Source organism: Henckelia pumila, chromosome 2, assembly GCF_033568475.1.
Source record: "Henckelia pumila isolate YLH828 chromosome 2, ASM3356847v2, whole genome shotgun sequence".
Lineage (NCBI taxonomy): Eukaryota > Viridiplantae > Streptophyta > Magnoliopsida > Lamiales > Gesneriaceae > Henckelia > Henckelia pumila.
This window is the reverse complement of record NC_133121.1, coordinates 105183916-105320962: the sequence shown is the minus strand read 5'-3', so window position 1 is coordinate 105320962 and position 137047 is coordinate 105183916. Positions and strand designations below refer to the sequence as shown.

General features: G+C 36.1%; 22 protein-coding genes, 1 non-coding gene and 1 pseudogene across 40 annotated transcripts; 7 read left to right on the top strand and 17 right to left on the bottom strand.

Moving 5' to 3' along the window:
* Positions 1-4108: 4108 nt before the first annotated feature.
* On the bottom strand, positions 4109-9061 carry LOC140880433 (putative lipase ROG1). Its single transcript, XM_073284866.1, has 10 exons — positions 8624-9061; positions 8090-8157; positions 7335-7405; positions 6977-7216; positions 5801-5964; positions 5617-5672; positions 5457-5509; positions 5255-5372; positions 4938-5035; positions 4109-4272 (listed from the first exon to the last, which is right to left on the bottom strand). Exons 1-10 carry the CDS (start codon positions 8764-8766, stop codon positions 4201-4203), a joined length of 1083 nt encoding a protein of 360 aa, XP_073140967.1. The 5' UTR covers positions 8767-9061; the 3' UTR covers positions 4109-4200.
* Positions 9062-10407: 1346 nt separating this feature from the next.
* On the bottom strand, positions 10408-16360 carry LOC140882693 (uncharacterized). 2 transcript variants are annotated; one of them, XR_012150265.1, is made up of 7 exons: positions 15921-16360; positions 14797-15285; positions 13983-14204; positions 13821-13893; positions 12433-12543; positions 11652-12134; positions 10408-10624 (listed from the first exon to the last, which is right to left on the bottom strand). XR_012150265.1 is itself a non-coding variant. In XM_073288842.1 (6 exons), exons 1-6 carry the CDS (start codon positions 16035-16037, stop codon positions 11767-11769), a joined length of 1380 nt encoding a protein of 459 aa, XP_073144943.1. In that variant the 5' UTR covers positions 16038-16360; the 3' UTR covers positions 11485-11766. The 2 variants fall into 2 exon arrangements, 1 of the variants encoding a protein (XP_073144943.1); XM_073288842.1 differs by lacking the exon at positions 10408-10624 and having other exon boundaries at positions 11485-12134.
* A 907-nt stretch (positions 16361-17267) lies between these two features.
* LOC140884421 (H/ACA ribonucleoprotein complex subunit 2-like protein) lies at positions 17268-18906 on the bottom strand. The gene is made up of 4 exons (XM_073291176.1): positions 18756-18906; positions 18570-18639; positions 18290-18395; positions 17268-17691 (listed from the first exon to the last, which is right to left on the bottom strand). The coding sequence occupies exons 1-4, from the start codon at positions 18883-18885 to the stop codon at positions 17530-17532; spliced, it is 468 nt and encodes a 155-aa protein (XP_073147277.1). The 5' UTR covers positions 18886-18906; the 3' UTR covers positions 17268-17529.
* Positions 18907-22759: 3853 nt separating this feature from the next.
* LOC140879613 (putative nitric oxide synthase) lies at positions 22760-26995 on the bottom strand. Its single transcript, XM_073283402.1, has 13 exons — positions 26462-26995; positions 26161-26346; positions 25955-26041; positions 25759-25838; positions 25500-25581; positions 25090-25110; positions 24899-24944; positions 24481-24599; positions 24176-24289; positions 23938-24042; positions 23759-23848; positions 23522-23631; positions 22760-23407 (listed from the first exon to the last, which is right to left on the bottom strand). Exons 1-13 carry the CDS (start codon positions 26867-26869, stop codon positions 23158-23160), a joined length of 1698 nt encoding a protein of 565 aa, XP_073139503.1. The 5' UTR covers positions 26870-26995; the 3' UTR covers positions 22760-23157.
* A 179-nt stretch (positions 26996-27174) lies between these two features.
* LOC140879614 (cell number regulator 6-like) lies at positions 27175-29571 on the bottom strand. Of its 3 annotated transcripts, none has more exons than XM_073283404.1 (5): positions 29350-29571; positions 29087-29209; positions 28837-28951; positions 28148-28416; positions 27175-27551 (listed from the first exon to the last, which is right to left on the bottom strand). In XM_073283404.1, the coding sequence occupies exons 2-5, from the start codon at positions 29195-29197 to the stop codon at positions 27324-27326; spliced, it is 723 nt and encodes a 240-aa protein (XP_073139505.1). In that variant the 5' UTR covers positions 29198-29209; positions 29350-29571; the 3' UTR covers positions 27175-27323. The 3 variants fall into 3 exon arrangements, with proteins under 3 accessions (XP_073139505.1, XP_073139504.1, XP_073139506.1); XM_073283403.1 differs by having other exon boundaries at positions 29375-29571; XM_073283405.1 differs by having other exon boundaries at positions 29481-29551.
* Positions 29572-31201: 1630 nt separating this feature from the next.
* On the bottom strand, positions 31202-36973 carry LOC140880453 (conserved oligomeric Golgi complex subunit 7). 2 transcript variants are annotated; one of them, XM_073284905.1, is made up of 10 exons: positions 36634-36973; positions 36205-36294; positions 35996-36115; positions 35805-35906; positions 35399-35679; positions 34877-35022; positions 33841-34039; positions 32901-33585; positions 32280-32612; positions 31202-31744 (listed from the first exon to the last, which is right to left on the bottom strand). In XM_073284905.1, the coding sequence occupies exons 1-10, from the start codon at positions 36916-36918 to the stop codon at positions 31466-31468; spliced, it is 2520 nt and encodes an 839-aa protein (XP_073141006.1). In that variant the 5' UTR covers positions 36919-36973; the 3' UTR covers positions 31202-31465. The 2 variants fall into 2 exon arrangements, with proteins under 2 accessions (XP_073141006.1, XP_073141007.1); XM_073284906.1 differs by having other exon boundaries at positions 36205-36301; positions 36634-36767.
* Positions 36974-37859: 886 nt separating this feature from the next.
* On the bottom strand, positions 37860-39362 carry LOC140878076 (putative F-box protein At1g67623). Its single transcript, XM_073281678.1, has 3 exons — positions 39259-39362; positions 38997-39162; positions 37860-38222 (listed from the first exon to the last, which is right to left on the bottom strand). Exons 1-3 carry the CDS (start codon positions 39360-39362, stop codon positions 37860-37862), a joined length of 633 nt encoding a protein of 210 aa, XP_073137779.1.
* Positions 39363-41508: 2146 nt separating this feature from the next.
* LOC140878075 (probably inactive receptor-like protein kinase At5g41680) lies at positions 41509-42038 on the bottom strand. Its single transcript, XM_073281677.1, has 2 exons — positions 42029-42038; positions 41509-41978 (listed from the first exon to the last, which is right to left on the bottom strand). Exons 1-2 carry the CDS (start codon positions 42036-42038, stop codon positions 41509-41511), a joined length of 480 nt encoding a protein of 159 aa, XP_073137778.1.
* LOC140880930 (probable inactive receptor kinase At4g23740) lies at positions 41965-45995 on the bottom strand. 7 transcript variants are annotated; one of them, XR_012149762.1, is made up of 4 exons: positions 45671-45986; positions 44697-45271; positions 42805-43705; positions 41965-42128 (listed from the first exon to the last, which is right to left on the bottom strand). XR_012149762.1 is itself a non-coding variant. In XM_073285819.1 (4 exons), the coding sequence occupies exons 3-4, from the start codon at positions 43256-43258 to the stop codon at positions 42094-42096; spliced, it is 489 nt and encodes a 162-aa protein (XP_073141920.1). In that variant the 5' UTR covers positions 43259-43705; positions 44697-44983; positions 45547-45984; the 3' UTR covers positions 41965-42093. The 7 variants fall into 7 exon arrangements, 5 of the variants coding, with proteins under 5 accessions (XP_073141920.1, XP_073141919.1, XP_073141921.1 ...); XM_073285819.1 differs by having other exon boundaries at positions 44697-44983; positions 45547-45984; XM_073285818.1 differs by having other exon boundaries at positions 44697-44983; positions 45671-45984.
* Positions 45996-51535: 5540 nt separating this feature from the next.
* LOC140881380 (putative glycerol-3-phosphate transporter 1) lies at positions 51536-54871 on the top strand. Its single transcript, XM_073286641.1, has 3 exons — positions 51536-51689; positions 52813-53877; positions 53985-54871. Exons 2-3 carry the CDS (start codon positions 52863-52865, stop codon positions 54542-54544), a joined length of 1575 nt encoding a protein of 524 aa, XP_073142742.1. The 5' UTR covers positions 51536-51689; positions 52813-52862; the 3' UTR covers positions 54545-54871.
* Positions 54872-55328: 457 nt separating this feature from the next.
* LOC140881551 (monocopper oxidase-like protein SKU5) lies at positions 55329-59085 on the bottom strand. Its single transcript, XM_073286953.1, has 9 exons — positions 58813-59085; positions 58173-58282; positions 57802-58072; positions 57548-57686; positions 56959-57325; positions 56392-56757; positions 56216-56294; positions 55901-56103; positions 55329-55712 (listed from the first exon to the last, which is right to left on the bottom strand). Exons 1-9 carry the CDS (start codon positions 58945-58947, stop codon positions 55613-55615), a joined length of 1770 nt encoding a protein of 589 aa, XP_073143054.1. The 5' UTR covers positions 58948-59085; the 3' UTR covers positions 55329-55612.
* A 9491-nt stretch (positions 59086-68576) lies between these two features.
* On the bottom strand, positions 68577-69056 carry LOC140878074 (uncharacterized). Its single transcript, XM_073281676.1, has one exon. It carries the CDS (start codon positions 69054-69056, stop codon positions 68577-68579), a length of 480 nt encoding a protein of 159 aa, XP_073137777.1.
* Positions 69057-80132: 11076 nt separating this feature from the next.
* LOC140883131 (small ribosomal subunit protein uS10y-like) lies at positions 80133-82202 on the bottom strand. Of its 2 annotated transcripts, none has more exons than XM_073289479.1 (4): positions 82078-82149; positions 81844-81993; positions 81241-81354; positions 80133-80483 (listed from the first exon to the last, which is right to left on the bottom strand). In XM_073289479.1, exons 2-4 carry the CDS (start codon positions 81953-81955, stop codon positions 80341-80343), a joined length of 369 nt encoding a protein of 122 aa, XP_073145580.1. In that variant the 5' UTR covers positions 81956-81993; positions 82078-82149; the 3' UTR covers positions 80133-80340. The 2 variants fall into 2 exon arrangements, with proteins under 2 accessions (XP_073145580.1, XP_073145579.1); XM_073289478.1 differs by having other exon boundaries at positions 80135-80483; positions 81844-81989; positions 82078-82202.
* A 2341-nt stretch (positions 82203-84543) lies between these two features.
* On the bottom strand, positions 84544-86279 carry LOC140882539 (small ribosomal subunit protein uS15). Its single transcript, XM_073288599.1, has 5 exons — positions 86142-86279; positions 85955-86027; positions 85715-85853; positions 85413-85599; positions 84544-84793 (listed from the first exon to the last, which is right to left on the bottom strand). The coding sequence occupies exons 1-5, from the start codon at positions 86162-86164 to the stop codon at positions 84760-84762; spliced, it is 456 nt and encodes a 151-aa protein (XP_073144700.1). The 5' UTR covers positions 86165-86279; the 3' UTR covers positions 84544-84759.
* Positions 86280-87114: 835 nt separating this feature from the next.
* Positions 87115-89488, bottom strand: LOC140882661 (probable calcium-binding protein CML13). 2 transcript variants are annotated; one of them, XM_073288793.1, is made up of 2 exons: positions 88944-89488; positions 87115-87311 (listed from the first exon to the last, which is right to left on the bottom strand). In XM_073288793.1, the coding sequence occupies exon 1, from the start codon at positions 89408-89410 to the stop codon at positions 88967-88969; it is 444 nt and encodes a 147-aa protein (XP_073144894.1). In that variant the 5' UTR covers positions 89411-89488; the 3' UTR covers positions 87115-87311; positions 88944-88966. The 2 variants fall into 2 exon arrangements, with proteins under 2 accessions (XP_073144894.1, XP_073144893.1); XM_073288792.1 differs by having other exon boundaries at positions 87115-87329; positions 88963-89488.
* A 555-nt stretch (positions 89489-90043) lies between these two features.
* Positions 90044-90254, bottom strand: LOC140885583 (small nucleolar RNA U3). Its single transcript, XR_012151026.1, has one exon. It is a non-coding gene; the product is annotated as a small nucleolar RNA U3 (small nucleolar RNA).
* A 390-nt stretch (positions 90255-90644) lies between these two features.
* LOC140880966 (protein PPLZ12) lies at positions 90645-93886 on the top strand. Its single transcript, XM_073285883.1, has 5 exons — positions 90645-90963; positions 91651-91771; positions 91903-91994; positions 92478-92574; positions 93267-93886. Exons 1-5 carry the CDS (start codon positions 90769-90771, stop codon positions 93635-93637), a joined length of 876 nt encoding a protein of 291 aa, XP_073141984.1. The 5' UTR covers positions 90645-90768; the 3' UTR covers positions 93638-93886.
* Positions 93887-94585: 699 nt separating this feature from the next.
* Positions 94586-97777, bottom strand: LOC140881479 (probable aminotransferase ACS12). Of its 4 annotated transcripts, none has more exons than XR_012149963.1 (5): positions 97177-97777; positions 96927-97061; positions 96429-96589; positions 94977-96238; positions 94586-94875 (listed from the first exon to the last, which is right to left on the bottom strand). XR_012149963.1 is itself a non-coding variant. In XM_073286825.1 (4 exons), the coding sequence occupies exons 1-4, from the start codon at positions 97615-97617 to the stop codon at positions 95383-95385; spliced, it is 1593 nt and encodes a 530-aa protein (XP_073142926.1). In that variant the 5' UTR covers positions 97618-97777; the 3' UTR covers positions 94586-95382. The 4 variants fall into 4 exon arrangements, 1 of the variants encoding a protein (XP_073142926.1); XR_012149964.1 differs by having other exon boundaries at positions 94586-94832; XR_012149965.1 differs by having other exon boundaries at positions 94586-95101; positions 95172-96238.
* A 2188-nt stretch (positions 97778-99965) lies between these two features.
* Positions 99966-102907, bottom strand: LOC140882220 (cysteine and histidine-rich domain-containing protein RAR1). 3 transcript variants are annotated; one of them, XM_073288070.1, is made up of 6 exons: positions 102772-102907; positions 101890-101972; positions 101286-101434; positions 100838-101076; positions 100345-100433; positions 99966-100267 (listed from the first exon to the last, which is right to left on the bottom strand). In XM_073288070.1, exons 1-5 carry the CDS (start codon positions 102859-102861, stop codon positions 100350-100352), a joined length of 645 nt encoding a protein of 214 aa, XP_073144171.1. In that variant the 5' UTR covers positions 102862-102907; the 3' UTR covers positions 99966-100267; positions 100345-100349. The 3 variants fall into 3 exon arrangements, with proteins under 3 accessions (XP_073144171.1, XP_073144170.1, XP_073144172.1); XM_073288069.1 differs by having other exon boundaries at positions 99966-100433; XM_073288071.1 differs by lacking the exon at positions 102772-102907 and adding an exon at positions 102070-102658 and having other exon boundaries at positions 99966-100433.
* A 1096-nt stretch (positions 102908-104003) lies between these two features.
* Positions 104004-105082, top strand: LOC140879340 (CDGSH iron-sulfur domain-containing protein NEET). Its single transcript, XM_073283017.1, has 2 exons — positions 104004-104317; positions 104866-105082. The coding sequence occupies exons 1-2, from the start codon at positions 104121-104123 to the stop codon at positions 104966-104968; spliced, it is 300 nt and encodes a 99-aa protein (XP_073139118.1). The 5' UTR covers positions 104004-104120; the 3' UTR covers positions 104969-105082.
* Positions 105083-105299: 217 nt separating this feature from the next.
* LOC140879339 (cytochrome P450 704C1-like) lies at positions 105300-107919 on the top strand. Its single transcript, XM_073283016.1, has 6 exons — positions 105300-105865; positions 106054-106257; positions 106338-106616; positions 106823-107155; positions 107264-107464; positions 107570-107919. Exons 1-6 carry the CDS (start codon positions 105509-105511, stop codon positions 107747-107749), a joined length of 1554 nt encoding a protein of 517 aa, XP_073139117.1. The 5' UTR covers positions 105300-105508; the 3' UTR covers positions 107750-107919.
* Positions 107920-112068: 4149 nt separating this feature from the next.
* Positions 112069-114494, top strand: LOC140879338 (receptor-like serine/threonine-protein kinase At4g25390). The gene has a single exon (XM_073283015.1). It carries the CDS (start codon positions 112271-112273, stop codon positions 114365-114367), a length of 2097 nt encoding a protein of 698 aa, XP_073139116.1. The 5' UTR covers positions 112069-112270; the 3' UTR covers positions 114368-114494.
* A 4568-nt stretch (positions 114495-119062) lies between these two features.
* LOC140878073 (uncharacterized) lies at positions 119063-120829 on the top strand. Its single transcript, XM_073281675.1, has 2 exons — positions 119063-119559; positions 119677-120829. The coding sequence occupies exons 1-2, from the start codon at positions 119063-119065 to the stop codon at positions 120827-120829; spliced, it is 1650 nt and encodes a 549-aa protein (XP_073137776.1).
* An 8088-nt stretch (positions 120830-128917) lies between these two features.
* Positions 128918-130428, top strand: LOC140884023 (carboxylesterase 1-like; annotated as a pseudogene).
* Positions 130429-137047: the final 6619 nt, after the last annotated feature.

Genomic DNA, 137047 nt, shown 5'->3' with positions numbered 1-137047 from the left:
GCAACACATTTGAGATGGATCCCAAAATATAGCAACGAGCCATCTCATCAGAACGGACCCACTTATCATAAGCCTGCATTTGTGCAGCAGTGGACTCCGCCGTAGGCACCGAGGGACATTCTTCAGTAAGCACATATTTATGTTTCTCCGCAGTTAAGACAATCATCAAATTGCGTTTCCAATCAATGTAATTTTCCCCAACTAGTTGGTTGTTTGTTAAAAGCATGGACAGTGATAGTGAGTTTGAAGACATTTTTCTGAAATTAAAATAAATTAAATGAGCAACACATAAAATAAATAAAATGACATGTGTTATGCAAAAAAAAAAAAAAAATGCATTAGTAGACCCAAAAACTACTTACAACACAACAATGACCTAAAACTCCAAAATCAAATTATACTCTTCTTTAGGAAAAGTAAACACGATTTATAGCTAGGCTGGGACCCTCCCACTAAATTCAATATATCTAGCATCTCATGCAATATTAATTTTGTATTGCTTGATTTTTGGCCATAAAAAATACATTGTTTGACTATTCTATAGGAATATCTCACAATGTTATTGACTTAAGTGTATACCCTTATATTGATTATTTTTCAAGTACTTAATTAATTATGTCACCAATAGGGTGATCAAAATTAATTTTACTTTTAAAAAATTATCACCATGTCGGGTCCAATCAAGTAACCGAAATAGTCCAGCCCTCCTATAGGGAGACCAATGAAAATTGGCACGAGGCATATACAAATTCTTACTAATGAACTAATAAGGGAGACCATGAGCTCATATAAAATACACCCCTCACACTTAATATTTTTGAAAAATAATTTTGGGTTTTATCCGATTAATAATATCCTAACTATTTTAACTCATAAAATAGTTCAATTATTAATCAAAAATTTATTTTCTATACATAAAAATAGAAAATAAATAAAATTTTGGGTTTTATCCGATTAATAATATCCTAACTATTTTAACTCATAAAATAGTTCAATTATTAATCAAAAATTTATTTTCTATATATAAATATAGAAAATAAATAAAATCTTATTTTATGCATGACAATGTAGTACCTAAAGCGGTGTTTATGCAATCTACATGGCATGATACATGAATGACATATAATGCACATAATAATTAAATCAATAAGCAATAATTAAACAAGAACAAATTTATGGCTCATCCTAGACACAAAAATATAAATAAATTAATTGAACCACAAACTGGTCCAATCCTTCAATTTAAATATTTGTGTCCAGCCCAGTCTTTATTTGACTCAAGGCAATGACCCAAGGCCAACAGAAAACCCATGAATCACGACCCGGTTCATGGTCCATGACCCGAAAATCCATGGACCAAACCCGCGACCCATAACCCGGATCTCTCTTTTGCCCTAGCCACGCCGCCGCCATGTCCACCAAACCGCTGCCGCCGCCTGTGAAATTCGCCGGAAATGGTTGTGAACAACACCTAGCTCGTCGCTGCGCCACACACGGAGAAACCATCGTGACTTCTCTATTGCTTCGAATTCGAAGCAACCGGTCGCGATTTTCCCCATCCAGCACAGCCACGATCGTGCCTTCTCCTCCCGCCTGCGATCTGGTTTTTCAACGCATTAGAAAAGCCGCGTGACATCTAGGAAGGTTTCCCTAGGCTTTGAAACGGTTTGGCTTGCTTCTTCGATCACATCTAGAGCTTCCATGGAGGAATTCGTAAATTGCAGAACAGGTCCTTGATTAATGAAGAAGATGCAGTCTGGTCCCTGGTTACTTTGGACGAAATTGCACATTGACCCTCCGATTGATCCAAAAATTTTCAGAAAGCTCCAAATTCGAAAATTACAATAAAAAATGTAATAAAATAAACAAGGGAAAACATGGAGCCGTAATCCACCCCCTTGGTTACAGACTCGATAATTACGAAATACAATTTCACCAAAATCTAGGGCCATAAACTGTTCAAAAAATTATATTTATTCATCCAAACCATAATCACATAAATCTAACACCGCTTTTAACTAAAACATGCATACAAAATTAATTAATTCGAAATACGCAAAACACTATCAAAACCCGTGGCTCTGATACCATATGTTAGCCAAGACTGAGAAAATCGAATCACAAAAATTAATTTTATGTGATTCCAATAATCTCATAAAACAGGATCATGATTGTTTCACGTATTTAACACGAATTAATTAATTTACCACACAAAGGAATTGAGATTACCCTTGAAGCGTGCTTTACGTTGGCTTGTCTGCAACAGATGTGCAACTCAGCGCTTCAAACCTTCAAGCCTTCTCTGGTGTTCTCTCAAACTCAAACGTAGGATTTTTTGTACGTGGTAACAACTTTCTGTCAGACTACGTTTTATCAAGTAGTCTAGAAAGATAAGATAAATTCAAAAATGAAATTATCTCTTTTTCATAAATTAAAAGATTATCAATCGTATCAAATCTTATCGTATCGGTAAAGTTTTAATTCAAACTTTCCATAGATAAAGATACTATAATCATATTAATTTATTTCTACGAGTTTCATAAATTATAACTCATATAATTTATTTGAGTTTATATTTGAGCCACCAAAGGGACCTGATCGGACCCAATTAAATTAAGCTCCAATAAATTAATTTGATCTAATCAACTCATGATTAATCAAGATAATTTATTAATCTTATTCTACTCCACTAAAAGAACAAGATTGCACTCTTAATTTAATTGAAATTACTAAAGCATAAAATCAATAATTATATACTCAGATTGATCGACCCAACAATTTCTTTACCCGCGCCATCCCTTCATGTTTAAGCTACTTTGTCTCTTATTTCCAGACATTAGAAACATTGTTCCGTCGCAAGTTCATAGCATTCATATTGATGAAAATTGGTTGTATTTTTTTTTTTTTTTGCAATCTGTAAGTTTGTGTTTTCTATGTTAGAGTCAAGAATCATCATTGGGAGATGGATTTAAATTTGTCGCCCCAAAACTGGAAAAAATGCTCTCGACAATTTCTTTCTGGCCAATCTAACGGGGAGCGTGTTTCCATTGTTTGATTCTTAGCTTTTCTTGTACGTTACTTATAAGCTCAAACAGTTATTTAGAATAGTTGAGAATGGTCCTAGTTTTCGGTATATATGCATGTATAGCAACATTTAGGTACCGTTTGGTTCTAGGATAGGATAATTAATATTTGGATAAGTAATATAATATAATAAAAAAATAAATAAAAAATGATAGTTAATATAATATTTGATTTGATTGATAGATTATATTTTATGTGATTTGATTGATTGAATTTTATATAAAAATGATAAATTACCATTTTGTCCTTTTTAAAAATAAATAAAATATGAATAATATTATTTATAAGGGTAATATAGTAATTTAAATTCAATGATTTGATTGATATAAAATAAATGATTAATGATTTGATTGATGTAAAATAAATAATTAATAGATGGATAAATAGTACGACGAGAAAAACGAAAAATTAGATAGGACAAGTTATACAAGTATTATTTGCACTTGTACCAAACAAGCCCTTATGGGACAGATTATGATATTCGATAGACATCAGATGTGGTCGAAGCCATGAATGCTCAGAAGTCACAAATGCCATTTGTTTAACATAACACATTCTATTATTTTAAAAAAAATCGAAATATTCAAATTTCATGAAAAAACTAAAATGTGAAGATATTTTTAATTTTTTTTTAAAAAAAACGCCATCAAAATCAGGTTTCTCATTTTGAAAGTTCAAGGAGAAAAACAGGCATGTTTCTTTAAATCAAAGAAAAGTTTTAATGCAAAATGAAGAATGTTTGTTTTGAAATCACAAAACTATTTAAATGAAAAAAAATCATTTCATTAGTGCATTTCAAATAATTTTACAATTTAAAAAACAACGCATGATTGGGTTTGTCATATTCATTGCACACACATCATAACTCAACAAAAATAAAATAGGGGCCGATTTAATGGAATGGCTATTTAAAAATCTAACAAGAAATCCGTAGTTTATTTTTCCAGAGAAAAATCTGATACGAAAACTCAGAAGCACTTTACAAAGACGAAATTATATAAATTGATAAAAACTTTGCCTCGTGGAATCAATAAATGATAATTTATGATATAGTCATACAGAGATGAGGACGATTTAGAGATAATAATTCAGTATACATATATACTTTTTGGAGTCCTACAAAAGAAAATGATTGATCATGTGTTGGATCACATCAGCGCCTTCCGAAAGCATGTGTCCATCCTTGACCTGCAGTGTATCCATAGGAAATTGTCACACATCAATAAAACTGACATAAACCTCAATGTTCAAAGAAGCTTTAGCACTTCCCATATATATTCTTATTTTTCTTCCACCAAAATATACCATTACCACAGTTACGACACTAAAATTGAAGCCAATGAGGTCTTGGCCTAGTGGTCAAGACTGAAACCCTGAGACCACGAGGTCTCAGGTTCGATTCCCGCTGACTGCGGGTAGATTTCTTAATTTATTTAGGTAGATTTAGCTACTTTCTTAGCTCGAAGCCAAGCAAGTGTCGAGTTCATGCTCAAGCCCGTCGGTTGTGCGGGCAAATTTCACTCTTTAGTGCTACGATATGATGTAATTTCGATATTCGATGCAATTTGTACTTAAAAAAAACACTACAATTGAAATTTGACACAACTTGAGATAATTTAAGCTTAGACTGAACTATTATTAACAAATCTGATAAAGAGTAATCCATTACAAATTTAGAAATTCTAGCCAAAATACCTAAACTATTTGTATGAAAAACGACTAAACATGATTTCCAACCAAAAAAGCGACGACCCAAAGTTAGGGGGAATGAAAATAAATTATTCTGAAACAGAAATATGGAGACTGCATTTCAAGAAAATCAGAGGTTGGAGGAGTCTTATTGAACAGCAGACCTGAATAAGGGAATGGGCAGCATATTTCAACCTGCTTTTATGGAAGCTGACATCTACTTTCTCCCATGACAGCCGAGATAAGCCATTTACCAGCTCTCCTGAATAAGATAACACTACTTTCAACATGATCAACTTACGTCGCGCATAAACGAGGAAGTTGTGAAACACGAACAGATGTTCGATTGGCAAAATATAACCCGTCATCTAAGTTCAATCAATAATTTATGCTGTGTCATGTTCGGTGAAAATATTTCTAGTCCATAATAAGCATCAACGACAACAGACCCTCCTACTAAATAGAATAGGACGTGACTAACCTTCTAGCTTATCTAAACCATCATCTTCTTTCAGAGACTCACCCTGCTCTGCCCCACATGCTTTGCACAGCTCTTCATACACAACATGAGGATATTTTTCGTCCACGCAATCCCCCCACTAAAAATAAGGTTAAATGTTATACAACTGAAATTACCATAAAGAAAATATTACAACTGCGTATTGAAGATGAATTGATGATACCTCGGGAAGTTCACTATTGCGCCGAATTGATGATGTTCTCCATCCTACTATATCTAAACGATATCTGTTAGGAAGACATTGAATCTACTAGGTATAAACAATAGACGGGTTAATCAGCATCAAATGTCAATGCTTTAAGTGTCAACTAAGTTGCGGATACGGTCATAGCCAACATTTGCATACGCCACTCTACGCTGGAAAGATCGTAAAGCAGACCTGCATGGCAGGATGGATGAGTTGTGTTACAGCTAAAACAGTATTCACGTATTTATCCAGTCTTATATGATAGCGAAGACCAGGTATTCAAGCCAATAAACTCAAGTCCATGAGATGGAGAAACCTACATGAATGGATATTCTTCGTTATCTTCCACCATGCGTCTTAGCAGCGGAGGCTTCCCGTCATCACAATCATTAAGAAAAAGGTGTCTGCCAGTTCTTCTGAATATCAAATGAATCACAAGACCAGCAACTTTCTCGAAAGCGGGTACGCCGAAAAGAAAAGGTACCTGACAAATGAAGAAATTTAAGATTGCACTTTGATGAAAAAGTTTGAATTAGATAGACATACTTGATTTAGGGAAAGATTTGAATGATTTATTTAAAATATACCCAAGAAAAATTTGCAAATCTTGGATTTATTTCAAATCCATCTCAATTACTATTGCATCTACATAATGTAACCAAGGGGTGGATTTGAAATTCACCCAACATAAATAATCAAAGCAATCCAGTGACTAAGAACAAGAATCAAGGAAAAATTTGGAAAATTCAGCATCCATATAGATGAAATAGAAGAAAACTCTGCAACAATTTTTCTGCCTAAAACTCTGAAATATAGACCTTAATCCCACACCAAATTACTTATCCCTGGCTGTCTTACTGGAGACTAACAAGAAGATAATAATCATCTCTTATACTATATCCATGACACTTAAACGTGATTGCAACTGGCTCTTTTTAGGCACTACATAGGTTACACCATAAAATGCATCATATACGCACTCAAGTCCTGTCCTCAAAGGCCTAAACAAACTTTGAACAAAAAATCCCCAGCGGCCCAGCTAAAATGACAATTTTGAAATATGTTAAGGGTGTGAGAATAAGTAAATCATGTTAAAAAAGCCATTATTTTCCACCGAAAAATTATAGGTTAAACTTCCACAACATTCGATAGATTGATTACCCAGCACATTCAGGATCTTGTGCCCGAAATTCATAGGAGATTTCAGAAACCAAGTTCCAAGCTGAAAATGAATTGAAAGAGCAGCACCACCAATGTCCAATTTAAGTCCTACTACTATTGCATCCTCTTTAAGTCCTACTACTATTGCATCCTTACGAGATCTCTTTGCTCAAGCCCAGCACTATAACCACTCCGTATCAAAATCTAACACAAGCATATAGGTTGATAATATTGTGACCTGAGCTTTTTGCAGCGCATTCCATCATTCAATTAATATTTAATAATTTTTTATCAACCAAAAGACAATAGATGATGCAATGATCAAATAAATATACCTGTTTATTACCCCTAGAACCAAGATGCGGCGTAGCAAGAGTGATAAAGTTCACAGGTTCCAAACCAGCTATTGTACCTCTTAATTTTTCCTTATGTTCATTGACTGATACCTCTTCCGTGCTACTCCCCCATGGTCTATATAATTTCCCAATGGCATATCTTGCCACAAGTCCCCCCACAGAATGTGCAATGAAAGAAATTTTTCTTAAACCAGGCTTCCTTTTGACCACTTCAAGGACCTGAATGGCATGTCAAAGTTTGAATCAAAATGCTGGTATCCAGGATCAATTTTGCACATCATATTTCACAAGATTAGACTGAAAAAAACAAAAAAAGTTAAGTAGAGCAAGAATGTACCTCCTCCGCCAATCGCTCGCCCATTACATCCACGCCATCTAATGTCAATGATGCCATATTTTTTTCACTACCTGCAAATCGGATGATATTCCATGGAAAGGAATTAGCTAAAAAGATTCCAAATAATTGATAGAGTTCATGGTGCTTCTTGCTGGCTAAATAAAATGTTAACTTTTCTTTGTTTTTCCTTCTGAAACCAAAACCATCTGTTAATGAGACATGAAAGGATTTCAAATAAAAAAAGGAAATTGTCGCATTAGAAACAAATGATTGTGATGATAGTTTCACTATCGGTGGAACATAAAACACCATATAAGAGAAATAAATATTCAATAGCCATTGTTAAGACAAGTAAAAAATTTAGCCCTTTTATGATGAATCGGACAGCAGAAGAAAAGGTGTGCGAGTTTGTGGCTAATCCAGAATGCTCTTTCCGTGTGATATTAGGTTCCTCGAAGAATCACACCACCGCCATAAATACAGGTGGTAACAAAAGAAACAATACAGTATTAGACAATACATATCATCTATGATCATATAAAGTTTCTAACCTAAACCTACGTAGTTAATAAATGATGGCTTGGCGTACAGGTGACTGACAAATGAGAAAATGAAAGGGTTCTTCTCAATTCCTTTTCGAAGGGAGCAAGGTAAACGGTTGTGAGCATTGAACATATAAAAAAAGAACTTGCAAATATGCCTGACAAAGTTCAAAATGCTTGCATTATGCAAACTTGCAAAAATCAACCACTGACAATGAACAAAAACTTTATCAGGAAGCATCTTGACCAATTGCTCTGCGCCAAACTTCCAATCTGAGGCCCTGAGATATCAGAATCAAGTAAGAACTCGATGAATGTCACATTTTCACAAAGAACAACGAGTTCATAATATTATCTGCAACGAGAACCGCTCAAACTCGTGGCATGTTTACTATATTCCAAAACAATAATTAATAGGAAATGGCTTACAATCTGCACGTCCAAGTAAAACTAAACCCAGCCAAAAGGGACATCTTTATCAAAGATAAGCCATGTACCGAATAGCACCGATATTTAAAAAAAGCCATGATACAATAAAGATCGGAACTTGCCAAATGAAACACAGTTTTAGCACATTTGACTAAACTTTCAACTTTTCGGGAGAAATGCCAGATTCAATAAAAATGATGACCCATGAACAAAAAAAACAAATCCAAAACTCGCAAACGATAGATCATCTTAATTTACTAAAACTTGCCAAGAAAGATGATGTATCACAAGTCCGCGAGCGCACAAACACAAAACTACCTTCCAACAATCCCGTGGACCATCACAACAAGATGATCAGCCGAAGAAACATCTGTTTCCTTATCCGAGCATACATCCTCCCCTCCGTTTTCCATCCCAACCGACGTCACGACGCCGGTTCCCTCTACTTCTCCCTTTTCCATTCACCCTTTAAACGACGATTAATTAAGAGAACACCAGACAATTTCGCGTTCAATCAACAACGGACAAAAGTTCCTGATAAAATTTTGAATTTAAGCAACCATAACGCCGTCCCGTATTGAAACTTAGAAATCAAAAAGGGTTCCGCAATAAATGTTGATTGTAGGAAATTCTCAGCTGTAACGAAAGAGGAAGAAGACGGTGTATGTAGACTTTGGCGTGGCGGTGGACTTGTGAGCAAATGAACAAGTCCGCACTCCATTGTATTTGTATGTATGTATATAAGAGCTTTTGGTGAATCGGTGTTTTCTTTTTTACGGTTCGTGCAGTTACCACTGGCGTACGCGCATTTGCTGTTTGCCTACTGTGCAGTGTGATGTGAAATCAAGTGAACTTTTCCCTTCTTATGTATAGATAGATTTTAAAAGTAATATTTTTTTCGCTTTCAACACGAGTTTACTTGTGAAAAAACATGAAAATTATCTTTCAAAAAATAAAAAATATGAAAATTAAAAAATTACTTTCATTATAGGTTCGAACATCGTTATTGTGTTCATATATAAATACATAAGATTGTCTCATAATAAATTATAATTTTTTTTTAAGTTTGATTGAGTAATAGTCAATGACAACAAGTTTGATGATTCCAATCAATACTTTCTCGAACGTCAAATCAGGTTTACATAATACGATTTATTTGGTTATCGTGATTTATAGCCTGACTTGATTTACACATCCGTACGACCGAATAATATCGATCGCAAATTCTATATATAATAAATATATTTTTTTTAAAAAAGACTTTCCTTCTCCCTTTCCTAGAAGTTCTCTCTTTGTATTAATTGCCACCTTACATTAATAATGTTATGTGTCAAGTTAATATAGTGTTTAGGGAGAGCAAGCTATGGGCAAAGATGGTTAGTTTAGACTTTGCTCGATGAATTTTCATCCGTTGGAAATTAATTTTTGTGGTTATTTGATTAGTGTGATTTGTTACATTCGTGCATGCCAAATCATATATTTGTCAAAACTCAAAAGTCAAAACCAACAAATGAATATATGGAAAATGACGTCTAACCTTGCCCAAAAGAGATCGATCCGAAAAATTAAAAAAAAATGATTTAAAAATCGAAAATAGATGACCAAAAACAAACAGCATAGTAGTATCTTTCTCAATAAAATTGGAAACGCTTCTTATTTTGTTATATAAATCATAGTATAGTTGGTTGGTATTAAGTGTGAAATCTTGATCAGTTGGAAGTTTATATCTATATGTTATGGGGAAAATGGGAAACAAGAAATAGAAGACAACGCAGTAGGTATCATATGTTATGGGGGAAATGAGTCCATTTAATGATTTTTGGATTTTTTTAATTTGACAAATAGTGTATATATATTTTGTGGGTTTGGTGCCCACACTCATTTGTTTCCTCCGATTACAATACACCCCCATATTTATTTTCTATAACAAAATAAAAATATATATAAACACAAATCTATATAGAAAAATATTGCAAATTTTAGAATAAAAAAATATATCTACTATGTAAAAACTATATATTATCTAAATTTAATCAACGTCGCGTGCAGTTTGATCAATTATTATACAGTGAAATACGAAGCAAATTTAAAACCAGAGATTCGTAGAGTAGAGGGCAATCAACTTTGGAGTCAAACAAAAAAGCATAGAATCTATGAAGAAGCGTGCTTTTGGCTCTTAATCTTTGGATGCTAATACATAGAAAATTTCACATTTACTTTTAAAATTCAGAATATTTATTTATTTATTTTTTTGACTAGGGAACCCGCAGCCGCTACTTTTCGATGCGCTCTGAGTAAACCCCGGACTAACGCAATAGCCTGCAAACTACGCTAGTCAGATAAACCACACTGGGGAAACCCTGTGCGACAGACTAGTCCAAGAAGGTGTTGACAGGGAAATCAAACTTTTGAGCTCTGACCAAGAGTTCACCTACTCCACCGACTTGAACACCCTTAGAGACGAATATTTATTATAATGAATAATAATGACAAAGAGTGGAATGTATATAAAAAAATTTGTATTAAATGTGCACGTGGTAGGACATATATTGATATATATGCCTTCTCATACTCTACCGAGTATCCATGCACTAAAATTTGCAAGTGGCATGTAGTGTGGATAAGCACATATCCGTACAGCTAAGCTCCACATATATATGGACGTATCTCCAAGAACAGATCCTATGTCAAATACCATTATTATCTTTTTTTTAAAACAAAAACCAATATCTTGTAACACCACATCAGAGGTGCTTAAATTATTACATATTAAGTTGTGCAAATTATCCATTATTAACAAACAGTTAAATGTCTCACATCGACAGGATTAAATCTTTGAAAGTTGTATATATGAACCTGAATAGCTTTTAACGTGGATTTAGACCCAAATGCATAATCTTAAGATCACATTGTGCCTAATTATAATGTGCATCTATAGGTGTGATTTCCATTCATCACCTTTTGGATTATACATCATAACTACTTAATCCTTTGATAATTTTAAGCACATTATGGTGGTGCCTGATGTACAATGAGCACCATGATATCATTAGTTACTTTAGTTGATCTCTCATTAGTTTTGATGATTGCGTAACTCACGCGGCCAACCATTTCAAGTTGAAGGTGTGGCCATCATTAATCTTGAGGAGTTTCTAAAATTCACACGCGAAGAAACTTGCATTAATTTCACTCAACTCGCCCACAAAATTATGCAAGAACCTTGAAAAAGACACTATTGAGTTACAAAATAATCAAGAGACACGTTTTTGTAAAACGGATTCTGTTAAAATCATACTACATTAATACAACCAAAATAGATTAGGAAGAAATGTTAGAATCATGTTACCTTTTTCATCACAAAGATCTGCAAGTTAATGTGCTGAATCCGGGAATGATGCAATCCAGAAACTTCCCACATGCAGATGTCCATATATTAAGTCAAGATAATGTGAGATGAGGCGTTAGTCGTCAGAACTATAATCACTTGATTCTTGTAAAATGGGCAAAGCGGCACAACAGAATGATGCCTTGTCTTTGAGAAGAATACAGCTCCCATCCGAATTCCATTTCAGATCTAGTGCAGAAAACTCAGGAAAGGGCACATTGATGCAGTATGCGCCTGAGGGTGTCCACATGTATATTTGAGCACTTCCTGTACAAAAAACTAGACGTGGAAAGGTGGGATCCCAAGCTACAGCTCGAATAGGATCTTTTTGTATTAAGATCGATGCGAGCTCAAGTAGCTGCACATCCCATATCCAAAGGACTGTTGGCATGCTATCATTACGAGTGCATATAAATTGGCTGTTACTGCTCCATGAAATAAGCCCTGCAAGTTATTTTGATATATAATGATCAGAGAAACAACCGTTAAAAGATAAAAGATATATATGAGTCGACAATGTATGTGAGAGCAAGATCATCCATCACTTGTGCTCCAAGAGTAACAAAATTCCAATTTATAGCATTCTTGTCAAAAACAAAATGCGAGAAGTAAACGAAAGGGTCAGAAGTGATGCCTACAGACTTACTATCTGCTAAGACCAATACTAGAATATACTATCCGTTGTCAACAATATACATAAAAAAGTTAAATAAGATTGAGTCTGCTTTGATCTCTGTCTCACCTATTCCTTGCTTTGGATTTGGTTTATCCACTAGAGGCTTCTGGGAAGGGAGAGTAATGGGAAGTTCCATAACATCATATCTAACATGAATACACGTTTCATGAGCATTATCTGCAGGAATTTGTTAAGGGGAAAACATTAGATTGTAGACCAACTCTCTGGTATAAAAAGAAAAAATTAAAAGCTGCAAGGATAAAAATGATATCATTAAGCCCAAAAGATATAAATTTAACGAATATGCTTCCACAAAAAACATGCTTACAGTCGCACTGATTTCTCAGCAGCGATTAGATTACAAAACATGCAGTTAAACAACATAAATGGAGAATAAACAACTTAAAGTTGAGTTAAAAGCCTTAGAAACTGCCAACTTATGTAACCATGGCCATTTTTGAAATCTCCATCTTTGTTTTACTACACAACTTAGTAGTTAGTTCATAGCAACTAATAATAAGAATCAACAGCAACCTAACTTAACTAAGAGCAGCTTGGACAGAAAATGAAGTGGGAGCCCGTTCTCGAGAAATTTAGTTTGTAATAATTAAGGGGAAAAAAAAGGAAAATTACTTTGTTCGCTCCTTTGATTGCTAAGAAAAGCAATGTTTAACTACAAAAAAGTTTGTAAAAACTCACATGATTGGACCAAACTGACCGTAGCATGCACATGATAACTCTGGAATGATGAGCCACTTATATGATACCTGAGTATGCAACAACAACAAGCCTTTCTTTCTTACTAAGTGGGATCAGCTATATACCCTCATTTATATTCAATTCAAATGAATTTAATCTTGCTTAATCGTTGTCAACTAAGGCTTCTTCGGTCTCCCTCTTCCTCGGTTAATATGTGTGTTTGCCATTGTCTCACATCGTCTAACTAGGGGTATTTATTGGCCTCCTAAATACATGTCTATACAACCTTAAATGTGTCTCATTTTTTTTTTCTCAATAGGTGTAGCCCAAAATTCCTTTGTAACGTTCTTGTTTCTTATCATGTCCACCTCGTATGTCTGTATATACACCTTAATATCATCATCTCTATGACTCTCATCTTCTGTTCATGCGCTCGATGCATCACCAAACATTCAACTCCATATTACACAGCAAGGTCTAATTGCTATTTTGTAAAATTTCCCTTCAAGCTTAGACATGCCTGATGATATGCTATTAATTTTATGTATGAAATATATCAATATCATAATACGTCTTTAGTCGCTGATAATAGAATCAGAAGACTTCTGGATATATTATAAACTAATTTAAAATGCTCCAGGTGCTTTCGCAAATAAAATAGTGACAATAAAAATACAACAATCACAAATACATTGCATTGCCAGTGATATGAAGCAACATCTTGACTATATTTTCAGGGCAACTATAGCACTTACCAACATTTTGTTGAATGAATTCATCATCTAGTGACAATTCTGACATATCAAGTTGCAATGGTTCATCAACCTCCTAAATAGACATAAAAAAGAATTTAAAGGTTTTTCAGAAAAAGTAAAAATAACAATCTATGATCGTCAAATAAATGAAGAGAGATTAACCTTGAAAATAGCAGCAGCACAAGGGCCACGAACGGTAGATAGATGTGTAAATTCTGCAAATACTTTCCACGTCAAGTGATTCAAAACCCGTATCATTTGGTCATAACTTCCTACTGCTAAGAATTGGCTACACGGTGACCAAGATACACTTTTTACACCTAATCCACTTTCATATGCTTGATACTTGGATAAACACCGGCCATCTGGTGAATATATAAGAACCTACACCCAAAGAGAAAAATATAAGATCATTTTCTAGTAACAACATACAAACTTAAGCATGGACATTGAGGAACAGTATCTTGCACAATTATAAAGACATGACATGAGATTGCTTATGATGTCAAAAGTAATACCCCATTTCTAGAAGGTAAGAAAACATCAACTCATTAAAGTTAACGTGGGAACAAAAACAAAACATGATCCACATCAGAAATTAATAAGATGCCGACAAAAAAGTCTTAAAAATTTTTGTTCACCTTCAACAACCATATGAGGTAATTCCAGTGTAAAATAAATCAGAAATATTTTATCGGAGAACTGAAATGGGCAAGGACATCTAGAAATCACATGCAAAACTAAGTTACTTTTACTCTATTATGACTATGCACATGCACATTTACTGCCTCAGATATACACATGGAGTTGAAAATTTCAGAGCTGGAAATATAAATAACGTGATACGCTGGTATCAATAGAGGACCAAAAAATGCATGAAACTTTGGTATAGACATAATCAAGCGAATTACCTTGTCGACAGTTCAAATGGATGCTACATATCGTGGAGCAATGACATGTCAGTGAGAAAGAATACCTTGTATTCAAGAGGGGAATCCCATATGACTATGGCACTATCATCTGGTGACCACTGAATATCAGTCAAATCCAATGTGTCAACTGCAAAAACCCCCATAATCTCCCACGTATAACAAGAAAGCAGATTGACATAGTCCTTGCAATCACGTCTGGTGCATATCGCAGCAAACTTTCCGTCCTTTGTGAATGATACTCCCTTAGATCCATGCTTTGGCCATTGCACATGTATGCATGCTGTATTTAACAATGACCAAACTGTTAACCGCAGCTGAAACTCAGACGTGGTAAGTATGTGCCGACTGTCAGGACTCCACCTAGCATAGGAAATACCAGCAGGACCTTCGTCTATTTTGCAAGTCCATTCTGGCTGTGTCAATGACCAGGCTTGTATCATAGGTCTCTTAAAAAGACCGCAAAGCACGTATTCAGAATCAAGGGCCCATTCTATGTACGTTATTTTGTCTAAGCATGAAAATAATTGCACAACCTGCAAATTGAATTTATCAATATCAAAACCAAAACCAATTCAACTCTAAAACCCTGAACAGCCCAAGGATTTCCAAGCAAGACTATACTCAACATTTTCCTGCTCAAATATCATTATATTGGTAGCAACATTTACATACTGAGCATCACTTTCTTGTGATTGAGCACTCAGTTCGTGAATGATTGCTAGAACTCCTTCCAAAGAAAACAACACCGGTATAGAGACTAACACATGCCAAAATGAATAAAAGTAGCAAAAAATCGTATCATCTGTGGACTTCTATGAATGCATATGTGCACGCAACTTCAGCAAGCTATATTTTCTCTTTATGAGGAATTAAAGCATTTTTGGCGTTCTCAAGCAATTCAAAACGTAAACTGGGAAAAAAAACTAAAGGATCCTAGAAAATAAACAGTTTTGGCTTCAAAAAATATTGGGAAATTCAAGTGTCTCAACCATAACTCAATAACCCACCACAACTTAAACATGAAAATTTGCATCAACTGCCAATTATATGAAAATTTGCTTTCAAAGAATTTCTTTTTTAAAAAAACATCCAAGAGCCTAGCTTTACCAAATTACAAAATCGAGTCAAACCCATTAAATTCAACAGAAAAAGATAGAATCGCAGCTACCTTAAGAGTGAGAACATCACGAATGACGAGACGATAATCCACAGCAACCGCCAAAAACCTTGCATTAGGGGAAAACGAACATGGCCCCGTCTGCTTGAAAACTTCAGTAAATTCCATTTAACCACCCAAAAGATGATTAAATGGGGAGAAAACAAAGCTTTAACCGAGAATGCGAGTGGATCTATGAATTGATTCGGGGGATCTACTAAAAGGCTCGGTGAAAATGGAGGTCATGTAGTAGAAGTGAAAAAGAGCTCCAGAGAGGTTCAAAATTTGAAAGTACGGATATATAACAGATGGAAAAGCAGGAGAATTTCTTCAGTGTCAAATCAACATGTTCTTTTTTTCACCCCGTTCCCATATACAGTGAACTTGATCGATTTGGGATTGGCCATATCTTCGAATTAGTAAATATAATAGTTTTTTTAATACGTATATGCTATTATAACTTTTCTTGCTCAATGGATAAACTAGAGTATGACAATTGCAAATCACGCTGATCATATCGAGTAAGCTATGTACGCTAGGCTCGTAAGATAAATTATTAACAGGAGACATCGAATTTCTAACCACTACTTATTTTGACGACTCGGATATTCTTTGAGATAATATAATATTATAAATTAAGATTTAATATATTTGCTAATGCTTAAATAAAAATATAATATATTATGTATGTATATCAGATTAACAATTTTAACATTTAACATTTTAATTTAATACCATGCCATCGTTTACGGTCAATAAAATTAATCGATTTGAATATTATATCCAGTCAAGTTAATCAAATATAATATATTAATTATTTTAATTTAGATGATAACTTTGCTTACAAATTTATGATAAAAAGATATTATTCAACACGTGTTTAATAAAAACAATTTAGAAATAATAACGAGAAAACACATAATTTGGTTCTTGCATATTTTGAAATGAGATACAAATTACGGCAATTTAAATTTCAGGGCAAGACTCGCATCATGTTTGAACCTAGCATAACTTTAGCCTATACTTGCAGAGCATCAAACCGAGGCATGCGATATTTTTGTTGTTCTTTAAACTTAAATTATGTATTAATTTATGCTTAATTTAATTCAAAACTAAAAACTAATCATATAATGATTATAATTATCCAAAAATGATTTTAAAAAAAAGTCAATGTTAAAATCAACCTAATAACTTGTTTATCAATCACAACCCAACTTTGATTTTTAAATTTTTACATTTATTTCCAAACACTAGCTACTTTTAATTTTTTTTTAACTTTGTTATAATTTATAAATTTAATCACGCCTACAAAATATCAATCTTTTGCAAACACTCTACCGGAAAAATCACTTGCTGACATTACTAATTTTGTAATTTAAATTTAAATTTCAAAATGACATTCAATTTAACATACAAAACCAGCCACTCTCGTCTCTTTCTCAACTACTCAAAGACAGCAATATTTCGGCATGGAAGCTAGGCTCTCTAGGGTAAAAGATGATTTAGATAGAATCGAAACCACAAAAAAGATTGTAACTTGAAACAGCTAAGACGATGAAACTTACAGCCTTCAACAGAAGCGGAATACAAACTAACTACGTAATATATAATCTCGAGTTCATCAAAACATTGAGTTAGCCAGCTCAGATATATCGGAAGCGACTTGGTCATAGTCTCCCTTCAACTTCTCTTGCTCATCCTGGCCAAGTTCCCCCTTAGTGGGCTTTGTCAGCACCAGAACACAGCAAGTTGGTCTCTTGGTAGCTCCGGCATTTGCAAGGTCCTGAAACAAGCAGCTTACAATGTCACTTCTACTCAATTTCATCAACTGTACATCATGGAAACATTATATACCTAGGTGGCCACGGTAGCATGCCACAAGTGTATATCTTTTCAATGAGTCAGAAAAGCATGTTAAAATCGGACTATGGGTAGAAAAAACAAATGAAACCAGGGCCAAGGAATCAGTAACATCTAGGAAAAGTGCTATTCAAAGCAAAGAAAATTTTGATCGCATTATGCATAGTTTCGTCTGAATTCTTAGGTCAATGGGCTCTGTTCTCCCATTTGATATGATTTCAAGCAACTTGATGCCTGATAAATATGTGACGATTACACAACATTTGTGAAAAATACAGGTTCTCCGACCTCCAATGACCACTTGCTTCTGTAACCCTTGCATGTTTTACCCTTGATGGTTAATGGTTCTATTCTACATGACAAATAAACTCAGGCAGTGTTTGAGAGAAGCACTAAAATTATGTGGAAAAGCTCAGAAGTGCTTGGGAGCTCTCTCAAACACTACATTAATACAACTGCCACAGCACAATATTAAGATCTAACAGTAATATATCACATGAAAGTAAGTAAAATAGACTTACTTCCTTCGAAGGAACATAGATATACGGTATGTTAGCTTCTTCGCACAAGACCGGAACATGAGTGATCACATCTATCGGCGATATGTTACCGGCTATAACACATAACCTGTCATGGTCACACGTACAATTGATATCAAAATAATGTGTCACAGTCAAATAACAGACAAAATCTTGAATCGCCATCCACAGCATCTCTACAAATACAAATAAACAAGGAAATTCGGCGGTTTTCGACAGCTTTCTGACTCTATCCAAAAAAAAAAATTTAAGAACAAAGTACCCTTTATTGCCGCGGCGAATACTTTTGACAACTTCCTTGACCCCTCTCTTCAGGCATTTGTGCTCCGCAGCTGCAATTTAATCGGAAAACAAAGTTATGGGCAGAAAAAATCTCCAAAAACATATAAACAAACAACATTATGCATCAGAAAGAAGAATCTACAATAAAAAAGAGGTTAATGGCGACCTCTCCGGACAAGTTTGAGGGTTCGTTTGCAGAGTTTCTTCCCGGCGAGTGGCTTGGCGATTGGGGCGAGAGCCAAAATCTTCTTCTTCTCTTTCAGAGATGACTTCTCCGTCTCGCTGTCGCTTCCCATGTCTTCCGGTTGTGTGCGCACGGACACTGATTAGGGTTTTAGCCTTTTTATATTTAATAATAATAATAATAATAATAATATTGTTTTTAATTTATTTACTATTAATTAATTAACTGCGTTGAATAAATAAAAATATCTTTATACTATAGAACATTGATAGAGTATGATTGATTAAAATCAGTGGGTCTAGTGCTTTTGGGCCTACTGATTTTAACTAATCATACTCTGTCGCGCCACTCCAAGGACACTCCTTGTAGACCTGGACAAGGGCCGGGTTGGGCCCAGATCTGGCTCGTGATCAACGGGCCGGTTAACCGGGTCAACGGACCCGACCCGGAACCGGGACCGGACCGGCCACTAGGCGGTCCGGTCACGGTTTTCCTAAGGGAAAATCGGCGACCCGGCGGGTCAAACCGCCGGGTTGCACGGGTCCGACCCGCCGGGTTGGACCCGGGACCGGACCGGCCACTAGGCGGTTCGGTCCCGGTTTTCCTAATGGAAAACCGGCGACCCGGCGGGTCAAACCGCCGGGTTGCACGGGTCCGACCCGCCGGGTTGGAACCGTCCAACCCGGCGGGTTGGACACTGATGGGCGCCTAAATCCAACGGCCACTAGCAAGTGGCCGTTGAATCATTCAACGGCCACGATTTTGTGGCCGTTGAGATCAACGGTCACGATCTTGTGGCCGTTGTCGACCCGCCCGACCCGCCGGGTCAACCGGCTATTTTTTTAAAAAAAAAAAAAAACTACTTTTTATCTATAAATACCTCCAACCTCCTTTCATTTTGTTTACACAATTCTCTCTTCATTCTCTCTATTCTCAATTCCTTTTAATTTCTTGAATTATCAAAAATATCAAGTTTCGATTATTGGTTTATTGTAAATGGTTGATTTATTTTCATATTTATACAATTAAAAATGTCCGGAGCAGGATCAAGTCGTAGGGGTGACAAAGAAAAAGGAAAGGAAAAGAGCATCATACCACCCGAGGTCGAGTATCCTCAATTCAATGTCGATGGATTTGATCTTGAATATTCCGATGATGAAATTCAAGAAATTCGACAAGAGGCGCAATAAAGACAACAAGTTGAACAACCACCACCACCACCACGTCATCATGCAAGTCAAGAAAGTATGAATGATCTGACGGCCTCTCAAAGACAAACTCGAGCGGTGCCTCGCCCGACATCCGATATCTTCACCAAACACTTCGACAAGGTGACGCTTCCCTCCGGTGATTTGCAAGCTAAATGCAAATATTGTTCAAAATGTTACAAATTTAAACAAGGAGGTGGTTATGGAACTTTGACGCGGCATATCGAGAAAAATCATCCGGTGGAAATTGGTATTGATCGTGGTCAAACTCAAATTCCGGCATTCTCTTCTCAATCGGGTAATGAATCTCAACTATTTAAATATAACGAAGCTAGATTTAGAGAAGAAACAACTAAATTTTGTGCGGTTGAACAACTTTCTTTTAGTTTTAGCGATAAATTATCTTTTGAAAATTGGCTTTCTACAAGTGCAAATCCTTCTATTAGACGTATTCCAAGAAATAGTCTCAAACGCATAATGAAAAAGTTAGTCGTTGATCAAAAGAAAGAATTAATTAAGGAATTTTATAGTTTGAATAATAAAGTTTCTTTGTGTTTCGATATTTGGAGTGATCATTGGCAAAGTTATTCATATATGGGTATTACATGTCATTGGATTGATAATAATTGGAACATTCAAAAAAAGTTGCTTGCATATAGATGTTTCAACGAATCACACACGACACAAAATATTTTGCAACTTATATTTGTTATTTTAGAAGAATATGGTCTAACTACCAAAGTTTTTTCAATGTCTTTTGATAATGTTAGTGCAAATACTTCTAGTATTAGTGAGCTTATTAAAATATGTAAACCATCACTAGGTGGAAAAATTTTTCATATTAGATGCACATGTCATATTTTAAATTTGTGTGTTCAAGATGGGCTAAAAAATTTAGGCAAACATATTCAACCAATTAGAAACTCTATTCATTATTTATGGACGCACCCCCAAGTTATGAAGCAATGGGGAAAATTTTGTAGAGTAAATGGTATGAAGCCTAAGCGGTTTGGACGAGATGTTCCAACTCGTTGGAATTCAACATATAAATTGTTATTATCCTCTTTTGAATATAAAGATTTATTATGTATATTTTTTCATCAATTTGTTCAAGCTCGTGATATTTATTTGGTTTCAAATCAATGGAACATATGCACTAGTATTTGTGAAATTTTAAAAGTTTTTAATGATGCTAGTGATCAATTATCCGGTGTTTATTACCCTACTTCACATTTAGTTTTAACACATTGTTGCAACATTGCTTGTATTTTTCATGAACATGTTAATTCGAATGATAGTGCTTTATCTCAATGTATTCTCGTCATGAAAGCAAAATGGAAAAAATATTTTTTGCTCATTTCTGAAAGTTTTTTATGTGCTTTTGTTTTAGATCCTAGACTTAAATTAGATGGCTTAAGCGACATGTTAACATTATATTATGAATCTTTGGAGCCTATTGCGGAAACGATTACTTCTATCTAATTGATTTTGTTTAATATTAAAACTCATTTACTTGATATTTATAATGAATATAACATCAAATATGGTGGACAAATTGTTTCACATGAAACACAATCCACTGCAACTAGTAATGTTTCTTCTAAACTTACTAAAACACAACTTTTATTAAGGGAACAGACGAAACGTTCACGAGGATCCTCAAGTTCCAGTCAGGAACTTGAGAATTATTTTACCACTACTTTTGATTTTAGTGATACAGATGAGGAAAACTTCGACATTTTGATATGGTGGTCGCAAAAAACACAAATATATCCAATTTTGGCTATAATGGCAAAAGAAATTCTAGCTTGTCTGGTTTCAACAGTTGCAGTGGAGCAAGCATTTAGTATTGGAGGAAATACATTGGACGAGAGACGTTCTAGCTTAAGGCCGAAAAACTTGGAAGCCCAATGTTTGCTCAATGATTGGTCAAAAGCCGCTACTCGAACACAACATATTCAAAGTGATTAAGAAGACCAAGATAATACCGAAGGAACATCCGGAACTACGACGGAAGGAAATGCGAGTGAAGTAGAATAAAATGTAATAGATTTGTAATATTAAGTCATAAGATATTAAGATGTTGAAATTCTAATATATTGTTTATTTAATAAATGTAATAGATTTTTATTATGGAGATATGAAATATTTGATTGAGATTATTTAAAGAATATGTCTTATTAAAAATTTGTTTAAAAATTTAAAAAAAAATTAAATTTCGAAGGTGCAGCACCCTAGCGCTGCAATGTCAGCGCTGCAGCGCTGGGGCGTTGAACCTTCGAATTAAGCGCTGGGGCGCTGAACCTTCGAATTTAATTTGAAGGTTCAGCGCCCCAGCGCTGCAAATTAAGCGCTGGGGCGCTGCACCTTCGAATTTAATTCGAAGGGGCAGCGCCCCAGCGCCTCCAATGCAGCGCTGCGTTGACATTGCAGCGCTCGTGCGCTGCAATTTTTTTTAAAATGGCACGGTTAGCCCGGACCTTGAACCGGTGGTTAACCGGACCCGGACCAGAACCGCCGGTTCATCGACCCGGACCGGAACCGACCATTGGCAGGCCGGTTAAGGGTTGGCTAAATGCCAACCGGGACCCAACGGGTCCGACCCGGACCCGGACCGTGGCCAGGTCTAACTCCTTGGAGTAGCATAAACTTTCTCCTAGTTTAGATATTTTAGTTTTAGTTTTTTTATGTAAATTAAATATTTTGATAATAATAACTAATATAAATTGCCATCTATGTTAACATTGAGAGAGTAAATTAAACCGCTATTTTTTTTACATGATAAACAAATATATAAGCTTATCATTTTAATCATATAATTCTATAATCAAACGAACAAATCGCTAAATTGTAACAAAAAAAGTTACAATATATTTGCTGAAGAAACACTGGACTCAATTTATGCAAGTACATAAATAAAAGGTAAAACTTTAAAAATCATAACAAACAACCATTTGATTGATTATAATTAAATCTTGAACTCGCAGCAGAGTAAACATCAAATGTCCCGTGGAAGCGAACCAAGTGGAACCAAGTGGTGTTTTTCATCGCCTTCACAGGCAACTGGTAGTTTATGTTTACTTGGAATGGCACATCTTTCGCCCCACACGTCGTTATGAAGTTGATCCTCGTACGAGGGGAATGCAAAATGTGAATCAATTTTTTTGTCATCTATGTTAGAAGTACCATTTTGGTCTTGCTTCCTCTTCCTTTTCTGTCAGGTCGCTGTACTCGTACCATTCGCCTCCAGCATCACCAACTGGTAAAGGAGGCCGAGTGAAAATCTCTACCGGCTTGGGGACATGGACATTTAAAGCTATCACTCCATTCTCTTCTACTTCACTTGGATCAGATGATTTAAGAAATTGGCTAAACGGTTCAACAGATATCCACCCGAGCCCTGATATAGCTATATCACAGGCAGGCCTGTAGAAAAAGATAAATGATGGAAACGAAATTTCTGTACACCGTCGGTGAAATTGCTAAACCTTGTTTAGTTATTATAAAAATATTGACATGGTTTAGCGGGACTATATGTACCTCTGAATATCTTGATATTTCAGATGCAATTCGCGCTTTGCTTCAAGACCTGCCCAGTTTTCCGCCTTCATAATCCCATTTGGTGGTGTCAATAAAGTCCCGATTTCTTTCTGCAACCATAAATTCTGTTATCTTTCAAATATATTGAAAAAAACATAGAGCCAGATTCAGGCAATTGTATCGAATAAAGAAGATAAAGGTTCACAACTTTTCCATGTTACAAGGGTGCCTGCTTACCCTGTAAAATTCTTCTGCCTCTTCAGTGGGTACCATATGAAGTTGCAGTGCCTTCGGTCCATAGAACGTTAAACGTGTCTCTGGAAGAACCTAGACGAGAAGGCAGAAGTCAATGGAGAAATCACAGCAAACTCAATCCATCTCATTAGTGTATTTGCACAAGATGATGTATTGAAAACCTTAATAATATCAATTCGGACTAGACCACCCCAGAAAATAGAGAAACCAATCAAGCCATTTGATCTGATGCGATCCGTTGACTTTGCCAAACTAAGCTGAGGGTTCTAGCTTACACCCGGAGGTAAAAAAAAAAAAAAAAAAAAACAGAGCCACAACAAAGGAAAAAAGAACTCAGTATGCAACTATACCAGGCAGAAAGTTTTACAGAGAAAAGATTGAAAAAGAAAAAAAAAATACAGGAAGTGGTAGGCCTCGAAGTCGACTTTGGGGTGCAAGAGCAGGTAGATCTTCTGAATGGACCACAGCAGCTTGCCTATGGTGAAGATGGACTCCAGGTGTGTCGTATAATTTCTACAAAGAGAAGAATAACAATTTTCTGAGTTTGCAGAATTGTTTTAAGGTACACATAAAATAAGTAACAACACAGATTGAAGGTGAGAGGATTAACAAAGAGCGATTTCAAGTGCACCTTTCGCAATAAATAAAATAGTATGCAATCCCGTTCGAATAGAATTAAGAATTTTTGGATATTTAAAACTTACTCCGCCACCTAGGAAAGCATCAATCTGAATTGGACCCAATGTGGTTCCAGGGACTGCTGATTGAATTGGTTTGTATCTTTGTGCTGCAGCTGCTACTGGATCGTTGTAAGACATAATTTCTGATGACAGGTTCAGATTATAAGAACACAGACTATGATTGGAGATAAATCAATTAACAATTAATGGAATAGTGTTTGAACAATTCTCTCGGCATATCCCACTAACAAATCATTTATTCTTATTTAGAATTTAATTACAACCATGATGAAACATCTGGTCTATTTGAACAAAAAGTTTTTTCATTCCATATAAGCATAAGAATTATAGAAAGATGCAAGGAATTTGTAGGAGAAAATGACTCTTATTCGTAGACAATAGAAGATATATCAGAGAAATCCAGTTAATGGTGTTAGCTTACTCAATAAAGCATTGATGAATGCAGATTTTCCAACATTAGCTGCGCCCTGTTAAATAAATTTAGCACGAAAATTACTCTCTTGGTTGCAGAGAATTAACTGGAGCACAGACATCATCTGAAAAGGTAGTAGCAGTTGTTGAAAATGGGTAAAAACCCTGCACTTTTTTTGAAGTCCCAAGCTATAGACCTACCAGAATGTAGACATTTCTCCCCTGCAATAAAAGAAATGCAGGGTCAATCTAAGAGAGAGCCAGAAAAGAACCATAATGATGAATTACACTTATTTCCAGTAAAGACTGAGAAATGGTTAAAAATTTATTACGATCAATATAACAATTAGGAATGAAGCAAAGAGTTCATGGGGTTCGATCATCCCAAATCCCGACTGTCCAATGAAATACCGGAGTACAATCCCAATAAAAGTCCCAAAGTAGTAACTACAAATTTCTAGAAAACTGAGATCATAATGAAGTATGTCAACAAAAATTATTGTGCTTCAAGGCAAAAACAAGAGTTTACGTAGGCACAATACACAAATTCAGACAATTTGTCCGTTCAATTCAAGAATGAAAATGGAAGCCAAATCCATGGTATAACCAACCTTTTTCTCTTTCTGAATTTCAGAAACCACTCCAGTGATGCCCACTAAAGACTTTGAACTTGTTAAATGTACAGATATTACACTGCAACATGAGTATTCTGCATCAGTGAAAAATATTTATAGCCTCTATAACAACATATGAGAGCGGAAAATTGCCGAAAGACAAAAATCGCATGATATAAATGACAGAGGCAAACTTATCCATTAGGACATGCTTGCAAATCTTCAAAGGAAACCATTTATATGTCAAAATTCATACTTCAGCTTCTTCTTCATAGTTGCTTCCACAACCCAGTCACCAACACAATTAAGATCAGTCCCTTTTGGAAGCAGATCAACCTAGAAACATTTAGCATTAAAAATTGTTTTCCTGAAATAATCTACAACTCCCAAACCCAAAAAAGGGTAGTAATTTCATGGAGTAACTACAGATTGAAACAATGTAATTTCAACACCTTAGTCACTACAAGTATAATGGGATTTGCTCCAGCAATATCACGAATGCGATTCAAAAAGCTGCCGTTGAAATCAACTACATCAACCTGCAGATGATTAGAAAAAACTTCAATAATATGGGAACAAAATATTATCTAGAACTTACTGAAGAACAAGGTCTCAAATTAATAGTCATCAGGCAGCAACTCAGGAACTATATTATCACCAATTTGACAATTAGAGCTTTCTCGAGGCGCAAATGTGACAGTTTTTCCCTAAGCTCTTCTGCTGTAATAAATTGCTTTCCACCAGCATAACCTCCATTTCCACCAACAGCAGTAATCATATGTCCATGAGACAAAAGTCGACACCTCCCACATATCACAGTTCTTAGCTGCCTATGCTTCTTTTTCTGCACACCATCCCAAATAAACTTATCAACCAACAATCAACCAATTTTCTTTTTCTTTTTAAAGGAAACATAACAGTAATTGAACTAGCAAATTACTTTATTAATTAACCTATACCAAATCATAAGTTTCGGGTTCCACGTAACCCGGGGAATCGTGTTCAGTAGTTTGTAAAGGAGCTCCGCAGCCATAACAACTATAAACTGTAAAAGAAGAACCCTTTAAAAAAGCTTTGTCTTTATCATTCTTCATTTTGTTCTTCATTTCCGATAGCACGGAGGCGGAAGCAGCTGATGATTGTTGGCGCTGGAGGAAGACGTCTCCACGGGTCGGTGAGGATGGACCAAGACCATCGGGTTCGGGCGAAGATGGATAAGATTCTGCATTTGTTTCTGTTCTGAATTCGGTGGATTTGCAAATGATAAAAGATTTTGGATTGTTGATGTGGAATTTGAATAAAGGTGGTTTAGGGTTTATGAAAAGGTGAGAAGCGGAAAAAAAAAGGGTTTTAGGCGCCAACTCCATTGATGATAGATAGAGTGAACCTTTCGAGTATAAAGACACAATTGTATTTGTTCGGAACAACAATGGCTTCGACTCAAGAAATTACATACAGTATTTTTTTTTTATTTACAAACTCGATTTCTTGGATTTAACAGATATTTAAATCAAAATTATACCGAATTAAACTGAAATATATGATTTTTTTAATAAAAAAATTACTTGATATTTTGATGAATTTAATATTTTTTCGTAATTTTGTTTTTAAAAAGATTGAGATGTAATATTATGAGTGAATCATAAAATATGAATCATAAATTCTCCTCAACAAATGAAATTTCCCGATTTTCAATTGAGCATATGAATATCGAAACTCAAGTCATTGGCGTCGCTTCTTGATTTGTCCATAGTTTGAACAGAGAGTTTATGAAGTATATATTCTGCAATCATGTTTTCCTATTTCAACTTTCAAGCAAGCCTACAAAGCCTGCATCTCTACATGAACTTGCTCCGTGCCATTCGACGAGGGCGAAGCTGAATCCCGAGTGTCACCAGAAGCATTCATCTCTTGGACAGGAGGCGGATTTACAACTGTCATTGGCATGACAGCGTCGTCTGATAGACGCCCCTTCATTTCACGATGCTCCTGGCACAAGGCGCACCAGTGCATGCAGCAATGCACCATGCAAGGGTCGCATGGTGAGTTCTGCATCGGACAAGAAAATTATTAAACACTAAACTCATAAGAAAGCCTCGACTATGTGGAGTTGAACACATAATTGACGGCTGAAGGCATGATTTCTAGTTTCTTTCAGATGCTTTTAAATCCACGTAAAAAAGAAAGACGATGTGATTCTACAGATTCAGGGAATGGAACACACTGAGCAAGTCTTATTTAAACTACATTAGCAATAGGAATTGCATAATCCAAAATTTTTCCTATTCCAAAATAGAACCAACAAGTAGGTGCTGCATCAAATTCTTTCTGAAGCTATCACACGTCTGAAAGATGTATGAATTGGTTGACCAATTGAAGTTGATATCCATTGGTTAAAAATTTGTTTTCAAAAATAATAATGAATCCAACCATGTAATTCAAATAGTTTAATGCAAACAATTATATTTGATGATCCTCATTTATTTGAACTTCATCGCTCAAGAGAAAATTCTCCCTCGGAAAACAAGTACCATTTATACAAAATGCAATAAACCAAATCAAATTCAGTGCATTGAACTTGAAACAAGAATGGATATTTTTTGTATATGTGAACACCATGTCACATAAGGAGGAAAAGAGATCACCTGGAGATGGTATTTCTTTTGCAACGACTGTCGCATAAGGCCGGTATAAATTCCACACATCCACCAACTGAAAAGCAAACCCTCACAAATCAGAAATGTTGTCCTAGGGTCAATAAAACCGTGAAGGGCTGCCGTTCCTGCAGCAAATGCGATGCCACCCTCCACAACTACGGCATGAAAAATGCAAGGCCCAGTCCATGGAGTATCTTCTCTGAGTTGTTCAACATTACGGCCAAACAAGACACACGGGCAGAGTAGCCCCGTCCGACCTGTGCCAGAGCCAATTTTATCTTCTTGAAACTACATAGCTTTCAGCAATATGTACTTCGAGTAGATTATGTACTCATACCAGTGTGATATAAACCTTTTTATTGGGAGCCGATTCAAATATAGATGCTCTTTATCATAATGATGAAGACATCTATAGAGATCAATTGTAGGCCTTTCATTTACAACAAGTCATGATAACAATCCACCAAAAGAAAATTTATGTTTGCTAAAAAATAGCAGATAAAGATTGATCTTTTGAGTCGAGAAATTAACAATTTTGTACACTTAAAACAATTCAAAACACACAAAGAATGATGGCATAGCTATTGTTTCATTCAATGACAGAGTGAATGCCCAAAACTGGTAATGAAACTTCAGAAACATCATGTCTCTTTGCACTGAACAGATATGGAACTTACAACTTTCCGCATCCCGAGCACATTCGAATATCCCAGTACTCCAAGGTTCATCTGCAGGAGCTTGATAGCTTTCGGGCAAAGGCTGCCCACATTCATTGCACTTGCGGACATTCAACTGCATCGAGTAGAATCCAAATTCAGAAAAGACACCAGTTTGGCATAGAAACAAAATATTGATGCATAACAAAAATAATTTCCTAAGCAAGTTGCAGCAAATGTCAGCATCGAAAGAGAGAGTAGTGGTAATTGCCTGAGGAACATCGATGGGTTGATTAAGCTCGCCGGGTGTAATGTCCTCGAGCGGCGCCTGATCTTTCTTCAACTTCACATACCGAGACGGATGATTCAATTCTTCCGCCATCCTCCCAGAGATCTGAAATGTACGAAAACGGAATCAACTACAAAAACCCACAAAAAATTGACTATAAACAAATGAATCCATCTTCAAATACATATTCAGACGCACGGATCAGAAAAGAAAAAAAATCACATCAACAAGACTACAACACGCACGCAAAAACACCAAACAGATGTATACTTGCTAATGTCTGTCCCGTTGCAGATATACAAGCCGACGGATTTGGAGTGACTGCTGAGTTATGCAGCTGAAAATTATTCGATTCTATTATAGTTCAAATACATACTCTTTTCTTTTCTTTTCTTTTCTTTTTTTGAATGGAAATGGCGAAGACTTTAGAGTGTAGAACTTGGCGAACGCCAGCTTGCTACGGGTAATTATTTTTATTTCTGGTCTTTCTGGTTTCACCGGCCTCGAAGGGATTTATTCGGTATGGGCATCCACATCATACGTGTCTTCCAGGTCAATCAGATTCAATAGTCATGTGTCATATTTTAATTAGAGATTATTGGATTATTATATATCGCCTTCGAAATAATTTTTCTTTTTTTACGTATTGATTGATATCATATTTTTGTTTAAAATGTCTCTACTTTTTATTGTTTCACTTAATTACAAAAGAAATATTTTTTTTAAAAAAAGTGTGTGAGTTCATTTATCTTTACTATATCTTTAACAGGTTGTTTTACTTGCTTTGATAAATAAAGGATTATATAATTAATATTGACTAATTTTATGTTTACTTGCAAAATTAAAAATGAGTATAAATCTTTTGGCTCGTTAATGATAGGATTCACATATGATTTTTAGACCTAAATTTTTTATGGGATTATAAACTTTTACAAGATGAGATAGTGAATTTTTTTTTAAATCCATCCAACTAAACATATTATTATTTATCCATAACAACTCTATATCCTATCAAATTATCTTAATAATCATACTTTAATCTATTCTTGCTCAATTCCATAATTCAAAGTAAACATAATCTTATTATATTATCTTTACTATTTTATAATACACAAACTCATTAGACTTACTGAATTTAGTCCAAAATGTGGGGGGACAAAAATTTCATTATTTGTTTTGTCATGTTCTTGAAAATAAAAAGGGCATGAAAAAAATTTAACATTAAAAAAAACCAACTTTAAAAGACCACAAACCCATTTACTTCCTTTCACCACTTCCGGCTTCACCCACCACTCCAATTATGATTTATCTTTGTTTTTTCTTATTTCTTATAAAATTATGCAAACATTTATCTTTTTTATAATTTTTCAGAAATTTATGAATATCATTTACGTTATATCTTATTGACACATCATAAAATTCAAATATTACAATACACATGCAACGCGTGTGCACCGTAGCTAGTTATTATAATAAAAGAGAGTCTCATAAAAACTACTTTTGGTATTTTTAGTGAACATCCTAAAATATCCTTAATTTTACTAATTGAAATTTTAAGTAAACCAATACAAGGATAAGAAATTAATATTTCATTCTCACTATCTCACTTTCTCAACCTCTCTCTCATTTATCTCCACTATTGTAATATTTAGTTGTACTCCTCACCCAAAAATAATTTATTTATGTGATAACAAAACATAAATCATCTCATGTTCTTTTATCTTTTTTTTACTCAAATATTTTCTTCAATTATTGTATTTTATCTAGTTTTCACACACAAAGTGTGTTTTTTTTGCTAGTACTTTTAAGGTATGAGACATTGAGAGGGTGTCAGTAAAATATGGGTGGATCTGTGGAAAACACAATGAGAATTATGAAAACATACAAGAATATTTTGGGGGAAAAGAATTCAAATAAAACCTTTATAAAAAATAAAAAAAGAAGAGGAAGAAAGATCCCTCTTGGAAAAATATTGGCTCGAACAAATTTTAAGAAAGCTCAACCAATCAATCATCATGTTAATTCATCAGATTATTAAGAGCCACAAAATGGTTTAGCGGTTGTAAATACTTGAATATTTGGAATGAAGAGTGCCTGTAAAATAGTTTCAAAATAAATTAAAAGAGATTATACAAGAATCGATCTACTAAATTGTTTTTACACTGTGTATATAGGTCATTTACAAATGAAACAAGGGATGGTACTCAAAGGAAAAATAGGTCAAGGAAAACAAAAAACAAAAAAAAAGAGTTACCGGAGTTCATTTCTTTTTCAAAATTATGTCTGCTATGCAATGGTTTAAGAAGAGGCAAAACAGGAAACTTGCTTCCATCATAACTCATCAATGTGGTCGAAACTGAACTATTCGAGCCTCAAACCTCGAATTTTGCAGACAAGATTGGCAGTTGCAAGATCAAGCTGGCTACCTGAATCTGCTTTCACTAGATCTTTAAGCTCGTTTGTTGGTGCAGAAAAGCAGGTATGAAATGTGGCAAGAACCGGAGGGATGGGCATTGATAGAGCCGAAAGGACATTGCTCAAGTACTCAATATCCACTGAGACCTGCTGGGCTCCGCGATCTGTCATCTTCTGTATTCCACGTAGTTGCTCGACATAAAGAGCAGTGGCTCCCTCAGCAACCTATCAACAATAATAGCATCACACTCTGTTAACTTTAAATGAAGATGGTATCACAGAGATGGCTCACATTTCGGTCATGGCCTAATTATAAAGAATCACAGGTAGTATGGTTCACAGAAACTGTGAATTTCTAAACAGTTATGTTTTCAGGGTGCTTAGCATGGAGTTGCGATTTTCATGTGTTGAGTTCTTTACAACCAAAAATTATCCACTAGGATCATTTGTTAGACAGCAACATATTTCCTTTCAGTCCTATGTGCCAGCATCTGTGATACAAAGACTGAATCGTAGCCTAAGTTGCTTTATAGTTCAAAATATTTGAATCATACTCTTGCCATCAGCTACGATTTTTTGTACAACAGCAATATATTCATCCGTAACTATCAATTTCACTCCTAAATATTTTCATTGCCCGACCTAAGACAGATAAAGTTTTTGGTCTCTGCCCTATGACTATTAGGCATGTTTTATTGACATATACGTTGTAAAATCACCCAAGTTTTCAAAATTCTATCAGAGTGAAAGCATTTGTCACCTTGAACATCCATTCAGTGGCAAAGAACTGTGCCTCCTCAGTATTGGCATCACTGTTAGAAATGCTTTCGGCTAGTGGTTCTAGTTGTTGAGGTAACGTAAGCAGGTATTCACCAACATTGATCACATAAGCTTGTGGGTATGCACTGAAGCTTGGGACGGGAAAAGCACTTGGTTCTTCAACAGATGTCCAGGCAGGCAGCCGTGACAAATCATTATACTGTTGTCTGACTTTCAAAATAAGGACATCATAAACTAGCTCATTGACTGCCTCAGCAAAAGCAGTGACTCTTTGAGAAGCAAGTGGAAGGGCGTGAAACCGGGGATCTTTTGACTGCAACAACCATGAGAAATTTGAATAAACCATGATAACATTTATTAGAAAATAAAAATATCAGATTGCATACCTTGCAGGTATTATAAAGAAGACTATTTTATGCTTCAGTAGATTTCTCTAAATCTAAGTGAGAAATGATAATATTTCTTTCAAAATCATCAGTTTGATAAAGATACTAACTATTTAAACGTACAATTCCCTACACGTCTTCTGTTAAATTATAAAAGATGACCAACACATAGGGTTCAAGGTATTGATTGACAAGAATCACGTAAAGCCAAGAACCTGCTCCAAGAGGTTAAAAAGTTTCCGAGCCTTTTCAGGGACATCGACAAGCCTAAGAGCTGCCACATCCAAACCAGCCCTTCCAGCTATAGACAACTCGCCATTTCCAGGAGTATCATCCATGTGTGATTGGTTTTGATCAAGGTTTGAACCGTATACAGAGAGAGACAAGTTGGTGCTCAATCTAGCAAGAGTGGACCTCAAGGAAGCTTCAAAAACTGAAATCCGACTAGTCAATCGGTCAGCAACTGTGAGTACTTGTAAAGCACCCTGGACAAATGACCACTCCTCCTCAGTTGACGTGAAATCCACTCTGCGCGCATGTGAAGCTGCTTCCTTACGATCGGATCCCATTTCCTTCTTTGTTCCGACATGTTCCACCATGGCATCCACCCCACAAACAGCTCTTAGTGACTTGAGGTTGCCATGAAGTGCAGAAATGTATTGCAATGTTACATCATCAAGAGCGAGAATAAGCTCATCTGCCTCAGAACCACCAGTAAAATTAATGCACCTCTCAGTGGCAGCTTCAAGAAGCAGCACGACATGTGGGATGGACTCTTCCATCCTCCTAACGGTTTCACTAAGCTCGACTCCCTGGACACCAATAATACGAGTACTAACTCCCCTGAGATCAAGTCCTGCAATCCCACCAGATAGCACTCCACGTTCCATTTGCCCATACCTTAAAACATGAAGTCAATAACTAGTAAATTTAAGCAGTAATGAGTGGCTGGGTAGTATGTATGTAAATTGGCTAGGGTTGCATATACAAGAATCATATTCACACCACAAGACTCTGAGAGAAAAGCCTTCAAATATGTTATCTTGTTGCAACTTAATATCAGTTCAGCCTAGATATGCATGTTATGATGATATACTTTAGTTGATCAAGCTCAAATCACATTGTAAAATTCAAACATTTATAGAAACCTGTTACCTTTGTTTAAAAGTTTCAAAAGGAAGGTAGAGTGCCTTTAATGTATCCTCCAACACAGGAAGATCTGAGTCGGAAAACAGATGTTGGATATTCCTGGCAAAAGTCCCTGTTATGGAATGTAGTTCTATCAGGGCCTCCAGATGTTTAGTCTGCATCCTGACACCTTTAGGCAAATCCCCAGATAAAATGTCTAATATACCTGAAACCAACAAGAAAGAAATCGATGAATTGAGGGGCAATGAAAGGGAAAAAATTTATTGCCAGGAGACAATAAAGAGGATGAATGTGGTACAATCAGCTTCCCTGATTACTTCGCTATTATTTGAATATAACTTAAAAACCACTTGATTCAGATAATCATGCCAGACAATAAAATGAGGAAGGCAAAATGGCATAATTCTTATGGAATGAGGAAGGTTTTTGAAACAATTGTGCTTAAATTAATCCTAACTAATATCAAATTCCCTAGTTTCTGGGGTTGGCAATAACCATCATAGACAAGCTGCACATTGTACTGAACTGAAAAGCAATATTAACAGAACTTTCATACTTACCATTGAGTTGAGCATGCACAGAACTCAAGCAGATTATTTAAGTTACTGGTTTTAATATGGTTGGCTCAAAGATTTCAGACATCTATATAAAAAGATGACCATGCTACTAGACTATTGTAAATACTTCGCTGGCCTATAACAAACTGATTCATATTATTGAAGCTGTCATCCTTTCTTGAGTTGTGCTTGCGTTTGTAGCAACTCAAAGCTTCACAAAATATTGAGGATTATGTTTACAAATGGTGAAAATTAAATTCTTTCCGAGGGTAGAATTTAACCAGACATCCTCTACTTATTATAATTTATTTTTAGCCATGGCGCTTACTAATGAGTGGGAAAGTTTAACCTAATCCTTCACACACATGTTCATCAAACGTTCCCAATTTTGAATACTTGGTCAAAAGATAACTTCTATATTCCCTTCAGAACTCAAAATTGTACCATAACTAAAGTTTCAAAGAGAGTGCCACATCAGTTACAACCTTTGGCCAATGCTTTCGTCTCAGGAACAACATCACCAGTTGCAAGATTAATACGGGCCACAAAACTTGCTCCAATAGCTAACATCGTTTCAATCAACAGCTTTGGAACAAGAGCTTTATAATCTTCAGGAAAAGCTAGGATGCACCTGTAGAGGAAAGTTTTTTGAGTGTGAAATGGTTCATTTCTATAAACAATTATTATTGCAACTTAAAAACACCAGAATCACAACCAAAGACCATTCCCATTTGTTTCTGTTGCCTAGTTCACTATGATAGAGAATACAGGGTTTCATGTAAATTAAAAGCGGGATGATATTTGAAATTATAAACTGATTCAGAATTTTGACAAAATACATCACCCCGATATGTCAGTTCATGTACCAGGCAGAAAGCAACCTCTAATACGAACTGCTAAAGTAACATATTTACAAGTATTTTCTATATCTCTTTAGGCAAACAACGCCAGTATTAATTCTCAAGGAGCAAAAACTTCGAAATCCTTCTGATTTATAGGAATATTACCACTTCCATTCTTGTTCAAGATAAAGAAGCAACTCATCATAGAAACTAGGCAACCAGCTTGACAATGAAATTGTTGACAAATTCGAGTGAGAATCAAGGCTACTTGAGAATCTTTCTGCTTCATTTTTCTCATTTGCAAATTTATTAGATTGTTGCCTCAAGTCAAAGTCATCCCAGAACTTCTTTATGGATTTTAGGTGCACTTTTGTGTAGTGAACCTCTAAAGACTTAAATCTCCCAATTCGAGTGAGGATTCCCCTCATTTCTTGAGCAACATTAACCTACAGAAAAGAAGGATATAGCCTGCTCAGAAGTCAGTGACGAAAAACACTATGACATAAGGTAATATGGCAAGGATAAAATTCTTTGAGAAATATAAAACGTAAAAATGTTTGACAACAAATACTTTTCGATTGTTCAATGCATCTGTCAGGCGAGGCTGAACCATAGAGTCAAGTCTATCTTCTAAAACTTCAAGCTGCTTCCTTATATTAGCAAATTCAGCAACCTGAAAATTTTGAGTTGTGTATAATGTCATTTCATCTTTGCCAGCTCTGATATGAAAAATCATCCGCACGAGAATGAGCCATAAATCACCTCCCCAACAGCAGTCAGACAGTGTCTCATGTTTGCCAGAGTTTCTGCAGCCCGTGGGAGATCACCACTGGAAAATACATCTTCCACGGTCGAACTCAGCTGCGTCAGGCCGGCAGCATCCTGTTGAGCCCCGTAAGCAACATTGAGTCACAATCAGATAATCATTCGGCAGGATCTTCATTCAACGTATAAATTGAAACAAGTGCTACCTGTAATGTCTCGTATGCAGCTTCCATTCTCCGCTTGACAGTGTCAACTTTGGCAAGAGTGGCTATTGATTCTGCAGAGGATCCCTCCGCCTGCAAACTTTTTTTTTCATGAACAGAGAGGCATCGAGATAACAGCTTTTACACATAATTCTGCCCAAGTACTTTATAAGCATATATTTGTGTCAATGCAAAGCACTCATCACACATCACTCAAAAGATATCTTCCATTTGTCCGACCAGTAGAAAATCATGTAAATTGGCGCACTCTCTTCAATCTCTTTCTTCAGTTGATTATGTCTTTTCAACATTTTTCAGTATAAAACAAATGTAGTTGAAAAATATCAGATATTTACTACGTCCGTTCCTAGTAAAAGAAGAAAAAAAAAATTAGCAATGAAAGCAAAAAACCATGGGCAAAGAGTTGAATACCTTTTTGAGGAAAAGTAGGATAGAGGCGACGGAGGAGCGGAGAGACAGCGCCTCATCTCGGAGACGAAGGACATCTCTTGATGCGCGAGGAACACGGAGGATTGCGGCGGAGCTCTGCTCCTCGAGTGAGGCGGCGATCTCCTCCGACACCACCTGAAGCTTCATTTCCAGATCCACCAGCTGCTTCTCGACCGGATCCTGAGGGTGCCTCTGCTGCAACGCCCCGTTTATCCATTTCTTCGGGTCGAATTTCTCGTCGGAGAAGGCGCTCAGATCCACCATCATTTTGGTTGCTTCTCACACTGCAATGCAATTTACTTCAACGGCCGATTGCGGGAACTTACACTGACAACAAATTGATCCAGCAATTGTTATTTTTTTTGTTATTCCCATTAAGGCTTTTTACTCCAGCCCACCAGGGCCAGTCCAACTTACCATCTAGGCCCAATCTACAAAACAGATACCTCCTCTGGTCCAAAGAAACTGCTGAAGATTCTTGAATCATTAATAAAAGTAAGTTGTTAAGATTTTAAATTTATATGAATTTAGGATGATGTATATTGGCAAAGACAAATATATGTCCAAAAATATTTGGGAAATGGTTTTAAAACCTTTCAGAAAACAGATCTAAATGGAAATGTTTGGAGATGGTATATATTATTGTCTTGACATGATTAAATTGGACACCGTTTGACATGTATTTTAGAATGAGAAGAAAAAAAATACAACACATGGTGTTGTTTTTCTTCCACAACATTGGATATATGTTCCAGTAAATTATATATATAGACAATTGTCGTAAATTGTATTTAAGATTAGTACTTTCCATACAAAATAACAGTAAATGGCATCAGACAATTTGGCAAACCAATACTCAAATCAGTTCATATTAATATTTCATAAATAGAAAGATACTTGTACTAATTGAACAAATCCATCACAATCCATGCATGAAATCTAATGGTTTTGTGCAACATATGTGTGTGCATGTTTTGTGCTAGTAATTATATTAAAGGAAAAATACATTGCCTGAATAATGTCTGTAGCTAGGTTTTCATTTTCCAGGCGTTGATCATTGATAAATAGAGAATCTAATGATGGGATATATAGACATAATTATTTTTTTATAGGAAAAAATAAATTTTGCGCGAAATTATTTTAAATATATACTACTACTCGAATATCTTCGTGTCAATAACATTACACTCCATGAAATCTAGCTAAGATCAGCATCGATCGAGGGCATTGAAAATATAAGACAATTCGAAATCGCAAAAGCAAGCGTCGCAATAGCCGTGAAATACTCTGTCGTCACAACAACTCGGACGATAGTACAAAACGTCGAGGTTTTGTATCTTTGTCTTTCTCAGAAGCTCTATCAAAAGTTTCCGATACGTCGGCACCGATCCGTTAAAACAACTCGATTTCTTAACCGTACTCAACATCTTTATCCCATCATATTTGTACTCCTCTCCGTGGAATAATAACATGAGTCCGAGGAGGTAAGCCGCGCCGTGGTGGTCTAATACAGCCGCGCTGTTCACGTACTCGGTGGCTGTTTCTATTTCACCCCAGCAAAAATACTCCACCTGAGATATACACACACACAGCATTTACGTAAGATTTATATTAATCATGCTTGAGTAATATTCTTTTTTATATATATAATAAATTCATATCATTAATTAGTATTAGATTTGTTGTTTGTATTAGTCTTACAAAACAAATATATAGATAATTCGCTCGTGGAATTTATGAAAATATGAATGTCAAAGATAAGAATTTTGTGCATAAAAAATTATATAATATTGGCTTGTCAATTAAAGATATAGATTTGGCTCATGAGAATTTATTGATGACCCAAATAGCTAGAATCATGTTAATTCGTCTCACAACATTCACTTACGAGACAATCTGACAAGAGTTTTTTGAAATTTAAAATATTTTTTGGCCACCCCATGCCTAGATTTTGAAAACAAGGAATGAGAGAGATCGAAAACCATATATTGATTAGAATATAATGACACATAATTAATTTTTTTTTCCATATATTATCTTCTTTCCTTAATCTATCAATGTGGATTTTGGTTAACTATCAACAATCCTCCCCTCAAACGAAATCATTCACATGGTTCAATGCGTTGGACCACACGTCTTACATGAAATACCGGGAGCATCACCTTATGTTAGGGTATCTCACATTGAAATATTAAATTAATAAACCCCACTCAATAGGCAAGCCTTTTGGGAAGACACCTCATGACTTTATAACTAACTCTTTATTAGTTTAACACCCGTTCAAGTCTCCGAGTAATTTTGCGCATGTTTTGTGCAAGTAATCAAAGGAAAAAAGACATACGTACCATTGCTTGTCTGAATAATGCCTCTGGATTTTCGTTTTCCAAGCATTGATTGATAAAGAGAGAAATCCTTCCGTTGGAGCTGTACCATGCATCGATTGGGATTTTCTCTAAACAAACCTTACCGTACACAAACCCCTCCTCCGCAAGATATCTAATCTTCTTGCAACTATAAAATAAATATTTTGTGAACACAAATACCAGAAAAAATCAAAATCGAACATAATTTTTTTTAAATATCATGGCGATCGGTATGTATGTGTACCTTTTCTTCATATTAAAGTAATCGGCGAGCGAAGTCGATGCTACGCGAGCTACAATCTCAGTTTGCAAATCGAGAGAGAGATCTTCGAAGTTAGAACTCGACATGGTTAATGGTTTTGGTTGATAGAAGCTATAGGAATAGGATTCGCAGATGATTTAATTTGCACTAGAAGTAACAAGAGTTTATTGAATAAGTTTTGGGTCTTTTCGTTATGCACGTATGTATTGAATTAATTTGCTTACGAGATTACGGAAATCTTTTATATATAGCCAGATGCACGGGTCCAAAAACCAATTCGATTTGGTTTCGTGCGGAAAAAAAACTAAACGACAGTGAAAGAAGATGTTTGGGGAAAAAAAAGATGTTATGTGTTATTGTTATATATAATTATGTACGTGTTTAGATATTGATTATTGTTAGTTAGATTTGAAAGATCTATGATTCATGATAAATATGACAAAGATAATGTTTGTAAAGATTTGTATTATTGTTTTTCCATAAATAGCCCTAATACAATCATTACATATTATCCTATACTTTATTTTACTATTTAAATAAGATAACAAAATATTTTGTATTAACTATTACTCAAATTCAACTCTACCACTTCTTTCACTCGTTGTTTTCATTACGACTAATAATGATGGCATGGGTCAGATAAGATAGGATTCAATTATATAAATGTTGTTTAGCTGACTAACATGGTCTGCAGATTATTGCGTTATCTCGAAAGTTTATCTAATGTGCACAGAATGTTAGCGACGGCGAGTTCCATTGTTGTTAAAAAAAGTGCATATAATCATACAACATATATATTACATATGGAATCAAATGAATGCAAATAGAAAATGAAACAAGAATGTATATAATTTACCTTGAGACTCAAATTCATTTAGGTTATGTATAAATCGATGTATTTTTTTTTTTTTGACGAGTTAAATTGATGTATTTGATATGGAAGGAAAGATCAAAGATTAGAGGGGCAAATTTGCAATCGCAACTATATTGGGTCATGGGGTGATTTTGAAATCCATGTCACTATATATGTTTAAATTGTATATAATTTGATATGGAGTAGATTTGAAATTCACTTGAGAATATAAATGGTCCAATATTTAACAAGGTTAATTCTAAGACCTAGTTATATTGGTGTTAATTTGATAGTATGGAATCAAGTAAATAATAATTTTCATTTGAAGAAATTTAATTCTATTGATTCAAAGCCAACAATCTTTAGGCTCAATTCAGGTCTCAACACATGTTTTACAAACACTTTTGAATTATCCGACAATCTAGATAATTATCTATTTTAAAAAGATTATATTATATCACAAATCACAATTACTTTGTAAATTAATACAAAATTTATAATCAGATAAAATTGTTAGAATGGCAGCGTTAAAAGAATTATTATTATTATTATTATTATTATTATTATTATTATTATTATTATTATTATTATTATTATTATTATTATTATTATTAGTATTTTTAGAGTACAATATAATTTTCATCTAAATCATAATCATATAAAGTAGTTGCTCCTACTACAAACGGGACGAGCGTGGACTCAAGACGTGCTTATCTTGAGCAAAATACTTACAAAAAAAAAAAAAACTTCTAAATCTACCTAAACAAATTAAGAAAGCTACCCGCAATAAGCGGGAATCGAACATGTTAAAACAATAATTAAACTTACACAATCTGAATGCAAGAAATATTAATTTCGATTGTTTTCATACTTATAAATTACCATAATCGATCTATAATAAGCATTTTTAACAAAACAAAATAGACATGCCTCTCCCGTTCATTGAATCTGAATGGACCAAAAACTTATAAGAAAGTGGGCGTTGTATTTATTTGCTTCAGTTTCGACAAACTTTTTAACATTATAAGACAGCATGCAATTAATATTTCAGAGTTTATGTTAAGGATTTGTGAGACCAAAGTGATGCAATTTCTTACGAATTTCAGTAGTCCTCCTCCACACTTCGAGTTTTTAGTGTATATCATTGGTCTCTGTAATTGTTGCTCTCTTGCAATCCACCACCCAGTAATCACACAAACTTGTACTTAATGAGAATCGAACATGTAAAATGATCGGGTCTATGAGAGGAGACCGAGAATGTATGATATAGCACAAGAATGTTTCACAAGACGAATCAAGATTCAGCTCCGCCTGAACCAAATTTCTTGTAACAAATATGATCGGGTCTACGAGATACGAGATTACAGTACACCATGTTATCAATGAGGTTGTGGATGTTCGACTTCCAACATGACTTCCAGTCTTGATTCAATGGAAGGCTCACCGGCAATTTCATGCAATATCTTTACAACTTCAGCCATTTTAGGTCTGCACTCGGGGGCATCAGCGACACAACTGATTGCTAATTCCAACAATTCCAAAACTGACTCTTCTATGTTTTCGTGGGTCTTGAAAAACTCTGCAAATGTTTGATCAATCCACTCCTCGCGAGCAACTGACTGTATCAGCCTACATAGTGAGATGGCATCGCCATCTTCTGCATCTACTTGGATTTGCTTTCCATAAACAAGCTCGAGTAGAACAACTCCAAAGTTGTAGACATCAGAAGCTTGTGACACGCACCTGGAGTCTGTGAACTCTGGAGCATGATATACTGGAGGTCGAATACCTGAAGCTGTGATTGGTCTCACCAGTTTTGACAATCCAATATCGGAGACACAACCATACCCTTGTTCATTAAGGAAAATGTTTGAGGTTTTTATATTTCCATGCACAAACTTACAACCATCTTGAGAGTGAGCAATCCCCCTTGCCACACCCACCGCAATTTTTAGTCGTGTCTCTCAATCTAAATGAGTCCCACCAGCACTACCTTTTCCTGCAAATTTTATAAAACATTTTTTCCCAATTTGTATTACCAACTGTTTGCCATTGTAAAGCTCCAAGAACATTAATCCAATGTGCTAGAGTAGCATGATTATAGAATACAAACTCTGAAAATTTGTGAATTATTAAGTTATCGCCAACACTAATTACTAAAACATAGCATCCACACAGGAAGGGATTTTCCCAGTGGCCTTCACCAACGTCTTCTTCAAGAACATAAAACCAGTAAAGCTAACAAACAGTCAGTTATCAAATTATAGTTGTGACTGCAATGAAAATCCCACGTAAATAAGCTCATTACAAAACCAAAATAAGAGGAGTTCAGCATTAATATTGATTATAGACAGAATCAAGAATCCATATTTATAAATTGAGCATGTGCTATATTTTATGCAAGCTTTACCATCATACCATGAGAATATCCATGTAGAGTTGGATTTATAGTGATAAAAACTCCAAAAGCTTATAAAATTTCATAAATAATTCGGTTAAAAGTTCCATATTATATCTATAAAAACACAATTTTCCATATTTGGGTAGGATCAGGAATGAGTACGCTATCACGTCTCAATAAGAAAAAAAATTACGGCAAAGTTTGGTTGTTAAAAAGTATTCCTCACATGGAAAGCAAGGCAGAACAGCTACCATATATATGATTTTTTACGTACCGTGTAGTAAAGCAGATACACTGTCCTGATTGATATAGTCATACACCAATAGCTTCTCATCCTTAGAATTGTAGTATGCCCTTAACTCAGAAACATTTTCATGCCTAATCCGTCCAATGACCTCCATATGCTGCTGAAATTCTTTATTTGTAACATTAACATCTCTCAATCTTTTTATCATAATTCTATTGCCTTTAGCTAATTCTGCAAAGTAAGAAGTTCCAAATGTTCCTCTTCCAAGCACCTCAGCAGAAGCCGTCAACATCTCATGAAGGTCAAAAGCAGGAAAATCATTCTCGAGAAACCAAAGCTTCTCGTCTAAGGCAACAGTCACCGGATTGTCTGTGTTCACCGACCTAATATCCTCTAGCATTCTCACTACATCAGTCATTCGAGGTCTCTTCTTTGACGACTTCTCTACACAACGTATACCCACTTCCAACATCTTTACCATCTTTTTGTTGATAGATGGATTCTTTAATAGATCCTTATCAAATACTTAAGCAACCCACAGCTTGTTTTTAACAGAAAGAACCCATTTCACTAGATCAACAGCCTTGTGACCACTGACAACTTGTACAGGGGACTTTCGAGTGAGGAGTTCGAATAACAGAATCCCAAAGCTATAGACATCTGATGCTTGTGAGCCATTGCTAGTATTTTTAACTTCTGGAATACCGAGCAGTTTGCATGAATGTTGCTTGTATCATGTTCACTAAGCCAAGATCTGATATGCAGCCATAGTGTTGTGGTGTGAGAAAAATATTTGATGATTTTATGTTTCCATGGACAAGCTTCCCACCATTTTGCATATGTATATGAGAGATACCCTTTGCAGCACCAACAGCAATTCGTAGTCGAGTTTCCCAATCTACGTGATCCTGTTTTTGACCAGTATTTCCTAAAAACATGAAAAGGAGCATCAGATCAGATTCAAGATTCATATTTCTCTCGATGTCTTGAGACCAATAGAAAGTCGTGTGAGAATAGAGGACGTTGAATGACTGTGTACAAACACTTAAAAATGTTCCAATAAAAAAATCTAGTGTTTCTGCAAAAGCCATCAACAAAACAACATCCACATTGGAAAGCCCATCTTGATTTTGACATGTGCCAAAAAATGAAGATACGTGTTTTTCGAAATTGGGAACATGGTGGTAATCAAAAGTTGCCTTCACACAGACAGCAGAAAGTCTTTTAGTGAATCAGGTACTATGGACCATTTCATGTGTCGCAATGTGTTGGGAAGTGGTTTACATATTAAGACTACCAGAGAGTCCCGATGCAGCTAGTAGTCCATGCATCTAAGCTAAAAAGGGCAAATCAAAATCATGAAGCTGAACCAAAGTTACACCAAAGATTGGAGTCTGAGTTAAATCCTACATACATACCTAAACTTTTGTTGGCTAAATGCATAAACAAAATGGGAAAGATCGTATACATCAATGGGCTGGCAAAATTAAGAAACAAGCCACATGAGAAGAAGTTGAGACAATCAAAATACCGCTCAGCCTTGAAGAAGACAATGGTGAAGTTGAGAGGGGCACACTGTTACAGGAAGTACAACAGAGATGAGCCCCATTTAAAAGCAGGAACAATCCCAACAGAACAGGAGAGAGGCCCCTGTCTACAAAATTTATACCAGGACCAAGGCACAATGAGGAGAATTTATAATTGTTAATCCCAGAACACATAAATTTTACTATCATCATACTCTTCTTTACTAAACAGAATCAGTCACTAAGTTATCATCCTGATTTCGGAAGCAGAATCCAACCACAACATGAGAATGTGACTCATCACCGTCACAAATTTAGGGTGGAAAGTGGAAACTACAACTTGTTTTAAATATATAGCAATTTTTCACATGAATTAAGAGCATGAGAGCATACCATGTAATAAAGCTGAAACGCTCCCTTTGTAATAATAATCATAGAGCATAAGCTTCTCATCTTTGCTCGATAAATAAGCCCTCAATGGAACCACATTTTCATGCCTGATTTCTCCAACAATCTCCATATGTTTCTTAAAATCTTGTTCTAAAATACTCAATAACTTGAGCCTCTTCACCGCAATCGATATCCCATTATCCATTGAAGCCGCATACACACTCCCAAACGTTCCTCTGCCAAGTAACTTAGACGAAGCCCTTAAAACATCTTCAAGGACAAAATCCAAACTGAAATCAGAAATGAAAATCAACTTCGGAAGTAATCGTAATTTCGCAACTGCATCTTCGAATAATTTCCTATGTGGAGACGAAGCTCCGGGCCAAGAAAGGTCAAATGGTACATCATGGATGGGAGAGCTCAGATCAAAACTTGAGCTTAAATCTGATGCATCGGAGCAGAAGCTGGTGCTCCTCGACTGTTGATGAAAAAGTTGCCAGAGCTGCTCTTTTTTCAAAACAGCCGCAACCAGCCTCTCCCAATTGTCATAGGTTCTAGACATATCCTCCAATTATTCCCTTCAAAACAGGCTAATGATATAATCGATGCATAAAATGATCAAATTCCACACTATGAATATTATTTTTAAACCAAGGCGTAATCCCCTTATTCTATTCTATTGCCAGTATGATTAATGAACAAAAAAAATTATTTAAGTTGACTTTGTCGCAATCTTTCCGTTCATTCTTGAACAACTAAGAAATTGTCTATGGAAATGCTGGGAAAGTGCACACATATCGCTTTCTACGTATTAGTCAATTCCACGGAAGCAAACAAAGGCGGAAAATGGCACCTGTGAACTCAAACCCTGGTATATACAAAGAAAAGGCTTTCTAGATTGTGCTGCATCTTTCCAATTGATAAAGCAAAGGAAAGAGGAAACAAAATACTATATATTATCTATAAAAAGGGCGCACCAGTTTATATATATGCCTGCATCTTTCCATCGATTAGCAGCCAAACAAGACCGGCCGCCGCAAAACAAGTTGAGCGGCGAGACTGCCGGAAATAGACCGCCTTGCTGCTGCGCGCAGTCTCCATTAATGGAAAATTCGAGATCATGTAAGCTGCTCCAATGGCGAACTGGGAAAATGAGATCCTAATCGGGCATTGCCATTGCACTGGATATTTACTGTTTTGTGTATTCGTTACACATTAATGATGTTTTATTATTCTTTCTTTCGTTCGACTCGTTTAAACTTGTACTCACGACGTGCTTTCAATAATATTAAAAAGTATTTCGAAAAATAAATTTTATAACATATTTTTTTTCTTTTATTTAATAAAAAATTTAATATATTATAAAAAAATTTGAGAGGATATATTAAAATAATTGTACAAGTAGTTAATGATATTCATTTAATGAACGAATTGATATAATAGTACTCACGTCTTATTTATTTATGCTACATTTCTTTTTTCATATATCTCAATTATATAGTATGGTTTTCATATTTAATATTATAGTTCCTACCATTTTACCAACTTATTTATATTAAATCAATATTATTAACTACTTGTACAATTATTTTATTATATTTAAATCATGACAAAATAAAAAATTGTTTTACAAAATTTACTTTTTCAAAAACTTCTTAATCCGTATTAAAACACACACAAACTTAAATGAATGATAAATAAGAAAAATAACATTAAAAATAAAAACTAGACTATATAATTAACTGTGAGACGGATCAAAAAAATAAATGTAAAATAAATGAGTCGAGAATTTTGGACTGCTATGGAATTTTTGTTTTTGTTTTTTTGCTTGTAAGTGATTTTCTCTTAGATTTATTTAAATAGTTTTTATAGACATTTATAAAAAAAATTCATAAATTAAAAAAAATTATATGAAACAAACTAATTATTTCTTAACATAAAAATAAGTACATTAAAATATATTTAATGAATATGTAAGCAAAATATTTTAGCACAATTGTTTTTTTTCTGACAAAAACTAAATACAAAAATATATTTGGATTTAGAGATTTAAAACATCCCTCCTCGTCTCATAATGTATACACAGGCCACAGCGTTACCTTAAATGATAGTTCGTGGAAGACACTTGGTAATTACAAGTAGAAAAGTTTTTTAGATAAGATTTTTTAAAAACATTTTTTAATTGAATTTTTTTAAAAATGTTTCCCATGTATAGTTTTTAAAAATTAATTGAGAGAATTTTTAAAATTTTTTTATAATAAAAAATGCGGTTAAAACGATGTTAAAATTATGAACTTGAGTCTAACTTAATATCAAGAGCTAACGATGTTGAGAATGGATTTGGGTTTAGCTCAATCTTAAAAACTAGCTCGAAGTGGGAGGATTATTCAAGTTTATATGTGCAACTTCCAAAATCTCTATCTCTATTCAACCGATTTGAAACGGTTAACACACAACATTCGCGTCTAGGGACAGATCCAGGACTTTAGTTTGGGGAGGGAGCGCATGTTAAGAAACCAATTTCTAGTGGAGGTCGATGGTTTCGATCTTCAAACTTATGGTATGTGTGTTAATTGAGAAATCTCCCGTGGGACATGAACTCTGAGTCTACGAGTTAAAAATCTAGGGATCTCATCACAAATAAATATAAACTGGAGTGTCAATATAATATAATATATAAGGTTTTAAAAATTTTTGTGGGTCACGGAGATTCACTGCTACTAGCGAAATCAAATTTTAACTTAATAAAACCTAATTTTTTTCAATTCTATTTTTTGTGTTATTTTACATTTTATTTTAAAAAAAATTAATTTAAAGTCGAGGAAAAAAAAATATTTTTTTGCTTATTTTTTACAAATTTTTTTTCAATATGAAAAGAACGAGCAAAAATAAGATTGAAGATAGGTTTTGGTTTATTGAGAAATGTCGATGCTTAACATCAATCTATCGTAAAAACAAAAGTTCAGTCACCGATCAACAAACAGCTGATTTGAACTCAATAATAAAAATTGAAATTGGTTGAACTGATATGACAATATTGGTAAATACTACATAGGTGCAACAATAGACAATAGATAATAAATAATAATATGTTTGGTTTTATTGATTAAACTGTGAATTATGAATATAATGCAAGCCAACATCGGGACAAAAACAGTTATAATCTCATTATCGATACGACCAAAAGAAACGAAGGGCGTACAACGTAACTATTTATTAACACCAGTCCAGCTCAATTATTCATGATCCATATCCTGCCACCCACTTTTGAGGATCGTGGGCCAAACGGGATAGGGCCGGTGTTTTGTTTGAAAAATATTTCCATTCTAACAAAATCCTCAGCCATTAATTATTATAGAAAATTTATATAATTTAATTACATTTTCTTTGTATTTTTTCCATGTATGATGTTCATAAAATCTTTGTTTTTTTCTTATAACTTAAAAAAATGATGAAACTGTTGTGAAAAAGTAAAAATATATGGTAAAAAGTAAAAACTTCAAAACTCAAAATATATCAAACTCTACACTTTATAATATTTTTCTCTCAACTCAATTGTGTTTTTTTACACAAATGAAGAGACCTATTTATAGTTCTTATTTGAAGATTAGTCCAAATATTAATACATCATCATCTACATCATCACACACTATTTTTCCACATTTTACAACTCAATATTCAACATTCAACATTCAACATTAAATAATAATAATAATAATAATAACAACAACATATTTTCAACACTCCCCCTTGTGATGATGATCGTGATATGATGACTGTCTTTATTACGTGTTTTTGTACTGCCTCGTTAAAAACCTTACTAGGAAAAACTCAGTGGGATAAAAACCATAGCAAGAAAAAAAGTGCAGCCACGTAAACTCTCCCTCATGTTAACACAAGTGATTCTTCACATATTTCGTAGAATGTGCATCCCAATGTTATATATATATTTTTTGAATATTGTCGTAGGAAGTGCCTTTGTCAAGATATCTGATGAGTTCTCGCTTGATTGAATGTAACAGATATCAATATCTTTGTTCTTCTCAAGTTCTTGAGTGTAGGCAAAGAACTTTGGGGGATATGTTTGGTTCTGTCAATTTTGATGTATTTTCTTTCATTTGAGCAATACATGCAACATTATCTTCATACATATCTCATTTGGAGATTAGTCCAAATATTAATACATCATCATCTACATCATCACACACTAATTTTTCACATTTTACAACTCAATATTCAACATTCAACATTCAACTTTAAATAATAATAATAATAATAATAATAATAATAATAATAATAATAATAACATATTTTCAACAAAAACAACCTAAATCTGTTAGCTAGTTTTTAGTTAAGCAAATTAGTTTTTTTTTCATAATATATATGATGGGTTGTTATAAGAGACATAAATAATTAGTATTTGTACTCTTATGTAATTTAATTACAACTAGGCACTAGCTAGTAATTCTGTAATTGTCCAATTAAGATACCAGGGGAAAAAAAACAGAAAAAAACAAATCGTTTAAATGATCGTTCGTGGAAGACACTTGTGGTAAGCTATAATTAGCATGAATGATGGTTTGACATCAAACGTGAATTAAATTAAATAAAACTAAATAAATTGAAATATGCAACGAGATGATACTACTTATTAGGATAGAAATACTTGAAGTTATGTATTTTAAATTTATTTGATTGTTCGTATGTATTTATGTTGATTGAATTTGAAATTCACCACTTTTTAGTCTACGTAGGATGTATTGATCATTATGATAGATTTGAATCAACGGTTGGATTTCATTTCAAATATTTTACCAAATCAAATCCTTTAGGCACCGTATGGTTTGATTGATATGATAAGTAATCCATAGATAAGTAATATAATGTAAATTAAAAATAAATAAGAAAAAATAGTTAATACATTATTTGATTTGATGGATAGATTATAATTTATTTGATTTAATTGATGTAAAATTATTAATTAATAAATAGATAAATAATATGACGAAAATAATGCAAAATTGATTGTGATAAGTTATACATAGATTAATAATACATCAAACCAAACAATTCCTTAATCAAAAGCGAGTGCACAACCTTAAGGTTGCATGCGCCGGATCAAAAGATGAAAAATGAGACGATTTGAAATAACTCCAATTAAGAACCATCAAAATAGGCTAATGATCGACCAACTGACCGACCTGTTATTTAGAAAATTTGAGAATTTGATAACTCAACTCATCTATTTTGTAGAAACATGACAAGTTGGTCCTGATAGGTTTTTTCAATTATATCAAACGGGATGAGACGGATTGACCCGTCTTTTGAATGGGTCGAAAAATTACCAACAAAGTCCGTTTATGCGGTGGTACAGATCGATTCGATGATTCAACTCTATCCATATTACAAACAAAATTATACAAAAACATTTGTTTTTATAAATTAAATCAAAGATATGATGATGCAAATTTTTAAAAAAATTATCTTCGCCATCATATTATAAAAGAAATTATAGCAAACATTCTATTTTAGTGCTGTCACGTTTTATATTTCATTTATCGGTAGATTGGGACATGCATTCACGTGGTAGCCAATGATATATATTACACACGTCCCAAGGAATCCACGTCACCGGCTAACGGGAGCCAGATCTGACACGTAGGACTACGCGGGGCCCGCGCAAAATGGGGGGAGAAGAGAAGTCAGTGAATATACGCTACACGAAAGGAATAAACCCCCCCAAGATTCGCATATGCCCCTTGCAAATTACGTCATTAAATTGGCAACCAAGGCCGGCCACGACTCAAATGACATTGCTGCCCTTCTTGTCGGCCCTCACTATCTACCATATATGTGTTTTTACGGATGAGTTCAACGCTAGCAGAATGATAATATCTTAAAGCTAAATTTGATGATCCAAAATTGATTTGGATATATGATCTTAAAATTGAGTCATGTGTGTCGCTCAGCTAATTTTGTTGCTCATTTTGTCTCTTCTTTTACTTCTTTTCTCCTTTCATCTTTCATTTGGATGAACAGAGATTTTCTTTTTTGGCTAGTTAAGTTTGCAATCGACGAATTTTCTCAATAAATTTAAAAGATTTGCTGTAAAAAAAAAATATATGCGAGCGTTTAATTAGTGAATACGATTCAAGAGTTTATTTTTATGTCAACATCTTCTCGGGTAAGCCGTAAGCGGTAAGCCTGTCGTGCAGGATTTTTCAGCGCAATTTACCTATGACTAACTTGATTTGAAAACTACTGTTGTTCTCAAGTCATAAAAAAATGTTTTTTTTAAATTTTTTAAATAAATACGTTTCCACGTCTTGACATATATTTGTAAGAGTAACACTCTTGTGAAACGGTCTCATTCGTGAGACGGGTCAACCTATCCATATTTATAATAATAAATAATATTTTTGACATAAAATGTAATACTTTTTAATGGATAACCCATATAAAAGATCCGTCACACGAATACGACCTGTGCAACGGTTGCATACAAGTGTTTGCCTATTTGTAAATAGGGCACTGAAAAATATTTTTATATATCATAAAATTTTCAAAATATTAAACTATAATATTGATACCACACCAAGTAGTACCCGACTAAATGGTTTTTTTTCGGGTCAAATTCTTTTGACATCAACCGGGTCAGGCTACACTTTGACTCTGTCTCGACTCGCGCGAAATAATAAAGCTAAAAGGCTCTTATAGAGAGGAGAAAAAAGAAAAAGAAAAAAGAGAAGGGTACTTTGGAGATTACATAATTGCTCTAATCTATTTAGCAGTACACTATATTACTACTTTATTGCAAGTGCCCTATGTGTAATGGCCATTTTTGTAATAAAAGTCGGCTATTAAAGAGAAACAAAAGCCATTTGTTCTCTAAAACTACACTACATAGTACATAAAGCTTGCAAAGAAAGAGGCTTCCGACAGGAAAATCGATTTCTTTGGGTTAATTCAAGGTTTCTTGGTCCGAGGTTATCCTAGGTATGTGTATGTTTCTCTAGTCGGTTGTTTTACTTCTCTAGATTTCGAAACCAAGTTCTTTTTTTTTTTTTTTTGGCTTTGAAATTTAGTGTTATTGGAATGAAGATCGGCTTCGTCTTTTGAAAATATTTACTCCAGTTGAGTGTTCGTGTAATTTTTCCGTAACTGTATTTCAAATAGTTCTTATCCTTTTGTCTGAATCTCGTCTTTTTATCCCGTCTGTTCTCTTTCTTGATATGATGTTTTCTGGGATCGGGAAATCCACCCTATGCTTCTTTCAGAATTTACCAAGACTCGAAAAAAATATATTTTTCTTAATGTTTATGCATACAACGGTAGATTATATCATTAAAAGTGTTTGAAGTAGATTTTTGACGTAGCGATTTTGCTGAATTAAATCGAGTGATATTCGAAAACTCCGATCTGATTTTAAAGATTCTACCTTTTGAAATATTTTTTTAGAACATTTTTTTTGATATTGTTGAACGTACATTAAAATCTAACTCTCTCTGTTTTACATTTGCTATTTTTCAGTTTATGCTCTTGATAATCAACTATTACAACTCGGCAAGAAAAATAACACAACATATATATTTTATCATGTAATATATATATATATATATTATTGAGGTTGTAATAGATAAATTATTGATGGCCCTTTTGGGGCTTGGGCTATAAATATAGCTTTGCTTTATTTAATGGAAAGTTGGGTTAAGTAATAGTAGTTCACGTAAAATGTATGCATTTCGTGTCGTGTTGGGAAGGAATGAAGGGGACGCTTAACTGAGAAAAAAAGACTGTTTAACCGGAGAATATTCCTGGAATTTAGGGAATCTTTTGACTGACTAGACATTTTTTATGTGAGATTTAAGCTTTATTTTCAAGTCATCATCTGATTATTACACTTCTGATGATGCTTGTTTGAAAAACCTGCGATTTATTTTGCATATTGTTCCTTTGTTTTTGTTTTCCCCTGCCCGCTTGATCTCTGTTTGGATCCATCTTCTGTTTGTCGGTTTTCTCATTGATGGTTTTGGGATTTCAATGAAAGCTGTAGTATTCAAGAATTCCCATTCGATTTCTTGATGCTTTCGTGTATCTCATTTTCATATCATTTTCTCAGGTTGCCAGCTCTCTTGTTGGATACAAAAGGGCTACTGCTAAATTCCAATAATGGGTTCAATTGAAGAACCAGCTTTAGAAGTGAATTATGATAAGCCTCCGGGAATTCGATTCGTCGAGTCCATTAAAAGATCCTCCATTTCTTACAAGACGCATCAGGCCATTGTTTTGATAGTAACTTTTTTTGCGTATTTATCTTACCACGCCACACGAAAAACCACCAGCATTGTGAAAAGCGCACTTGATCCCCAGTCGCCTAATGTAGACTTGAAATTGTCCTATTTTTCATGGACAAGGGCTTATACTCAAAGGCCATCACATGGCATGAAGAGTCCATCTGTTCTTGGAGATGGTTGGGAACCATTTAATGGTTCCGATGGGACGTCGTTGCTTGGTGAACTTGATGTGGCATTCTTATTCGTATATGCTGCTGGAATGTACTTTTCAGGGCATGTAGGGGACAGGATGAATCTTCGAATATTTTTGACAATAGGGATGGTGGGAACTGGTTTGTTTACTTCCCTTTTTGGGGTTGGATATTGGGCCAACATCCATATCTTTTATTACTATCTCATAGTTCAAATGCTTGCGGGATTGTTTCAGTCCACCGGTTGGCCATCCGTGGTTGCAGTCGTTGGAAATTGGTTTGGGAAACGAAAGAGGGGGCTTATAATGGGTATCTGGAATGCTCATACATCTCTTGGTAACATAACCGGTTCTTTAGTTGCGTCGATGATGTTGAAATATGGCTGGGGTTGGTCCTTGGTGGTTCCTGGATTAGGTATAACATTTGTGGGAATCATTCTGTTCATGTTTTTACCCGTTAGTCCTGAATCTGTCGGAGTCGGTGTGGATGATGGCAATGAAGTGCTCTCTCCAAGAAAAGGAGGAGAGGAAATAACAGAGCCCCTCTTGAGGTTCAAGTCCGTGGAGAAAGAATCCGCTGTTGGATTCCTAGAAGCATGGAAGATTCCAGGGGTAGCCCCATTTGCTCTGTGCCTTTTCTTTGCGAAACTAGTGGCTTACACATTCCTTTACTGGCTTCCATTTTACATCAGCCACACAGGTACATTGAGCTTCTTGCGTTTGATTTAGTTTGTTTTGAGCATTTAATTGTAGAAAGGCTTAGATTTAGACTACTTTTGAACTTACTATGTTACTGTGATACCGCAGCTGTCGGGGGGAGATACTTGTCGAACGAGGAAGCTGGAAACTTGTCGACGATGTTTGATGTTGGGGGCGTGATTGGAGGGATTTTAGCCGGCCACATATCAGACCGTCTCGGTGCAAGAGCCATAACAGCCGCAAGCTTCATGTATTGTGCGATACCAGTTCTGTTTCTTTACAGAAACTATGGGCATGTGTCATTGGCAGTAAACATAGTACTCATGTTCATTACCGGGTTATTTGTAAACGGGCCTTATGCTCTTATAACAACTGCTGTTTCGGCTGATCTGGGGACACATAGCTCATTGAAAGGCAATGCTCGGGCGTTGGCTACGGTGACTGCAATCATCGATGGGACGGGGTCGATTGGGGCAGCAGTAGGACCACTTCTAACAGGGTATATATCAGCTCGGAGCTGGAGCGCGGTTTTTACAATGCTGATGGGTGCAGCTCTGATAGCTGGTTTGCTCCTTACGAGGCTCGTGGTCTCCGAGGTGAGCGAGAAGATTCAAGAATCACGGGCACAAGAGATTTCGAGGCCAAGTCCTCCACCTTTGGAAGTGTGATCGATCGAGAAAGGTGTACAGATTGGGGTTTTTGTTTTGTTTTTTTGCTAAAAAAATGATAAGCATCCCCGTTACGAGATAAATGGAAGGGTGAGTTGCTTTGAGTTTGAGATTCTTGATTGTATAATACAATGTTCTATGCCATGGCCGCATATGGGTAAATTGTATCCAAGGTGAATCCAGCAGATGTCTCGTGTGCAAATGAAAGCAGTTTCAATAATATTTATTTATATGATTTCTTGAAATGTAATTGTATCTTCTCTCAATTTTTAGCAATGCAATGCACCCCTTGTAACTCGAATTGCCACTACGTATTGCATTTGGCAGAAAGACTATATAATTGCATAGTTTAATGCTTCTTGTTCAATTTTTTTTCCCTCTCATCCAATGTTATTCATATTTCGATACTCAAAAAATTAAATTATTTTTTTGCACCACTAAAAATTTGGAATGCAATCTTGGTCGACTAGGTGGAATTTATGATTGTGTCGCTTCGTAAGTTAAAGCACTGAGAATTGAACAAAAAAGGGGAAGACTCAACCTTCTTTCGAAGTGAGATGCGGCTATATTGAATGTGCAAAACATATTTACGTGGGATAAAATACACGGGTTACCGATATTATAATCACCTTCGAACAACATGAGAAATATACGGCTTGCGAAGGTGTATTTCTTTGAGAATTCCCACAATTTGTTTAATCCATACAAATTGTTATGGGAGAATTTTTTTTTTTTGAGATAGAATATTTCAAATAATCACCAAGAGATGAAGAAACAGGCGACGAAAACAAACATTTAGAGTGCATAAAGAATAGCGCTGTTTCAACACTAAATAACATGCTCTAAGAAAATGCTTTGAACAATATCAATTTTGTACTTGAACCTACACGAACAAGGCCTAAAAAATGTCTGATAATAATTTTAACAATAAATGAAAAAAGGAAATTTCCTATGGACCGAACCGGTTGTAATCCATCTTTGCAACAAGAAAAGAAAATATGAAGTTTCTTCTTCTTCTTCTTCCAGTTCAATGCCTGATCAACGTTATACACCTGACAGTTGGTAAACTTATCGCATAAGGTGAAACACGATAACGTATACCACGAAAAGAATAAAATGCAGCTTTGAACATGCATGAACAACCCTCGCGGAGGACGTTTTTTGAGGCCTGCAAATAAAATGAACAATAATTATGAATCGATGTTCTGTGACAAAGTAGAATTTTTCTCCCTTAGTCAAAAACATCACAATAATAATAAGAATAATAAGAAGTATGGATTTTTTTTCTAGACTAGCTTATTCTTTCATGTTATTTTTTCTGGGTGTGTGTAGATGTGTAATGTGACGCTCGTTTACTTTTGCATGTTGCTGAGGGCACCACAAAAGAGGGCGTTATCCGGTACAGGGAATTCTGTTTTGTTGCCGGTATCTTCAGGATTGAGGAGTCTCATATATGTTTCTTGGCCAAGATACCATCTATCAAGATTCTCTGTTCTAAGATTCCAAACACCAACATTGTCAAGAGACACGTAGACTGCAGTCCACCCTCCAGCAAAAACCTTAAATTGAAGGAGAGATGTAATAAGAATTAGAAATCAGAATTCAAGCTCCAGCCTTTAATTTGTGCAAAAAATAAATAACTACAGATGTAGAATATCATATACTTCATACCTGAACCGTTGATCGAGAAATCGCGTCCCACTTATTGTATGAACCTCTATTGTTTTCGGACCATTCGCCAAAACCCATCCTGCATTTCGCCAATAATATACTTTAAGTTCTGCAGTCCAAGAATTGACTAACATTCTCAATGAAAACACACTTGGAAGTTATGCTTTAGACCATACCCGACCACAAAGAATGAGTAACCGGAAAGGTGAAAGCTCTGGACGACCGTGTCATTATTCTGCAAAACGATTTCTATGAATCCCTTGTAAGTAGCATTAATTATCGATGTGTCCTGAATGGGTGGTCTATCGAGTGGCTTATTCGGGAAATCAAGCTTATAAGCACCCTTCACGTTGTATACATCTGCAAGCCGTATTGGTGTACTAGGATTGACAAATGAAATCCCGTTATATGCAGCTCGTACTTTCCCATTAATCATTGCTGGTGGCAGATTCTGGAGCACATAAACATCAGTGACATTGATTGAACCATAATGAAAGGAACCTTGCGGATTAGGACGAGCTCCACTTGCAGTTCCATTTTGCCTGAACAATATATATAAAATATAAGCACATCGATCACAGAAGATGAAAAGAAAACAAAGAATATTTATCAACATGTGAAAAATTGTGATGAAACAAGAGGACATCACTCATGAGAAGTATACTTGAAATATCAGTTCTATTCCTCCAGTATGTCAGAAATCATATATATTCAAGCCATATGAATTAGTAAACTACAAGTACCTGATGGACATAGCCTGATTCATCGAAAATGACTTGTCGTAAATATCATTCGGCGGATCTGGAAGTGGACCAGCAACATTTCCTTTTGAGTTTGAATAATGCAATACTGCTACACCAGTTACTCTTTGCCACAGAGATTCATTCACCATCCTCGCACTTGCTACTATGTAATAATCACTGCTTGCATTCTGATCCATTGTAACCAAAAAAGAGTAAGACTGGCCAACATGGATATCTAAGCTAGTGTAGTTCTGCTGCGATGTGTAAAAACCCTCAGTTTCTGCCAGCAGTAAATTATGGTTTTGAATCCGAAAATTCAAACAAGTAGAGACTCCAACATTGTGCACTCGAACTCGGTAAGTTTTGCCTGCAGTTTCCAAAAGAAAACAATATTGATGGATAGAATCCAAGAAACTGAGTAGGATAGATTTTTTAAAAAATCCAAGAAGCCAAGAATTAAATTATAATGCCACCATTGCAACACTGGGCGCAGAATATCACCCTTTCTGGCACTGTGTTAATGCTCTATAGAAAGACTTTTAATTATGTTGGCTACGATGAACTTCAAAGGATGGTGAATCGCTTTTACCTGGATCAACATTGATCGTCTCATATTCTATACCATCCGGAACCAGAGTTGTATTGTATCTATATGGCCCCTTCCCATTCATAAGAACCCCATCTGGCATTCCCAAGTCTTGACCATTATCAAGGACATTCCTTAAAGCCTAAAATATTTTGCACAAACAAGATTTAACGACATTACAATATTATTATTGCAATATAATAAGCAGTGAATTAGCATCAACATCTAAAAACACCAAACTGTACGAGTGTACCTACCGTATGATTTTGGGTGTACCAATCACCAATCAAGATGACTATATCCCCATCAGGAGTATTAAATGGGATCGAAATAATGTCACGGTTCATGATGACTAAAGAACCAAATCCACCAGATGCTCTCTGCATGTTTAGAGACGGGAAGTAAAAGAAACTACCAATCTGATCTTTAACCTGAAACTGATAAGTCCAGTTCCAGTTTGCAGGTATCGGGCAATTCGTGCCAAGAACCCCGTCTTGCCAAGAAACACGGCGCATCTGGATCCCAGCCCTGTAGAAACATTACATCCAAACAATAATTTTAAAAACATACCAAATAACACGAAATCAATAACCAGAAGAATTTGAGTCTATATTCTATAAAAGCATACCATGTGACTAACAGATCTTCATCCAATTTGTTCTTTACATTTACGACAACATTGTAGTTAGTTGTGACATTGATAACAGGACCCGGGAACTTCCCATTGACTGCTATAACCTGCAAAAATACAACAAATCTCATGTTTCACCGTTTCAGCTGCAAAATGCTCAAACACGCCAAGCCAACCCAAAATCTCCATTGCAAGTTCATTTATTTCAGTAAGAACATAAAAATAAATGTTCAAAAAAATCAACCACAAAAACAACTGCACGCGTACATTGGAAAAAAAGTGAACTTTTTTATTTTCAAAAAAAAAGAAAAAAAGACGACCCGTTATGCACTTTTCGAATCATGAAGCCATCCTCTCAATAAACAAACAGAAAGTACGTGCTAAATTTGAAATTTGAAATACTGAAAAACCCCATCAAAAAGAAATCAGAACAAGGGAAAAAACAGATCAAAACGAGAAGAAAATCATTTAACCACCACTCCACAATCCAACTCCATTTTCCATTGCGTTTACATCTACACACACACCCCATTTCCAAAACAAACAAAAAACGGAAGAAGAGAAAATCAAAATGATGACCGAATCCACACCCATAAAAACAAAAACAACCAAAACAGAGGGAACGGATAATTTTCACCTGTTGCGGAACACCAAGCGGAGACGCCGTGATATACGAGTACTCCAACTCAAAGTTGGCAAACGGATCGGCACCCGAGCACAGACCAAATAGCAAAGCAACACAAATCCATCCCACCAACCCAACAGTTCCCATCACTCCACCAATTTATTTACACAAAAAATCGACTCCCAAAAGCGTCAGATAGTTTTCTGCAAACAACAGAATCTGGGTGTATGCAGATTACATATATAGAGGGAGAGGCGAGGGGAGGGGGATTGTTCGTACACAGCAAGAAAACGCAAGGAAGCACACAAGTCGGCTCAGAGTTTTGTTCTTGTCTGTACCTCTTCACACTCACTGTCACACCCTAATGCGTGGCGTGATGCGCGTTCCATTCTACCCATTACCCGTTTAGCCGGTTTAATCTTATTTAATTTTTTTCCATTGAAATTTTAATGGTTAGTCATGCACATTAAATATTATAATTTAAATGATAGATTCTGACTCTTAATAAAAGCATAATGATCCAAATTATCGGTTTAATGAGAAAATAAACATGAGTTATATATATATATTAAAATTTATGGATATATTATGTATTGTTAACTCATTTTGACACTATAAAGTCGTATAAAAAAACACATGATATATGGAAATTAGCTAAGCTTAAACTCGAATGGTATAAGTAAATTATAAATATAATTTTTTGTAGTTTAAAAATTCATTTAATCCCAAGAATAACTATTTTTATATAAAAAAAAATACACAATATATATAAGGTGGTAGAGCAACCGGATGCAGCCGGTTGCGGTTTACGAGTCAACATCTAAGCAACGGCGCCTCGATTTTTCACAAAGCTTTCACATGCCAAGTCGGTCAGGGCCCCACTTCTCCCCCAACACATACGAACAGATTTTGTGTGGTCCCCACATTTATGTGTTTTTATTTTATTTATTATTTGTCCTTTTTCTTTTTGATTTTATTATTTTGTCATATCATAAGACTCATATTCAACTTTAATATGAATTCTTATTTGATTCATTATCATCTAATACTTTATCTATTTTTAATGTTTCACTTATTCATTCATTAATTCTATTATAGATCTGCATACTTTTTTTGGAGCTACGATTATATATGTATAACTACTATTACTAAATTGAGTTGATGGAATACTTTTGGTCTTATAATTTGCTTGTTTAACCAAAGAAGTAGGGGCGGATTCAAGATTATAATTTTGAGGGGGCCAGTATATCCACACATACAAAATCAGGAAAATTAATTTTTTTTAGAATAAGTCAGGAAAATAATTATTATATGTTTGCATAAAAAATTCTATCAAAAATACAATAATTAAAAAATAAATAAAATACCTAAAGATAATATTGGTATATTACTAAAAAGAGGGAAGCCAAACATAATTTTATCAATAATTTTAGAAAAATGACATCCCAGAGTTATCAAAATTTTCAAAATGGGAAAATCGTGAAAAATAATTTTGATCAAAAATGAATTTTTAAAAAATGATAATTATCGATGATTTTATAAAATCGACTTTTAATGATATCTAATCTAAAATAATACACATACATAAAATTAAATGAAAACAAATTGTTGTGTCTATATATAGACGTGTTTGACCAAATAAAAATTTTAAAAAAAATATTGAAGAAAATTTCAACTTTGGTTATTTCAGTTATTTTGCATTTGGGGAGATAATTTTTTTGTGTGAATTCAATTTAATTTCGTTTATTTTTGTGGGACCTAATTAAATCATTAAAATTTTTAAATCTGATTGATTAACAAATAATTAAAATTGATATGAATTTTGATAATTGAGTTCAATTGGCAAACAAATTACTTGGTTACATATATTGTCCAGAGAAATGACTTGTACGTTTATATATTTTATTTATTTAATTTAATAATAGGTTTTAAGTTTTGTCAAATAATAATAATAATAATAATAGGTTTTAAGTTGGCCTTTACAAAAGGCCCAACATTTTGTTTGCAAAAAAATTAAGTGAATGCGTCCGGAAGATTCGAACATGTATCGCGCGAAAATTAAAAGGCCCTCAGCCATCAGAATAGACATTGACATTGTGATACGCTGGGGACCAAATTATATATATACACATTAAATAAAATATATATCCTATACACTAATAAATTTTTTTAAAAAAGACATACATTTTTACAAATATAAAATCAACCAACCAATCATATAATTATTTTTTAATTCAGCATAATTATTCAAAAAAAAAAAAACAGCATAATTTGTTCCATTTTCTCAACTGTAAACGTAACTATTAGTATATGGTATTTTATTTCTTTTGAAGTTTTTACGTTTAGTTAGAGGGATATTTTTTTTTTTCTCGCATTAAAATTAATTTAATTAAATATATATCAAATAGTGTTGGCCAATGGCCACTAGGGAGTCAAACTGTATCCACATGCAAATATATATTAAGGAACTATTTTAATACGCAATGGATCCTAAGATCCTATCACTGCAATTTTTAATATATGTTTAGTAAAATTAAACAAGTTAAATAACACATACAACTAGGATGACAGCTAATATTATATAAATTTGTATTTCGCATTGATTATTATAATCACATAAATTAATGTTGACTAAAATCTAGACAGGATCATTAAAATTATGGTTAACGAAAAAATCTAGTTTTGGTACGAGTCAGAGATTTATTGGCTCATTCGAAAATTAAATCGAGAGATGTGCAAGAGCAGCAAAGACCTGAAGGAGAGAGCAACATGACCAACCCCCAGAGCATATCCCCACAATATTTTAGCAGGGAATATGCTCCACACGAGAAACAAATTCGCAACACTTGAAAATCTCTTCTCACGTCACCTCAGGTCTTACCAACCCGCCTATGCCCTGTAAGCGAAAAAAGCTACATATTGATCTTGCATCGACCTGTCAACGTACACTCACGTAATATAGTGACATGCACAAAGATAAGAGTTCGGATTCACGTCAAAACTAAAAAATATATAAAATATTTTTAATAATGGAAAAAATCTAAATCCACCATAAAAATTTAGGTGACAGCCCAAGCAAAGTAAGTATTCAACTGGTGCAGGAGATGCTACACGTGATTTAGTGTAACAATCTTTCTTTTTTAAAAAAAGGGTATCCATTCCACCAATTTGATCAAATTCACCAATTAATTTGACAATTTCATGTGTTCTAATTATTAACAACTAATATAACATAATAACATTGATAATAATATATATCAACACACATAACTTTGACAATAATAACAAATTTCAGTTTAACAAGTTACTCAATGTATATATAGTATTTCATGGGTTATTTGTTAGAAACACAAATAAATATTTCTATTTAGTAATTATATGAATTATCAAATACAAAATACAAAAGAATACTATCATTTATGATCTTTAACTAAAATCAGCCCTTTTATTTTATATATCTATTATATTTATCAATTTTTTTCTTCTTAGAAGCATATATCGATCTCATATACCACTATGTGTTAATTATTTATTATTTTTTATCTAGTGCAGTTGCTCAATAAAAAATATTTTTGTAACTCTAAAAACCATTTATCCGTATGAAACCGTCAGTCGAAACCAATTAAAACCACACGTTAAATTTTTTTTTTTTTGAAACCGCAATTTATAAAATTCTTTTTAACCAAACCGATATGACAATTCGGTCTCATTCATATATAAAAACCGATCAAATCGCGCGATGATCATTACTCTTATCTTAGTTATCTAATATCACTACACTTCAATGGTTTCGAGGGTGCGTTTTCTTTCAATTAATGATCTTTAAACTATAACTATAAACACATAAAAGTCAAATAATGACAGGGTGTAATCATGTGTACGTTACATATATATATTAAAATTATTTTGTTCCATTTTTTAATACCAATTTGTCGGCTCAAATCACGTAATGCTTTCTCGTTGTTAGGTTCACAACACCTCTTTTAAAGTGCTCTATTTTCGACTTTTAGTATCAAACTATGGGGAGGGGACCCATCATGCCATCGTTTATCATCACATAACGGGACTCTATATAAAATAAAATTTGCATTTATGCTTGGAACCGATGAGATAATTGTTATAATTGAATTTCGAGTAGAAACATTTTCTAAAACTATAGATGTTTGTGTTAGCTGAAATTTGTTATTGATATAATTATAAATATACATTATAAAATAACTAAAATAAGTGGTGTGGTTGATGCCGTTTTACAAAACAAATGGCACTGCGTCAAATATTAATACGGGGAGGTCCAAGATTTATTTTTTAATAACGGTTTTTTTCAATAAATTATAAATATAAGTGCAGTCTAATTCGATTCGAGCAGTTTTTAAAAATTCTGATCACCTTGATATAAAGACATTTTTTTGTACTAGCATTTTATTCTGTTATCATTATATTTATAATTACATAACGAGTTTTGTATGATGATCACCTCATCGTCCACCCACCATGCTCAATATTGAAGTGACACTCACACACCCACATATATACCCACCTTGCAGTCATGCTCATTATTGAAGTGACACTCACACACACATATATAATAAGAATATAATCCAAAATCACTGGAAAAACTAAAATTATTAATTCCTACCGGCTACCTTTATCCATCAATTATCTTGGCTGATGATTTTGATTTTTGAAGGAGTCGATGCGTGATGACTGATGATACTGCCAAACGGCTAGTTAAACAATAAATAAGATATTCTTTCTTCTTCTTCCTTTTTTTTTTCCCCAAAGCTAAATAAGATATTCTATTTAAAACCTCGGATCTTGTTTCCAAGGATGACATCGAAAAATAAACAAAGCCAGAAATTCATTTATATATTATTACTTAATATTCAATCTCTGAATCATTGATCGTTTCTGGCTTCAGCTGATAGTAGTTGAACGGAAACATATGATAAGTCTTTTTTTTTTGGAAGGTGAAACATATGATAAGTTGAGTTGGTCATATATACAAAAATGTTGATATTTGTAAATTAATTGAGTGTTTGACTCGTGATCGTCTATTTGATTTTCTCTGTCAACATGTTTTCTGGCAAGCTTGTTGCATAGAGTTTGTAACGGTTTATCTAGGCTCTTACTTAACAGGAGGTGGAGTCAGAATCTTTATTCAGTATAGACAAAAATATAATGAATATGAATGATGAGAATAATGTGTCCACAACCAGAAGAATATGCCCTAATATTCGAATACAAACTACAACAATCAAAACAAATGAGAAAATATATACTCTGCATTCAAAAAAGAAACATGAGTTGAATCCCAAAAAAAAAACACAAATTTTGAAAAACAGTTGTGATGATGTCGGAATTTTACCTCGGGTTCGGTCTGGTAGAATGGATCCCCCAATTTCTTTATGGAGCAGGTCGGGTCGTGTACCACCAAGTTCTGCACAAGCAACAACTAGGTCAAGGGGCGCCGAAAGTGTTTTCGGCGTGACCTCTCCGATGCCTAAGTCAGTGTCTTGAAGGCAGAGGGTATGATTAATACGAAAACTGAGAGATATGAATGTGTGAATAATGAGTAGTGAATAATGAATAATACCTGTATTTATAGTAAAAATAGAATAAGTTATCTAATCGAATTATAACATGTTAGGGAGTAGGACTCCTCACTCATTGGTCCCTTTGTAAGCTTATCTCTATTTCATAAATATTTGATAAGATCTAAGCTTATCTCGTATATATCAAAATCCCACTTGAATTAGAAAAAGATTGTACATGGCCCATTAAAACATAACTTAGCTCGGCCCATTATGACCAGCCCAGGCCATGACAAAGCCCAACATAGCTTTGGACTGGACTGGACCCTACAACCCTGGGCTATGCTAGGTAAACCCATTATAAACGGGCTCGGGTGGAAATATTTTATCGGGGTAACAATAGTACCTCCCTAACTGGTCTAAAAGAAGAATGAGTTTAGACCAATTACTCAGTCCTGACCCTGTTCTATACAGGCTTTGTACAGACAGCCCAGAATTGAATCCACGAGATGTGTTTCTTTGAACGGTCCAGATCAAGATCCGCGTGATGTGCTTTTAATGGACGGCTCAGATGTCTTAGGACGGTTCATCTCCCGAAGCCTTAGTGGCTCTGACCTGTCCAGTCTCGAACCATAGATCAAGAAGCTAATCGACGGCTTAGATCATCTCATCTCCTCTATAAATAGGTCAGTAAAAATTTTGTTTTTTACTTTTCACTTTTGTACTGTCACGCTTCCAAAATTTCAAGAGCTCCCCCGACCCGGACTACTTGCTCCCGACCTGCTCATTTACTTACCAAGCTTCAACTGTTCCACCTGTAAGTCTTCCTTTCACTAGGTTAGTTAACATGTCTTCCCCAGATGAGACCTCTATTAGAGAAATAGTAGAATTTGCTGAAGCACCCAGCTCTCCCCTTAACAACCCCGAGTCCTCCGACTCGGATAATCCAAGCTCAGACCTGGATTTGTCTGAGACTCGTATAGAAAAATTAAAGCGATTGCACAAACTCAGGTCGGATGAAGCCCGATTATCTGCCAAAGGGAAACAATGGTATGAAGTCCTGGCCTCCCATCTAAGTCCAGACCTAGGTTCCCTCATTAGGGAGAAATCGGGAATGCCCGATACCTATGATCTTATAATCCCGGGCCGTAAAGACCGGGCTCACAGACCCCCTCCTAATTTCTTGAGCTTCAGCCTAGATCAAATCAAGATGGGTTTAAGATTTCCAGTCCCGAACTTCATTTCCTACTTATGTCAATACTTTTGTGTGTGCCCGAGTCAATTATCCCCGAACTCTTTTAGTTCAATTCTATCATTAGGTGTACTTTTCTGTTTCTTCCGAATTCCCTTAGACATAGGAAATTTCATTTACTTCTTGCAAATTAAGAAAACCGCCCCGGGCCGCTTCTATATTTCCATGCGACCCGAATACCCCTTTTTGAAGGGTAAGCCTAGCTCCCACAAAGGCTGGACAAACAGATACTTTTTTGTCAACCCCAACCAGCCATGGGAATGCCGGTCTAATTGGGCTATGAACTTTACCAGTCCTGAACTGCCAGCTTTACCTACTCACAACTTTACCAATTTTATCAATACCATGTCTGCGCAAACTTTTGATATTGAGAGCCTGATTGAGGAGGATCTGCTCTGTCATTATGGCTTCAGTGGGAAGGGAGTAGAGATCCAAGGGGATGTAGGTAGTACCCCTGTACCCGTGCTATCCTTATCTTAGACTGATTCCCCTTATGCCTTTGATTTATCGTATTTTTATATATGTATACATTTTTTATTTTTAGACGATAGGATCAAATCTGCCGCTATGCCTGCCAACTTCAGAGCTGCACTGAAGAACCTGAAGAGGAAGAAAACAGAGGACAGTGAGGCCAGAACTCATCCCGAACCTCCTCCCCCTGAACAGTCAAAAAAGAAAGCTTCCAAAACCAAGGAAAAGCCCAGCGCCAATCTTCCCGAGCTTGAGCAGCCGTCCATTGTTTCCTCGTCCCGAGCCCGTGGCAAAGAACCCATAATAGAGTTCGGGTCCCTACCTGACGCTGAACCTCAGGGAATGCCAGATCAGCCCGGGGTCCCAGAGATGTCATTTTTCTCGAAGCCCGACCCCCAAGGGTGCCTAGGCATAATGCAGAACCTGATTTCTCGTTCTGATTTAAAAATCCTTCAAGGAGTGCCTACCTTGGAGGCTGAACAGAACTTCGCTCTTGCATCCCTGCAGGTATATTGCATTTTTCGATCTTACCTTGTATACGGAGCTGTCATGTACCGAGCTGGGTTTTAACCTTCATGTTTTCACAGGCTCTAGCTTGGGGAGGGGAGATCACCAGCTGAGCTTTCAAAGACCGGGAGGAACACAACCTGAACCAGGAGGCCTTCATTGCTCGGATTTCTGAGCTCACACGAAAAACCCGGGAAATGAAGGCTGATCATGATGAAAAGGTGACCGAGATGAGGGTGGAGATTGAATCCATACGGGATGCTCTGGAGGCTGCTCATAAAAAGACTGCCGAGCTGGAAGTGGACAAGATTGAACTAAAGAACCAAGTACGGGCCCTGACTCGGAAACTTGAGGCTGCGAAGGAGGTTGGGAAAAGAGAATTCTTGAATTCCGCTGATTTTGCTAACGCCGTAGCTGAGAAGGCAGCTACTTTTTTTGACGAGGGATTTAAGGGGTGCTTAGCCCAGTTCAGGGCTAATGGGTATTGACCGAGCACCCCGCCCTTTTCCTGGACTGTTCCAAGGCCCTAGATGACATGCCTGATGAGGACTCCGAGGAGGCCGGGCCGGAGATAACAACAAGTCCCGGCCAGAACTCAAGGCCACAGGATGCCCCCACCCCTTGATTATTTCTTCTTCATGCTCTGAATTGTTTAAAAACATGATATGAATGATACCCTGCGTGGTCATCGATTTTTGTTATTGCCCAGGTCGGGCTGATATATTGTTGCTATGAATGAACGTTTATTTCTTATTCTATTTTTAGTTCGGGTTTCTTTAAAAAATGCGAGAAATTTTACCAATTCCGACTGTTTTAAGGCCCCGATCTGCGTGTGCCCGGACTGTTTTAATAACTGAAACCAAACTTATCATGCAAGTTTATAAGGTCCCGACCTATATGTACCCGGACTGGTTTAATAACTGACCAAACTTTTATCATGCAAGTTTATAAGGTCCCGACCTATATGTTCCCGGACTGGTTTAATAACTGAAGCCAGACTTATGAGTTTTATAAAGCCCGACCTATATGTGCCCGAACTGACTTAATAACGGAACAAACATGCAAGTTTATAAAGTCCCGACTTATATATGCCCGAACTGACTTAATAACTGAGCAAACTTATGCAAGTTTATGAAGTCCCGACCTATATATGCCCGAACTGACTTAATTACGGCAGGGCGATAATGCATTTGTTCAACCTTAATTCAGCCCCTGAGATCGATCCATATTTAAACTTTTAAGTTCTAAGTACCCTTAATGGAAATTGTTTTAATGCTAGACCTGCTTACTACCGAAGTAGTTGATGTGCTGGACCTGCTCAGCTATTAGGCTCTAATACTAATATGGGTTTTAAGTGCCAGACCTGCCTGGGCTTTGAGACCACTGATGTGGATTTTGAGTGCCAGACCTGCCTGGGCTTTGAGACCACTGATGTGGATTTTAAGTGCCAGACCTGCCTGGGCTTTGAGACCACTGATGTGGATTTTGAGTGCCAGACCTGCCTGGGCTTTTGAGACCACTGATGTGGATTTTGAGTGTCAGACCTGCCTGGGCTTTTGAGACCACTGATGTGGATTTTGAGTGCCAGACCTGCCTGGGCTTTGAGACCACTGATGTGGATTTTGAGTGCCAGACCTGCCTGGGCTTTGAGACCACTGATGTGGATTTTGAGTGCCAGACCTGCCTGGGCTTTGCAAGGTATGTTTCTCAAAAAATTGTTTTATAAAAACAGACCAAAACTTTTCAGCGCCATATTTCCAAAATAAAATTGACACTAGACAGGAATGATCCTAATGTAAACAAGAAAACTTCAAAAATATAAATAACTGGTTAAGTGCCAGTTTAGTGAAAAATAGATAACATGATGAGGCCCGAACTGAGCTGTTAGGGATAATATTTTTTCAAGTGCTGAGCGTTCCATGGCCTTTTTCCCTTTTTACCTTGAGCATCTTCCAAGTAATATGCGGCTACTCCGGCTTTTCCTATCACTTTGAATGGGCCTTCATACTTGACTTCTAAAAGAAACCAGCAAGAAGAGCTTTGCGAGCTAGGGCAAGACTGCCCAGGTGACTTCCGCAAGACCCTTCATGAATTTCTCGTAATACGTAATTTGCCTCGTCAGGGCCTAAACACTTTAACAAGGGCTGAGAGAAAGATCTCTTGAACAAAATTTGATCGATCATGACGAAGCGAAGTGCCCTTCTTTTTACTTCCTTGGCCTTTTTGTTATCATTTGGTAATTCCTTCTTAGTCAGATATGTGTGTATGTCATATCTCCAATCCCCTTCTGGTACTTGAGTTAGCATATCATCAAGAGTTTCCAACTGAGACACAAGTTCCCGACCTGCAACAATGGGATCAGGCCGATCATTCAATGCACTAGCTAGGCGAGCCAAATGGTCGGCCTTGATGTTCTCAGCTCGGGAGATGAGCTCTAAATTCAGCTCGGTGAATCCTTCCTTAGCTGTGTCTAATGCCTTAGCATATTTCCTCATTTTATCATCTTTGATCTCAAACTTTCCGTTACTCTGCTAAATAGCTAGTTGGGAATCGGAATATAGAGTAGCCCGGGAGATACCCAAATTTCGTGCTGCCTTAAGTCCGAGTAGCAATGCCTCATATTCTGCTTCATTGTTAGAGGCTCTGAAGTCCAATCTGATTGATATATTAGTTTCTTCACCCCAAGGTGAGATGATCACGATTCCAGCTCCGCTCCCTGACTGACATGATGACCCATCTACAAAAATCTTCCATAGCTCTTCTTGTTCTAGCTGGACTGTCTCTGCCAAGAAGTCAGCCAGGGCTTGAGCTTTTATAGTTGTTCGAGGTTCAAACTTGAGATCGTACTCACTCAATTCTGTGATCCATCTGACCAGTCTACCTGATGCATCTGGATTAGTTGCAATTTTTCCCAGGACGCTATTGGTGAGCACGGTGATGGGATGTGACAGGAAGTAAGGCCGTAATTTTCTTGCAGTGATTACCAGAGCTAAGGCAAGTTTTTCTTGGGTTAAATAATTGAGCTCGGCTCCCTTCAAGACATGACTCACAAAATAAACAGGCTGATGATTTGCCCCGTCCTTCCTGACCAGGACTGAACTGGCTGCTTGGGGTGTGACTGCCAGATATAAGAACAACTCTTCCCCTGGAATAGGCTTATTTAGCACGGGCAATTGTTTTAAATAGGTCTTCAAATCCTGGAAGGCCTTCTCACTTTCCTCATTTCATTCGAAATTTTTGGTCTTTCGCAGTGCCTTGAAGAAAGATAAACTTTTATCTGCAGATCTGCTTATAAACCGGGCTAATGCGGTAATTCTTCCTGTCAGCCTTTGTACTTCCTGTACACTTGCTAGGGTTTATCTTCAATTGATAATTTTTCAATGTCTGGAATGTTTGAGCCAGGTCGGTGATGAACTGGTCTGCAGTTTGGGTTTTGATCAGGATATCATCAACGTATACCTCAATGTTTTTTCCAATTTGTTGCTCGAACACTTTGTCCATTAGTCTCTGATATGTTGCCCCGGCATTTTTGAGTCCAAACGGCATGACCACATAGCAATAAGTTCCAGTTGATGTGACAAAACTCACTTTGTCTTTGTCCTCTTTTGCCAAGGGAATTTGGTGATATTCCTGATAAGCATCCAAGAAACTGAGTAATTCATGCCCTGCAGTCGAATCAACCAGCTGATCGATTCTAGGTAGGGGGTAACAATCTTTAGGGCATGCTTTATTCAAATCTCGAAAATCTACACACATGCGCCATTTTCCCGTAGACTTTGGAACTAGGACTATGTTGGACAACCAGGTCGGGAAGTGGATTTCTTCAATGTGCCCCGCCTTGAGTAACTCGTCCACCTGCTCCTTTATTACTGCATCCTTTTCAGGACCGAAGTGTCGTTTTTTTTGAATAATAGGGCGATAACCTTTTATCACATTGAGCTTGTGTTCTGATATTTCCCGATGGACCCCTACCAGGTCTGAAACTGACCATGCAAAGACGTCTTTATTTTTTTGCAAGCATTCCAGCAGCGTTCGCTTCAACTCTGTTTCCAGGGTTCGAGCAATTTTTACTACCCCGAAAGGAGGGGAGATTATTACTTCTTCAGTTTCTTCTTCAGTGGTGACAGATGTGTCTTCTATCAAGTTGATTTTTTCCATGCCAGAAATTCCATGTCGGTCGACGTTATCAGTCCTGGCTACTTTTTGCTCTATTCTGACCTCCTCCACATAACACTTGCGCGAAATAACTTGATCACCTTGCACCTCCCCAACCTCATTACCCACTGGGAATTTCATTTTCTGATGCAGAGCTGATGCCACAGCCATGAAAGTGGTCATGGCAGGTCTGCCTAGTATAGCATTATAAGCGGATGGGGCGTCCACTATAATGAAACTTACAATTCGGGTTTTGCGAGTGTTGTTTTTTCCAAGAGTTAAGGGTAGGTGGACTAATCCAACAGGTCGGATGGCATGACCCGTGAAACCAAAGAGTGATGTTACCACAGGCTCCATCTTGTACTGTCCCAAATCCATTTGATTTATTGCTTCTTGGAATAAAACATTGACTGAACTGCCTGAATCCACGAATATCCGAGCTACGTCATAGTTTGCGACTGTGGCCCTTATTACCAGCGCATCGTTATGGTTGCTGGAAACCCCTTTCAAATCTTCTGGACCAAAGGAGAGGGTCGGGCCAGTATGGAAGATTTGATTCCCAATCTCCATATTTATTAATTTTCTTCTGCTAGTTTTCCTAGCTCGATTGGAATCTCCGTCAGTAGGGCCTCCAGAAATCATGTTTATAATTCCTCTAGCAGGCGGAGCTGGTCTTTGATGAGCTCGGTCATCGTCGGGCTGGCCCTGATTCGGGTGATTGAAATCTTCATGGGGAGGAGCAGTCCTGGCTTTTTGCCTCGGTCTTTCTTGCTGTCTCTTGTTCGGGCGATATCCCTCTTGACGGGTCAATATATTTTTTAATTCAGCATGTTGTTGTATTATTCTTTCAATCTCTTGATCTAATTGACGACAGTTCTCAATAATATGCCCATACTCATTATGAAAGTGAAAAGATTTATCTGATTCCCTGTTCCGAGGTCCCTTCTCAGTCCATGGAGGCCTTTGTGTGAGCTTCCGATCATCACAAATTTGGAGGGCTCGGACTTTACTCATGCGCAAGGGAGTAAAAGAGCTGAATTCTCCCAACAGCGTAGGTCGGAATGGTTGTCCCATTCCTGTCCCATTGCTCGGAACCCTATTGCCCTTTGGACTTTTTGGTCGCTCCCTCTTCACAGCTGCTCGCGAGACCTGAATCTCTTCCATGTTGACATATTTCTCAGCTCGGGCAAGTAATTCCTCATACGTCTCCGACGGCCTTTTTATTAAAGATTTAAGAAAATCTTTTGTATCCAGCCCTTGCATGAATGCGCTGATGAGCAGGTCTGGGGTAGCCATGGGTACCTCGAGAGCCAAGGCACTAAACCGTCGAATGTATGCCATCAAATTTTCATGTTCCCGTTGTTTGTGTAACACCCGGTATTTTTGTAAATACGTAAATCCGCATGCATAATTAGGATATTTAATTATTTAAATTTTAGATTTATGGGTTAAATAATTATGTGAATTATTTGTGCATGATTTAATTTATTTTTAAGCATTTAACCCATAATTAGTGATTTTTATGATTTTTAGTATTTTAATTCATTGTTTTGATCGCGTAGACGGGACCGTGGACGGACGAGATGACAACTTTCCACCCAAATTATTTTATGAGTATTTTTAGAGCCCAAAAATATTATTTTGAGATATTATTCCCCAAAAATTATCAGTATTTAATTTTAATTATTTTAGGAGTCCGTTTTTACCCTATTTAAGCCAAAATATGGACTTTTTAATACCTTTAAAATTCCTATTTTTTACTAATTTCGAGATTTAAATTTTACCATCAGTTTTATTATGTTTTTAAGAGTTTTTAAGTTATATTTTACTTATTTTAAATTCCCTTTTTATTCCCTAATTAAATATATATCATATTATATCAATTCCTAAACCTATTCTACACTCTTCCTCACGTAAATCACACACAGCCGCCACCCTCACTTCTCAGCCTCTTCACCATCGGCCATCACCATCCAAGAGCCTTAGCCGTGGGTTTTTCTAGCTCGAAGTCATCCCGTCGTCGCCCCGTCGTCCCGAAGCCCGTCGTGCACGTTTTAGCTCTATCAAATCGGTGTTAAGGCATGATTTTCTTCTCTTTTCAATCCTATATCAGTGTATGTATGTGTGTGGGTGTGTAGTATCGAGACCTATCATTTTTGACAGCAAGTTTTCAAACTCTTTCTCTTATGCACTCGGTTTTGGTTTTGTGATGTTCATGCTCACGTTTTTACTATCCATGGCTTGAAGGGGGCTGCTGGCTAGGTCCTACGGGGTCCCTAGAGTGTCTAGATGGGTCGGCTTTGGCTGGGTTGGGGCTAGGAGTCACGGCCGATCGAGTTTCAGAAGGGAAGCCATGGGCGCGCTGGTTAGGGTTGTCTTGGAAGAGGGTTCGGTGTTGGGGAAGGAGGTAGCATGGGGTTCGGGCCAGGGCATGGTTCGAACCGGCAGGACCCTGGGGAGGTCCTGCCGGTGGGGCTCCGGCCACGGTGGTCGGAGCTGGGCTGCAGCAGGCCGTGAAGGCCTGCTGCTCGTGCGGCCGCGGCAAGGGGGAAGAGGGAGTATTAGGGTTTCGGGTTTTTGGGTTGTTGGTGGGTCCGGGTCGGGTCATGTGGTCCGGGTCGGGTCTAAAATAATATGGGTTAAGTTAGTTGGGTCCGGGTCCGGGTTATTTTAATTGGGCTCGGGTATTTTTATTTTTTTAGGTTTTTAAGTTAATTAGGAGTTAAATGGGCTAATTAAATTCCCAAAAATTTAATTAGTACCATTTAATTTATTTGGGCTCCATTAATTATTTTGGGTTAATTTAATTATTTTTGGGCTTTTATTAATTTTTATTTAAATTTTTAAGTTGGCCAGAAATTTTTATGGGCTTGGGAGCCCATGAAAGTTATTGGGCCTGTTATTGGGCTTTTGGGCCCATTGGGCCAGGTACAGTGTTATTGGGCCTAATTTAGTCTTAATGGGCTTTGGCTGATTTATTGGGCCTAGAAAAGTTGTTAATGGGCTTAAGTACACTAATGGGCCAAGTCTTAAGTTAATGGGCTTGCATGTCTAGGGCCAGCAGTTGAATCAAACCATGAGAAATTGCATGTGTCCTGAGTTTATATTTAATTATTTTATGCATGAAAAGTTATTTGAATATTTATATGATATTAGAAAATAAATTAAATATAAATGAAGGACACACAATTTATTTAAGTACATGCATTCATGAAATCAATTTTTATGCTATGATTGAAGTTCTATGGTTGAGCAAATAAAATATTTTAGGTGAAAATTGAAGTAGTGTGGCCATTTATGTATGGGCAGTTTCTGCCATTTATGTATGGGTGGTTCGCCACCAGCCTCGTACGATGGTTTCTTAGACTGATCAGTCGCACTATAAGTATGGGTCACACTTACGGATAGGACCATTCGATGTTAAGAAAATAAGTGCTCAACAACTCAAGTATGTATGATATTATGTATGTTACGTATAATTCAGTGATTTCTTTAAGCAACATTTATGTTATTATTTTTGAGTCATGCTCATGCATTTATAGGTTAAGTATTATGTATGAAAGTGTATTAAATTATTTTAAACCCTTGGTAGTATGCATGTTGGGCCTCTAGGCTCACTACACTGATATGGTGCAGGTGAGTACGTAGAGGAGCAGGTTACCCCTACCGGTGGTGAGGACGTATGAGCGGAGCTGCAGTGGCCCCGTGACCGTAGTCTGCATCGTGCTAGTGTTCTATGCATGAATATTTTAAACACTATTTTATTTGAAGATTTTATTCCAGTGTTGAGATTTAAGTATTATTTTCACGCAACTTTTTAGTGTATGCACTGTTGATTAAATTGTTTTGAATTATTTTAAGTATTGCATGATTCAGACGTTTTAGTAATTATTTTTATGTTGCATAATTATTTATTAAATTTTAAATCTCTTTTATGGTTGTACATATATGTATATATATATATATATATATATATATATATAAATATTTTACTTAGTATTTATTTTAAAATTAAAAGAAAAAGAAATTTTTTTAAATTTTCCGCATTTTTGAAATTTATAAGTCTAGGATGTTTCAGTTTGATTGCAAAGAGACTGAAAGTAGTGGTAGGATGCTTTTTGCTACTAGCAAAGTGATGCAAAAAGGATTTGCTAAAATCCTTGAATTCCTTGATCTCCCCAGCGCGTAACGTATTGAACTATTGCTGGGCTGGTCCTATGAGAGTAGTAAGGAAAGCCCTACACTTGATCGGATCCGAATTTTTATGCAGCAGAGCTGCATTCTCGAAGCGTGCTAAATGTTCCTCTGGATCGCCTTTACCATCGTACTCCCCGACGTGGGGCAATTTAAATTGTTTGGGAAGGTCAGCGTCCAATATCTCCTGAGTAAAAGGAATGTTTCTGATTGTGGTAGCTAGGTACCCGGCCTGCTTCTTCCTGAGCTGCTCCATTTCTTCCTTCAATTTTTTGATCTCCTCGAGGTGGGCATTATGATCGGGGTGCGGAATATTTGCCTCATCCCTCTCTGCCAAAGCCCTCTGAACAGCCTGAGCTATTAACAACTCTAAATTAGGATGATTTCCATTCTGATCAGCCATCGAAACTCTTTTTCTTCAAATTCCCACAGACGGCGCCAATTGATGATGTCGAAATTTTACCTCGGGTTCGGTCTGGTAGAATGGATCCCCCAATTTCTTTATGGAGCAGGTCGGGTCGGGTACCACCAAGTTCTGCACAAGCAACAACTAGGTCAAGGGGCGCCGAAAGTGTTTTCGGCGTGACCCCTCCGATGCCTAAGTCAGTGTCTTGAAGGCAGAGGGTATGATTAATACGAAAACTGAGAGATATGAATGTGTGAATAATGAGTAGTGAATAATGAATAATACATGTATTTATAGTAAAAATAGAATAAGTTACCTAGTCGAATTATAACATGTTAGGGAGTAGGAGTCCTCACTCATTGGTCCCTTTGTAAGCTTATCTCTATCTCATAAATATTTGATAAGATCTAAGCTTATCTCGTATATATCAAAATCCCATTTGAATTAGAAAAAGATTGTACATGGCCCATTAAAGCATAACCTAGCTCGGCCCATTATGACCAGCCCAGGTCATGACAAAGCCCAACATAGCTTTGGACTGGACTGGACCCTACCACCCTGGGCTATGCTAGGTAAACCCATTATAAACGGGCTCGGGTGGAAATATTTTATCGGGGTAACAAGTTGTATGATCGATGAACAATGAAGAAAAAACGAACTAAAAATTTGGTGAAATTTTGGATTTTTGTAGAGAATATAGATGACAGACAATATGTAATATAAATTTGAATGTTTGATAATATTCAAAGGATATGTCGTTTAGTGACTCGTAAGGAGAGCACAATATACAAGGGTTATAAAATGAAATGTTTTTAAAAACCTGAACAGACCGATCGATTCAACTGTAAACCAGTCACATGTTTAGTTCAGATAATGTTTAAAAATCGTTTGATCGGTTAAACTGTTCAAAACTGGTCAAACCGATGATGAACCGGTCCATACGGTTCTCCTTTTAAAAAAATTATAATTTTTTTTATAATTTGATCTTTTCATAAATTTCTTCCCAGAATTTTTTTTTTAATTTCCTCTATTTAAAATTTAAAACTTTGATTGGTTATATACATACATACATATACACACACACACACACATATATATATATTATATATATACATATATATATATATATATATATGTGTGTGTGTGTGTGTGAGTGTGTGTGTGTGATTATTTGATGGGTAAATTTACTTTAAATCTCTAAACCCAAACTTAAATTTGTTTTCAGTCCATTCAGAAAAATAAAAGTTTAAACTTCATAATCTACACAAAAATGTTTCTTCACTCTCTGGGCCCACATGTCTTTTCGCGGGTGAAATTCGATTCAAATTGAAAATGTGACACTAATATATGATATTCGAGCACTACGTGGTTTAGATCTGGTAAAAAAACAAAAGATTTTGAGTAACAAATGCGTTATCTGATACAAATATATAACTTTTGAGTACTTAAACAAAGATTTTGAGTATAAAATCTGGACATTTTTATTAACATCAACACTTGCAACATATGTTTAAGTACTAAAAAATTATATATTTGTATCAGATATAACGTATTTGGTACTCAAATATTATATATAATTATCATATTTTCAATGTTTTGTATCAATTTTCATCCAAAGAAGACAAATGTGTCATTAAATATCAATACTTGATTACATGCTTGAGTACTCAAAAAATATATATTAGTATCAGATTTGAAATAATTGATACTCAAATATCATGTATGCGTATCATATTTTAAATGTTTTGTACCGACATTTTAATCCGAAAAAAACAAGTGAGTCCAAAAAGTGCAATTTTTTTTTTTTTTTTAGATCAGGGAGTATAAAAGCCTTTCTTTTTTGATAGAAACTGATCACAAACTTGATTACTTGAATATGGGTCTAGGGATTTAAAGTACATTTACCCTTATTTGATTTTGAATTTTTTTGAAAAATATCACTTTAGTAATATTTGATCTTATTTTGATTATTTTTTGTTTCGACTATACATATTTGATGTTTTGATTATACACACACACACATTTAAAGTCTTTAAATTTAAAATATATCAATTACTATATTATATTATCATTTAATATGATATAATAATATTTTGGTCCGACCGTCCAGTTGAATGGTTGGACCAGTCAAACGGCTTTTAAAAATTTACTGATTCGATTGTCGATTCGATTATAGAAATACCGATATAATATTTATCCAGTTACTAGCGGGTAAAAAATTAAAATTTTGAACTTAAACTTCAGATCTAAAAGTTATAAAAATAAATAAATACAAAAATACAAAAACGACGATTCCATATATAAATATCAACCAAATGGTGAAAAAATATGGTGTTTCTATAATTAAATAGCTAATCAAATGACAAAAAGCAGAGGACATACCAATATCAAAATTTTTCTCCCTGCTTAATATATCACTAAATTAAATTATTATAAATTTGATATTAAAATGATGGATCAAGACACTAGAAGGTCTCAAGTTTAATAATATATTATAGATAATATAGATATATTGAGCTTGCCCACACTGAGCATAGGCTAGTTCCACCCATACTAATTAGCGTTCTTTGCATGTTACTACATTAACTAAAAAAATTACCATGTCAGCCAAAATGTAAGAACGAAATAGACTGTGGTCTATTAGAACAATTGCAAATTACATAGAATTAAGATATACAAGAATATGTTGTGCATAGGAAATCAATTTTGTGTAATTTAAAAAATGGGGTAAAATTGAAATTGAACTGACCTTACAGTAAGTTATATAGTGTCCTTAAAATATATTTGTCTCATCAGATAAGTGCTTCGAGTATCAAGATGGACAATTTTTTTTCATGATACAACGATTAAACATGTATTAACTTAGCAAAAATTTATACATTGACGAACTGAAACAATACTTATATTTTTTTCACGAGCTGGTATTAAGGGACAGTGGCGGAGCCATGTTGTTTTTTAAAATTTTGCATATATAAATTTTTAATAATTTTAGATTAATTTGATATTAGTCCGGGTAAATCAATTCAAAATATTAAAAAACTTGAGATTTTTAAATATGAGTCCGAACAGATAAAAATCTTGGTTATGCTAATGCTAAAAGAAAGAAAAAGATAGGAAAAAGGGATCTGTGATGTGTTATGATTGTGGAGGTTGGACAAGCTTATAGAGGAAAGGGGAAATTCTAACCGGTACTACTCGGTCTGTCAGATTTAATGGCCTCGGGCCATTGTGCACATCACATCATGGTAATATGCACAATGCTCCGGCCGTTGGATTGCCCTCCAGGCACTACCCGGAGGGCAGCTAAGAACTTCCCAGGGGAAAGGCCAACCAACCCAACCCATGGTAACTATTGGTTATTTGTTAAATTTTCACGCACTTAAAAATGGAAAGTTCATAATCAAAAAATAAATAAAATGAAAAGTCCAATTAACACACAATCTAATATATTGTACATATAAAAAATCAGCAACAGCGAGTTTTCACGTCATTAAAAAAAATTTAATTCATTGTATATTTTGAAATACACCGTTGTCTATCTACTGATCAGTTTTCATACAAATGCATGCAAAAGTTTTCCACAATTTATATTATCGAGATTCGAGAATGCTATTTTGGATTAAAATATATGAAATGGAAAACATAAAATTTATTTTACGTGAGACTAATTCGTAACCAAAAGCTTAATGTCGCGTTTTTATAAATTCAATAAAATTTCAACAGACCTGAGATTTTAGTCTATGGTTTAGTAGTGATAGATAAATTAATGTTTTAAAGAATAATATTTGTAAATAGTTAAAAGTCATTTGTTTTTTAATCATAACTAGTATTCCTCTCGTATGCTCGTACATTCCGTTTTTTTTAACGAAAATAAAAAATAAATAAATCATACAATTTAAAAATACAAAAAAATATAGCATTTTCCTAAACAAATATTAACAAAACGCAATAGATAAATCAATTTTATAAAGTGAATGACATTTTTGTAAATTAAAAAAAACATCAAAAGACCCAAAGTGAGTGTCATTTTGATAAATAACAAAATATCTAAATATGCAAACGAACCGAACTGTTCGTGAGCTATTCGAAGCTCGATCCGGTAAAAAGCTCGTTTGCTAAGCTTATCGAGCTGAGCTTGATTTTGAGCTCGACAAAATTTCACAAACCGAACTTGAGTTTAAGAATGGTCGACTTGTAAGCTCGCGAACATGTTCTTTAATAGGCTAGAAAACTCGAGCTCGGACTCGAGCTCATACACTTTTCAAATAATTAACTCCAAATGTCAGACTATATTAATAAGCTAAAAATCGTTGATTGAATTTTTTAGAAAAAAAATTAATCGAAATTTTGAAATACAGATGTTACATTATAAATTTTTTTTTGGTAGAATCGAGCTTAAAAGCTTAAACAACTGGCCTTTTTAATTAAAAAAAATTATTTAAAAAAAAAATAATTAACTCCAAATGTCAGACTATATTAAGCTAAAAATTTTTGATTGAATTTTTTAGAAACAATTTAATAGAAATATTGAAATACAGATGTTACATTTTATTTTATTTTTTCAGTAGAATCGAGCTTAAAAGCTTAAACAACTGGCCTTTTTGAATTTCAAAAAAAAATTAATTAACTCCAAATGTCAGACTATATTAAGCTAAAAATCGTTGATTGAATTTTTTAGAAACAATTTAATCGAAATTTTGAAATACAGATGTTACATTTTATTTTTTCAGTAGAATCGAGCTTAAAAGCTTAAACTGGCCTTTTTTAATTTCAAAAAAAATAATTAACTCCAAATGTCAGACTATATTAAGCTAGAAATCGTTGATTGAATTTTTTAGAACCAATTTAATCGAAATTTTGAAATACAGATGTTACATTATAATTTTTTTAGTAGAATCGAGCTTAAAAGCTTAAACAACTGGCCTTTTTTAATTTCAAAAAAAAGGAATATGAAATATGAATTTCAAGATTCTAACATTAAAACTTGCCGTGAGTGCATAAATAAAGCAAGTGTAGAAGGAAGCCTACGAATCAGCAATGGTAACTTCAACCTCTACACCAGGCTCAATAGTGATTGAAGTTATCTGCTTAACGACATCTGGGGAGCTGAAAAGGTCAATCACGCGCTTGTGAACTCGGAGCTCAAACCGATCCCATGTATTAGTACCTAAGGCACAAAATAAACACAAGAAGATTCATTTGTTCTGACCAGGAACAATAATATCAACTGTATTAACTTAACTCCCCCTGATCTATCTTAACATGTGAAGATTTATCTCTCTTTCGGAAATGTATTTTACAGAAGGAAAGTTTGAATCAGTTGAGCAGAACTTCAACCCTCTATCATGTATATGCACAGATAATGCAATCAACAATCACCTCCTAGATAGCAACTAAATTGTAATATCGAGGAGATTAAGGACATAAAACTTTCACTGACATTTGACCATTCACTTTGTAAAAAAAATCGACTTTTCAACATTTTGACAACAGTTCGATATGTTCAAATTTCGATACCAGAAAGTTGTGTGGCCAAACAGCGTGAGAAACAAAAGGCAAGAATCAAACATGCACTCAAAAAGTCACACATATTCAACCGTTGAGACTCCACACCTAGATAGAAAATATTTAGGAACAGAAATAAAAAAAAAGGGAAACAATATTTATAATTTCAAAAATTGGAATTCAATAAGCATACAAAAGTAACTTGCTTCTCTTTAGCCACGAATACCCTAATCTCTCCATATTCCATAAGCTCATTCAAATCATTTACAATTTGATCAAACTACAACTTTACAAGAAATACTAACTTACAATGCAGCATTCACACGGTAAGCTAAACCATGTATACATAGAAAACTTGCGTCAATTTCATAAACGAGCATGAAACTAAAAAAGCTCTAGTATTTATTTAAACAAGATACCTTCACCACATGGTGACTTCCTAGTGGTGATGTGAAGAACCTTAGTAGGAAATCTCACGGGTCCCTTGACCCTTAGCTTTTTGTCCCTAGCACCACGTACAAGATCAGCACATACTGTCAAGTGATATCAAGTTAACAAAGACCGGACAGAAACTGAACAATAAATAAGGACAAAGCATGACAATCTACCCATCTTCTCAAACATAATTCTCATCAAGTATGGTCTGATGACTTCTAAATGGGAGCTTAGTTTATTTAAGGCTACAAACATGCACATTTGGTACAATTGCTTATCAATTTTTCGTTTTCTTTAATTTGAAGGGATGCCCCTGATGTTCATAAGCCATCCAATTACACGAAATATAGATATATGATCAGGAAAAAAAACACAAAATTGTTTGTCAAAGAAAGAGGAAATGACGACCATCTTAATACCTTATACAGCACGCATGTTTAACATGAACTTTGAAATGCAAACCATTTGAATTATCATCTGATTAACAGAATAAGATGCAAATGTTTTCTAAAATACCCAAACTTGATAAAACATGATGGCAGAAAGGAACTCCATGAAGGCTAAATGAAAAAAAAAAAAAAACACACCTTTCTCGAGGTTTTTAACGTTCTTCGAAGAGAGAGTGATACGGATCTTATGAATTTGCTCCAGAGGCTCTTCCAGCCCAGGCTTCGTCGGCTTCATTGCTTCAAACGCCATGATTTTCCTCGGATATTAGTCTGCTTCCAGTGATCTTTCTCTCGTCAAAAAAATTTCAGAAAAAGGATCAGTATAATCGAAACTATCTACACCGATTGAATTAATTCATGTTCGAATGCTACCGGAATCGGAGATATCGCCGGAGAAGATGAAATTGAGAGATTCTACGAGTTCCCCCTCAGGCCTCAGCAGAGTTAAAATAATAAGCATGGACAGGAAAACCAAAACCCTAGATTAAATGGGTAACCTGAAACATGCCCAATTACAATGGGCTCACAGCCCAGAGTCTTACTCCAATAATAATTATTTGTCTATATCTTTTGAATTGTTATTATTGATCTAATTATTGGAAATATATTAATAAAAATCAATGTTTTTAACCACTGGTACGAATAAAAATGAAATAAGCCCCAATTTGATCTTAAATAATTTAAAATAAAATATTAGGACCAATCACATGATGAATCCATATGCAAGTCTGATTTTATGGTCATCAATTAATTAATAATAAGTCAATGAAAATTAATAAACTCCAATTTTATTTTAAATAATTATTAATAATATAAAAAATAGGAAAAATCACATGATGAATCTATATCATAAGTTTGATTTTAAATTTAATCGTTATAATTGTTTTTCTAATTTTTTTAATTGACTTACTGTAATGAAAAACAATTTACATGTCACAACTCACAAGTAGTTCAGTTAATCAATTAACTATTTTATATACTATATTTTAATAAGCTAGTAAGATGATCAAATAATGTTTTAAAAATTCTCCAAAAATTAAGATTATATTCTTCATTCGTTATCTATATGTTCCTGTTGTTTTTAAATTCTTTAGAATAATTTTCGCAGAAAAATATATATAAAGAAAACATAATTATAAAGACTTGAAATACCAACTAAGCAAGAGTTAAGATTATATCTAGCCACTCCTTACCAAAATGTGTGTGTTTTTCCATTGCATCTTTTTGTTGGGTGTCTGAACATTTTCTTAATTCTCATTAATAAAGATTACAAGTTTCCTGTCCAAAAAAAAAATCTAACCCTGGAGATGATTATTTTAATTTTTTGGGATATATTTGATTTGGTGAAGGATTTGAATAATTAAATTTAAATTACATTCATCTCAGACATATTTAAAGTTGATCACAATGACAATTTATCCATAACAAATTGAAGAATTTGAAATCATCGTATCGAGGATCCAAACACAACCACGGTAATTTAATTGTAGGATCTTTGATGTTACATTCTTATGTTCAAAGAAATAAAAGCATAACCTAGAGAATCAGAAATGATGGTAATTTTTTTGAAATAACATAATCGGGACGGATGAAGTATTTGACGTAAATTTTGTTGAGAAAATTAATCACGCAATGAATTTTGCAAATGTATCAACTATCAAAGGAGTGTTTTACCACCACCGTAAATATGATTCTTAACTTTTTGTTAAATAAAAATGATGTTTTTTAAACTTATCTTAATTTAATTAAAATCCAAACTAAAGAAATGTTAATTATTCTTCTAAGAAAAAGATTTTGGTAAATTTTCAGACACTATTCCCTTCTAATTATCAATTTTCCACTTTTCCCCCAAAACTTCCCACATCCGATTTTCCCCACTAATTCATAATAATCTATAAATCAACCACTCCTACAATTTACCAAAACAAACTCTTTTTACAAAGACTTCCTAATCTTTTATAAAATAAAAAAAATCAACTAATCAAATGCATGTTTCAGATTTGAATATTTAAATGGTGCAAAATGCAAAAGATAAAGTTTTACGATGATATTATACACATCTAATCTAATAAGGTAGAGTACCCGCTTGATCTAATCTAATAATGAAAAAGTATAAACACCACAATGTCATCTGTTGACAGTTTTCCTGTCATAATTGCCTTCACATAATATCCCCATCACAAACCATGGCGAAGTTTGCTGGAGACATTATCACACGGATTAACTTAAGTGCTACGATCCAATGCTCATTATTACTCGACACCTGAGGCTCATGACGAGACGAAATCCTCTGCTATACTTGGTGCTACAAACCGTGCTATACTTTGCTAAAAACAATCTCGTTTGCACAAATTATAAAAAATTAAATTCATTAAACAATATGGATGAACAAAATATAATTAATCATTAATAAAATATTTGATTCACCTATTTTTTCAATTAAAATAGGCAATAAATTATGTCCCAAGCATGATAAATGAGTAAAACAATTTATTGATGATTTTTTTAATTGAAAAAATAGATGAATCAAAAATTTCATCAATGATTAATTATATTTTGTTCATCCATATTGTTTAATGAATTTAATTTTTAATAATTTGTGCAAACGAAGTTATTTTTAACAAAGTGTAACACGGTTTGTAGCACCAAATGTAGCAGAAGATTTCGTTCCTACTTGAGGACACATAAAATCGGACAACGAGTTTCTAAAGTAACGAGACACAAAATTTCCAAAAACAGTTCCTAAATAAAGGAGATCCACCCTTGACGCTGCGTGGTCACCCTTACCCTTGCTTACGCTCATTAGTGCTAAAATACATTTAACATCAAAAACCAAAATAGAGAGGTAAAGTTTCAACATGAATTTCAGGGACACGAGGTCAAACCAGATACTAATACAATGAAACTGCCAACACAAAACTTTCAAACCAAAAAATGTCATCCATTTCAGTCATAACATAATAATCAAATCAAAAGACAGCTCTTGCCAAAAGAAGTAATTTGCCCCTGTAATCATTCAAAGGTCTGAGTGCACATCCAAACTAATACCCAAGCCTACGCCACGAGGGTGCTGGCAGTGGTTGACTCGCTGCAAATGGAGAGTTTCATAGATAAGTCGCAAAAAGATTGGTAGTTGCAAAGAAATTGAACAATTACACTATTAGGAGGTGAAAATGTTGGGGAGTGAGAGACAAGAAGATTTGGGGAGTGAGACAAGAAGATTTTATAGCATCCTGACATGAAATGCACGACTAGGAATGGAAAAGTGAATGGTGAAGTTCGAGCATTCAAATTATTAGGAAATGATGAAACTTTAAGCTCAAAAGCCACAGTAAGAACTGGTGCAGCTATCTAATGCACACAAGAGACATACTTGTGCATATGCTTGTCAAAAAAGAAAATTATGGTGATACAATAGTTTTATTTTTAACCACATCCCAATTAATGGTTAAACTTGAGGTTCACGGATACTTGCCAGAGAAGAAAACTAAGACAGATTCTTTTATGAAAATTTCATATCGCACCACGGGAGAACAATATCTTCGGACATGCAAATTACCCTCAATTGCCTCCGAAACAAAAACACGAGCTATGCCACTAATCTTTATACCAGTAGAATCATAATAACCAAGAATAAGTTCAAAGACAAGTAAATAATAACCACGAGAACAATCCGGTAAATGAAAACTAGAAGAGAAGGGGATTACTATTTCCAAACAGGTGGGAGCTTCTTGGTCTTCTTGTAGTACCGTGCCAGACGGTGAATCCTGCTCTCAACCAAAATCAGCCTGAATTTGGAGTCCTTATCCTTCCTGTTCCTCTCCAAATGCTTCCTGATGGCCACTGCTTTCTTGATCAAGTGATAAAGATCTTCCGGGATCTCCGGAGCAAGACCTAAAGGTATCACATTTTCATTCACCGATAAATCAAACTTTTATGGTAAATTAATCACATTTTATTTTTCACGAAAATTCGAAGTCAATGGAAAGAACCCAAAAATTGTTATTACCATGTGCCTTGAGAATACGTAGAATCTTGCTTCCCGTGACGCTTTTCACCTGAGCGATTCCATTGGAATCACGAAGAATCACGCCGATCTGCGACGGAGTCATTCCTTTCTTCGCAAACTTGCAAATATTGTCTTCCACCTTAAAAAATTGCAAAAAAAAAAAGCAAACAAAATAAAAGGCATATACATCATTACAAAGAAATAGACAAAACAATTAAGAGTTTCAATCGGATAATTTACATCTTGGGAAGAGATTTTGAGCCAACTAGGAGGAGTTCTCTTGTAAGGCAGAGCTGAGGCAGAAATACCCTTACTGAAATCAAACAAAATATAAAGCAAACGCTAAATAGGATGCGGGGACAACATATTCCGAGGAAAATGAAAAAAACTGGTCGATTGATTTACAGAGATTAATGAAGGGGAGTACCCGCGGCTGTGCATACGACCCATGGTGGCGGCGGTGGTAGCGCTGCCGCTTGTTCGCCGATGAAATTTGGGAGTCTCAGCAAAATGCAAGCACTTACAAGCCCTGCTGCTCTAAGTCGAATCCGCTGGCTAGGGTTTTATTTTGACATTGGATTTTAATATTAAGTTTATGTGGGCCAGCCCAATTAGCTTCTGGGCTCAAATTTATCTAATAAGATCCAATTTTTTACTTAAATATTTTAGTTAACTTAATTTCTTTCAGAAATAGAAAACGACCTCAAATTCTGGGTTTAATCAAACCGAACCGTTTAATTCGTTAGGTTTCGGTCCAGTTCATTAAGTATGGTTTTGATTAGGAAAGTTTTTAAACAAAACTAACATTTTAATTTTTTCTAGAATGAAAAAGTTATCAGAATGTAAGCTGAATTAATATTTAATAATGTAGGGTGCCCTATAATTGAATATGAAACAATTTTAATAAGACTGTGTTTAATTATATATAAATAAATGATACTGAGATTATTAAATTAATTTTATCAGATGTGAATAATGATGTATAAACAAATAATATGTTTTCTATGATTGATTAATTTTTTGCATCTAGTGACGAGTTGCAATTTTAGTAATTAAATTCAATGATTTGATTGGTCTAGATAAATAATTAAAAATTTGATTGATTTAAAATAATTATTTAATAGATAGATTTATCATCATGTTTAAATAAGATAAAATATCAAAAATAGGTGCCTACCTTTACTCTAGTCAGAGTTACTGTAAAAAAAATAAAAATAAAAATAAAAAATACTATAGTCAGCTTTACGCAAGGTATTTATAATATAAATATAAATTTAAGTAATATTTCCATTTTGTAAGAAAAACGATTTGAACTACGAAACTCGCAACAACAAGAGGGGACGAGGGTTCAATTCAAAACACAAGATGGGGCGAATAGAATAGGAAATAGAAAATAGGAAAAAATAGGAAATAGGAAATAGGAAAGAGAGTTCACAACATTCAGGTGCCAATTAACTATACACCCTAACACACAGCAGCAGGAGTTAAACTACTAAATTCTCTACCCAACATTCAATCGTGGATTTCACCAAGGACCCCTTGAAAACATCCAAACACTGCAAGTTTTATGCGCCAATGACATAAACTAATATTCCTGCTCCAAGTGAGAGAGAACCTGCATGATGAAGTAAGAACAATGAACTGGAATCAGCTACAAAAGCGGTCATAAATAAATACATTAACAGCTACAACTACGCCATCAGAGGGATGAGGTGGAGATTGGGATATGAGAAGTCGAGACAAATAATACTTCAAGGAGATTTACAGTCATCGATTTTCAAAGTTTCTCACACAATTCTCCACATGATTAAATATTAATGATACTCTTGCACTAGGATTGAGGATTGACAGAAAGGATAAAAGTGAATATGAGAGTAAGCTTCCAGGACCAAGGCCGAAGCTGATGCCCAGCCTTACGCTTTCCTCATTCCAAACTCTGTAAACCTCAATCCGAATTCCCTTTTTTTTTTTTTTCCGTGAGAAAGTCCTGTCTGGCTAATGGGTGTTGAAAATTGCCATCTCTAGTTTTGCGTAATTGCCAAGTGGGTGAGAACACCATTTGATATGGTAGGCATTAACACCAACCTGGTTCACTGGCCCCAAGTATTACACTTGAATGCACACCACTAAATCTGTCACACTTATCATACACAAGGATCGAGATGCCTTTGAAAAACATAATTTGTAGTTATAAAGGGCAAAAGGCACACCAAGGCTACAAGTGATATTGGAGCCCGAGAAAAAGCACAAGGCAAGGTGCATGCCTTTTAAAGTTCAGGCGGATGGAGAAGAATTCTTCATCAAATTCAGACGTGATCAATTAAATAAAATATCGTGTAAACTGTGAATTATACACACCCAAAATTAAAACTTTAATCCACCAAAATAAAATCATCACTGATAAATAGTGCCCCTAAAATCAAATATTAATCAATAAAACCAAACTAATTCAAAAGGTGAATAAATATAATAAACCAACATGTTCATGTAAGTAGAATGATAAAAGATTTAGAAGTGAAAAAGCTTGGTAGAAGTAATAATTACCACAGTAGCTTGTTCTTGCACGATATTTAAACTTGGTAACAAACTCAGGTGAATTCCTTTGCACTCCCCTTAGACCAAAATGGTGCAAGAAGCTATGTGACCAGAGTGTTTTTTTAACAATAAATGACAAATGCAATTCTCTTAAGCAACTGATCTTCAACAAGAGATCTATTTCACATATTCTGACTACGTGGAGCATTCCGTAGACAAACTAAATCGTAAAAACTGTTCTAAGCCTAATAAATTAGATAATCGAATCCTAATAAATGCCTGGTTAAGTGTTAACTTCTTATCACATCACAATAAAATTTCTGTAACCTTTAACACTCAATTATGAAAAGTATAATTGATAGAATCCTACAAATTTATATAATCAAAGACAACCGAGACACTCCTCATACCTAATGATAAAGAATAAAATCTATAATTTCGCCAATAAATACTAAACAACTCACGAAGAACTAGTAAAATATTAAATTGCAAAAACATTGAACTCGACAGACCAAACAGCTACCAAGTTTCCTCCATACCAGGAATCTTCTTTCACAATCTAGCGTAAGCATAATGGCAACAACTAAAGCCGGTAAAACAAATCTATAAGACTCAACAATCACATAGAAAATAAAGGGGAAAAAAAAAAAGAAACAACCATCAATGCTGTAAGGCCGCAAAAATGGACACGCACAGAAAAAAAGGGAGGTCACCTCTTCACTTGGCGACCATGCGGGCAATGAAGTCCTCGTACCGGATCTTGCCATCAGACCCAACATCCACCTCACGGATCCATTCATCGAACTCAGCAGGCTCCAGCTTCTCCCCAATGTTGGTGAGGATATGCCTGAGATCCGAAACCACGACGCACCCAGTACCGTCCTTATCCAGAACTTTGAACGCGTCGCGAAGCTGGCGATCAAATGGCTCAGGCTTCAAATGCTTGGTCATGAGGTCGAGAAATCTAGGGAAATCGAACGGAGCATTGAGCTTCTCCTCAGAGATTATCGACTTCAGCTGGGCCTGAGTAGGGTTTCCGCCGAGAGATCGCATCAGGATCCCGAGCTCCGAGGGGGCGATTTTGCCATCTCCGTCGGTATCGAAGAGATTGAATGCTTCCTTCATTGCCGATGCCTGTTCGTCCTTCAGATCTTTCCCCATTTTCTGCGAAAGAGATGATAATCTTCCTTCCTGCTTTTTCTCTCTGTTATTGTTGCTGGGTTTTCTTTTTCTTTCGAAATTCGGGATTTGAAAATCTCTGACAATTTTGGATTTTGTTCCAAATGGAGGGGTTTGAATGGAATATAGAAAAGTTTAGGGGCTGAACAGAAATTTACCATAGGTCTTGGGCCACGGCCTGTAGTTTAGCCCATCGATTTGGATTATTTGGACGATTGGACCCCTTCATTCAAAATTGGGTGAAAATATTTATTTGCAATTTATTTAACTTAAAAAAGCTCAAAATATTAAATTAGTCAACTCAATTTAAAATTAATCAAATTTTATCACAAATTTTTTCATTAGAAGGTTATGTTTTAAAATAATTTGACACATTAACAAGGAGTTTTTTTTTATAGAATCAATTTAATGAATTTAAATTAAAAAAAACCGTGATATTCAAGCAAAATCATATTAATTTCTTCAAAAGAAATTTGTGAACTCCAAGTTATGAAATTGTTGAAACTAGTGATTAAAAAACAACGAAAATAAAAAGTAAAATTTATTTGTTCGTTTATTTATTATAAAAAACTGATTTAATTAATTATTGAAAGCAAAAATAAAAAAAAAATATTTGGTCTGTCAGACAACTGCAGGACCATCTCAGCCCATGACTGAACTAAGAACGATCCTCTACTGATCCAACGACTGAAGAAGCCTGGAATTGTTAATCACGCTCTGATCCTGCAGTAATGATTCATCCACCAGACGTGGTTTCCTGTCTCCTTAGAAATCAAGGACACAGAGGTACGAGCCTATAGAACAGATCCTGTTCAAGTAAGGTCGTGACCTTTGTCGTGTTTGTGACGTTATAAGTAGAAAAAGTTTCTGTCATATTAGTTCGATGTGGGATTTCGTGGGGTGAGCTGGTGTGATGTTGCGCCGCTGGATCGGCCCAATGCTGGATGTACCCATTCAACTATTTTTGTATATAAGTATGTGGACCACACATGACTCATTATTATTTGTGATAATTGGTCTTAAAATTTTTAAATGAAATAATAGTGCTATTAAAATTATCTAAAAAAGTAATTTTAAAATTGTAAAGTATTATCTAAACAAAAAATCTAATTTTTTTACAAATTTTAAAGATTATATTAGATAATATTTTTTAATAAATACATATATATAAAACAAAATAAATACAAAATATATTTATTTTATTATGAGCTTCTAGCTAAACCGGGAGATATCGTCCATACCGCGTATCCACTTTTCTTTCGATTGAATTGAATATATGCAATAAAGTCAATAATATCTCGTTGTTCTTGGTAATTGAAGATCGTGAAGGGGATAAACTGATGGGGAATGCGTACTGTGTGTTTTGTGGGTGCGTGGATCAGGCAAGCGTAGGCGTGGTGGAGAGATGGGGGCGTTTTGATCGCCTTGCTCGACCGGGGCTCCAATTCTACAACCCCTTTGCCGGAGAGTGCCTTGCCGGAATCCTATCAACTAGGATTCATTCTCTTGATGTCAAAATTGAGACCAAGACTAAGGTACGCCATCCTATCCTGTTTTATTTTTTTTTATGTTGCGTGAGCTTGAATTTTTTCTTGTATACTTTGTGCGATTTTTATTATGTGTATAGGTTTTGAGGTTTGTTGGAGCTGTATTTTTTAACTTTCTGATTGAAGTTTGGTCTTTTAATTCACTGGTTGTAGTTTCTTGAAAGATTGTTCCGTATTCCGCATTGATTTTCATGCTCGACTGCTGTATTAGTATTCAACGAAAGTTTTCATAGAATTGAACTGCTATCATCAGCCAGGAATGAACTCGCATTGCAAATGAGTTAGATCTCAAATTTAGATATTGCAAATATGTGAGTCGACTTCATCAACCCCAGGGATTCCATTTGAGTGTGCTATGCCTGGAAACTTGGGTATCATGATGTTTAAATGGTTGGTTCCCTGGTGTCTGGGCCCTGAGTTACCTTCACAAGTTTTATGGTCCAGTAATCTGATAATTGTTGCCTTCAAATCAAGTTGTGATTCTTCAGATGGCATATTCTTTGACTGCATATTTTGTAAGGATTATTGGCTTGAAGGTAATATGACATGTCAACTTAGTTTGCCAGCGTATAGCTTGTTAAATGCAAGAATTGTGCGGGTGATGGTTATGCAGTCGAAATCAAGAAGAATGGAGTATGCATGTTCCTCAATATTAATACATTAACCATTCTGCAGGATAATGTCTTTGTTCAACTGCATTGCACAATTCAATATAGGGTAATCAAGGAAAATGCTGACGATGCTTTCTATGAGTTACAAAATCCTAGAGAACAGATTCAATCATACGTATTTGATGGTAATTTATGTAAATTTATGCAATTAATATATCGCTCGATATTTTCATGTTTTATTTTTTTCCCTTTTCGCTTGTACACTTGTTCAATTGTCACCAAAGTTTTCTTACGGTGTCTCTGTTGATGCTACTAGTGGTGCGTGCTCATGTTCCAAGAATGACTCTGGATGAGCTTTTTGAACAGAAGAGCGATGTTGCTCAAGCTGTTTTGGAGGAACTCGAGAAGGTAATTTTTTTTATAAAAAGTGGACGATAGGGTTACAGTGGCAAAAAGTGCTACTAGTGGTGCGTGCTCATGTCCCAATTGTAGTCTTCAATTACCCTTTTTTCTAAAAAAAAGAATAATAATTTGGGATTGGAAGGAACTGTTCTATATCAGCTCCACGAGGAAGTTTATGCATGTGTTAACTTGAAAATCCCCTGCATTGTGAAGTATAGTGGTGACTATTTCATACTGAGTGAAACAGAAAAGAAAATATTGCTTTGAGTTCAGAAAAGTTGAAAAGGGAGGAGGAAAACCTGCACGAAAAAGACTGTTACATGTGTTTCATAATCTTCTTAATTGACCTGCTTATATATCAAGTTGACACTTAATTCCATTTGTGATTTTTTTTTGTTCCATTTTCATTCTTTTGTATGCCAAATGATACAAACTTGTGAGATTTGTAGCACTTGTGAGATCCAGCTTTAACACGACCACATGTGGCAGGTGATGGGAGCATATGGATATAACATTGAGCATATATTGATGGTTGACATCATTCCGGACACCTCAGTACGCAAAGCGATGAATGAGATAAATGCAGGTTACTCTCTATTTATTATTGTCCCTTGCATTTTAACTTTTCAGACAGAACATGATCAACACAACTAGACTTGTCCATTTGAGAGTGCACGTGTTGCTAAGCGTGCACTCAATATTTTGTTGTACATGGTTTTCTTCTTGACGCTGCTTGGGCATCTTTTGTGAATTTTGGTGTGGTTTCTCTGGCTTTGTAGCCTTATGTTATATTTGCAGATGATCTTCATTCTCTCTCATAATCTGTTCAAGTCTTGATTATTTAAACCAAGAAATAAATTTGATGTCCTCTGGCTCTGAAGGAGACATTTCATAGATATGTAAAGTGAGGAAAACATTGATGGCATTGCAAAAATTTTAATGCATGTCAGAATGAAATAGAATGTTGAATTATGATGCTCTCAGCAATTGATTTCCAAGTTTTAATTTCTCTTCTTCACATTTTAGTCGCTCGTGAAAAAACAAGATGATTAATAGCCTTAATCCATCCATTTGATCTTTGTACTAACAATGATGCTATACTTTCTTGGCACTTAACGGTGTCCATTAGCATGGAGCCAACCTTGTATGTGTACATGATACCTCAGATAAACTTGTACCTGCCTTGTTTTTCCTTAATTTTCTCCCAACTCCAAATGGATGGTTTATTTATTTATTTTCACCGCAACACGGGGATAAAATGTTTATTTTCTATGGTAGCGCAAAGAATGCAACTTGCTAGTGTGTACAAAGGGGAGGCAGAGAAGATTCTTCAAGTCAAGAAAGCAGAAGCAGAAGCTGAAGCCAAGTATCTGGGAGGAGTCGGTGTCGCTAGACAAAGACAGGCAATTACAGATGGCCTTAGAGAGAACATCTTGAATTTCTCCCACAAAGTTGAAGGCACATCGGCAAAAGAGGTGATGGACCTCATCATGATTACTCAATACTTCGACACTATCAAAGACCTGGGAAACAGTTCCAAAAACACTACAGTTTTCATACCCCATGGTCCTGGTCATGTTCGCGATATTGGCGATCAGATACGCAATGGTTTGATGGAGGCAGCAAGTGCACAGGTGAATGTCGAATAATCTGACCAGTTTGTTTTTCCTATATTTCTCAAAAGGTACTCCTACGGAATACATAATAAAATGGGGCATTTGAGATTTTTTGTATTTTGGTTTTTTTTACTAAAATAACTATACCATGTTGGCAGTGGTTCTTAATCTGTGTTTAAATCTAGTTATGGACTATTTTACCGCTTTTGTTGTGTAAATGTATCAACTAACTCTGATCGTTGGTGGCCTTGACCAAAGATTTGGTTTTCGGATTTTGTTTTTCATGTTTGTATTACTTTCAATAAATTTGGCTTATTGCGGGGAACTAATAAAAATGTGCATTGTCGATTTGTCATCAATCTAGTTGTATTTAAACCCTTTTCGTAATAACTCATTCATGCAATTGTTAATTGCCAGATGAATGCATTATTAAATGATTCGGACATGTACTTTAAAAACGTTTTTTTGTGTTTTATAAGTGAAAAAAAACTTAAATATGTATTTGAATAAAAATTTTGTAAAATGTTTTTGAAAATTATTTTTTAAAAAGTGTTCTCCAAGTAAAATATTTGAAGAACACTTGAAAACTGTTTTTAGATGGGTTTGGCATGAAACAACATGACTTTAGAAATGTTAAAATATTTTTATACAATAATTGTTCAAACACATTTATTCTTAAAACAATTTTAAAAACATTTTATAAAAAGTTTTGAAAAAACACTTTTATAAAAACGTTTTATAAATACATGTTCAAACGGAACTTACATGATTGAGTTTTAGTCTGCCTTCAATTCTTCTATGAAATATGCGGTTAACATCAAACTATATGAAGATGCATGCTAGATTAACGAGGATATATGAAAGACAAAAATCAGCTTGTCCCCAAGAATCGAATTTGGTGCGATAGATTAAGTTGTTGCATATTAACGAGGGGTTTCGTTTTTTATACGCCAAAGTTTCTCTGGGTTGTGGGAGCCCTGCTTAGAATAAATATTCTTCCGCATTTCGTGCAATGTTTCCAGGAAGTAAACATCCGAATTACAAATGTTTGACAAATTTTCATCACAAATTATCCAAAATCTACAAATTATTGAATGACATAAACAACTATTAAATGGTCTGTGACCCAAAATGAATAACTCGTATCTCAAATTTCACCCTGAATTCACCATCCACTAGCGCTTAAAGAATATCTTGAGCCTAAAGTGCTTCGAGACCGAGGTGTGCACTGCATTGAGGCACAAGGGCTGACATGACTTCACTTGGCCTTTCTATGGTGTTAATAGTACTTTGGCGCATTAGCAAGAAAATCACGGGTTTTCAACGATGTAACGAGCCAGCAGCAACTAAAAGAAATAAAAAAAAAATTTACCTGACAGCTTTCCATATTCAAACTTAGGGCTGACATGACTTCACAAAAAGAAGCGGATTCGGTAGTGGATTTCTTTGAATAGGTTGCATTATCATCGGATGGCAAAGTAGAAGAATCACTTGCACCTGAAACTAACACGGGAATGCTGCATCACAGGATATAATCGATCATTGAATGTAAACCGAAAAGGTTTACCTTTCTGGTCTTCCATTCTAATACTAGAATATTGAAATATTATCAGTTTCTGATTACTGAACTGTAACATTCCCATTCCTGTAACTCCTCTTTTTTTTGGGGGGGAAAAAATGTGATATACAACTTGAAGTCTATAAAACATCACCACTCCATTCGAACCATGGCATAAAACCTTGCCTTTTGGCACCAATAACACAAATTCCACAATGTCTTATACAAGAGGTTTACAGCTTTCAACAACTTGACGTATTCGTTCCATAACCACAGGAATGTCCTTTTTACTTAATGTGGTAAAACATACTCTGAACCATCCAGGTTCAATACAATGGCAAGCGGATCCAGGAGTAACATTTACCTTTGCAATATTTAAAAGCTTATCCCACAGATCAAGCTCCCCTCTCTCATTGTAAGGACTAATCAATCTGCTCATATCTACCCAACAGAATAAACCTGCACTGGTTTTTGAGCATTTAATACCGAGGTCTCTCAAACCCGCGACAAATAAATTATACATTTCAACTATTCTCCTCCTATTTTCCTGGGTGTACTCTCGGATAAACCTTGTATCTGAAAGCATTGATACTAGGAGCTTCTGAGTTGGAGTTGAAACAGAAGAAAATCTAGCCAATTTCCTGGAAGCAGCCAGAACATTTTCATTAAAGGAATATATAACCCCAACCCTGAAGCCCGGAATTGAGAAATCTTTGGACAATCCATATATAATGTGAACCCTATCTTTGTCAGCGTCTTCTGAATCAACTATCTCAGCCATGCTTACAAACTCTTCATTTCCATATGTTGAACCTGCAAAAATTTCATCTGATATGATGTGGATGTTCCTTTCTCTGGCAAAATCTAGGAGATCATAGAGCATATCTCTTTTCAGCATATTCCCGACAGGATTTGAAGGATTGGAAATGAGTAATCCACGGACTTTTTGACCTCTTTTTCTTGCTTGATTAAGTGCCTGATCAAGAGCAGTGATGCTCAACGTGAAGTCATCACAACTACGACAGTGAACAGGGATTAGCTCAACTCCCGTCCTCCATCTCATGTCCCTATCAAAACTTTAGAAAGAAAACAGTAGTTTACTGCTTATGCCTTGAGCAGAAAGGAGAGAGCGAAAAATGCAACAAAAATGACTGAGGAACAAAAGATGAAACACTTATGGGAATGAAGCTATCCAACAAAAATCAAAGCATAATTTTTTTTGGGGCCGTTAAAGATCATATCCAAGATAAAACTTTGCATGCATACCCAGGATAATATGGTGCAGGGACAAGGAATGCATTTCCAGGGTCAGCCAGACAAAAACTGAGCATCTCAAGTGCAGGAGTTGCACCAGATGTTAATACCATTTGTGATGGGTCAAACGACGCAGTTTTTCCCATTACGTCAGTCATGAAACCAGCCATCACCTGCAAAATAAGTGTACATTTTCCCTTCAAACACAAGTGTGTAAATTTAGGAAAGATCAATTATAAAACTAATTAGCAAAGGAGAAGTTTAAGAGAAAACCAATTATAAGTCTAACAGCCGAAATATGGAAATGGAAAACTGTGAAGAACGCTGGTATCAAATAAAATTAGTCAAGAACATCATCGTAGGTTACTAACTGGTAGACAGAATAGGTACCAAATTCGATATGATTATGCACAAGGAAATAAGAAACCCAAACCAGAACAACGAGCCTAAGAAAACATCAGCAAACAAATTCCTAATTAGATTGTTTAAAAAACAGCATCCACATTTTACCACTTTCAGCTCCATCAATCCATCTGAAGGTTGGTAAGTAGAAATTCCACTTATCCCTATACCGCCATCCCCCATTCCGAGCACAGAATTACTCAAATTTTCGGAGAGCCACTTCTCGATCAGATCCAACGACAACTGCAACAAAAAAAAAATAAAAATGGTAACCAAAAAATGTCGGAATATGTAGAATCTCTCAATTTCCATTTCCAAATGAGACAGTAAATAGATTAACGGAATTGCATGTAAGTACCCTATTTTCGGACAACCCGAGCTGGATAATCCCATCAGGATTACGAATTTCATCGTAGGGATTTTCCCGCACACTATCCAACCCAATATAGTAAGGAGAATCATTAGGCTTGCCTATGGAGCTCGCCCGAGCAGAGACTTCGACGCGTCCCATGGAACCACGCGTCAGCAAATTGGCGCGCGAAGACGAGCGGGGTAGCTCGGGGAGGTTGGCCGATGACGCGGACGGCGACGGAGGATTCGAGGAGGAAGAACCAGATGCGGAACGGTGTCGCTTGAAGTAAAATTGAACGAAATATAGCAAAGCGCATGGGATGAGTGAGCCGAGGATGAGTCCGCCCCTGCCTTGAACCACTCCCTGCAAGGGGACAATGAGCCTCATTCCGGTCTGAATCGGGTTTCGTGCCTCGTCTTCCGGTGGCGTACTGCGGCTCTGGGTCATGTGAACCGCCGATTAACCACGGCGGAGGAGATAAGGAATGGGCGGAGGGTTTGGTGGTGGCTTTGTTGTTTGTATGTGTGCGGGAAGTTTGAGGTGTTGATAGCTTGGCTTCGTTTATGAGCCAAAGATGCGATCCTATTTGTCATAAATTTTGCCGAGGTTGCCAATACTTACATGCGATAAAATATATATTGTCGCTATGTATGGAGTATATATATATTATTATATACAAAGGTTAGAGTTTTTTTGGTATGAAAAATTATTGAATATTAATACATCGTTGTTAAACTGTTGTTTGTATTGTGTGCAATTATCTTACATCGGTTCAATAAAAATTGTTGGAATTATATTATATATAAAAAATTGGACAATCTTCTCATTTGAACTAATTTTTGGGTTGGAGTTAGGTTCAAATTTCATAGTTGAAACATCCGTTAATATTTCTACGCTCGAGATCTGATGTGGGTGCGTTAGTGTATTAATTTTCTCAAATCGATTGGATGAGGTGTGTTACTGTTTAAATTATCCCACACGTCAGTTGAATAAAATTTTTTGGATTATATGTATAAAAATTCCGCACAAAACAATAGCAATTAACATCATAAAGAAAAATCTGCTTCTTTTATCCCTTGTTCTAGGCGTTTTGTTAGCTGTTATATATATAGACTGACTTGAGGGGGTGTGTTAGTGTATAAATTATCTCACATCAGCCCTTGAGCTAACTTTTGGGATTGAAGTTAGGTCCAGATCCAAATATTAGCATGTATTATCAGAAATGTTGTTTCTAGGTCGGAGTTAGATCCAAGTTCAAATCTTAACATTATCGAAAATGTTGTAATCGGTATACTTATCTATACTATTAATTAAGGTAGAGGGGTGAATAGTAACTAACTTTTGGTAAAATCTTTTTTTAAATATGTCAATAATATCCTTAATTAGTTTTTTTTTTATGTTTTTCAAATTTTTATTTACCTTTTTTTTATAAATCTTTTTATTTTATAATTTAATTACAAATATTTATAAAACAAAAATAAATTAAAAAACAAAATTATGATTGTACACACGCAACGCGTGTTCCAAGATGCTAGTTTAAATTAATTTGGTACATAAGATATTGTTTAAGTCCAAATCTTAACATGTATTATCGAAAATGTTGTGATCGATATTTAAATTAATTTGGTGCATACATTATTGATGATATCATATCAAATAAATAAATATATGTGCTCCTCGAGAGATGTTCGAGTTGTTGGATGTCTGGAACAGACAAACACTTGTCAGAAGTTCAATTTTCTCTGCTAACAGTTTTTCGAGCAAATATGTGGTACATAATTTATTTGGTGAGATTTCATTATACTTTCTCAAGCAAACATGTGGTACAGATTTATCTAATGTGATTTGTCTGAATAACTCACTAACGTGATTTTACGAACTATTGTGCTAGTCCGACCGAGAGTTCAACTAATATATCCCAAAGATAACGACTAAAAGTTCCAGTCATCATAAAATAAAATAAAATAAAATAAAATAAATAAATATTTGCGCTTTTATGGTAATTATCAAATATGTGTGTGTACGTATATTATCCATTGAATTAAATAAACTGAGGTATAAATTTTTAAATTTATTCATTTTTACTTGGTTTGTCATTACCAATCGAGTGGTCTCTGTGTATATATAGGTTGAGTTTACTCAGTAGGATGAGATTACACGTGGATAAATCATATTAGGATTATTAAAATAATTTTGAAGGATTTAGAATAATGATGGATAAACAATAACATGTTTACTTCAATTTATTAATTTTAGAATTGAAATAATGATTGAAAAATGAATGACAATTTTACCTTCAACTTATGACATACAATCTTATGCTTAATTTTGTATTCCTATAATTTGGATTGAGTTATTTTTGAACTAAATTATTATTGATTCACACGAAAACATTTTCATTTATCAAAATTATTAGATATAAAAATATATATTTTTTCAAAAATAATAAAATTGATAAATTGAGTTATAAAAAAAGAGAGACGGAAAGAAATTAGGAGGGAAACAAAAGAATTGAAAGAGGGTAGATTAGGATTTATGTGTATTTTTTTTCACAAATATTGGTTAGGATGTGTTATCCCTTGTGTAGTTAAGGATGTCTAATCTCGTGAATTAGAGTTAAATGACGGGCCTTGAGATTTGAGAGATTTGATTTTTTTTAAGTAAACAATGGATTAAGTTGGATTAATAAGTTTATCCTATTGTTATTGTTATCAAGCTAAGTAAACACACACATAATATACGAACACACCATTACTTCAAAAAATTTAGAAAGTTTGATCACAACACGACAAGTGTTGATGAGTAAAGAGTATCAATTACTGCATCCATGGTAAATGCAAGGAGTACTTTTATCAGGTAATGTTTTGAAAGTTAAAATATATATTATAAATTTTTTTAAAACAATCTTAACAGAAGCAAGTAGTAACAACTTTCACTCGTACTTGCATCAACCCCTGATTGCATGAGTAAATGTGCTAAACCGATGGAGCATGGTCGAACAAAATTGAAATGGATTAGTGCAACTGGTAAAGCCATATCTTCTCCATTTTCAACACTTGACCAAATATGCCAACCATAGACGACAGATGAATATAAACTGCAGCAAACATTAGATATCACTGACTGACTCATTCAAATCGAGAAACATAAGAAACCTTTTGGGCACATTTGTACCATGTTTACGCGTTGTGCCATCCTTTGGCACATGGTGGTATGCTCATAAATTCGTCGAATTCTTTAACGTGAACATCACAGCAATTCCACTGCATGTCAAAAGGAAAGAAGATGTCACAAGTGTGTTGCCCATGTGAATGGATAACATATTCAGAAGACAAGTTATGCTGAGTCGCTGACTTGTGATTTGCCAGTTGAGGTGGGTGAATGGTTACACAAAAATATATTGAATTAGAAACAATAGTCTTAGAAGGTAAATCATAAACTTTCTGTTAAGTAAAAGGAGATAAAAGAATGTAAACTTAATGATAAGAAAAGAGTCTCAACTTCAACCGGAGCACAATGAATAAGAGAGGCCGTGTTACCAATCCCAACCATTTTTATTTTTTTTTGCAAAAAAAGCCTAACTATGGTGTTGATGATGATGATGAGTAACGAGAATGCTCAATAACCAAATTTAAATATGAGAAACACAAGCAACTTGTTTTCTTACCCCTCTCATTCGGTCATGAAAAACTGCTGGTCCTGGATGGTAACTGCAGGCTTCATCATGATTATCCTTCTCTTTAAAAGTTTTACCACATCCTTTGTTTTTACAAATCTGGGGTTGATTTATGTCAACAATTTTCTTTGGTTCAGGGGGTTGGGCATCCTGCAACGTTCTATTACTTTCACTAGGAGCATCTAGCACAGAATTGGATACTTTTGGGTTCGACGGTCGGGCTTGTGAACCTGACGAAAATGAAAAGGAAGGTGAATGTTAAAACACCAGTAGCATAACCTTGTCTAAAATCAACTACTTGATTTTTTTACAAATCTACATATAAAAGTCGTGTTTTACTGGCTTTCTGCTAATTATTTAAATGAAACATGCAATTATTATCCGCAAATAATCAGTCCTCAGTTTTAAAAGAAGTCGAATCACTACATAAAAGGCCTACCATGGTCGGAGCAGAAAAATCCTTGGCGGCACCTTGAACAAGAATCTTTTGATGATGAAGCGACTGTGGCACTTGTTTGATAAAGTGGTTGCTTTGGAGTTACAACTACCTTTGCCGGTTTCTCAGTTGTGTGCTTTCCTGCCTTGCAACTTCAGAAGTCGACAACAATCAGTTTCGAACAATTTACAATAGATAGATCACTCAATGAAGCAAGCTGGCAGATTCTATCAATGCAAAGAAGAATGAAAATGAGTAGACCCACCACCTTTAATGAATGGGAAAAATATTCCTAAACAGAAGATTGAACCTGAACGCCATTCACCATTGGAATTTGCAAAAAATCAGAATCCCTTCAGAAAACATGGATCCCTTCCTTAACTTATAGAGATAACTTCCAGAAAAATAATCATCAAATTCAACACTACAGGATAAAAACATACAACTCAGAGCCCAGAAACATCTTGAATAAAATTGAGTGAAGTATGCATCCGGTAAAAGAAAAGACAGCCCAGCATCAAGTAAAACTCACACATAAATATTGGACACTGAAATTTTTAACGTTTAAAATAAAATGCACAAGCAACAAGAAGAAAAAGCTACATACCCCGGAAGCGCTAGAAATAGACTAAAATCGTGACTCCTTTTCTTACAACAGCTCCACTCTTTCATCCCATCATGGAATTTTGGCTGTTAAAGACACTTCTGTGATTAATTTTACAAATTCAGAAAATAAGGCAGTTTTGTCAACTCGTCAAAGGAGAAAGTTAGAGAAAGTATCACTTACACCCTGGTTTAGAGACGGACCCCCAGTTGAAGCATGACATACATCAGGAGACATTAAATTAGTGATTATCAAGAAATGCGAGGTTATAAATATATTGCATAAGCCTCAGGTCCATTTAAGCTTCCAAATCAATGACGGGCTAGACAAGTCATGCCAATAACGTATAATAACAGGAGCAGTTAATCAAACAATCCTTTCCGCGGACATCTCCATTGTTATTCTATGTTTTTCTTGGAATCCGCTTAGTGATTATCCACACCACTCTATTTTCTGTGTATAATTGTCAATCGCTATTACTTTCTACCATCTAGATAAAACCGAAATAACTAAAGTCTAATTGACCATAGATATATTGAAAATCTATTAGTACTTCCATCTCTGAAGAAAAAAGACTACACGCTGAAGAAACAAACCAAAGCATGATTCCAGCAATAAAATGTACATCATTAGGTAAATAAATGGAAAGCTTAAACCAGGACAAAATTCAAGTACGATTTCTGCAGGATATCAATCCTACTATCATTTGCCGACTCTACATTCCATGCGTCAAATCTAAAAAATACTCAGATAACCTTTCACCAACGAGCTAATTCATCTTGTAACCGATCGTAAATTAACCGAAAAATAAAAGAGATCCAAAAAAAACAAAAAATTCAAAAATACACGAATCGAACAAGAGAGAGTGAGGGAAGGAGTACTTACAGCATCGTGATAAGTACAAGAATCTTCCTGATTTTCTTCTTCAGTGAAGAGTGCTTCGCATCCGATCCTTTGGCATCTAAGCTTCTCCATCCTCGTTCTAGCTTTTCCGCGACTTCCACTACCTGTGTCAACTGAGAAAGAGAGAGACAGAGAGAAAGAGACCGGTTTATTTCATTTGTATATAAACGTTGGGTTCAGCAAGTGTCAAATGATTAGGCCGGCCCAATGATAATATATTTGGGCCATTAAAGTGATCTTTTTATTATCAAATATTCAAATCAAATTCTGATCAATTTAAACTACATTTCGATCATTAATAATTAACCAATGGAGATAATTAAAATTTAAATCAAGCTATCCAACCATCAGTAATTTATCTCGAATTTTCCATTCACCTCCATCTATTTACCTTTTATTATATCTAGTGCAGATATTATAACATGCAATCGAGAGTTCGAGACAATGTTCAAATTCATTAAATATTGTTTGACTCGTAGATGAGATGATGAATGATTTATAATACAAAGATGATATATTGTATAAAATAATATTTCATGACACCAATCTTTTATAAAATTTGAACCAAAGATTAGACAAAACAATTTATTTGATATATTGATTATTTGGTAGCGTCGTCAGTCAAATTACAAAACAAAAATAGCTAATTCATTTGCTATGTGGAAAGAGAGTTTTGTAGAAGTGATTAAATTTATAGATTATAAAAAAGTTATGAAACATCAAAAGTTGGTTGTGTTTGGAAACAGATGTGAAAATCTAAAAATCAAAGTTGGGTAGTGTTTGATAAATAAGTGATTATAGTTATTTTAACATTGACATTTTTATTAAAATCACTTTTGAAGAATCATAATAATCACTATATGACTAGCTTTTGGATTTTAATTATGTTAAACATAAGCTAACACATAATTTAGGTTTAAAAAACAAACAAAAATGATTTTTTTAAAACCAAAATCCAACAATCATTTTTTTTAGTAATGACAAATATTTCCTTAATATATTTTTTCTGAGCAGATTAATATTTCGTAAGAATAAAATAAGGGATATTGTACAAAATAAACTTCTTTCCCTTTAAAAAAAAAATTCAATCAATATTTTATTTTTCGTAATGGTGTGTACCTTATATACAGGCACACTACTATGAAATATGAATTAAAAAAAAAATAGAAAACAATATCAACAAAATAATCCAAAAATATCAAGGGAGCGTGTCAGCCTCAAGTTCGTTATTGGCTACTCACTGGACTGATACCATCTCCCACCCTAGAATTCGCAGTCATTTCCAAAATCCCACAAATCAGGATTTGGCATTTTTCGCTATAATAATATACATGGCATCTGTTTCTTGCACTGTTTACGCCGGGCTCTCGTACGGCAGACCCGCGTCGCCGGCCGCTGCCGGTAAGCCGCGGCGGATGGTGGCGGTGAGAGCTGAGGCGGTGAACCCAGATATCCGCAAGACCGAAGATAAAGTGGTGGACTCAGTCCTCGTCGCTGACCTCTCCAAACCCGTCACTGCCTACTGCAGGTTTTCTTTTACATCGACAAGGAATTGAATTCTCTGTGTGTTTCTTTTTATGCAATTTGAACTCCAATCTATTTCATTGGCCAAGAATACTTTTTTTTTTTTAAAATTGGCACTCATTTTTGTAGGAAGAATTGTGAACTGATTTATGTAAATGCTGCTGATATTTCATTTTCTTCATAAATGTTGGTTATTTTTGTAGGATTTTCTGTTACACCGCGTGTGCTAATTCTTGTTCTTGTCTTGTCGGGTTCCAGCGAAATATATACATATTTTTAGTGTTCTTTTTATGTCAGTAGAATGTTATGGTACCAGTGAGTTAGTCGATTCTAGCTAATATAAATCTGAATATTTTAAGATTATATGCAGAATATAATATTGAATATGATGTAAAGAGACTCGGTCGTTCCAAAGTTATGTATATTTGTATTTTATATCTCGTGGGAAGATTTAGGCCATTTTAGCTAGAATTCTCTTGTATTGCTTGGAAAATAGGCAAAAAAATGTTGGTTTTTTGTTACCCAACCCATATATCTCATTTTGTTGCGCAGGTGTTGGAGGTCCAAGACTTTTCCCCTGTGCGATGGAACCCATTTGAAGCACAATAAAGCTACTGGGGATAACGTTGGACCTTTGCTCTTGAAAACTAAATAAATCTAATTAATGTTTGCTTAGTACTAAGCACAGTGCTCATTTTGTAAACTATGCGTGCATGTTTCGGTGATCTCCGAGTATTCGATGTTTAGACTAAGATATTATGTTAGTTAATTGATTTGGTGGGGCTATATCTATATGGATTTTATAAGGTTGTCTCGTTTTGTTTAATTTTCAATCTTATTTCCAAGGTGTAGTGGGATACATCAAGAGAAGGATACTATGTTTCAATTAACGAAAGTTGGATATGAAACTGTATTAAAATTGCAAGTCCCTATCAATCCAGTACCAAAAATATATATCCGGCTATAAAGATACCCGCGCCGGTGAGCTTAAATATAACCAGTGATTTGACATGCAACACTTTGAAATTGTCAATCCCGATTCTGAAAGGGGCCTTGTTTTTTTCCTTGGCTTTAACGTATTCGTATGTTTCTCCCGGTGTAACATAAATAATTTCTATACAATATTGTTTTATGCTGGCAACCCATTCTCATAGCTCCAACCACCATTTAGTAAACCAAAGTTTGATCAGGCTACATGGGCAGTCTTCTCTTTGTTTCATCAGTTGCCTTTCTTGTAATAAGTTCATCATTTGCTACAAAATCTTACCTACTAACATTTCTGGGGTTGCCGTTCTACGTTGTCTTGGGATTCATTGTATCATCACTTGTCTTTTATGTCGGAGAAGTGGTCTCCGGTGTGGGTCGACCACCTGTGGCTGGACATATGCTGAATCAACTCATACATTTCAAAAGACTTTTTGATTGTCAAATTCCTTTGGCAAGTAAGTACCACACTTTCCGTTTGCTTGCGGACTCGCACAGCGAGGTTTACACTGTTGATCCAGATAATGTGAAGCACATCTTGAAAACCAATTTCCGCAACTATGGCAAGGTAAAATAGCACATATATACATATGTGTGCATGTGTGCGTGTTAGGCTTATTTTTGGTGTTTAAGCTTATTTTTTTTCTTGAATTTCTATATAGTTTCAAATATTATATGAAGTGAAAAAACATCTCTCAAGGTTAGGCTTTGATTTTTGTCGAACTTAACATGGTGTGGGGTGTATAACAAATTAAGGGGGATTACCATTGCGACATACTGAAAGATCTATTCGGGGATGGGATATTTGCCGTGGATGGAGACAAATGGCGCTACCAGAGAAAACTTGCAAGCTACGAGTTCTCAACCAAAATGCTCAGAGATTTCAGCAGCGATGTTTTTCGATCTAATGCTGCTAAATTAGCTGACAAGATTTGTGAAGAAACTCAAGTTGAATTACAGGTATAAACTTTAATTTTTCAAACTTCTTGTCATTTTCATTCACTAGCATCCATATATGTGTGTTTTGAGGTGTGTCACAGGATTTGTTGATGAAGACAACAATGGACTCGATGCTTAAGGTGGGGTTTGGTGTAGATATCAACACCCTCTCGGGTTCGGATGAAACTGGCAACCGGTTTATTAAAGCTTTCGACGATTCCAATGTTATCATATACTGGAGATACGTAGATGTTCTGTGGAGGATCAAAAGATCTCTTAACATTGGCTTGGAAAGAAATCTCAAGAATAACATCAAGATCATTGACAACTTTGTTTACCGATTGATCCAACGCAAACGAGACCAGATGAAAACCGAACAGGTTTTGCAAGAGCTAAATACATATATGAAGTTGATGCATGCTTAGGATCAATTTAGATACAAAAGTGCACTAGCAGTATTACTACACAAAAATAATTTGTTTTCCTAATAAAATTCTATCAGAAGACCAGAACATACCTTTTAATATAAAATCTTACAATATTTAACCATTTATGGTTTTCTCCAGTAATTATAATGATTTTTTAGGGTTCAAAAGAAGACATACTATCGAGATTTCTCAAGAGTGAAGAAGAAAACATGAGCGACAAATATCTGAGAGACATAATTCCGAGCTTCATAACAGCTGGAAAGGACACTTCTGCGAACACGCTTACTTGGTTCTTTTACATGATAAGCAAACATCGCTTGATTCAAGAAAAGGTGGCTATGGAAGTGAAATCAGCTATTGATGTTGATGCTGCTGATAGATTATCTGTCGAAGAATTCGTATTCAAATTAACCAACTCGGCCATTGATAGGATGCAATATCTACACTCAGCTCTTACAGAAACTCTCAGGCTGTATCCTGCTGTTCCTCTGGTAAGCAGTCTGCAATAATATAAATTTGACTCATCTTTTAATGGATTATTGCATTACATTACATTACATGCATGTAAATATATATAAATATCAAATGTACTGATGCAGGATGGGAAGTTTGCAAGTGAAGATGACATTCTTCCAGACGGGAACAAGATAAAGAAAGGAGATGGGGTGGCTTACATGCCATATGCAATGGGAAGAATGGTGTATATTTGGGGAGAAGATGCGGAGGAATTCCGGCCCGAAAGATGGCTCCAAAATGGTGTTTTTCAAGCAGAAAGCCCTTTCAAATTCACTGCATTTCAGGTCAAAATTCTCTCAGTGAAACCTACGTACAAACAAAGTATTGGTATTAGTATATCTATTTAACGTACACTAGCTAATTAATATTACGACAATACAATTCAATAGGCTGGGCCTCGAGTTTGCTTGGGGAAGGAATTTGCTTACAGGCAAATGAAGATACTTGCAGCCACTCTTCTCTTCTTTTTCAGATTCGAACTCGTGGACGGAGACGAGGACGCAACTTATCGAACCATGTTTACGCTTCACAAGGATAAAGGGCTGAATTTGCATGCAGTTCGCCGATGATATACATTTGATGATTTGAAATGATCTTATATGCATCATATATGTGTCTACGTATTTTGGGACGTTTCATTCAACGACGTTGCACTTCATTATAATTTTATGTGAATAATAATGTAATGTGAATTGATGCATGAAAAAGTTCAGCCCAAAAAATGTTTAACGATGATATTTTTTATATAATTAATTACATGCATGTATATGAGCAAAATAAGACGAATTCTAAATCGAATATTATAAAAAATGTAGGGTAACTTGGCTCTTGGATATGTAGGGAATCAAAATCACTACTTTTCGATTTACCATGGAATAAATATTCAAAGTTTTCGAATTCAGAAGCATTTGATTTTAAACACACAATTATCGTACAGTAGTAATATCTGCCTTAAAAAAAATGGAATAAAAAAGTTTTGATTTTTGAAACGTGGCAATAATTTCAACAAAAATAAAGGCCGCTGGGCCCGGTGGGCCACATGGCTTTAGTTATAATCTAAAGACTTTAAGGTTAAATCAATGTGGGCCAGAGACCCTTGCTTTGAGTAATCCAAACCGAGGAGCAAATGGTCCAACCTAACCCCACATGGGTCATTTTTAGAACACAAAAGTCCACTATTTTATCATTTATTATTATTTATCATCATTATTATTATTTAAAATAATATATATTTTTAATTATTTGTTCTTTTGGGTAACTGATGCGAGAGCAAGAGTAGCCTGACGTGAACTTGGGTTGTTTGGTCTATAAAATCAAGGTTCTATTGTTATCATCACACATATTTTGTTTTACAATTTTCGTCAGACGATACATGTTCGATTCTCGTAGATTGTAAGAAGTATAATTATTGTAATGAGATTCAATAAAAAAATTTTTTTTGAAGTAAAGCACACATTTTGAGTTGTTACATTTCATTCATACTATTATGTGATGAATAGGAGAATGAAAAATATTTACGTTATTATTATGAAATCTAAAAATGATTATATCAATACTAATTTTTTTAAAAAAAATCATTCCAAGTGCCATAAAATTTATAAAAATATCATTTTAATTAACAAAATCTCAATTTTTTTTATTCATTGCCGGTCCTTTATATAATGTTTTATTTAGATTATCATCTTTATTAATGATGATAATGAATGTGTCTGTCAACCTTTTACAGCACTGATTTCTTTGTGTTGAAATTGCATTTGATTCCACATTCCCCAATAAAAAAAAGGATGTAAAAGTTTGATACTTTGATGGATTATACGAGTGGGACATCTCACTCAATTTTACCTTTTATTCTCTTTTCACCTTTTCTTTCCCATAGCTTGTTGGTTAAGATAATGCACTGCTTTTTGTTTGTCTATCTGAATTTGTTCTTCTTTGCAAATTAAAGGGAAAGCATTTCGCGTACCAAGTTTGTTTAGGTTTCGTTTTGAATGTAAGGTTTTGACTCGGAACAACTTGTTTGATTTTCAAGGAAGTACTCGAATAATGTTGAATTTGATTGTCAATTGAAATCCACCTTAATTGTTATTTAAAATAGTTAATTTTACATATATATAGAGTTCGTTTGATTTGATGTATATGATTATATATTATAAAAATATATGATTATTGATATGTTTGAGTTGGATGTAATGGTAATTGATAAATAAAAATATGTTTGATTTGAATTATTAAATTTGAGATAAAATGATAAATTATATTTTAATATTTTAAATGATTAATAAATATAAAAAAAAATGTATCTGAGGGTAATATGGTAAGTTCGTATCAATGATCATATAATTAATATGAATATATAGTTAATGATTTGATTAATGTAAGATAAATGAAACGTTGAAACTAAACATGGGATTATATTTGATTCTAAATCCCATCTCTCATTTCAAACACACCCAAACATATATAGAGGATTCGAAAATCAACTGAATCGTGTTCATAAAAAAATTTCAAGAATCGAAACACAACCTTTTTATTAGTGTCTAGAGATGTATAAATATACATTATTTCTTATGATATTCTTCATATAAAACGATATATTCAAATTATGTTCTTCCGCGGTTTCAATTTTATTTTGGTCTTTATTTAAATCTTACGCCACAAAATATCACAGGCATTATCTATTATTAATTAAACTTTGAAATCTGCGATAACTATTTCCACAAAATATAATCATGAATTACAGTATTACTCTCCATGTATAGTTACTATATAACATGACTAACAGAAGTTTATAGTTTCATTTTTTCGACTCAATCACATGCACATTGATATATGCGTCATTTGACTCATTTCATTGTTTAATCCATATAAGAGTGAAAACCACACTAAAAAAAAGACGAAATAGAAGACCAAGTATGATTAAAGACAATTTGGTAGTCAAAAAAATAACAAATCATATCTATTTAACACCGATATATTACATTTAGATCTCGGAGAAATATGAAAATAAAATAAACCAAATGTAAGTAATTTGGATTCCATTTGGACAAAAACTTTAGAGTTTTGTTTTGTTTTTTTACTGATTTATAAGTAAAAAAATCTTGAACATATGTTTGGATAATATTATTATAAAATATTTTTATTTTTATTTTTTTTTTTTAAAAGTGATGCCTAACCGTCTAACTACAGTTATTAAAGATACTTGAGAGTTATTTTTTGATTTTGAAAAATGAAAGCAATGATGTAAATCAAAATATATTATTTTTTAACCCTAAAACCTTTATACAATGGTTGTCTAAATGAATATTTGTTCTTAAAATAAATTTTAAAACCTTTAATTCTAAAAAATATTAAACCTTTTATATATATTTTTTTTTCAAAAACACTTTAAACATATATATATATAAGTATTTGTTCAAATCTTGAAATCGATTATCGGGCATAAAAGCTTTTTTCACCTACTCATTGACGACTGAACAAAAAAGAAAAAAAAGAAAGAGAGTTTTCAATTATGTCATCCACCCGCTACCAAATATTTTGTTGTCATGCAAAAATGACCTAAACATTGAAAAGGTCACGCAGCCATGTGATATGAAATTAATTTTTTCTCTAACAAGATTATTATTAAAACCAATAACATCTAAGAATTGATAGAAAAATATTATATTATATTATAATTATTAAAGAAACCAAAAGAAAAATAATTCAAACCACTCCCCAACTACCCTATTATCTATGCAACCACATCGATTAAAGAAACATTTTGGCAGTTGGTGAGTATTGGGTCTAATTAAATTCGAGCGCACCGAATCTAGTTCAGATTCAGTTCCTTTATTTTTTTTTCTTTTTTTCTTTTTTCCTTTTTTTGAATATTTGTCACGCAATTCATTTTTTTAAAAAAAAACAAAATTTGCGAAAAATTTATCTAATTAAATTCATTTACATGAAACTCGTGCTAAAAATCAAATGGATCTTGAGCTCTCGATTCTCTCCCTTACCACTGACGGAAGTTTGACGGAAGTTTGAAAAAGCATGAGATATGTTTTTAAAAACTCATTCAAACATTACTTTCGGTGTTTCTGCTTCGATATTTATTTTTAAATATAATCCAGTTTATCTTTGAACAAGGATCGAACTCTAACATCATAATGTAAATTAATCTTGCAAAAATAAATTGTATTGTTGATCATCAAGTTGTGCAATCTCTAAATTCTTAATTTGAGCAATATTTGACTATTGCATCCAAAGGCCCAAAAATCTAAACCTAAATGCACTAATGCGTGTTATTCAGAAAAAAAATGTTCATTTTTAGAAAGATATATATATTTTGTAGAGTACAAGTACAATATTGATTACGTATATATAATGTAAGTTTTCGGATTATATATGAGACTAGAACGTGAACTCGAAACCTGTTTATCTTGAAAAGAGAAATTATAAAGAAACATTCTAAATCTATCCAAATAAATTATGAAAATTACTCGCAGTCAGCAAAAATCGAACTTGTAACCAGTTGGTCTCAGGGCCTTAGCCTTAGCCTCAAAAAATCAATGATCAGAAATTTGATTTTTTCTACTAATGTTTTATCAGAGTTGTCTATCGCACTTGACTTGTCTAATGTAATTTAAGTAAATAATATAATTTGTAGATTATTACACTGTCAAAAAATTTACATAGTCTGCAGTCTACACTAAAGGCAAATGACCATGACATAAAAAAAATAGCAGTAGCATAATATGCATGCGGGGGCCACAAAAATAAATATAAATTTTATTATGCATGTAGATGAGATTTTTTAATTTTTTTCCGGTTTATGTAATAAGACTAGAATTTTTATACTTAATAATAAAAATTATAATATGTAAACAAATAATAAAGTCCAAGACTTTGACCCGCAAATGTGATATCCAAACGGCAACAAAGATCACATTCACCAAAAGTCCAATCTTGAAACAGAAGCCGAGTGAAATGAGTCAGTGATTAAAGTTTAGCCGTATCACTCATCCCCATTTCGCTGCTCGATCTCGGTCTGTTATGAGTTGTCTTTCTTGAAATCCGCAAAAAAAAACCAAACTACTGTCGAAGTTACTATTATGCCCTCCCGTCAGCCTTCTCCGCCGCCGCCGCAGCACCTGACGACCAGTCTGGTGCCGCCTCTCGCCGGTGGGCTGACGGCGGCGGTTTCTTTGGTTCTTTTGTTTGCTCTCTGCTTCCGAAGAATTAGCAAGAAACGAACCGTCCCTTCGGCTTCGGACACCGACTCTAAGAAACCCCCGTATCAGCTTTCTTACTCGCTCCTACGCCGCGGAACCTCTGGGTTTTCTATGTCCCACCGCCTCGGCCAGGGTGGATTTGGGTCAGTGTATCAGGCCGTCCTGAAGGAGAACCGCCACGTGTCCAGAGACTCCACCGTTCCCTTTCCCTTCGATCGTGTCGCTGTGAAGCTTATGGACTCGGGTTCTCTCCAAGGTGAGCGTGAATTTCAGAACGAGTTGCTATTTTCTTCCAAGATCGACTGTAAATATGTTCTTTCTGTGATGGGTTTTTCATCAAATCCTAAGAAACGACGCATGCTTTTAGTATATGAACTAATGGAAAACGGGAGCTTACAAGATTGTCTTTTTCACAAGAAAAGTGAGGCCTTGAGGAATTGGGATAAGAGATTTTTGATTACTTTACATATTGCTAAAGGGCTCGAGTATTTACATCATTACTGCGATCCACCGATTATTCACGGTGATATTAAGCCGAGTAATATATTGTTGGATGAGGGCTTCAATGCCAAGATTGGTGATTTGGGGTTGGCTAGGTTCAAGGTGGAGGAGAACAATATCTTGGATGTTGAGACAAAGAAGGAATATAGTTTAGGGAATGGGCTAGAGGATAATGGATCCATGGTGGAGGAGACGGAGAGTGTGATTACCGCTAGTGGGTTCGAAGAAAGTCACAACATTCATGATCTTGGGGCTGCGGAAAAGTCGCCGGATAGTGTGATTGTGAGGGTTGAGGCTTCACCAGAGGCGGTGGTGGAGATTGAGTTGTCGCCGGAGGCAGAAGCAGCTCCTGCCGTATCGCCTGGGACGGTGGCTGCCATGTCTTCGCCATGTGATGGCTTGGAGAAAGTAAGTCTCTCAGATGTCAATATTGATCGGTTTAGTGTTGAGAGTGGGGGTGAAAAAAGTGGTTGGAAGAAGAAGAAGAAGAGTGTAACAGGGAAAGATTGGTGGTGGAAGCAAGATACAGGAAGGGAAGATGGTGAACCAGGGGCAGTGAAAGACTATGTTATGGAATGGATTGGAAATGAGATCAAGAAGGAGAGGCCAAAAAGTGAGTGGATGGGCGCTTCCTCGAGCTCTGGGGTAGCTGGTAAAATGGAGAAAAAGAAGAAGAAAAGAAGACAGTTGGATTGGTGGGTGGCAATGGATGTTGAGAAGAATGTGAAGAAAGAGAAGAGAAGACCAGCAAGGGAGTGGTGGAAAGAGGAGTACTGTGAAGAGCTCGAGAGGAAGAAAAAGAAGAAGAAGAAACAAAGGCAGGGGTCGATAAGTGATGATTGTTACAGTGATCACTGGTGGCCGAGGGACGATGAATTGTATGTTGACAGGAAGAAGAAAAGGAGCCGGAGCCGTAGTAGTAAGAGTAGCATGGACTGGTGGTTGGATGGGCTTAGTGGCGAGCTTTGGAGAGCACAGAAGAACAGTCATGATTCAGTCAGTGGGGAGATACCTAAGAGTGGTGGAATTAGTAGCACACCAAGTATGAGAGGAACTGTATGCTACGTGGCACCAGAATATGGCGGCGGAGGAGATGTTTCCGAGAAATGTGATGTTTATAGTTATGGAGTTCTTTTATTGGTTCTTATAGCAGGGCGTAGGCCACTTCAAGTGACAGGGTCACCCATGTCGGAGTTCCAACGAGCCAACCTTCTTTCTTGGGCTCGTCATCTTGCTCGCGCCGGAAAGCTTATCGATTTAGTTGATCCAAATGTTCAATTGTTGAATAAAGATCAAGCCTTGTTATGCATCACAGTGGCGTTGCTCTGCCTTCAGAAATCCCCGTCTCGTCGGCCTTCAATGAAAGATGTGGTGGGAATGCTGTCTGGAGATTTAGAATCTCCCAAGCTTCCAGTTGAATTTTCACCATCGCCGCCCTCTCACTTTCCATACAAATCTCGTAAGAAGGTCCGGTGAGTACCAGTCGCTGCCTAACGTTGACTGAGATGAATTAAAGATGTTGTAGGCCATTGTTTGTTGTTATGAAGTGTAAATGATATATATATGTAAAGAAACAGTTCAAATCAAAGATGCATTTTCTTGAGATGCTTTCCCTTTTTACCATTCATTTTAAAGAATGGAGGCCATCGTAGAATTAGTAAACAGTATTTCCTATACTAAATTAGTCATTTATGCAAATAGAATCTCATATCCATTTGCTACTACCTCATTAAATTGTCATGTGTTGTGTTGTTACAATCACGTATGAGACATCTTCCAGCGAGGAAATGTTTGTGCATTACTTGTGAGCAAGAATTTCTGCGTTGAGTTCAGGTGACCACAGCGGAGGCGACGCTTAGCACGGAGCACTGAATCATCAATTTGGCTGTCTAGCCTGCAAGCGTACGCAGAGAGTACAAAGAGTGCAAAGAGGCTTAGCCACAACAGTCGAGCCATTTTCCCGAATACCCGTACCCCTCCGTCGAGGCCTCGGAAACATGTACATGGCTATTGGCCAGGCATGGACTTGTCTTACACAGCGATCCTCCTCCTCAGCAGTTTGTTTACTATGAAAAACCTTTACTTCAACCAGACCATTTGAAATACTTGTTCTGCATCTTACCACCCTTCCTTCTTCATCCCTCAATATGCATCCAATCCCAATCTTTTGTTCCTCACCGAAGAAGGCACTTGAGGAAGGAGTTTTCTGGTTTATGTCATTGTCTGCATGTTTTCTCTATAGTTTGATGATTGTTAAGCTCCTGCATCATTTGTTTTGCTCCCATCCAGTCACACAAATACTCTTGTGCCATTTTATAGGTCTGCCTTGGATTGATGTTGCTATGATTCCACACTTTTTCATTTCTTTGTCGCCAAATACTCCACAAGATAATGCAAAACTTAGCTCTTTCATACCCTCTCATTTCTGCCAATAAATTGAAGAAAAGTTCCAAGAATGTTTTGGCCCTATATGCACCAGCTATAATTTTGTCATGTAACTTTGCATGTCGCCAACAATCTTGTGCAAAGGGGCAAGATATGAATACATGCCATCGATTTTTTATTCTCTGTAGCTGCTCCTTTAAAGATATGCAATTTCTCGTAAATCTCCATATGAAAATTTTTACCTTCGGTGGAAGTTTAAGTTCCCAAAATAATTTCCATTCTCTTTGGACGTGGCTTCCTCATTTGTCCCCAATGAACATGCAAGATGATCCACAGGAGACTTGAGGAATTAAATTAACGATTGGGACTCTGAATGAATAATAAAAGAAACTTTGAATTTAAGAATGAATTTTGAAGTATAAAAATAAACACTGTGATTATTTTGAATAAGCCACATGCAGATGACCTTAATAAATTAGTCCGAAACGGCAATCAATTTCTTTCTTATTTTTGTAAGGTCTTTATAATTTCTTCATATTTTAACATACATGTCTTGATTTATTTGAATTATAATAATATTAATCGTGACACAATTCTAGAAATATACAAAACTTTGCAAGTGGGAGATGTAAATTATAATACAAGACAAACTCTATTTGACAAAGTCCACGAAATTGTTCATAAAGAAAATCAATCTAAAGTCATGATCAATATTGCATAATCACTCACATATTTTACCAACTCGAATATCTCTTGTTGTTGCGCTGTTATGATATATAAATATGTCATTAAAAATGATAACCGGAGTGGTTGGGACTCTGAGCTCGATTTTATTGTACCCTTCCACTAGTTGCTAATAAATTGTACCTAATAAAATTTTAGACATAACAATTTCGTATTTGAGGTTCACGAACTTTCTGCAAGACATTCATTGTACGTTTCTTATAATATATGACTTAAATGGAATAAACATAGGCCAATTTGATTGATGTCCTATATTTTCAAGTGATGGAAAAAAGTTTATAATATTTTCAATGATTGATGGCCTAAGGAGGTGGATTGAAATACTGGTAGTTAATTTGGTCTATTTTGAGGACACTAAGATTTTGTATTTTTATAAAGTAATGCTTCTTTTCCAAGATATTTTTTTTTATGTAAGTTGACGGCTCAACTACTTGTGGTCGGTAGGGTTTTTTATAAATTTAATTTAAAAAAAATAATTAATTGCACAAATAATGCATGCACGAAAATATTACAATACTACTTTAAAAAGCCGTTGCTATTAGCGGACCCTGCCAAAAGCAGGGTGGCAGCGTCCGCTCATGCTGGCAGCGGACGCTGCCAGCAGCACATGGGGAACTTGCGAATCGCAAGTCCCCAGTGCAAATTTCATTTTTTTTTCTTTTTCGTTTTTTTAATTAGTTTTATAATTAATTATATTTTATAAAATTATTATTTATTTAGTATTAGTATGATAATTTTTTTCCTAAAAAATTTAATTTAAATTTTTGATGATCAGACTGAGAAATTATTAATTATATAAAATTAAAAATTTACGATTAAAAAAATTAAATTGATTAAATAAATTTTTTTGATCAGATATATTTATAAAAAATTAGTTAAACTAAATAACATATTTTATTAAAATTATTTTATATTATAATTTTAAATATAAATTATATTTTAACTTAACTTTTGGTTAGCAAGTTAAAAAAAAAAAAAAAAACTTTTGGTTAGCAAGTTATATATTTATTTTAATTCGTTTGAATTTATAGAAGTACATCGGTTATGTGGATAAATTTAGTGGAGTTAAATCATATATATTTGGATAAATTTAGTGGTGTTAATTTAGATATATTCTGGTGGGTTCGAGTTCATAATTTTCGAGATGATTTCGTGTAGACTCGAGTTCGGGTTGAAAAATTTTTTAATAGCATTTTTTCATCAATTCGACCCGAATAGATATGAATTAACTCCATAAATTTATCAACATAACCAATTGACCTCTATAAATCCAAACAAATTAAAATAAATATATAACTTTGCTAACCAAAAGTTAAGTTAAAATATAACTTATATTTAAAATATAATTTTAATGAAAATATGTTATTTAGTTTAACTAATTTTTTATAAATATATCTGATCAAAAAAATTTATTTAATCAATTTAATTTTTTTAATCGTAAATTTTTAATTTTATTTTATTAATAATTTCTCAGTCCGATCATCAAAAATTTAAATTAAATTTTTTAGGAAAAAAATTATCATACTAATACTAAATAAATAATAATTTTATAAAATATAATTAATTATAAAACCAATTAAAAAAACGAAAAAGAAAAAAAAAATGAAATTTGCACATGGGGACTTGCGATTCGCAAGTCCCCATGTGCTGCTGGCAGCGTCCGCTGCCAGCATGAGCGGACGCTGCCAAAGCAGCGTCCGCTCTTTTTTTAAGCGGATCCTGCCACCCTGCTTTTGGCAGGGTCCGCTAATAGCAACGGCGTTTTAAAGTAGTATTGTAATATTTTCGTGCATGCATTATTTGTGCAATTAATTAATTTTTTTTAAATTAAATTTATAAAAAACCCGTGGTCGGTATGGTTAATTAATTGGACCGTATTGATATTTTCCACACATAATTTGTAAGATCTATATTATTATATAAACCAAAAGAACTTCTTATTCACTTCTTTGGTCGACCTAATTATATCAACATAATTTCACATAAATATCTGAAACAACATCATGAAATTCGTATATTCTAGGGGCAAAATGGTCATTAATTGACATACATATTTCATGTCGCTATGGAAAATGAAAGTAATGATTAATTAAAGTTTATTGGGTTTGAATCTTGTGCAAAATTGAAATTATTTGACTTATATCTTGACAGATGTTGCAACACGTACTGAAACACGACACCAATAGAAAGTTAAAGTCGAAACTAGAGTTAGACTCTATGTCCTTAAGACGAATTTGCTCCACACACGATGCTTATGGAATACGATAATCTTCTCCCAAAATACGACGACTTTCATTTCGAAATAAAAGTACTCTAAATTACGAACTTCAAGAATCTTTTTGAACTTTCTGAAAATACTGAATGATATCACATACCCGGGATGACGATACCCCGGGTGGATTGGACTCGAGAGGATGGTGTAACCGCAACATATTAAAGAACCCGGGACTGGGGGGCAGTAACCTGGGATCTGCAAGAAAGGCTTAACCTGGGAGGCCTTAGCACCCGGACCGATACAGGAGATTGAAAGGAACCCGGGTAAGGGGCCTGGGAGCTAGAACCTCCCGGAGTAAGCCTTCGGAAGTTAGGAAAGGAAAGGAAAACCAGTGGGGCCCCGGCCTTTCTATTTTTAGGGCCAGAAAATGGCCACGTTTATTTGAAGTATGTCAGGTTCAAATCACAAATCCAATCATTACTAAACACGATCCAAAGGAGTGGGCTCTGTCCGAAAATTATGGGGGTCTAAATCACACGTGATAACCATCTTATCACCCTAAAAGTTGTCAGTAAGGCCATACCCAGTAATCATTGAGGACCCGGGTGGGCGAGTATAAAAGCCCATCCTGGGGGGCAAGGTAAGGGCATGGACTGACTCTCTAAAAAAATATTGGTAGAACTTCGTCTCCAAACGAATAAGATACTCATATATTTTGTATCTTCGCCTACCTTTTCCGCTCGGGAATTTACCCATCCCCGGGTAGTCATTTTGTGATAATCGCATCATTGGCGTCGTCTGTGGGAAATTGAGTCTAAGACGTAGATATGACCATCATCGATGATCCTGAAAGCTCTCATCGAGCAGTGGCCGCAATCCAGGAGCAAGTGGACGCTATGGTGGACGCGGCTCTACAAAGAATCATGGCAATACAACAAGGAGAAAAGGAGGGCCAAAGGAAGGATAATGAAAAAGAAGTAGAAAGGGAAGGAGAGCCAGGACCGAGGTCCGAGAAAGAGAAGAGTAAAGGCATACACGTGGAGGATGAGGGAAATTCACATGCAGGATCAGCAAATGTCACCATGGCAGGGGAGCTGGAAATGTTGAAGCAAAAAATACAAAAACTGGAGAATACTGACCCGCGGGAATCCGCGCGGGTCAAAAGTTTGGGCTGTCCCTTCTCTCCGGAAATCATTGGGGAGTCATTGCCAGTCTATTTCAAGTCCGTCAAAATCAAAGAGTATGATGGCAGCGCTGATCCCAAGGAGCATGTAACCCGGTTTGAGAACGTGGCAATGTTGCATTGTTATGGTGATCAAATCAAGTGCAAGGTATTTCTAACTACCTTGGTGGACTCCGCCCAGAGATGATTTGAAAATCTGGAAGAAGGAAGCATTAAGACTTTCAAAGAATTCCGGGAGGTCTTTTTGCAACACTTCAGCAGCAGCAAGCGATACAAGAAAACCACTCTCAGCCTCTTCGAGATAAAGCAGCTAAACGAGGAGTCTCTAAGAGCTTATATTAAAAAGTTCAATAGAGTGGCCTTGGAAGTGCCTGCATGTGCACCTGAAACCAAAATCACTGCTTTCACGCAAGGGCTTAGAGAAGGAGAATTCTTCCGGTCTCTGGTCAAGAGGGCCCCCCGGTACTTCGAGGACCTCTTGGCTCGAGCCGAGAAATATATCAATATGGAGGAGGCCCAGCGACAAAAGAGGGAGAAGGACAGGAGGGAAGAGCAAAAGGAGAGAGGAAACCAGGGTAGTCAAGGAAGAAGAAGGCAGGATCAACCGGGGAGGCTTGCTGCTTTTGCTCATCACAGGGTAGCCCGGGATCGGGAAATCCACCTGTGCGATGAGAATGTCCAGCCGTTGCCTCCAAAAAGGCCGGGAAAATACTGTTCGATACACCGGGTTAACACACACAACACTAGCGAGTGTCGGAGGCTCGTCGTGGAGCCAGGACAGCCTGTGCTCGAGGAAACAAAGCATGTGGAGAAAAAGCAGAGGGGACGCCCCTGGGTACCCCAGTTTGACATCTCGCGAGACAATAGGCCTGACCCCTCGAAAGCCCGGGAGGTAACGTCACGGGGGCCTGACAAAGGACCCCGAGAGGGATCTTCCAAAGGGGTGATCAACATGATTTCGGGAGGATCCACTGATGGGGACTCTAATAGGGCTCGGAAATCTTGGAGCAAAAGAGAGGTCCTGGGAATCGAGGCCCGGAGACTAGATCCCTGCCCAGTCATTACATTTGGGCCCGAGGATTTGGAGGGAGTGTGTTTACCCCACAACGATGCTTTACTCATCCGAGCGCAGGTGGCTAACTATGACATAAGAAGGGTGTTTGTGGATTCGGGGAGTTCTGTGAATGTCATTTTCCAGGATGCGTTTGAGAAAATGGACTTGTGGGGATGTGAGGTTAACCCTGTAAAAACATTCCTGTATGGGTTTGCAGGACATACCATTCGGCCTAAAGGAGAAGTGCGGTTTCCTATTACGTTAGAATCGGGCGATACAAAGAAGACTGTCATGGCCCTCTTCACCGTGGTGGAGGCCCATCTTCCTACAATATTATCCTGGGAAGGCCGGCCTTAAATGCCTTTAGGGTTGTCGCTTCCTCTTACCACCAAAAGATCAAATTCCCGGTGGGGGATCGAGTGGGAAAAGTAAAGGGAGATCAACACTCATCCCGACGGTGTTATGCGGACACCATCCGGGTGGATAACAAGAGGGCACGAGGGACGGAGAGGAGAGATGGTTCCAGACAAGAAGAGGTGTGCGCGGTAGGATAAGTAAAAGAAGAATATGAGGAGGTAGAGGTAGAGGTAGTGCCTGGACAGCCGGGGAAGATCGCCCGGGTGGCTCGAGGGATGGAGCCTGCTTTGGTTGAGCAATTAAAGACCTGCCTGACCCAGAACGCGGATGTGTTTGCCTGGTCTCCTAAGGAGCTAACTGGAGTCCCGGCCCATTTGGCAGAACATAGGCTAAATATCCTCTCAGGATCCCGGCCCGTCAGGCAAAAGAAGAGACACTTCGGGGCAAAAAAAGACAAGGTCATTACTGAGCAAGTCCGGGAACTTCTGGAAGCAGGGCACGTTAAAGAGGTACAGTTTCCTACTTGGTTATCTAACGTAGTGCTGGTACCCAAAAGTACAGGGAAATGGAGAATGTGCATAGATTTCCGAGACTTAAACAAAGCCTGCCCCAAGGACTGCTATCCCCTGCCCCGGATTGATCAGTTAGTAGATTCTACCTCTGGTTATGAGCTGCTTTGCTTTATGGATGCTTACCAGGGATACCATCAAATTCTCCTGGCTAGGGAGGATCAGGATAAGGTCAGTTTTGTTACGTCAGGAGGAACGTTTTGTTATGTGGTTATGCCTTTTGGGTTAAAGAATGCAGGAGCCACCTATCAAAGGATGATGGATAGAGTTTTCAAAAATCAATTGGGCCAAAATGTCGAGGTATATGTGGATGATATTCTGGTGAAATCCAGGACCAGGGACTATTTTATTCCTGACTTGGAAGAAACCTTTGGTACCTTGCGAAGGTACGGGGTGAAGTTTAACCCGGCCAAGTGCGTGTTCGGAGTGAAAAGCGGGAAATTCTTGGGATTTGTAGTGACCGAGAGAGGAATAGAGGTAAACCCGGAGAAAGTAAAAATCCTGAGGGAGATGCCATCACCCTCCTCCATTAGGGAAGTGCAGCGGTTGACTGGAAGAGTCACTGCCCTGTCTCGTTTCATTGCTCGGTCTGCCCACCGGAGTCATCCTTTCTTTCAGGTATTGAGGAAGGCTCAGAGATTTGGATGGAGTGAGGATTGTGAACGGGCTTTCCAGGAATTAAAGGAGCATCTGGCAAATCTGCCCATCCTGGTTAAGCCCGAACCAGGGGAGAGATTGTGGGTTTATATCTCCACGACAGAGTTTGCTGTGAGCACGGTGTTAATAAAGGAAGAGGGAGGAGATCAAAAGCCAGTTTATTACGTAAGCCATGCTCTGAAGGGGCCCGAGACCCGATACAGTGAAATGGAAAAGATGGCCCTGGCCCTTATTTTGACTGCCCGGAAGCTCCGACCTTACTTCCTATCGCATCCAGTCACTGTCCTGACCAATAGCCCCTTGGGCCGGGTGATGACTCAACCGGATGCTTCAGGTCGATTGGTCAAGTGGACAGTAGAATTTGGAGAATACGATATAGAGTACAGGCCTCGGGCAGCTATTAAGGCACAAGCTTTGTCTGACTTCCTGACCGAGGTCATCACATTTGGACAGGAGGAGGTGTGGAGAATCTTTGTGGATGGGGCCAGCAGTTTGGAAGGAAGCGGAGTGGGGGTGATTCTCATTTCTCCCACTCAGGAAAAAACTAAAGTGGCGATAAGATTATCATCTTTCAAGTCAAACAATGAAGCAGAGTATGAAGCAGTAATCTCGGGCTTGAAATTGTCTCGGGAGGCGGGAGCCAGGCATGTGATTGTGTATTCGGATTCTCAACTGGTAGTACAGCAAGTCCAAGGAACTTTTAGCATCAGAGAGAAGAGATTGCAGGAGTATGTGGGACTTATCAAACAGCAGGGAGAAGAATTTTCTAGCTGGAGCATTGAGCAAATTCCCAGGGAGCATAATGCGGAGGCAGACGCCCTAGCCAGGGTGGCATCATCCCTCACTGGTATTGATAGCCGGGAGGTGATACAACAGTCCGGGTCGGTGATGGCCATTGAAGGAAGGGAAGAAGAGGCCTCGGAAAGATCCTGGATGGCTCCCCTTGTAGAGTACTTGCAGACAGGAATCCTTCCTGGGGAGGAGGCACATGCCCGGAAGCTCAGAAGGCAGGTAGCTCGATTCACCTTGATTAATGAAAAGTTATACCGGCGATCTTTTCAGGGTCCCTTGCTAAGGTGCCTAGCCCAAGGAGAAGTGAGGTATGTACTTCAGGAAATACACGAAGGCTGTTGCGGAGATCATGGAGGGGCTCTGAGCTTGGTCCGGCGTACCCTATTGGCGGGATATTGGTGGCCCACCCTGCAGCAGGATGCCCGGCAGGTAGTCAAGACGTGTGAAGGATGCCAAAGGTTTGGGAACTTTTCTCACAAGCCAGCGGCGGAGTTACAACCGATGTGGGCATCCTGCCCTTTTGATCAGTAGGGCATGGATATCGTGGGAACATTTCCTGTGGGCCCCGAACAGAGAAAGTTCTTACTGGTGGCAGTGGATTATTTCTCTAAATGGGTGGAGGCTGAGCCATTAGCGAGAATCACTGAAGAGGCGGTGTTGGGATTTATTTGGAAGAACATTGTCTGCCGATTTGGTTTACCTCGGAAGCTTGTCTCGGATAATGGGAGGCAGTTCCAGGGAAAGAAAATAAAGTATTGGTGCACAGAGATGATGGTAAAGCAGGTATTCACTTCCATGGAGTACCCACAAATCAACGGACAAACGAAAGTAACTAACAGGACTATCATCCAAACTTTACAAACCCGACTCTTTGGTGCTGGTAAAAGTTGGGTAGAGGAGGTTCCCGGTGTTCTATGGTCTTACCGCACTACCCCCAGGATGGCCACAGGAGAAACACCCTTCAGTTTGGTGTATGGGTCCGAGGCCATGATCCCAGTGGAAATCGGACAGACCTCCCCCCGGGTGAGAGCTCACCAAGAGGGAGAAACCATGGACAGGACGCAAGAGTTAGACCTGATTGAAGAAAAAAGAGAACGGGCCGCTATTCGAATGGAAGCCTACTGGAGCAGGATAATCAAGGCGTTCAATCAAAAGGTCAAAACCCGGGAATTCCAGATAGGAGATTTGGTACTGAAGAAAGTTAACCCGGCAGGAGGGGTAAAGAAGCTAGAAGCAAAGTGGGAAGGACCTTACAAAGTAATTCGGAGGATAGGAAGGAGTGCCTGATATTTGGAGGACAGCTGGGGCAAAGTCCTACAGAGGCCCTGGAATACTCTGCATCTTAAGTCTTATTATCCTTAAAAGTACATATGCGCCTGTAAATTATGTTTCTGCCGTTTGTATAAATAAAAGGTATGTTTTGATCTATTGTAATCGCAAAAGTACTCAAAGGCCCGTGGTAATTCACGAGCCATGTAAGTCCAGGTGATCTGCCATCCTGGCACCAAAAAACCCAGGTGATCCGCTACCCTGGTACTCAAAGGCCCGTGGTAATTCATGAGCCATGTAAGTCCAGGTGATCTGCCACCCTGGCACCAAAAAACCCAGGTGATCCACCACCCTGGTACTCAAAGGCCCGTGGTAATTCACGAGCCATGTAAGTCCAGGTGATCTGCCACCCTGGCACCAAAAAAAACCCAGGTGATCCACCACCCTGGTACTCAAAGGCCCGTGGTAATTCACGAGCCATGTAAGTCCAGGTGATCTGCCACCCTGGCACCAAAAAACCCAGGTGATCCACCACCCTAGTACTCAAAGGCCCGTGGTAATTCACGAGCCATGTAAGTCCAGGTGATCTGCCACCCTGGCACCAAAAAACCCAGGTGATCCACCACCCTGGTACTCAAAGGCCCGTGGTAATTCACGAGCCATGTAAGTCCAGGCGATCTGCCACCCTGGCACCAAAAAACCAAGGTGATCCACCACCCTGGTGCTCAAAGACCCGTGGTAATGCGTGAGCCATATGAGCTCAGGCGACCCACCACCTGGGACTTGAAAAGGACCCAGGATTCCTGGCGCTCGGGCATCGGAAATGCCTGAGGGAGTAGGCCACCCTCATGGTATATCAAAACAGAGGATTTATCCAGGCACACAGAAAAAATCATTCGAATAAAGAGGCGAATCAAGAACAAAGTTTTTTCCTTAACAAACAAAATATACATGTATAAAAGTTAGGAGCCCAAGCCTAAAGCTCCGATGAATAGCCTAAATCTAAGAACCCGAGGGGTCGGTTCCCTCTTGAGATTTCTGCTCTTCGCTGGCGTCTACCCCTTCCTGGGGTCCTTCTCCTTCATTTTTCAGGACCGGAGGGTAAAGAAGCAATGGCCAAATTAAGATCTGGAACTCCTTCCTGCATCAGGCCAGCTGCCTCGTACTGAGTAGAACAGAGGTCAAAGCCCTGGGTGAAGAAATCAAAGGACTTATCCATCACCGTCTGCTCGAACTCCTTGGAAGAAAGGAAAGAATTCCGCCATTCAGCTTTGGTACCAAAGCGCTCCTCCAAAGCCTGGGCAGCATCCAGAGCTGAAGAATGATGCATATCCACCTCCGTACGGGCGATTACCAACTGGTTCTGCATCACCTCCGCGGAAGCCTGAAGCCCACTCACTGCGTTCAAAGCCAGGTCTTTTTCCTGCCGAACTTGACCAAGCTCCCGGGTAATTTGCTCTATTTGAGCCTCCAGAGATTGAATCTCGGAAGAGCGGCGATCTTGGATCTCAACTAGCTTACGCTGCCATCTTTCCTCCACTCGCGCCACATCTGCCCGGAAACCCTCCAGCGACTCTCGGTGGGATCGAACCTCCGCTTCATGAGTCTCTCTTAGGGCGGCTGCCTGCGATTGAAGCAGAGTGATATGCTCTTCAAAAGAGCTGCACCTCTCGCTCTCTCGGGAGAGACTAGCGTTCGCCTCATCAAGGGCATTGGCCAGCATGCATAAGCCCTGCATCCAAAGCAACCAATGGATTAAATAAAGACGTGCACAAGCACCTCTTTTTTTTTTCAGGTATCTAAAGGGCAGAGTTTACCGTATAAGCATGGGAAACACCCTCCGATAGTTTGGAGGTGATACCACGAGCTGCCAGTAAAGAGTGATCTTCCGGGGATAACAAGCTTTGGATTTGGGCAACTTTGGAGGAGGCTGTCCCTGATAAGAAAAGAGGAAATCGAGAGCCCCAGATCTACTCGGTCACCCCAGGCGTGAGAAGTGGGGTCACCCGCAAAGACATAAGCATCCCAGCCCGGGGCCCGAAGGGCCATAGAAGAAGTAGGAGCAGATGAGGCCAGGTCCTTGGACAGCAGGACGTCCTCCGAGTCCGTCAGGTCGATCATCTGGGATACCTGGCCGATTTTCCTCTTATGATGGGAAAGCGGTACCTCATCTTCCAAGTCCTCCGATGACAAAGACAGCTGGGCTTGGGAAGCAAGTCGAGGTGGGCATAGCGCCATGACAGAAGTCCCGGCAACAGCAGCACTTGAAGGGGGAGAGAGCACAGCTGAAAGAATCGGCACTGTAGACGGAGGGACTACCACGGTGGGTAAACGCAAAGGACTTTGCGGATGAATAGGACTCTTTTCCTCCCTCCGGGCCTTTTTCCTTCGCTCGGCTAGGGCTTGGGTTTTCTCTTTAGCAGCCTTCCTCTCGGCTGCCCGCCGGGCGAACTCTTCCCTGATCATATCTGATGGCTCTGCACCAAAGGAACAAATGTGAGTACGTGTACGTATTAATAAATAAAGCAGTGTAAAGAAATTCAGAGAACAGCCATTACCAGGTTGAGCCCCCGGGTCACCGTATGCATTGATCACCTGGTCAAGGAGATCTTCCACCCGGGTGCCCAACCCGTAGGCTATGATGTTATCGTTCGTTAATAAGGCGGGGGAGGAAAATGTCCTATTCTTGACTAAGGTCAAGCTACGAGTATAAGGCTCCTCAACCTTATAATGTTCGGGAAGCTCAGGTTGAGGAGGGAGACTAGATAAGAACCCAGTCCTAAAAGTGAAAGGAGCCGGGGGTTGAATAAAAAAATACCGCTCTTTCCATCCCTTTAAAGATGAGGGGATATCGGAAAGAAAACGAGAATTCAGCCATGCGGCCAGGGAGAAAGCTCCTTCGTTGAAGCGGCAAGAAAAAAAGTAGTGCAAAATCAGAGGGGTGATGGCTAAGTTGTGCATTTTAAAGAGGATATAGGTCGAGGCCATTATTCGGAAGGAGTTCGGGTGGAATTGATTAACAGAAACTTGAAAGAAGTCGGCAACAGCTAGGTAGAAAGGAGGAATGGGAAATCGAAGGCCACTCCGAATTTGGTCTCGGAAAAATGTGTAGCAACCGGGAGGAGGAGTATCAGGAGCACTCCCAGGTAGAGGATGGAATAAGGAGTAGGATAAAGGGATTTCCCCTGAGCCACGAAGTTCCTCCGCGGCCCCTTGGGAGAGGGTGCTAGGAAGGTAAGTGTACCAGCCCAAGGAAGAGGGCACAGAAGATAGGGGTTTTGGGTTCTTCACTTTTTGTTTGCCTTTTCCCTTGGGGCGAGAGGAAGAAGCAGTGGAAGGCTTTGTCGGGAGTCGGGAAGCTTGCCTAAAAGAAGAAGGTCGGGAAAGCAGCGCAGAAGCGGAGCGAGCATCGCTCGAGCTACCGCTTGGTTCCTCGTCTCTGGGCGAGCCTTTGGCGTTCGCTCCAGAGGTAGATGAGGTACCTGTAGATATTGAAATAAAACTTACAGAATTAAAGCGAATTAGGGATGCAGGGAAGCGAACAATGGAACTGAAAGCACAGTCGCTGAAAACCAAAGGGTAATGAGTTCGAAAAGAAAGACGATGAGAAGAAGAAGGAAGGGTCGCGAAGGATTAAATACTAAAAGGGGCCAAAATAATCTGAGCCGTGTATTTTGAAATGAACGGTAGAGATACGCAAAGCGTGCTCAAGAAGCTGAAGCGACGTCTAACAAATTCTCTGACAGGCGCACTACAAAGCGTCTAGGGCTGACGTAAGGGTAGCGACTCCCGGGTAGATACCCCGGGAGATAGGACCCGGGATGACGATACCTCGGGTGGATTGGACCCGGGAAGATGATATTAGCTTTTCGGGACAGCGGAGCAGGTCCTAGCCCGACTATCTTTAGGAAGTGTGATGCTATCACATATCCGGGATGACGATACCCCGGGTGGATTGGACCCGGAAAGATGATATTAGCTTCTCGGGACAGCGGAGCAGGTCCTAGCCCGACTATCTTTAGGAAGTGTGATGATATCACATACCCGGGATGACGATACCCCGGGTGGATTGGACTCGAGAGGTTGGTGTAACCGCAACATATTAAAGAACCCGGGAATGGGGGGCAGTAACCTGGGATCTGCAAGAAAGGCTTAACCTGGGAGGCCTTAGCACCCGGACCGATACAGGAGATTGAAAGGAACCCGGGTAAGGGGTCTGGGAGCTAGAACCTCCCGGAGTAAGCCTTCGGAAGTTAGGAAAGGAAAGGAAAACCAGTGGGGCCCCGGCCTTTCTATTTTTAGGGCCAGAAAACGGCCACGTTTATTTGAAGTATGTCAGGTTCAAATCACAAATCCAATCATTACTAAACACGATCCAAAGGAGTGGGCTCTGTCCGGAAATTATGGGGGTCTAAATCACACGTGATAACCATCTTATCACCCTAAAAGTTGTCAGTAAGGCCATACCCAATAATCATTGAGGACCCGGGTGAGCGAGTATAAAAGCCCATCCTGGGGGGCAAGGTAGGGCATGGACTGACTCTCTAAAAAATATTGGTAGAACTTCGTCTCCAAACGAATAAGATACTCATATATTTTGTATCTTCGCCTACCTTTTCCGCTCGAGAATTTACCCATCCCAGGTAGTCATTTTGTGATAATCTCATCACTGAACAAAAACCAACATTCAGCAACATGAATGAAAGAGTACACCACATCGAATGAGACACGTCATTTGACCAAAAGATGTGAAACATAACTTACCTCTTACATACAACCATTTAGTTGCATGAACCAATAATTCTGAATTCAATTTGAATCCGCAATTCAAATCAAGAGGCACCGTGGTTCCTTTGCCACTTGTCTCATTTCTACTTTCCTTTTCGATTTATTACAACAAATTTCCAACAAATGTAGCCCAAAGTAAATAAATAGCAGAAGCAAAAATGTAAAGTACTTGGCATCTCCGATCGTTAATTTTAGTATATATATTACAGTGAAAACTATGGCCAATATGCCGCCGATAGATCCCAACGTTGACCCTTACGGCTACATCGGATTCGTCAAAAACTCCGACGATTCCATCACACGGGCTACAGATTTTTTCCCAAGTTCCCCGGCCTGCTCCGATCCCAAACTTCCCGTCATCAGCAAGGATATTCCGATCAATCCAGCAATAAACACCTGAGCACGATTATATTTGCCTAAACAATATTTCGATTCCAATCCAAAGGTTAAGCTGCCACTCCTGGTGTACTATCATGGCGGAGGATTCGTCATAAGCAGCGCCGCAAGCCCCGTGATGCACGAGTTTTGCTCAGACCTTGCACGCTACATCCCGGCGATAGTCGTCTCCGTGGAGTACCGCCTCGCGCCGGAGCACCGACTCCCCGCCGCGTACGACGACGGGATCGAGGCCTTGCATTGGATCAGAACCGCAGAATTCGAGTGGCTGACGGAGTTCGCCGACTTCTCACGGTGTTTCCTCATGGGCGTGAGCGCCGGCGGCAACTTAGCGTACCACGTGGGGTTACGCGCGGCCTCGTGCGGCGGAGATCTGTCTCCGTTGAAGATCCAAGGGCTGGTGTTGCAGCAACCTTATTTCGGTGGGGTGAAGAGGACAGAATCCGAAGCAAGGCTGGCGAACGACCATATTCTTCCATGTTCTGTGAATGATATAATGTGGGAAATGGGTTTGCCTTTGGGCGTTGACCGAGATCACAAGTATTCCAATCCAATGGTTGATGTTGAGGCAGAGGCTTTCGAGAAAATGAAGGGCCAGGATTGGAGGGTTTTGGTGACGGGCTGTGAGGGCGACCCATTGATCGATAGGCAGAAGGATTTGGTGAGATTATTGGAGGAATATGGAGTACAAGTTGTGGGGAGGTTCGATGAAGGAGGGTGTCATGGGATTGATCTTTTCGACAAATCCAGATCCAAGATTGTTGCTCGGTTTCTTGCTGATTTCTTTGGATTCCCAGTTTGATTTTTTTACATAAATCGTGCATGTATTGGTTTACTGGATCCGAAAATGTTGGTGTGGTAATTTTTGATTTTAGGTTGAGTTAGGTCCAAGTTCATTTTTTAACGAAAAAAGCTCTTGCTTTGTCTCATAAGATTGTTTAGTTTACAACATATTTGATGTGATAGAATATAATAAATTAAGAAGATAGAAATATCGACAGAAAATATCTATTACTAATGTTCTTATGATCCTGTTGTATGATTTCGCATATATAGTCCAATATTTTCTCCTGGTATACATTGGTTTTGCTTTCACGTGCTTATTTTTTCTGTAAACCTCTGTTTTCCATTGCCTGTGATCAGTCATTTATATAGACCTAATTTATATCATGGACTGAACCATGGCCATCTTCCTTGAAATGTTTTTATTTTTATATTTTTAAAAAGTTTTGGTTACACTCGAACTTACATAATTGATGTAATATAATAGAGTCCTTATAAGTATGTTTATCCTCTATCTACTTGATTTAGAACTTTACAAAAATAGAGATCTTCCCAAGTCGGTAATCCAATATGAATTAAATAATTAACAATGCAAATATTAATTTAAGAATGGTATAATTAAATCTCCAAACGTACATGATTACATAAAAACATATATTATACTTTGGCTTCTGAATCTAAAGATTAGTCACTTGATAAAATACACCCATGCACATATGTACGTGACTAGTGAGTCCAGCTCAACCCATGAACTAGTAATTTTATGATAATTAGTAAGCGTGATATGCGTTGCACATGTTATACGATATGAAAAGCCGAAATTTATTAGTATTTGAAATATTTATGTAGAATTATTTGTGGAAGAAAAATTTTCATTGTCCATTAAAACTTGAATAAAATGCATGATTTCATTCTAAATTCTCAATATTAAAACGCATTATTAATTCTTGTGCTGCTTAACTTTCACTTTTTGGTAATGTCTATGTTGTTTTTTGTTTGAGTTTTTTCTATTAAAATCAGCAATTTTCTCATCATTTTGAATCTTTGCGGTATTTTTTTGGGATAATTTCATCATACATTTACATACAGACACTACCCAAATAATGTATTTAAGGATAGATATTTATCAATATTTGTGAGGTCTACTGAAAAATAGTAGACCCCACATGTATTGATAAATCTCAACCTATATAGGATGCCACTTACCCTTTTTTGGAGATGACTGATTTTGATTCTCTTTATGAGATTTTACCGTTTTGTTTTCGTTTGTTCTTTTCTTATCACCAGTTTGTATTTCATTGATATCATGAGTCTTTCGTTTCTTATTATCTATAACATTTATCTTTAATTGATAGTACTATTGCATTCTTATATGAGATAGAATTGTCTAATTTGAAAAGAAACTTGTGATCTTCTTTTCTTGGGTGATAAAGTATATTTTTTTCTCCATTGTAAATGATTGATAGTTGATACAATATAAAATATGTAATTTTAGAAAATACTATAAGATAAATATAAAAATTTTAGAATGAATATTTTAAATTAACTTACAAGTGTGAGTGTCAATGTATTTCTCAATATAACAACTAATAAATAACACTGCAATGCCTTTTCAAACAATATCACTTAATTTGAGCTTTATTTTATTGTACCCTTCCACACGTGCTAATACATCATACCTAATTAAGAAAATTTAGACATAACAATTTCGTATTTGGGGTTCAAGAATTTTCTGCAACACATTCATCGATCGTACGTTTCTTATAATATATAACTTAAATGGAATAAAGATATAGGCCGATTTGTTGTCCTATATTTTCATGTAGGGGTGGAATCGGGTCGGGACTCGTCCCGTAACTCCCTTACCCGATTCTCGTCCCGATAAAAATTGAGATATTTTTTTTCTCCCGATCCCGCACCCGAGAAGTGTCGGAACCCGAATGTTCGGGATCTCGAACATTCAGGATTCCGTCGGGTCGGGAGAGAGTAATCCCGAATAATATTTTTTTAAAAAAAAATTTCTATGAAAATATTTTTTTAAAAAAAATTATGAAAAAAATCAAACAATTTTTTTAATACATTACAAATAAATTAAAATTTCTTTATATATAACCATTAAAAAACTAAAACTTTTTTATAGTACATTACAAATAAACTAAAACAACTACTTAATAAAAAAACATATAATTATTCATAATAATAAAAAAAACAAAATAAAAATTTATAACTCAATGTTAATATTAAAAAAGATAAATATAAAAAAATTATATGGTATATAATTATAAAAATATTAATATTAAAACATAAATTTTTTTTAAAAAAAATTATTTTTTTAATTAAAAAATATTATTTTTATATTCGAATCGGGTCGGGAATCCCGTCGGGAAGAGTAACCTATCCCGATCCCAATTCCAAAATTAATCGGGTCGGAAAAAAAGTGATCGGGAAAATTTCAGAACAGGATCGGGTTGGGAATCAAAACGAGTCGGAATTTATATAAAATTTGTCACCCCTATTTTCATGTGATGGCAAAAAGTTTGTAATATTTTCATTGATTAATGGCCCAACTCCTAAGGAGGTGGATTGAATGATACTGGTAGCTTGGTCTATTTCGAGGGCATAAGATTTTGTATTTTTATAAAGTTATGCTTGTTTTCCAAGATATTTTAATATTTTCAATTATTGATGGTCTAAGGAGGTGGATTGAATTATAGTATCTAATTATTTTTCATTAAATAAAAAGATATTATAATTTTCAGGGGACTCATGGATATATTTATCGATTTATAAGTACTTACGTTTTATTTTATTTAAGAACTGATGTTTTAGGTAGTGTTTGACAAAATTTCTAGGAAGCACTTATTAGTTTATTCCAAAATTTTATTCAGGAAAAAAATGAGAAGTACTTCCTAAAAACTCTACAAAATACTACCTTAAAGTGTTTAGACAGAACAATGTAACGTGTGGAGAAAGGTCACAGACTCACAGTAGACTTGAGAAAGTAAATTAATGATTTGGACTAGAGGTGAATAAAAATATCAAATTTTTGGTATATCGACGTTATTGTACCGAAAAAATATCAAATTTATCGAATTTTCGGTATGGTATGGTAACAATACTGAAATTTTCGGTACGGTAACAGTATGAAATTTGACATTTTCGGTAGATACCGGTATTTTTTGGTACGGTAACTTCGATATACCGAAAATTCCGGTACGATATGGTACAGAAATGATACCGAATTTTATTATACGATAACAGAATGAAATTTAAAATTTTCGTTATATACCAGAATACCGAAATATCAAAAAAATATAAATTTTTTTAAAAATATATAATATTTATAAACAATAAATTTATAATTTTTTTAAAATATAAGGTTTTTTTCGATATAAAATGGTATATATCGATACCGTACCGAAATTTCGGTATGCTATTTATATATACCAAAAATTTCGGAATGCCGAGAGTTTCGGTACGTACGATATCGATATAACATTTTTTTATATCATAATTTTTGATATAATATTCTGTACATGATTTTTTATACGGTACACCACCCCTAATTGAGATCCTGAAAGAATAATGAGAAACTTTGAATTTAAGAATAAATTCTGAAGTATAAAAATAAACACTGAGTGATGACCTTGATAAGTTTGGGATTGGATGCATATTGAGGGACGAGAATGGAAAAGTAATTAGCTGCAAAACTTGCACTATGAATGGATCAGCAGATGTGATGGAGGGAGAGACAATGGGCCTTCTAGGCTCTATTATGGGTCCCAAGTCTTGGCTTCAAGAAGGTAATTTTTGAACTTGATGCGAAGGGAGTAGTGGAAGCAATCAATGCAAAATATGGTGGTATCTTTGAGTTTTCGTCTATCGTCCATAAATGTCAGGATATTTTTAAAAGCGAGAATGATTTCTCAGTTGTTTTTGCCCGGCGACAAACAAATGAATGTGCTCATGCTTTAACAAAAATATCTCGTTTTTATGCTAGTCACACGGTTTGGAGTGAATCTCCAACTTTTATTTCATCGTATTTAAGTTTGGTTTGTAATAATACTTCTCATTATTGAGTTTATATATTTGAGTTTGATTTTCAAAAATAAATAAATAAATAAATTAGTACGAAACGGCAATCAATTTCTTTCTTAATTTTGTAAGGTTTTTATAATTTCCTTATATTTTAACATATACGTCTTGGTTTATTTGAACTATAATAATATTCGTGATACAATTCTAGAAATATACAAAACTTAGTAAGTGGAAGAGGCAAATTATATAAGACAAAAGTACTCTATTTGACAAGTCCACCAAAAAAGTGTTCATAAAGAAAATCAATTTAAAGTTATGATCAATATTGCACAATTGGTCACATATTTTATCAACATGAATATCTCATGTCGTTGCGCTTGTTATTTTGTTATATGTAAATATATCATTGAAAATGATAACTTGATTGGTTGGAACTCTGAGCTCGATTTTATTGCACTTTTCCACTAGTAGCTAATACATTATACTTAAAAATTTAAAAAAAAAACATTATACCAAAGAAAATTTTATACATAACAATTTCGTATATGAGGTTCACGAATTTTCTGCACCACATTCATTGTACGTTTCTTATAATATATAATTTTTAATTCATGTCATGGCCAGTTGGATTGAATGATACGGTAGTTTGGTCAATTTTGAAAATATAGTTTTGTATAAACATATCGCAATTCAAATTGAATTTGAATTCGCTCAAGAGGCACCGTGGGCCGTGGCACTTTTGCCATTTGTCTCATTTCTATTTTCTTTTTAAATTTATTTTCATGTTATTTAATATTATATATTATACAATATTTTTTATTCAATTTTTTGAACCATTATTTGTGTGGGCAAATTATTTTAAACTCCCCACTACCAAACTTATCTTTAACTTAACTCTCTACCCACCCTTTTCTTTATTTTCACTCCCTAGTGGTTTCTATATTTGAATTAAAATATAATTAAAACTAATCCTTTGCACGTGGCTTTGTTATACCTATCGAACCAGTCCCGGCCATGCAAGACTATTAGTTACGCAAGGTTTCCAGCTGATATACTTCAGATTAGGGTCCAACATGCTTCCGTAAGATGAATTAAATTTAAATACCTCTTTGACCATAATATCGTCGGGTCATACCTGCCGAATTTTACGAAGTGCTCCTCACACTCCAACCACGCAGTCGCAACAGATGGTTTCTGCACAAGCTCCTTCAACGACACTCAGCACAGCCTTAATTCGTTTTCTACCTTAAGGCGTATGGTATATAAATTTAATTATAAAATATGAGCATGAAGAACGAGAGATTTAGAAAATTTATTCAGACATAATATTATTACATAAATCAACTCCTTTGAAGAGGAGAAGACAACTTTTTTAGCTACTCATAATAGCCTTGTTCTTGAAATATATAAAAGAAAACTTAATACAATAGAAAGAGAAATATTACAACAATTTATTTGTAAGAAAATTGAAGGGAATGATCGATATCTTCAGCTTCCTCAAATGCCTGTATTTATAGCTGTAGTTCCACTCGTTTCACCGAGAAACTTCAGGAAATTTCACTGCTATCTTGTATTTTTTTATGCCATTATTGATGGCATCTTTTACTAGTGGAGGAGGCAGCTGTCTGGAATTTTTTATTCCATTATTGATGACATCTTTTACTAGTGGAGAAATCACATGCCTCCACTTTCTTTTGGTTTTATTCTCCTCACATGTCTTTTTTATTGTTGTCGGGGCATCTTTTGCTTTTGAAGTAGGCCCCTGTGAAAACGCATCTTTGGTGGTCCTTTTCCACCTTTGCTTGTCTCGGAAAAATCCTTTCGATCCGTTCGGGGTCTAAAGGTTTTTTCAAATTCTGGCTCCTTCTGATTTGGGCATTCTGGGCAGATATTCTCTGACCATCGTCCAATATGAGCCATGTTACAAAATTTTTGGCGAGTTTCTTTACTCCCCGGCAGCTTGCTGTTCCACAAAAGATTTCTCTTCTTTTTGAAGAGTTCTTCCGCAAATGCTGTAGTTTTTCCTATCATTGTGTTCAACAGGAACAATCCATTCACAGACTTCTGATAAAATTTGAATGGAAACTTGAATTTGTCCATCTCAGTAAGACAGACCCAAATACCCCATGCCCTTCTGGTTGAGATCTCATTTTCCCCGAAAGTGGACACCAAGGGTATTTCTTCAGTTTTAGGATCCTTGATAAATTTATGACTGTTTATATCAGATCTTCTCAGCTTGATAAAATGAAAGGATTCGTGTGATCCTTTCACTATTGGTTCTGGAGCTGCACTAAAAAAGTATAACTCAAGCACAACACTCTGAACAAATGATCATTATTTGCCCATGTTTCTTTGACTGCTTCCTGGATCCATTTTGGTAACTGTGATATCTCCGGGAAGCTTGGTGACATTGTATAAACTGAGGCCAAAGCCCCAAATTCATACCAGAGTTTTACATCTTTAGGATTGACATTATTTTTTAGCCAAACCCTTGGATATATTCCTGCAACATCAACCCTGCAAGTGTTCGGGTTGATTTCACTCCTTGTATTCAATTTCTTCCACTTTTGTTGATAAACCTGGAATGGAGAAATAATAGATGGATTAGTATCAATCTTAGATTTTCCTTTGTCAGTGTTGGGCCTAAGATTGATCTCTTCCTCTTTTACCCCAGAGGCGGAGGGTTGAATTGATGAGTTATCCTCATCAATTGTTGCTTCATCCAGATCATCAAGGGTTGATGATAGATTAACACTTGTTTCTTGAGTTTTGGATTCCTCAACATCTTGTTTCATAACCGGTGGTTGTATTTCTTGTTCTTGTAAAACCAATGGTTTTAGCATATCTTGTTTGTGAGAAACCAATGGTTTTTCTATAGCCTTCACAATTGGCCCTTGAATAGCAGCCCATAGTTGTGTTTGAGCTT

What these genes read in the sequence shown, in the direction of transcription:
- LOC140880433 (XM_073284866.1), bottom strand. Translation starts at nt 8,766, where the DNA reads ATGGAAAAGGGAGAAGTAGAGGGAACCGGCGTCGTGACGTCGGTTGGG. An exon ending in GCGAGCGATTGGCGGAGGAG is followed by an intron (nt 7,217 to 7,334) that starts GTACATTCTTGC and finishes CATGCCATTCAG; the next exon opens with GTCCTTGAAGTGGTCAAAAG. An exon ending in TGGTTTAGATAAGCTAGAAG is followed by an intron (nt 5,036 to 5,254) that starts GTTAGTCACGTC and finishes TATCTTATTCAG; the next exon opens with GAGAGCTGGTAAATGGCTTA.
- LOC140882693 (XM_073288842.1), bottom strand. Translation starts at nt 16,037, where the DNA reads ATGGAATTTACTGAAGTTTTCAAGCAGACGGGGCCATGTTCGTTTTCC. An exon ending in ATTCCCCTCTTGAATACAAG is followed by an intron (nt 14,205 to 14,796) that starts GTATTCTTTCTC and finishes CTTTGGGTGTAG; the next exon opens with GTTCTTATATATTCACCAGA. An exon ending in ATTCATTCAACAAAATGTTG is followed by an intron (nt 12,544 to 13,820) that starts GTAAGTGCTATA and finishes AAATTCCTGCAG; the next exon opens with ATAATGCTCATGAAACGTGT.
- LOC140884421 (XM_073291176.1), bottom strand. Translation starts at nt 18,885, where the DNA reads ATGGGAAGCGACAGCGAGACGGAGAAGTCATCTCTGAAAGAGAAGAAG. An exon ending in CCTCAAACTTGTCCGGAGAG is followed by an intron (nt 18,640 to 18,755) that starts GTCGCCATTAAC and finishes ATTAAATTGCAG; the next exon opens with CTGCGGAGCACAAATGCCTG. An exon ending in ATTCGCCGCGGCAATAAAGG is followed by an intron (nt 18,396 to 18,569) that starts GTACTTTGTTCT and finishes TGACCATGACAG; the next exon opens with GTTATGTGTTATAGCCGGTA.
- LOC140879613 (XM_073283402.1), bottom strand. Translation starts at nt 26,869, where the DNA reads ATGGAGTTGGCGCCTAAAACCCTTTTTTTTTCCGCTTCTCACCTTTTC. An exon ending in ACTATGAAGAAGAAGCTGAA is followed by an intron (nt 25,582 to 25,758) that starts GTATGAATTTTG and finishes CTCATGTTGCAG; the next exon opens with TGTAATATCTGTACATTTAA. An exon ending in TTCGAGGCCTACCACTTCCT is followed by an intron (nt 24,043 to 24,175) that starts GTATTTTTTTTT and finishes GGTGTAAGCTAG; the next exon opens with AACCCTCAGCTTAGTTTGGC.
- LOC140879614 (XM_073283404.1), bottom strand. Translation starts at nt 29,197, where the DNA reads ATGGCGGAAGAATTGAATCATCCGTCTCGGTATGTGAAGTTGAAGAAA. An exon ending in AACCCATCGATGTTCCTCAG is followed by an intron (nt 28,952 to 29,086) that starts GCAATTACCACT and finishes TACTCGATGCAG; the next exon opens with TTGAATGTCCGCAAGTGCAA. An exon ending in AAAAGAAATACCATCTCCAG is followed by an intron (nt 27,552 to 28,147) that starts GTGATCTCTTTT and finishes TGTCCGATGCAG; the next exon opens with AACTCACCATGCGACCCTTG.
- LOC140880453 (XM_073284905.1), bottom strand. Translation starts at nt 36,918, where the DNA reads ATGATGGTGGATCTGAGCGCCTTCTCCGACGAGAAATTCGACCCGAAG. An exon ending in CTGCATACGAGACATTACAG is followed by an intron (nt 36,116 to 36,204) that starts GTAGCACTTGTT and finishes GGGGCTCAACAG; the next exon opens with GATGCTGCCGGCCTGACGCA. An exon ending in ATGCATTGAACAATCGAAAA is followed by an intron (nt 35,680 to 35,804) that starts GTATTTGTTGTC and finishes TCTTTTCTGTAG; the next exon opens with GTTAATGTTGCTCAAGAAAT.
- LOC140878076 (XM_073281678.1), bottom strand. Translation starts at nt 39,362, where the DNA reads ATGTCGAGTTCTAACTTCGAAGATCTCTCTCTCGATTTGCAAACTGAG. An exon ending in TACTTTAATATGAAGAAAAG is followed by an intron (nt 39,163 to 39,258) that starts GTACACATACAT and finishes TTTATTTTATAG; the next exon opens with TTGCAAGAAGATTAGATATC. An exon ending in CATTATTCAGACAAGCAATG is followed by an intron (nt 38,223 to 38,996) that starts GTACGTATGTCT and finishes TGTATATCTCAG; the next exon opens with GTGGAGTATTTTTGCTGGGG.
- LOC140880930 (XM_073285815.1), bottom strand. Translation starts at nt 45,255, where the DNA reads ATGTCTAGAACCTATGACAATTGGGAGAGGCTGGTTGCGGCTGTTTTG. An exon ending in CGTTTCAGCTTTATTACATG is followed by an intron (nt 43,706 to 44,696) that starts GTATGCTCTCAT and finishes TCATGTTTTTAG; the next exon opens with GAAATACTGGTCAAAAACAG.
- LOC140881380 (XM_073286641.1), top strand. Translation starts at nt 52,863, where the DNA reads ATGGGTTCAATTGAAGAACCAGCTTTAGAAGTGAATTATGATAAGCCT. An exon ending in ATTTTACATCAGCCACACAG is followed by an intron (nt 53,878 to 53,984) that starts GTACATTGAGCT and finishes GTGATACCGCAG; the next exon opens with CTGTCGGGGGGAGATACTTG.
- LOC140881551 (XM_073286953.1), bottom strand. Translation starts at nt 58,947, where the DNA reads ATGGGAACTGTTGGGTTGGTGGGATGGATTTGTGTTGCTTTGCTATTT. An exon ending in GAAGATCTGTTAGTCACATG is followed by an intron (nt 58,073 to 58,172) that starts GTATGCTTTTAT and finishes ATGTTTCTACAG; the next exon opens with GGCTGGGATCCAGATGCGCC. An exon ending in GGTACACCCAAAATCATACG is followed by an intron (nt 57,687 to 57,801) that starts GTAGGTACACTC and finishes AAAATATTTTAG; the next exon opens with GCTTTAAGGAATGTCCTTGA.
- LOC140878074 (XM_073281676.1), bottom strand. Translation starts at nt 69,056, where the DNA reads ATGAGGAAATATGCTAAGGCATTAGACACAGCTAAGGAAGGATTCACC.
- LOC140883131 (XM_073289478.1), bottom strand. Translation starts at nt 81,955, where the DNA reads ATGGCGTTTGAAGCAATGAAGCCGACGAAGCCTGGGCTGGAAGAGCCT. An exon ending in CGTTAAAAACCTCGAGAAAG is followed by an intron (nt 81,355 to 81,843) that starts GTGTGTTTTTTT and finishes ATCACTTGACAG; the next exon opens with TATGTGCTGATCTTGTACGT. An exon ending in GAAGTCACCATGTGGTGAAG is followed by an intron (nt 80,484 to 81,240) that starts GTATCTTGTTTA and finishes TTTGTGCCTTAG; the next exon opens with GTACTAATACATGGGATCGG.
- LOC140882539 (XM_073288599.1), bottom strand. Translation starts at nt 86,164, where the DNA reads ATGGGTCGTATGCACAGCCGCGG. An exon ending in GGTCGTATGCACAGCCGCGG is followed by an intron (nt 86,028 to 86,141) that starts GTACTCCCCTTC and finishes GTTTGATTTCAG; the next exon opens with TAAGGGTATTTCTGCCTCAG. An exon ending in TCAAAATCTCTTCCCAAGAT is followed by an intron (nt 85,854 to 85,954) that starts GTAAATTATCCG and finishes CAATTTTTTAAG; the next exon opens with GTGGAAGACAATATTTGCAA.
- LOC140882661 (XM_073288793.1), bottom strand. Translation starts at nt 89,410, where the DNA reads ATGGGGAAAGATCTGAAGGACGAACAGGCATCGGCAATGAAGGAAGCA.
- LOC140880966 (XM_073285883.1), top strand. Translation starts at nt 90,769, where the DNA reads ATGGGGAATGCGTACTGTGTGTTTTGTGGGTGCGTGGATCAGGCAAGC. An exon ending in AAATTGAGACCAAGACTAAG is followed by an intron (nt 90,964 to 91,650) that starts GTACGCCATCCT and finishes ACCATTCTGCAG; the next exon opens with GATAATGTCTTTGTTCAACT. An exon ending in GATGAATGAGATAAATGCAG is followed by an intron (nt 92,575 to 93,266) that starts GTTACTCTCTAT and finishes TTTCTATGGTAG; the next exon opens with CGCAAAGAATGCAACTTGCT.
- LOC140881479 (XM_073286825.1), bottom strand. Translation starts at nt 97,617, where the DNA reads ATGACCCAGAGCCGCAGTACGCCACCGGAAGACGAGGCACGAAACCCG. An exon ending in GATTGATGGAGCTGAAAGTG is followed by an intron (nt 96,590 to 96,926) that starts GTAAAATGTGGA and finishes CTTATTTTGCAG; the next exon opens with GTGATGGCTGGTTTCATGAC. An exon ending in CCTGCACCATATTATCCTGG is followed by an intron (nt 96,239 to 96,428) that starts GTATGCATGCAA and finishes TTCTTTCTAAAG; the next exon opens with TTTTGATAGGGACATGAGAT.
- LOC140882220 (XM_073288069.1), bottom strand. Translation starts at nt 102,861, where the DNA reads ATGGAGAAGCTTAGATGCCAAAGGATCGGATGCGAAGCACTCTTCACT. An exon ending in CTATTTCTAGCGCTTCCGGG is followed by an intron (nt 101,435 to 101,889) that starts GTATGTAGCTTT and finishes CGACTTCTGAAG; the next exon opens with TTGCAAGGCAGGAAAGCACA. An exon ending in TTCATGACCGAATGAGAGGG is followed by an intron (nt 100,434 to 100,837) that starts GTAAGAAAACAA and finishes TTTGACATGCAG; the next exon opens with TGGAATTGCTGTGATGTTCA.
- LOC140879340 (XM_073283017.1), top strand. Translation starts at nt 104,121, where the DNA reads ATGGCATCTGTTTCTTGCACTGTTTACGCCGGGCTCTCGTACGGCAGA. An exon ending in CCCGTCACTGCCTACTGCAG is followed by an intron (nt 104,318 to 104,865) that starts GTTTTCTTTTAC and finishes TTTGTTGCGCAG; the next exon opens with GTGTTGGAGGTCCAAGACTT.
- LOC140879339 (XM_073283016.1), top strand. Translation starts at nt 105,509, where the DNA reads ATGGGCAGTCTTCTCTTTGTTTCATCAGTTGCCTTTCTTGTAATAAGT. An exon ending in ATTTCCGCAACTATGGCAAG is followed by an intron (nt 105,866 to 106,053) that starts GTAAAATAGCAC and finishes TAACAAATTAAG; the next exon opens with GGGGATTACCATTGCGACAT. An exon ending in TCAAATTCACTGCATTTCAG is followed by an intron (nt 107,465 to 107,569) that starts GTCAAAATTCTC and finishes ACAATTCAATAG; the next exon opens with GCTGGGCCTCGAGTTTGCTT.
- LOC140879338 (XM_073283015.1), top strand. Translation starts at nt 112,271, where the DNA reads ATGCCCTCCCGTCAGCCTTCTCCGCCGCCGCCGCAGCACCTGACGACC.
- LOC140878073 (XM_073281675.1), top strand. Translation starts at nt 119,063, where the DNA reads ATGACCATCATCGATGATCCTGAAAGCTCTCATCGAGCAGTGGCCGCA. An exon ending in TGTTATGGTGATCAAATCAA is followed by an intron (nt 119,560 to 119,676) that starts GTGCAAGGTATT and finishes GCAACACTTCAG; the next exon opens with CAGCAGCAAGCGATACAAGA.